Source organism: Mustela erminea, chromosome 1 (genome assembly GCF_009829155.1).
Source record: "Mustela erminea isolate mMusErm1 chromosome 1, mMusErm1.Pri, whole genome shotgun sequence".
Lineage (NCBI taxonomy): Eukaryota > Metazoa > Chordata > Mammalia > Carnivora > Mustelidae > Mustela > Mustela erminea.
Genome location: NC_045614.1, coordinates 2,018,913 through 2,152,173, shown reverse-complemented (window position 1 = coordinate 2,152,173; position 133,261 = coordinate 2,018,913). Strand labels below are relative to the sequence as shown.

At 50.0% G+C, this 133,261-nt stretch overlaps 4 protein-coding genes, 2 long non-coding RNA genes and 1 pseudogene across 7 annotated transcripts; 3 read left to right on the top strand and 4 right to left on the bottom strand.

Annotated features, from left to right (window-relative positions):
* The first annotated feature begins 14,783 nt into the window (after positions 1 to 14,783).
* On the top strand, positions 14,784 to 25,397 carry LOC116569402. Its single transcript, XR_004277011.1, has 4 exons — positions 14,784 to 14,957; positions 15,707 to 15,767; positions 18,278 to 18,399; positions 25,059 to 25,397. It is a non-coding gene; the product is annotated as an uncharacterized LOC116569402 (long non-coding RNA).
* LOC116569405 lies at positions 17,850 to 26,733 on the bottom strand. The gene is made up of 2 exons (XR_004277012.1): positions 25,371 to 26,733; positions 17,850 to 18,155 (listed from the first exon to the last, which is right to left on the bottom strand). It is a non-coding gene; the product is annotated as an uncharacterized LOC116569405 (long non-coding RNA).
* Positions 20,127 to 20,250, top strand: LOC116581031 (annotated as a pseudogene).
* Positions 26,734 to 26,834: 101 nt separating the features above from the next.
* On the top strand, positions 26,835 to 51,801 carry LOC116569376 (zinc finger protein 77-like). 2 transcript variants are annotated; one of them, XM_032305579.1, is made up of 4 exons: positions 26,835 to 27,007; positions 47,634 to 47,760; positions 48,838 to 49,018; positions 49,645 to 51,801. In XM_032305579.1, the coding sequence occupies exons 1-4, from the start codon at positions 27,005 to 27,007 to the stop codon at positions 51,338 to 51,340; spliced, it is 2,007 nt and encodes a 668-aa protein (XP_032161470.1). In that variant the 5' UTR covers positions 26,835 to 27,004; the 3' UTR covers positions 51,341 to 51,801. The 2 variants fall into 2 exon arrangements, with proteins under 2 accessions (XP_032161470.1, XP_032161461.1); XM_032305570.1 differs by lacking the exon at positions 26,835 to 27,007 and adding an exon at positions 39,345 to 39,995.
* ZNF57 (zinc finger protein 57) lies at positions 40,298 to 101,144 on the bottom strand. The gene is given in 7 exon segments (XM_032305559.1): positions 40,298 to 40,320; positions 63,279 to 63,281; positions 64,241 to 65,832; positions 65,834 to 66,349; positions 67,088 to 67,271; positions 67,693 to 67,819; positions 100,649 to 101,144. Coding segments are annotated over 5 exon segments (2,241 nt in total). The 5' UTR covers positions 100,952 to 101,144; the 3' UTR covers positions 40,298 to 40,320; positions 63,279 to 63,281; positions 64,241 to 64,721.
* Positions 101,145 to 111,206: 10,062 nt separating this feature from the next.
* On the bottom strand, positions 111,207 to 112,802 carry LOC116567869 (zinc finger protein 699-like). The gene has a single exon (XM_032303226.1). The coding sequence runs from the start codon at positions 112,800 to 112,802 to the stop codon at positions 111,480 to 111,482; it is 1,323 nt and encodes a 440-aa protein (XP_032159117.1). The 3' UTR covers positions 111,207 to 111,479.
* Positions 112,803 to 113,218: 416 nt separating this feature from the next.
* LOC116567866 (zinc finger protein 77-like) lies at positions 113,219 to 132,324 on the bottom strand. The gene is made up of 5 exons (XM_032303212.1): positions 132,211 to 132,324; positions 126,525 to 126,651; positions 113,958 to 114,138; positions 113,429 to 113,544; positions 113,219 to 113,313 (listed from the first exon to the last, which is right to left on the bottom strand). The coding sequence occupies exons 1-5, from the start codon at positions 132,211 to 132,213 to the stop codon at positions 113,219 to 113,221; spliced, it is 522 nt and encodes a 173-aa protein (XP_032159103.1). The 5' UTR covers positions 132,214 to 132,324.
* Between the last annotated feature and the right edge of the window lie 937 nt (positions 132,325 to 133,261).

Sequence of the window (133,261 nt, the reverse complement as noted above, 5' to 3'; positions counted from 1 at the left end):
GTCCGCCTTTCCCAGGGGTCCGCGGCGGGGCCCGGCCCCGTGCCTGCTCGACAGCCGAGGCTGGGTAAAAGGGCGAGCCCAGCCCGGTTGGAGGCCCCTGGGACGGGGCGGGGCGGGGCGCTCCCCGGCCCCCGGGACGCTGGGGCCCGGCCGAGCCCAGGCTGCGGGAAGGGCGGGTACGGGGGCTGCAGCCCGGCTTCGGGGGCTCGCAGCGGGGCGGGGCCGCACGGTCCCCGCGTCCGGCAGGCAGACGAGTGCTGCGTCGGTGCGTCCGCGCACGATCGCGGGCATCGTCGTGGTCCAGTCCTGGAGCCCTGACTGCGGGCGCGGGGGGACGCGCGCTCGTGACCGGGGCTTCGGCCAAGTGAAGGTCGGACGAGCCGGGGGCTCCCACCCGAGGACGACGTCCCCCCGCGGGACGACACTGCGGGGCTGACCCCTGGGTTCCGGGGGTGCTGCTGGCGCGGGGGGTGCGGGCTGGGGCTCCAGGCGCGCCCTGTTGGTGCGAGTGCTGTGTGGCTGGTGCGTTCTGGAGAAGGGGTTGTCCGGATCCGGTTATTTCCGGGCCTCAAGGAGGCAGCCGGACTGTTAGTGCAGTCGCTGTTCCACGAAGTAATTTTCCAACGAAAGTGCGGAGGTGATACGTGGTTCCAGCAGGTACTGTGTTTGCTACAGGTGTTTGTGCGGATAAACTGCGCAGAAGGCAAACCAGGAACCGTACTGGTGTTCCCCGGCCTCCCTGCCGGGAGCCATTCCTATTTTTTTTTCTTTTTAATATTTTATTTATATTTGTATATTTATATTATATTATATTAAATATATATTTATATTTTTATATTTATATAATTTTAAATAATTTATTTACTTGAAAGAGAGATCACAAGTAGGCAGAGAGGCAGACAGAGGGAGAGGGGAAGCAGGCTTGGCGCTGAGCAGAGAGCTGGACGCGGGGCTGGATCCTGAGCCGCAGGCGGAGGCTTAACCCTCTGAGCCACCCAGGCGCGCCTGGAGGGAGCCATTCTAATTCGGCATGTACCCACCCTTTTAGTCCATGTTTGTGTCGGGCCACTTTTTTCCCTGCGTGTGTGTATGTGCCCCTATACAGGGTAATTTTTTTGTATTTTTCTTAACTACTATAATGGAATCCTATATCCATCATCAGCTTTTTTTTCTTTTCCTTCAAGGGATTTTTCGGATTTAGTGTTTTTTTTGTTTTTTAGTTTAAATTCAGTTAGTTAACAGATAGTGTATGACTAGTTTCAGAGGTGGAGGTCAGGGAGTCATCCGTCTCCTACAATACCCAGTGAGCCCTCCTTAATGTCCATCCGAATTACTGTTGATAATACATCAGGGTTTCTCAAACTCACTGCCTCCCTGGCCCCTGCCCTCCAGATACCGGTAGCAGTCCCACTGGTGACAACCAGAATTGTCTCCAGGTGTTGCCAGTGTCCCTGGAGGGCAAACTCACACGAGGTCGATTCCCAGCCTTACACAGAGGTGTGGTTAGGCCCTTACCCCTGCCCTATGCACGACATGACTTATTTAACTGCTGTCTTGGTGGTGGTGTTTCAGTCTGTTTTTTCAGAGTTTTACTTTTTTTTTTTATAAAGATGATTTATTTATTTATTTATTTATTTGACAGACCGAGATCACAAGTAGGCAGAGAGGCAGGCAGAGAGAGAGGAGGAAGCCAGCTCCCCGCTGAGCAGAGAGCCCGATGCGGGGCTCGATCCCAGGACCCCAGGATCATGACCCGATCGGAAGGCAGAGGCTTTAACCCACTGAGCCACCCAGGCGCCCCCAGAGTTTTACTTTTGCACATACTGCCGGTCCTTGCTTGGGAATCCTGCGAGAGGGGTCCAGGCGAGGAACCGCACAGTTTGGCGACTCTAATTAGGAAGCTGCATGCTTACAAGTGTCGATTTCTCTGGAACGCTCACATGACTTGAGCAGCCGTGGGAGAATATTCCCCTTGAGAACAGTGGGGCAAAGTGCAGCCCCACATGGTGTCCTGTGAAAACCAGGTCTCCTTCCCCACCAGTCCCTAGTCGCTTAGGCGGGCCCTGCAAAGCCACTCAAACCCCCAGTTGTTTGTATGGATTTTCAGAGCGCGGCACACAGGACTCGGTGTTCTTTCAGCCCTAGGACACGATTAGTGTGTACATTGTAAATTCAGTGTCAACTGCCAGACTGTCCTTGGAGCGGCCTGCAGGGCCTGGGAAGAGCTGTTTTTACCCGACGTTGGCCAAGACTTGGAAGTACCGTCACTCTCGAGTTCATGGTCACATGGAAGGGTTGACTCAGTGGTCACTGGGGTGGCTGTTCGAATTATTCACTGAAGCCCCTGTCTCTTTGGAAGCTGCCTTCTTTGGCAAGATTCCCTGGCCGGGTTTTGCAGAACTCACTTGTCAAGAAGATTTGCTGCTTCTGTCATTTTTTAGGCACACTTATTTTTTCCAGTGATTTCTCAGAATTCATTCTTGCAAGTCTCTGTGTTCCCCGCAAGCTGTGATTTTTGTGGTGTTTTCTTTCAGCAGTGTGTGCTGTCCCACGTGGTAGCCACAGGAGGCCATTTCAAAAAATGGCATTTTTATTTCAAGAATTCAGTGTATTTTTTTTTTAACGGCTTTACTGAAATTTGAAGTGTAAAATTCAGTGGCTTTTAGCATCCACAGAATTTCACAACCATGGCCACAACTTGAGAATCTTTTCATCACTTCCAAAAGAAGCTCTGTACCCTTTAGCTACTACCACCCTCTCTCCCTGTCCCCCAGCCCCAGCCCTAAGCGACTACGCATCTATTTTCTGTCCAGAGATTTCCCTCTTTGGGATATTTTGTGTGAAAAGTCATACAATATGTGGTCTTCTGTGATGGGCTTCTTTCATGAACTTTTCAAGGTTTATCTACACTGTAGCATGGATCTTTTTTAGACTGGATGACAGGGCGCCTGGGTGGCTCAGTCGGTGAAGCATCTGCCTTCGGCTCAGGTCCTGGGCTCGAGTCCTGCGTCAGCCTCCCTGCTCAGTGGGAAATCTGCTGCTCCCTTTCCCTCTGCCCTCCCCGCTTGTGCTCCCCTCCCTGCTCAGGCTCGCTCTCGCTGTCTCTCTCAAATAAATAAATAAAGTGGGGGAAAAAAAAAAAAAAGACTGGATGATATTCCAGGGCATGGTTGGACCATATTTTTTTCATGCCCTCACCTGCCAGTGGACATGCTGACTACTTCTACCTTCTGGCTGTTGTGAGCAATGCTACTGCGAACATTTGTGTACAAGTATCCTTTTGAGTTTTCAGTTCCTTTGTCAGATGCTGTTGACGAAGCAGCAGGACCGGAATGGAGTCACTTGTGCCAAGCCCATGTCATCAAACGGGCGTAACAGCTGACGGAACTACAGTTCAGCCTCTCCCAGGAGCGCAAGCTCCACCCGGCAGCTGGGAGTCTCCTGGCTGGGTGATCTTTCTGATAGGCCCCTTATGTCCCTGAAAGGCGACCTTACCTGAAACCAGGTCCACTCTGCTAGTAACTTCCTTGTATCTCTCCCCCTTTCCATGAAAACCTCCCATTTTGTACAGCTCTCCAGAGCTCCTATTTGCTAAGATGACAGGTTGCCTCATTCAGGAGTCATTAAATAAGGCCAATAAAAGCTTTAAAATTTACGCAGATAACTTGTGTTTTTCAACAATACCTAGGAGTGGAATGTCTGGGTCATATGGAAACTGTTCCTTTGTATGAGGAGCCGCAGGTCCCTGTTTCCCAGAGCTGTACTGTTTCTCATTCGCACTAACAGTGAAGATTCTGATTTTCCATATCATTGTGGATACTTGTTACTATCTTTTTTATTCTAACCATCCTAATGGATGGCAAAGTGATATATCTACGTCTGGGTTTTTTTTAAAAGATTTTATTTACTTACTTGAGAGAGAAGAGAGAGATCACAGAGGGAGAGGGAGAAGCCAACTCCCATTTGAGCAGGGAGCCCGTTGTGGGGCTCGATCCCAGGACCCTGAGATCATGACCTGAGCTGAAGGCAGAGGACCAACTGCCTGAGCCACCCAGGTGTCCTCTCTTTGTGGTTTTCCTGGTGGCTGATGACGTACAGCATCTCTTCCTGTGCTGAGGGGCCTGTGCTGACGGCCCCTCTGTGTATCCGGGGAGAAATGTCATTCACAACCTTTGCCTCTTCTGGTTGGATGACTTACCCTTCTGTTACTGATTGTGGGGGTTCTTTATGTATATTAGAAGGAATTCCCTTGTCAGGAATATAATTTGCAAATACTTGCTTCTGGTCTGTGGATTGTCTTTTCGCTTTCTTGAATATGTAAACATATCCCCAGGCCTGCCCGCAGCCTCTCCTCCAGCACCGCTCGCCAGCCCCCCCAGGCACCAGAACCAGGAAGAGGCTGGGGCTGGTCCTCAGCCGGGGAAGTGGGGAGTGTGTAGGGGGAAGGAGGCTATGGTAGGGGCTTCCCTGGGAGTGATGGCACTCACAGCGGTGTGAGACCCGGGGGAGGCCGCAGGAGCGATGGGCCCTCACAGTCCCTCCCTGTTCACATTGGGATATATTATTTACTACATATGCTGTTTCTTAATACGGTTTTTTGGTGGTTGTTGCTCACCACTGGAATCTAAGAAGGATGAAGGCAAGGATTTTTTTTTAATATTTTATTTATTTATTTGACAGAGAGAGATCACCAGTAGATGGAGAGGCAGGCAGAGAGAGAGAGAGAGAGAGAGAGGGAAGCAGGCTCCCTGCTGAGCAGAGACCCGATGCGCAAGGGGACTTGATCCCAGGACCCTGAGATCATGACCTGAGCTGAAGGCAGAGGCTTAACCCACTGAGCCTCCCAGGCGCCCAAGACAAGGATTTTTGTGGCCATTTACTCTGTCCCCCAGTGCAGAGAACAGTCTGGGTCATAGAAGATGCTTAATGAGAACAGTTGACCCTTGAACAACCTGGGTTTGAACTGTGTAGGTCCGCTTATATGCAGATTTTTAAAATAAACATTTTATTTTAATAAATAAAGTAAAGTAAAAAATGTATTTTCCTTATGATATTAATGTTTTTTTCTCTAGCTTACTTTATTGTAAGAATACGGTTTATAATCATACAGCATACCAAATATGTGTTCATCGGCCGTTTCTGTTATCAGTAAGGTTTCTGGTCAACAGTGGGCCATTATTAGTTAAATTTTGGGGAAGTCAAAAGTGACACATTTTCAACTGGGCAGGACGTCAGAGCCCCTAACCCCCATGTTGCTCAAGGATCAAGTGTATTTACTAAAGGAATATGTATACTCAATTTTTAAAAAGATTTTATTTATTTATTTGACACACAGATCACAAGGAGCTAGAGAGGCAGACAGAGGGAGAGGGGGAAGCAGGCTCCCCGCTGAGCAGAGAGCCTGATTCGGGGCTCCATCCCAGGACCCTGAGATCATGACCTGAGCTGAAGGCAGAGGCTTAACCCACTGAGCCACCCAGGTGCCCCAGTATACTCATTTTTGAGTAACATTTTGAGTAACAGCGTCGTTAAGAATGGTTCTGGGGGTATTCGGATTGAGAGGGACTTTTTATTGGCAATGGATTGCCACCCCAAAATCCATTAACTCTAAAAGGATACCTCCGTGGTGGTTTGGGCAGATTGGCGTATTGTACTATTTATTAAGAAAAGTTAATTGCAGGGGCGCCTGGGTGGCTCAGTGGGTTAAGCCTCTGCCTTCAGCTCAGGTTATGATCTTAGGGTCCTGGGATGGAGCCCCGAATCAGGCTCTCTGCTCAGCCTCCCCCTCCCTCTCTGCCTGCCTCTCTGCCTACTTGTGATCTCTCTCTCTCTCTCTGTCAAATGAATAAATAAAATCCTTTTTTAAAAAGTAAAAAAAAATTAAGAGGAAAAGTTAATCGCAGAAATAGTGTGTATGAAATAATCTCACTTGCATTAAAAACAATCAAAAGGCCACGGGAAAAGTTCTCAAGACCAGTCACCTATTCCTGAGACACGCCCATAGCCACGCCTGGGGAGGAGCCAGGCCACGAGCCACGCCCACAGCGTGTTCTAGCCGCGCCCACGGGCTGTTTGTTTACCCAGACCTAGAAGTCAGGATTCGGTCCTGAGCCCCTCAGCGTTCCTGGTGGGCGGGGAGTAGAGTGTTTCCGCGCGGTGATTGGAGGATGCGGCCCGGCCGGCCCCGCCCAGCTCTGAGGTTCTACCTATCCCGATCCCCGGAAGCCTCTCCCCTTTCGACCCCGGGGCCGGAAGTGACGGCAGCCGCTCGAGGCTCGGATGTCCCGCGGCCACGGGCTCGGGCGCGCGGGCGGTACCGGCAGAGCCCGGTCGGAGGCTGGGGCGGGCTTTCAGGGCGCCGGGACGGGTCTTTTTGGCGGCGAGGCCGGCGCAGCCCCGCGGAGGAGGCGCGGGAGGCCGGGGGCTCTCGGCCCGGGCGGGTGCGTCCGTTGCGCGTCCGCGTACCGGCCCGGGCGCAGGGCACCGCGGAGGAGACGTGGCGGCCGCCGAAGTCCCGGCGACCCGCAGGCGCCTGCGCCGGAACCGGAAAGCGCTTCAGACGGGAGGGGAGCCCCGGGAGCGGGGCCGTTTCCGGGGCGTGCTCAGCCGAGCCCCGCGGAGGCCGGTGCGGGGCGAGGGTCCGGGGCTGGGGGCGCGCTCGGGGCCCCGTGTCCGGTGGGCCTGACCGAGCCCGAACGCTGTCGGGGAGACGAGGCATAGCGCGGAGCCAGCGGGGTGCGCCGTGACGCCGGCCTGCAGGCTCGCGGTTAGGCCGGGAGCCTGATGCGGGCCTCGATCCCGGGACGCTGGGAGGAGGCAGATGCTGAACCGACGGAGCCAGCCAGGCGCCTCAACAGACTTTACTTTTTAGGGTGGTTTTAGATTTACAGGAAATTGGATCAGAAAGTACTGCTTTCCCACCGCCCTACCCTGCTTCCCTCTGCTGTGACCATCCGCGCGCCCGGTAACTCGTTCCCGGGGTGCCCAGCCGGTGCTGATCGGTTAACAACTGAAGCCCTGCGGACGTGTGGGTTCGGACGGATGTGTGACGTGTCTCCACCGCTGCCGTATCCGCGTAGTTTGCCCTCCAGGTCCCCGCCCCGCGCCTGTCCACGCGTCCCTCCCTTCCCATGCGCCGCACAACCACCCGTCCGCGTGCTGGCTCCCTGGTTTCGCAGAGCTGGAATCGTACGATTGGCCTTTCTCGGTCGTACGCGCTTCAGATTCCTGCGTGTCTTCTCATGGCTTGGTAGTTTGTTCCTTTTCGGGGCCGAATAATATTCCCCTGCCCGCCCGTCCCACAGTTCTCTCTCCATGCACCTAGCAAGGGGCATCGCGACCGTCCCAGGGTTTGGCAGTGAGGCACGAAGCTGCTGTCTGCGGCCCGGGGCGAGGCCTCTGCGGACACGGGCTCCGCTCCTTTGGTGAGCACCGAGGAGCACGGCGGGGTCGCGGGGAAGAGCCTGTCCGGTCGTGTGGGAAGTCCTCGGAGTGACTGCGGAGTGGCTGACCAGCTTCGAGGCTGCGTCTCCTCCTCCTCCTCGCTGGCGCTTGGGGACGCTGGCGTCATTCCATCCGTGGGGGGCTGGTGGCTCTTGTCCCTGACGGCAGGGGGCGGGGGGGCATCTCTCTGTGTGTCTTTCGCCTTCCTGCGTCTTGGGCGAGGAGTCTGTTCGGATCCTCTGCCTGCTGATGGAGTCCGTTTTCCTGTTGCTGACCCTCAAGGATTCTCCGTGTGTTTTCAGTCCACGTCCCTTATCAGCACGTACATCTGGCGTGCATTCCCTCCAGCCTCCGGCCTGCCTTTCCTCTCTCCCCCGTGCCCATCCCACAGACCTGGAGGTTTTGAGTGAATTCTGGCCATCAGTTCTGTCTCTCCTGGACCGTGGGGTCGGGGGCAGGTGCAGGAGGCCCGGCCGGGCTGCTGGGGCGGGGCCAGGGCTTGGATCGCACTTGGGGCGCAGCTGGCAGTTGGCTTTTCAGGGGGTCTGTGTACGTGGGGAAGGCAGGGCAGGCTGGAGGGACAAGGGAGTCAGCTGGGGGTTCTGGGTCGGCAGACGCAGGGTCCGAGCACGGGAAGGCCCACGGACCGGGATGGCGTGCCGCAATTGGAGCTCAGCCGTCCCTCGGATCCAGGGCTCACGGGGCCGCACTCCCTCTGAAGCTCCAGGGCGGTCCTTCCTGCCCCTCCTCGCTTCAGCCGGCTGACAGCCGTCCTGGGTCTGATAAGGACTCCGGGCACCAGATAGAGACCCGCCCTCTTCAGTGTGATGTCCTCCTAACCCGTGACCTCTGCAGAGACTCTGGTTCCCGGGAGGGTCACGGGCTCACACAGCAGAAGCTTAGCAGGTGCGCCTCCCGTTTCACACCGCAGAGGGGAGACCCTTCCCGGTGATGATGAGGGGGTCAGACATGGAGGACAGAGCATGGGGCCCTCCCTGTCGGGGACGGTGGGACCCTGGATGTTGCAGGTTTGGGGGTGGGAGTCTGGGCAGAGGGAGGAGCGGAGTGGGACGGGGGAGGGTATGTGACAGAGGCCAGACAGGAAGTCGGTCAGGCAGCCGGGAGGGGCTGCCCCAGGAGAGCAGCAGAAGCAGTGTCGGGCGAGACTTTGCCGATGGGTCAGGACCAGGTCTCCTGGGCCGCGAGGGTGGCGGCCTTGTGCTCCTGGCAGACCTGAGGCAGGTGAGGGTCTGCGGAATGGAGGCTGGAGGTGGGGGTGGCGTCGAAGCCCCTCCTCGGTCTCCTCCCTTTGTCCTCCCATCTGGACACTCCCACAGTCACTTAGGGTTCCTGGGCCCAATTCCCACGTTTGAGAGGAGCCGCTCTCAGCCCGCACGGGGTCCGTGACCTCTTCCCCAGGTTCCATTAATTTATCCAGAACTCAGAGAAGCACGTTTCCCAGTCAGCTCAAGGCTGTGAATCAGCAGCCGCGTGACGAGATGAGCTGGGTAGGGCGAGGTCCCACACAATGGCGCTTCTGTCCCTGCGGAGGTGGCTTGGCAGCAGGGCGGAGCATCCTGGCTCCCATGGGGGGAAGCTGTCGAAATAGAAATGCCAAAAACCCGTCATCCCGGCTTTTCCTGGAGGCTTCATTGCATAGTCCTGATCGACTAAGTCTCAGGGCTTTGGTGGCCTCACAACCCCTGCCCCGGCCCCCTCCAGATTGAGGAAAGTTCTCCTGGCAGCCGACCCCATCCTCAGGTGACAGAAGGGCTTTCCAAAAATCAGCTCATTAGCCTAACAAGACAACACTGTCAACCTTCTAGGAAATTCCAAGGGCTTTAGGAGCTGTGGGCCACCGGCTGCGGACAAGACCACATATATATGAGGGATATGTTTTGGTCCCCTGATGAATAAAATGCATATATATGTATTTTTAAGTGTATTTATTTTATTTAAGTTCCCTCTACACCCGTCGTGGTGCTTGAACTCAGGATGCCGGGACCATGACCTGAGCTGAAGGCAGATGCTTCACCAACTGAGCCACCAGGCGCCCCACAACGCCTGTTTCTTAGGAATCAGGATCCCATGCGTGCGTGTGGACTCCCTGATTGGCCGTGCTTCGTTGACCCAGTATGTGGTCCCGATGGAATTTATTCTTCTCTCTGGCCTTTTGCAACCTGAAGCTCTCATCGCTTTGACGCTGTCATACCCACACTTGGTAACTGCTGTGGCCCGAAGGTCCATGTCCCCCCAGATCCCCGTGTTGAATTGTGACCCCCAGGGGGACGGTGTCGGGAGGGTGGGGCCCCAGGAAGGGCATTAACACCTGCTAAGCGATCCCAGAGAGCTCCCTCACACCGGCCACCGCTCGGCGATGGGCATCAACTAGGAAGCGGACCCTCACCAGACATGAGGCCACCCAAGCCTTGATCTTGGACTCCCAAGCTCCCAACAGTCTGTCTGAAGCCCCCTGTCTGTAGCATTCTGTGATAGTGGCCGGAGAGGACTGAGACATGACCCACCTCTCAGATGGGAAAGTCCGTGTGCCCGTGTGCCCGTCTGCCCCACGTGGAGCTGCTGCAGGAGGCAGAGCTGAGCCCGGTGGCCGGACGGACCTGGATTTGCGCCTCCCACCTGGGCTGTGCCGCTCGCTCTTGAACCCAAATCCTAGTCTCCCTTTTGCAGGGCGTACGGGCTCAGTTGTGTCCCCCACAATTCCTATGTGGAAGCCCTCACCCCCCCAGGACCTCGGAGTGTGGCCTTACTTGGAGAAGGGGTCTTTAGAGAGTGATTACAGTACAACGAGGCAGTTCCTGTGGGCTCTCATCTGATTTGACCAGTGTCCTTAGAAGACAAAGAGGTTAGGGTACACCTTGGCTCCCAGGGCACGGGTGCACAGAGGCATGGGAGGGGCCGTCCGCCAGCCAGTGGGGGCCTCCGGAAAACCAGCCCCGTCCACACCTTGGACTCCGGGCCTCTCCAGAACCATGACAAGTGTCTGCTGTTGAAGTTGTTCTGTCCATGGGATTCTGTGTTGGTGGCCCAGGCTGACCACTTGTACTGGCTTATTACAGAAGTTGAAGGTGCCCTCCTGTGCCCGGTTGCCACCCCGTGGCCTCATGGCCGCTCAGCGAGGTGCCTCCTTACAAGCCTGGGCTCCACTTTTCACATTAAACCTACTTCCCCGGGCTGGGGACGGCTCTGAGGTTGGGTCTGATTGGTGGCGGGTAGATCAGGGTTACACACAGAACTCCAGAAAGCACACTCCCCAGAGGGGCCGCAGGACGATGGGGGCATCCCGGCGTCGCTACTGTCCAGTCCTGCAGCGATCCGGCTGCTGACGTCCCCAGATGGGTGCCCAGAGCAGGTCCCTGGGCTTGGTGGTGTGGGCGTGTAGGCATCGTCCCACCACGGGGTGGGGGGGTGCTTCGTGGTCGTGTCAGGCTGGCTGGACGAAAGCCCCAGCGCCCCGCTGGCTGGTGTCTGACATGCGGAGGGAGTTATTTTTCGGGGGGGGGGGACGCAATCCCAGAGCCCCACTCCTGAGTTCATTGGCCTTCTGGCCTAGTCAGCAGCCAGTTCACTCCGAGCTAATCTGCCGGATGGGGATGTTGTGGTCCCTCCATGGGCTGTGCATGCCCTGAGTGTGGTGGCCTTGAGGGCTGGGGGGGCCTGGGACCCCCTCTTCCTGCCCGTCCCCGGGCCCTGCCCGCCCAGCGCCTCGTGCTTCCGCAAGGAGGGAACGCAGAAGTTGGACGGTTGCCGGTTTCTCCGGAGCTGGTCACAGGTGAGGGCAAAATCAACCCCTCCTTCCTCAAAAGGACCTTCTTTTCCTCCAAAGATGCAGGTGCCTCCTTCCGAGGCCTGGGGATGGGCAGCCAGCCAGGGCTGGGCCCCACTTCCTTCCCGTCTTGGAGCCGCACGGCGGTGGGAGGACTGCTCTGCCCGGACATGGAGGGTCTCGCTCAGACTTGTCCCTGCCCACGTGCTGGGCCACGTCCTGGTGGGGAACCCAGACGGGAGCCCAGGGGCCTCCATGGCTGGAGCGTTGCCTCCAGGCCCCCAGTGTCCTCGGGCCCTGGGGGACCCAGACAGGTCTGGATGCAGCTGGTCAGCCCCTGGCTGAGGCAGAGTGCCACATTCGGTTTCCTAGCAGGTGTCAGAGCAACTTTTATTCATTTTATTTTTTAAAATATTTTATTCATCTATTATCAGAGAGAGCACGCACATGGGCCGGGGAGAAGGGGCAGAGGGAGAGGGAATCCCCAGCGGACTCCATGCCACATGGGGCTCGATCTCACATCCCTGAGACTGTGACCTGAGCTGAGATCAAGAGCCACTCAGGCGCCCAGAGCCTGGAGAGACCACGCAGGGAAGGCTCTGAGGCCCGTGGGGTGTGGCAGGACTGGGTGTCCACCCGGGAACCGTGGAGTTGCTGGGCTCTTTCCCAGCAGCCTCTCCGTAGGAGTGTGTAGGAGATCCACAGGAACCCGCACCGCCTCGTAAGGCCGTCCTCGCCTCATGTCACCCAGACCACGGTCTCACCGCGCCGGCACTGCCCACACCGATGCCAGCAGCCCCCCAGGAGCGACAACCACGAGTGTCTCCTGGGGGCAGGCTTACCCCATGAGAATAGCCGCCACGATTCTCACAGGCAGGGGCCAGGGTGAGGAGCTCACGGGCAATAGCCCAGGGTCCTGCCCTTAGGGAAGCACAGGGCACAGCATCCTCCCGACTCCGGGGCTGTGTCCATATGGGTGTGGCCCCTCCCTGCCGCTCCAAAGTCAGACTTGCCCTTACCTGGTCCCTGGAATCCAGGGTTTCAGCCCCAGGTTGGGGAAGGATGTGGGATTTCTTGCCGTGGCCTCGCATATCCCACATCTTCCCACAGGATCAGGGCATCAGTGCCTCTGACCTCCCGGGGTCTCTGAGAAGAGCACAGGACATGGGGGGAGGAACTGTCCATGGCGCTCGGGCAGGTGAGCACTCCTGGACTGCACGCACCGGCCAGGCTCTCTGCTGTCCCCACTTAGGAGGACACCTGTCCTGCTGGATCAGGGCTCCCCCCTCTGACCTCCCTCTGTCAGCTCCCTAAAAGCCCATCTGCAAATACAGCCATGCTGGGGTCGGGACTTGAATAAGGGAATGTCGGGAGTGGAATTGCTGGGTCCTGTCGCCACTCCATCTCTGACTTCTACGCAGAAAGAACTGTTTCCCGAAGGGTTGCACAGTTTATACACTCACAGCAGCCGCGTGCAATGTGCTCCAGCTTCTCCGTGTCCTGGTCAGCACTTGTTATCATCAGTCTTTTTGATAATACCCTTCCCAGGGGGTGTGAAGGAGTGTGTTAAAATTTCGCATTTCCCTAATGAAAAATGATGGTGAGCGTTTCATCATCTGCTTATTAGCAATTTGTATGTGTTCTTAGGAGACATATCTATTAACATCTAGTGCCCATTTTTCATTTGTTTAGTTCTTTTTTTTTTTTTTAAAGATTTTATTTATTTATTTGACAGTCAGAGATCACAAGTAGGCAGAGAGGCAGGCAGAGAGAGAGGAGGAAGCAGGCTCTCCGCGGAGCAGACAGCCCGATGCGGGGCTCGATCCCAGGACCCTGGGATCATGACCTGAGCCGAAGGCAGAGGCTTTAACCCACTGAGCCACCCAGGCACCCCCTGTTTAGGTCTTTCTATTTTTAAAAAGTTTTTGAAGATTCATTTGAGAGAGAGAGAGAAAAAAAGCACATGAGCTGAGGGAGGGGCAGAGGGAGAGAATCTCAGGCAGACGCCCTGCTGAGTGTGGAGCCCGACGCAGGGCTGGACCCCACGACTCCGAGATCACGACCTGAGCCAAAACCAAGAGTTGGACACCCAACTGACCGGACCATCCATGCACCCCTGTTTGGGTCTTTTTATTGTTAAGTGTTATTACATTTTTCTAAAACCGTAAGTATATATTTTTTGGTCCACTTTATTTTAGAGTGGAAGAAACAACTTAAAATCAAGGAGGCAGGGGCGCCTGGCTGGCCCAGGCAGTAGAGCTTGGGACTCTTGATCTCAGGGTCATGAGTTTGAGACCCATGTTGGGTGCAGAGTTTGCTTAGGGAAGAAAAAGTCAAGGAGCCAACTTCTAAACAGGATATTCTTGGAAAAAAGTTGTTCGGTGGCGTGCAAATGGTAAGATTCACCATGGGTCAGGTCCTGTCCTTTGCTGTTGGAGAAATCAGTACCAGAAGTTAGGAAAGACGCAAAGGAGCAGGAGAGACGTGTGAGAGACATGGCTTTTGTTCAAGAGGTGTCGTATCTCAGGAGAAAGTCTGTGAAAAGCACGAATTGGGAGGAAAGAAACACAAACTTTTCCAGTCAGAGGCCAGCTGGCAACTCCTTCTGGCTGGCCGCTGCATGTTTTCTGGGGCTGTGCCCCGCACCCTGAGAGCAGCCACAGACAGTCCACGTGGACAGACCTGGCTGTGTCCCAACACAACTTGGACCAAAGCGGGCTGTGGGTCGGATTTGGCCTGCAGGCCAGCCTTTGAGCTAACACAGAGGTCTTTTTCCGAGTTCGCCACAAGTGAGCATCTCCACAACATTCCTTGGACCGAATGAATCTTCGGAAGAGAAATCAGGAGTAAACAGTGACCCAAAAGCCAACCTCTGGGATAGTCATGAATGTGTTGATTCCTCCTGGTGAACCACCCACACACCCAGGGTTGGGGAGCTTTGCCCCAGGGCACAGGCAGGGTTCAGGCCCCCGGTGCCCCAGCAACAGCTGGATGGGGACCTGGCAACCACCATTCCTCCCTTGTCAGCAGGTGCAGCGGGGGCCCATGTGGCATGGGGAGCCCCGGAAGGAGCCCGGATCTCTTGAGAGCCGGTCACCACACACCCCTCGGCACAAACCTGCTCAGGGGACTGAGCCACCAGGCAGCCCTGTTTTCCACTTTTATTTTTTAAATTTTTTTTTAAAGATTTTTATTATTTATTTGACAGACAGAGATCACAAGTAGGCAGAGAGGCAGGCAGAGAGAGAGAGGAGGAAGCAGGCTCCCTGCTGAGCAGAGAGCCCGATGCGGGGCTCGATCCCAGGACCCTGAGATCATGACCTGAGCCAAAGGCAGCAGCTTAACCCACTGAGCCACCCAGGCGCCCCCTGTTTTCCACTTTTAATGCCGCATCCTGCATTGACCCCACCCTCCCTGTGCTGAGGGCACAAGGCTGTCCCATTGTGGTCTCATCCGTTGTTGTGCACAGAGTCCTGGTCCAAAGGAGTACACAGGCATTGTGAGACACCATCTGTTCTCATTGTCTCCCTCTGACTCATTGGTGAGCGAGGGACCCCCCCACCCCAAGGTCACGGGGACAACCAACATGCAGCACCCAGCACTGGGCAAATGAGACCCGAAGTCATTTATTCATCACATGAACCCAGAGTCTGGGAGCAGGACCTCACAGGCCCCTTGGGCCACACAGGCGATGCACTTGGGGACAGAGTGACCACAGGGGCTGCGGGAGGTGGGCTTCGCAGGGACAAGGCAGTGGTGGCCCTGGTTCCTGGGGAGGATGAATTTGGCTCTCAGAATGATTCTGAGGCTGCAGGGGGAGAAGCAGGAGCTGTGACCCACCCCTGGGGAGGGGGCTTTGGGCTGGGGGACTTGGTGGCGGGAGCAGAGTTGGGGCCTGGGCCCCTGCTCGCGGCTGAGTGACGTTCCCGCGGGTGGTGGCCCTGCTGTGTACCTTCCTTCATTGGCCTTCAGCGTGGGAATCCCGCCGCAGCGGACACTGGCGAGCATCTGTTGAAACCCCGTTTCCAGCTGCTGTGGGTGTGCACCTCCCCCTGCGATCGCGGGGTCACAGGGTCATTTTAGGTCCAAGCGCTGGAGGAGCCACCGCACGTTTCCGCCGCGCTGTGCCCCTTCCCGCTTCCGCCAGCCCGGGTGACCATTCCGGTTCCTCCCCGACGTGCGCTCCCGGCCCTTGATTTCCCGGATTCTGATGCTGCCGCATCTGGGGCCCCTCAGGGGTCACCAGTGACACACCGCACAGCTTGTCCACAGCACACCTCTTACATGCAAACCAGCCCCTCCCCCTCCTCTCTGGGGCTTTCACCGGGCCACAGTCCCCCGCTGCTACAGCCCAGACTGGCTGCCCTTATGCAGGCTAGCCCGCCCTCAGCCTGCACCCCTGCCCCGCCTCTCTCTTCCCGAGGGAACCACAGTGAACGCTCTTGCCCGCACTTCCCCCCTTTCTCCCAATGGCCGCAGGTGCTCCCCTCGCCTGGCCATGTGTGGCCGGCAGCTGCGAGGGACAGATGACCTTCTCTTGGTAAGTTTGTGCGGCGGCGGCCGGTGAGCAGATCGGGGCGGTGATGGTTCCTCAGGGCATACGCTGTTGAGTCGTAGGTCCCACACCTGACAGTGATGTCACATTCTGTGTCAGCAGAGGAGCAGGCTCCCCCCTGAGCAGGAAGCTGGAGGTGGGACTCGATCCCAGGACCCCAGGATCACGACCAGACCCAAAGGCAGCCGCTCAACTGACTGAGCCACCCAGGAGCCCCTCTAATCTCTCCTTGTAAAATCACCAGTTGGATGGGTGAAGGGCCCACCCTATGGCCTCATTGTACCTTAACTACCTCTTTATTTTTCTTCTAATTTTTAATTTTTTTAAAGATTTATTTATTTATTTGACAGAGAGAGAGATCACAAGCAGGCAGAGAGGCAGGCAGAGAGAGAGGAGGAAGCAGGCTCCCCGCTGAGCAGAGAGCCCGACTCGGGGCTCGATCCCAGGACCCTGAGATCATGACCTGAGCCGAAGGCAGCGGCTTAACCCACTGAGCCACCCAGGCGCCCTCTTTTAATTTTTTAAAAGATTTTATTTACTTATTTGACACAGAGAGAGCACAGGCAGGGGGAGTAGCAGAGGGAGAGGGAGAAGCAGGCTCCTCGATCAGCAAGGAGCCCGATGCCAGGCTTGATCCCAGAATCCCGGGATCACAACCTGAGCCGAAGGCAGATGCTCAACCGACTGAGCCCCCCAGCAGCCCCATGAATTACCTCTTTGAAGACCCTGTCCCCAAGTACTTGTCACATTTTTGAGGTCCTGGAGGTCAGGACTTCCATATAGAAGGTGGGACACAATTCATTCCCATAACACTATACTAATGCTAAGACTTAGAGAAGTGCACACCCACAAATTGAAATCAATTGTAGAGTCTAATATTTACAGAATAAGAAGCCAGATAACGTGTGGCTTGTGTTCGATCTTCGTTAGAACGACCATCCCTAGAGAATATTTTGGGGATAATTAAAGTAAATATGGATTTAGACTAGATATAAAGAAACGATCATTTTCTTAATGATGATAATGAAGTGTTGTCTATGTAGGTTTTTTTAGTTTAGTTTTTTTTTTTTTTAAACTTGACAGAAAGAGAGAGAGTGAGCCAGAAAGCACAAGTTGGGGAGTGGCAGAGCATGAGGGAGAAGCAAGCTCTCCACTGAGCACAGAGCCCCACGTGGGACTCGATCCCAGGACCCTGGGATCATGACCTGAGCTGGAGGCAGATGTTTAACTAAGCCACCCGGGTGCCCCCACCTCCCAGTTTTGACTTCACAGTCTGGAAGAGGTTCTCAAGCCTGCGTGGGTCCCTTGGCATTTTGTTTATAGGTGTTAAGGGCAAATCCCATCCAGACCGAGACTTTTCCTTCTCAACGGATTTCTCCCTCCCCCTCTCCTCCCGTTTGTTGTTGTTGTTTTAGCATTTTCTTTAGAGAACTTGTGTTTATAAACCCTTTATCTGTCCTTTGAAATCTAAGTAAACCTCCAGAAAATCCAGGAGTCTTTGCTGGGAGCTATCACTTCGCAATGCAATCATCCAGGTGGGGGTTTCCTCCAGTTTGTAGGGAGGGTGGGAGCCTAACCTGCTGTGGGGACCCCTCTCTCAGTTGCAAAACTACCTGTCATAAAGATAAGTTTGTTGTTGTTGTTGTTTTTTTAAAAGATTTTATTTATTTATTTGTCAGAGAGAGAGAGAGTGAGAGCGAGCACAGGCAGACAGAGTGGAAGGCAGAGGCAGAGGGAGAAGCAGGATCCCTGCGGAGCAAGGAGCCCGATGCGGGACTCGATCCCAGGACGCTGGGATCATGACCTGAGCCGAAGGCAGCTGCTTAACCAAATGAGCCACCCAGGCGTCCCTGTTGTTGTTGTTTTTTAAAAAAGATTTTATTTACTTATTTGACAGAGAGAGAGATCACAAGTAGGCAGAGAGGCACTCAGAGAGAGGGAAGCAGGCTCCCGCCCAGCAGAGAGCCCGATGCGGGATCGATCCCAGGACCCTGAGATCATGACCTGAGCTGAAGGCAGAGGCTTAACCCATTGAGTCACCCGGGTGCCCAGAAGTTGTTTTTTTTCCCCTTTGCATAAAGCTGATTAATATCAAGGGTCACCCAACTCCCAGGTGGCTTGAGGAGGCATGATTGTATGACCGAGGCTGTTGGTTTCTGTCCTGTTAAGACTGGTGATGCTCAGCTTGAGACCATGTATGTCATGGCTTGCCTCTGCTTGGCTATGTAAGTCAAAGAGATTTCTTTGTCTTTGCAATCTCTTAGAGGACTGCCTTGGATGCAGGTCATGTTCTGGTTTAGTGCTGATTCAGAAATAAAACTTTTTCCTTTCTCTCCTGGCTTTGTGAGGGATTTTCCAGGTTGGCAGGAGGTTCTGTATTCAATTATATTTCCCCAACAGAGAGCAATATTTGAGTAGGCAGAGTTTGGAAATAAGCCCAGCATATATTTGGAGAGAACTGGTTGACCAATTTCTATCCATTTCCACCCCTTTAGGAAGATCACAAAAATCACTAAGATGAGAAGCTGTAGGATTTACTTTTAATTGCATCAAAAAAGCAAAGCCTATTGCAATGTGTTTACGGTGTTACTTTTTTATAACAAAGAAAACAGAACTGGTAAGTGAACTCGTTACTTTTTACATAAACACTGACCAGATGTACAAGAAACCCAATTGCTGATACTCCCAGCAAGTCTTAGGTTTCTAAATCTGTCTATGTGACACTATAAATAGTATATAATTCAAATGTGATTTATTTTTAACTGGAAGTCCTTTTTCTATATGGGAAATCATTCTCAAATATGTTCCTGTTGGGCTGGCAGGAAGGGCTACTAAAGATGGTAAAAGTTCCCGCCACAAGACCTGAGCTCGGACAGGAGAACAAAGGCCCAAGCAGGAATCTGGGACCCCCGCCCCGGGCTCCTGTGGACCAATGGGATCCCGATGAGCGGCAGGATATCCAAATAAGGGAAACTTGCCAAAAGACCCCCGAGCTTTCCCCAAGACCCCTTAAAAGCCCCCTCCTCTCTGCCTTGGGCGCGACTTCCCCCACTCTGGGGGAACCTCGCCCGAGGGTGTCCACCTCCTCCCGGCGCAACTTCCCCGGCTCCCCCTCTCCTGAGCCCTGAAACTTCGCCGGAGAGCGTTTTTAATAAATCTTGCCTTGCACCCACCTTGCCTGGTGTTGTGTTTATCTCGCCGGGAAAAGCTGTACATTTGGTGCCGAGACCCGGGAAGGAGACTGCGCCCCCACACAGCGGGCAGGCTCTCTCCTTTCCCTGGCCGGACCCGACCTGCCTTTCCCAACGCCACTTCCGAAGCTGTGGTGACTTTCCCCGATCCCGCGCCTCCTTCCGGAAAGCCCTGCCCTAATCGCGGCCGCGTCAGGGCGGACCCCGCCGGTCACCAGGTGACCTCCGTGACTCCGAGAGGCCGGAGACGTCCTAACCTCTACGGCAGTCGACACAGTTTTTCCGCAACCCAGTGGTGGACGAGGGGACGCCTTCCTCCAGCCCTCGGGTTGCCCGGCAACGAATCGTGGGGACCTCCCAATCCAAATTCGACCCTAAAACATCCCGGGGGTGTTTTAGGCCTGCTGGCCAATCTTAAAACCCCGGACCTGGACCAGGACCTGCGAAAACGACGTTACTGTACTGTCGCTTGGCCACAATACCCATTAGACAATCAGTCCCAATGGCCTTCGGAAGGCACGTTTAACTATCAGATTTTCATGGACCTAAATAACCTCGGCAGACACCAAGGCAGATGGGCCAAGGTCCCTTACGTCCAGCTTTCTGGACTCTGCGCTCTCGCCCCTTCCTCTGCTCTCACTGCTCCAGCTCTCAGGTCCTCTTGGCCCGCTCCCCTCCCCCTACCCTGCCACCCACTGCTCCCAAAGACTCAGACCTCTCCTCCCCGTCTCCTCTCTCTGAACCCCCGGAGAGCTTCACCCACCCACTGAGAAGAGGGCCTCTGGCTCCTCCTCCTCCTCCTCCTTACCGCGATCCTTCACCGCAAGGTCCCTTAAATTCAGGATTTCTGAACCGGCGCCCTCGTCTGCCCCTCCCTCTCCCCCTCCCCACTCCTATCCGAACTCCAGACGAATTTATCCGCAGTAAACGGGAAACTCCAATCAAAGTTTACTGAAGGTCAAATAGGCTCTTGTTATTTGTTAAAATCTGCTAGCAAAGAGATGACTAGAACTGATGGTTACTTGTGTCTCAGAGTTTTAATGCGTAATTCTTAAGGTAGCTTTCAAAGTCTTTGGTAACCTTTAACAGAATGGGATAAAATACCCGAGCGCCGGTCGCCGGAACTAGGTTTACGCTTTTGAAATCTGTTGGCAGCTTTGCGCAGTGGCAGTATCGTAGCCAATGAGGTTTATCCGAGGCGCGATTATTGCTAATTGAAATCTGTTGGTAAACACCTTTTGTGCTTAATTGAATTCTGTTGTAACAGCCGCAGGGCTACTGTTTGAGCTAGATCCTTTCGTAAAGAATGGAAGGGGGGAGACTGATCACCTCCCATTAGCCAGGGATTCCCAAAGGGGAGGGTGTCCAGTCTGTTTGAATCTGAAGAGTGCCCGACTGTGTGAATGTGTCTATGTGGCTCCAGCCGCACTAGGCCTCGAAAGCCCCCCCCCCCCCCCCCGAGTTAGTCTGCCCCCCAAGGGAGGTTGCTGGAGCTGAGGAAGTTGAGTCCATGCGCCCTTCTCTCTACAGGACCTTTCCCAAATTGAGAAACGTTTGGGCTCCTTTTCGGCCAGTCCTGATAACTATATTAAAGAATTCCAATATCTGGCCCAAGCCTATGACCTCACCTGGCATGATTTACATGTGGTCCAGACCACTACCCTCCCCACAGAGGAGAGGGAACGCATCCAGGCTGCTGCCCGGGAGCACGCGGATCAGGTCCATCTCACTGATGCTGCCATGCCAGTTGGAGCCCGGGCGGTCCCAGCTGTAGAACCAGGTTGGGATTATCAGGATGGCCAAGGTGGCCACTGGCACCGCAACCGCATGGTCCAGTGTCTCACAGCCGGCATGCGGGCAGCCTCTAATAAGGCCATTAATTACGACAAGATTAGGGAGATTGTCCAGGCCCCTACGACAACCCCACCATGTTTCTTAACCAGTTGACCGAACCTTTAACCCAGTACACTCGCTTGGACCCTGCCTCTCCTGCAGGGGCCACGGTACTGGCTACTCATTTTATCTCTCAATCGGCACCGGATATACAGAGAAAGTTAAAGAAGGCTGAGAAGGACCCTCAGACCCCCATTTCTGACTTGGTGAAAATGGCATTTAAGGTCTTTAATTCCCGTGAGGAGGCGGCTGAGCTTAAACGACAAGCCATATTCCAGCAAAAGGTTCAGTTGCAGACCCATGCCTGAGTAGCAGCCCTGCGGCCGGCCGGCTCCGGGAGCCAGCAGAGAGGGGCAACCAATCGCACCCCGCCGGGGGGCCTGTTTCAAATGCGGGGCCGAGGGACATTGGGCTCGCCAGTGCCCCAATCCAAAGCCCCCAACTCGGCCTTGCCCTCAATGCCATTTGATGGGCCACTGGAAATCCGACTGCCCTAACCTCGGGGTATCTTGGGCGCCTCAACGTGGAGGACCCCCTGAGACAGTAAGTCCGGCCTTTCAACTGCTTGGATTGGAGGAGGACTGAGAAGCCCAGACTCGGCCACCCCTCTCACCCAGGCCGGCCCAGGGTTACGCTCCAGGTAGCGGGGAAGTCCATCTCTTTTTGCTGGACACAAGGGCTACCTACTCTGTTCTGCCTTCCTACTCAGGACTTCCTCGAACCTCACCAATTACTGTTATGGGGATCGCTGGGACCTCCTCCAATCCTAGGGTGCCCCTTCCCCTTACCTGTAGCCTGGATGGGTTTCCCTTCCCCCACTCGTTCCTATGATTCCTTCCCTGCCTGGTCCCTCTACTGGGTAGGGACAGTCTCCAGAAACTGAGGGCAACTATCTGCTGCAACTGTCTGCCTCTCCCCTTCCTCCCCTCTAGCCACCTCAGCCCGTCTCATCCTACACCTCTCCACTCCCTTGACCCTCACTCCAGATGACCTACCTACTGTAGACCCTCAGGTGTGGGACACCTCGGAACCCATCATCGCTTCCCACCTTACCCCGGTTAGAGTACAGCTTAAGGATAACTCTAAGTTTCCCTCAATCTCAGTTCCCTATTTCCTGAGCCCACCGCCAGGGCCTGAAACTATCATAGAACGGCTTTACCGTCAGGGACTCCTGATCCCCATCATTTCCCCCTGTAACACCCCATCCTCCCAGTACGCAAGCCCTCAGGGGCTTATCAACGAGGTCGTGGTCCCCCTCCACCCAGTCGTTCCTAACCCTACTGTCTCGCGTTCCCCCAAACACCTCTCACTTTACTTTACTGGAGCTAAAGGACGCCTTTTTCACCGTCCCTTTGCACCCTGATTCCTATTTTCTTTTTGCCTTCACCTGGGAGGATCCTGACACGCATTCTTCTGGACAACTAACTTGGACTGTTCTACCCCAGGGGTTCAGGGACAGCCCTCACATTTTCGGCCAGGCCTACAGACTTAACAGCAGTGCGTCCTTAAGGCCAGCACTCTACTACATATGTGGATGACCTCCTCCTCTGTAGCCCCTCCCTCTCGGTCTCCCAAGACAACACCTCCACCCTACTTAACTTTCTGGGGGCCAAGGGTTATCAAGTACCCCCCTCTAAGGCCCTCAACATGAACTTAGGGCAGCCCATCACAGTCTACTCTCCCGCCGACTCACAGACCTTAGCCACCGATCCCTGGCCCATCTGACTCCTCGTCTCCCGCTATTCCATCTGCTATTCCTAGAGAACCCGCATCTCTCTCTCTCTACCTCCCCCCGCTTAAACCCTGCAACTTTACTGCCTATACCCTTGCCAGATAAGGGGTGGATCTACATCCAGGACCGGATTGCCCTGCCAGGCAATCTGGTGCACACCTTGATTACTGACATCCACCAATCCCTCCATAGTGGCCCATAGGCTCTCCACTAATTTCTTCAGCCATTGTTCTATCATCCTTCCTTATCTAAGGTAATCGAAGTTGTCCACAGGGCTTGCAAAACCTGTTCCGCCGTGAATTCACAAGGAGGAATCCGCAGACCAGGGCCTAACCAACAGCTCCGAGGTCATCAGCTCCGAGGTCATCAGCCGGGGGAAGACTGGCAACTGGACTTCACTCCCATGCCTCGCCATAAAATACATTCACAGGCTGGATCAAGGCATACCTCATGGCCCGGGACACAGCGGACGTAGTGGCTACAATACTCATCGAGCTCATCATCCCGAGGTTCGGATTGCCCCGGACCCTCTAGTCGGACAACGGACCTGCCTTCATCTCCAGTGTAACCCAACAGGTAGCTGAGAGCCTCAACATAACCTGGAAACTTCACATCCCATACCGCCCACAGTCATCCGTAAGGTAGAAAAGGCCGACGGGCTGCTCAAAGCCCAACTCACCAAACCTACCCTAGAAACCTATCTTTCCTAGCCTACACTTCTGCCTATGACTCTCACCAGACTCCTGGCTACGCCCCGCGGGTCTTCAGGCTCAAGCCCATTTGAATTACTATAAGGCCGGCCCTTTCTTAGAAATCATAGCCCTCTGGCCATTTCCCTGCCTCTTTTATCCTATCTACCTTACCTCACTCTACGTCATAGGAATACCCCTCCCTATTGACTGGCCACTCCCCAACTTCAGGGCCACAAATAATACGGTCCATATGGGCCCCATCGGGGGAAACATACTAATGTGTCCCCCCTTACCACCGCAGCTGCCATATCACTGACTCCTCCCTCCTGTACTGTACTCCCTCGGGAATATTTCTCTCGTGCCCTCAGGGAACCTGTCCCTGCCTGACCACTAATGACTCCCTGGGCTGTATATTCATTCTACTATCTCCTTCTACCACCATCTACTCTGAATCCCAGCTGCTGTCCATCCTATTTCCCCAACACCATGGAGGAAAGGCTGCCTTCCTCCCATTCATAACAGGGGCAGGAGTAGCCACAGGGGTGGCAACTGGAACAGCAGGGATAGGAACCTCCATAGACTTTTCTTTTTTTTTTTATTATTATTATTATTTTTAAAGATTTTATTTATTTATTTGACAGAGAGAAATCACAAGTAGATGGAGAAGCAGGCAGAGAGAGAGAGAGAGGGAAGCAGGCTCTGCCGAGCAGAGAGCCCGATGCGGGACCGGATCCCAGGACCTGAGATCATGACCTGAGCCAAAGGCAGCGGCTTAACCCACTGAGCCACCCAGGCGCCCCCTCCATAGACTTTTCTTACAAACTCTCCCAAGCCCTGAATGATGACATGGAACGGGTTGCTGACTCCCTCACAGCCCTACAGACGCAAGTCACCAGCCTGGCAGCCTTAGCTCTACAGAACCGACGGGCCTTAGACCTTCTGACCGCCGAAAAAGGGGGGACCTGCCTATTATTAAATGAAGAATACCAATCATATAGTTACCTCCAGGATCAAAGAACTCAGGGATCGGATCCAAGCACGGTGGCGAGACACGTCCTCCTGGGGCCTGGACCCCTACAACCTGGCTGCTCCCTCTGGTGGGACCTGTATGCATAATCCTCCTTCTAATCTCAGTTGCTCCCTGTCTTTTCCGGTACTTGCAGGGTCGCCTACAAGAACTTGCCTGAGTATCTGTCAATCAACTCCTCCTCCAGCCCTACTCTCGCCTGCCCACTTCCGACTACCCCTATGAGGACGCCCCCTGTCAGCAGGAAGTAGCCAGAACCGAGTGGACGCCCCTGACACAATTATATTAAGCAAAAGGTCGGAATGTTGGGCTGGCAGGAAGGGCTACTAAAGATGGTAAAAGTTCCCGCCACAAGACCTGAGCTGGGACAGGAGAACAAAGGCCCAAGCAGGAATCTGAGACCCCCGCCCCGGGCTCCTGTGGACCAATGGGATCCCGATGAGCGGCGGGATATCCAAATAAGGGAAACTTGCCAAAAGACCCCTGAGCTTTCCCCAAGACCCCTTAAAAGCCCCCTCCTCTCTGCCTTGGGCGCGACTCCCCCCACTCTGCTTTCCAGAGTGGCGGAACCTCGCCCGAGGGTGCCCACCTCCTCCCGGCGCAACTTTCCTGGCTCCCCTTCTCCTGAGCCCTGAAACTTCGCCGGAGAGCGTTTTTAATAAGTCTTGCCTTGCACCCACTTTGCCTGGTGTTGTGTTTCTCTCGCCGGAAAAAGCTTTACAGTTCCTCTTTTTACAAAAGAAACAACAGGACCCAAATGGAGTCACTGGTGCCGAGTCCCCTGTCAGCACTTAACACCCAATCAGACTGCAGGTTTGGCTTCTTCCACTCACCGTGATTGCCTGGTCAGCACCAGTGAGATAATCCGCCGGACAGACCCGCTTTCCCCTCAAAGGAAGGGGGCCTTGCCCGAAACAATCCAGCTGTTGCTAGAAACTTTTTTCCCCATCCCCTTCTGCCTATAAAAGCTGTTACATAGCTCCTTGGAGCTCCTTTCCATCTGCTAAGACGGGAGGTCGCCTGATTCGTGAATCATTAAATAAAGCCAATTACGTATTCAAATGTTCTCAGATGAATTTCGTTTTTAACGCTCAGAACACTCATTTTTATGGAGGCGAATGACAGCTTTCTGCAAAACAGAGAAAACGAATTTTTATAATTGCGTTTGTAGGTAGAACGGTCAAGGACACCCACCGGAGTTGATAACCTTCTCTGTCCAAAACTGGGGGATCTATTTTGAAACGGGCGGTCCCGTTAAACGCTGCTGGGGGTCTATTGAGAGTTTCCGGTCCCCCATAAATGATTTCAGCTTTCACTGCTTTTAAATCTGTTGAAATAGGCATTCGATTGCCTTCAAGATATCACAGCCTTCTATGCTGCAGAATTCTCTAGGGATACACCCAGAAACGAACCCCCAAAACATTTCCTTGTATGGTGTGAAGATTTAAAATCACGAGGGCATCCCTAAAAGAGTCCCGCAAAAAAAAAAAAGAAAAAAAAAGTCGGAAGGACACGGAGGAGGCCGTGTCTACGCACACGTCGCGTTCCAACGCTCAGAACACCGTGAACTTTTCACTTTCGCCGACGGCCACGGCGGGGCTCCGGGAACGCGCTCCCTCCCGGGACTGAAATAGAGACACTGTAGCGCCTGTTCGCCCCGCAGCCAATCGCGGGCCCGACGGGCGGCGCGCGCTCGGCCAGCGCCAATCGCGATCCTTTCAAAACAACTTATGTAACCGCGTGGTCTCGCCGGCTCCAGCCCCGCTTCGGGGTCGGACCCGCGTCTCCCAGACCGCAGCGCCCCAGAACCCCCCCAAACGCTTTCAGGGCCTTCCAGTCTCGCGGTCCTGGCTGTAACGGGGAAAAGGCACATCTGACCCCAAATTCTGGGGTCCCGGGCCAGGCTGCAGAGCCGGGGTCCCTCCTCCCCGGGGTGGGCGGAGGAGGGGGCGGTTTGCTGACCTCAGGCCCCAGAGGTGGGGACCCGGAGCGAGCTCGGGGGCCCCCAACCCCCACGGCTGTCAACCCGCCGGCCCCGCCCAGCGCGCAGTGACGTCACCGGCGAGGATCTTTGTTCTTGAACAAAAGGCCCACCTGAACGCTGACCTTGCCCCCAGGCCAACCCTTGACCCTAGGGTTCAGCAGCCCCTCCGGTCCGTCCCCTCCCGTCCCGGCTCCCAGCGAGGGGAGCTCGCGGGTACACGGAGTCAGGACTCCAAGGTCCAGGGGGAAGACGCAGGCGCCGGCAGGTCCGAGCGCTGGGAGCGGGTTCGGCTCCGAGCCCACGCCCGGAGGCCGCGTGTGTCCGAGCAGCTTGTCACTCAGGACGCAGGGGGCAGGGTCTGGGAGGATTGTCCAGTCAGGGGCTGCAGGGGCGGTGCCGAGGCGCGGAAGCCCGGTGGGTGGTTAACCCCAAGCCCCAGCTCCGGGGGCGGTGCCAGGAAGATGAACCAATCAGGGCGCAGGGGTCCGGGGAGCCGCCCAATCAGGGCGCAGGGCCCGGAGCGCCGTCCAATGAGATCGGAGGAGGGCGTACTCCAGTCGCGTGTCCACAGCTCCTCGGCGGCCCCGGCGGCCGTGCGCACCTGCCCCGCGCGGCTGCTCGCGTCCCGGCCTCTTCGGTCTCGTAGGCCCCGGTCGCGCAGCCGCGGGCTGGACGCAGAGAGAGCCCCGAGCGGGAGCGCGAGATGGTGAGTGCCCGGGTTCGGGCGGAGCCGCTGCGAGCCGGCCCCAAACGGCTGGAGGTGGCCGCGGCCGGGCGGCCCCGAGCCTGGGGGTCGCGACCCGAGTCGGTGCCCTCAGAGGGGGTGGGGCCGCAGCGTCCTGTCCCCTCCCCCGGCCCCGAGCCGTGTCCTCCCGTGGGTGGGGGTCCGAGGAGGGTGGGGGGACCCCGCGCAGACGGCAAGGGCTGGGGGCGGCCGGGGCCCCCCATGACAGGTGCCACGTCCGTGCTCGGTTAAGGGCGCTGCCGAGCAGTGACTCCGTTCGGTGATGCACGGGGGCGGCGTGCCATCGCGGGCGGACGGGGCTGGGGAGCTGCGCGAGGCCCGGTGGGAGCGGGAAGCGGTGACAGGGGGAAGCGGGGGGGTCGGCAGGTCACCAGGTGCCCTTGGCGGGGTGGCCGGGGTCGAGCCGCCGGAGGACCTGGCTGCTGCTGACCAGCTAGTTCCTGATGGACGAGTTTAAGATTCCTTTGCTGGGAGAGGCCGAAACTGCCGCTCAGTTGACTCTTGGCTGGGTGACAAGGAGCTGAGTGCGAGGGACTCCATTTGGGGTCTGTCGTCTTGTTTTTAACACTCCAAAGACTGCTGCAGGACAGACGGGTCTCGGGGACCCTCCAGCACCTGCGGTCCGAGAGAGACAGGGCTTTGCCCTAAGAGTAGCAGAGGCGGGAAGGTGGTTCCCGGGAAGGGAAGGGAAGGCCTCCCTGTGCTCCGAGCTTCCTCTGCCCCGGTGGGCCGGGGCTTGTTCTGCTTCTCAGAACCTGTTGGGACCAGGTGGGGATGGGGAGCTAAAGGGGTCAGGTGCGGGCGGGAAAGGGACAGTGCTGGGCAGCTGGTCACACCGGTGTCCAGTGAAACATACGAATTTAGGGAGGAGAGACGTGTATTGAGAAGAATGAGGGGAGGGCTGGGGGCGGGCACTGTGGCGCCGGGGGCGGGGCTGCCTCAGTGCGACCCCCGCTGTGAGCAGAAGACCCGCCAGACTAGCGTCTCCGGAGCTGTGGAGGAGGGGGTTTCTTTTCTAGAGAGGAGTAAGGAAGCGCAGGCATGGCCAGGCGTGGTGCCGACCTGGGGCTCCCTGAGGCCAGCCTGTCCACGGGAGGGGCTGTCCGTGGCTCAGGCAGGCGGCAGCCCACGTTCAGGGTCCGGAGGAAGGAGAGAAGCCAGAGCAGCCCTGGAACGGCGAGCACTTTGTGACCACGGGTCCGTGGGGACCGGCCGCTGAGCGAATCGTGGGTGCGGCCCAGAGTGTGGATTTGGGGGGTCTGTGGCCGGCCCTGGGGCGGATCAACAAGGGGGACTTCCCGTGAGTCCTGGCTTGGTGGAAGGGGGCAGGGGCCCTTTTTGCAGCCGCCGTTTCCCACACCCCCCCGAGTGGGGGAGGGCATGCCTTTACCTCCAGGACGTTTGCCCAGGAGCTCCGGGCTCGGGGAGAGCCTGCCTGTCACTGAGCCCCGTGGCCGCACTGTCCCCGTGGAGCTCGGCGTGGACAGCTCGCTCTCAGGCAGGCCTAGGTGCAGCAGGTGGAAACCTGAATGCTTTCTGCCTCCTGCTTCCCCTTGAGCGGGGCGGGGGGCCGGTGGGTCCCGTCTTCCTTTTCCTGCGGATTCTCGTGTTATTCTGGGGCTTATCCAGAGAATGTCCCCTCGGGGGAAAAGTGTGTCAGTCCAGGAAGTGTCCCTGTTCATCAGGTTTGGGGGGAAGATGCAGGGGGTTCCCCACCTTCATGCCAGGTGGGTAGAGGCATGGATTAAAGGATTCATCCAGATGCTAGTGAGTGTTCCCGCAGGGTCCAGAGTTGGGACATTGTGTGATCCTGACCCACTTCTGGTTAATAGCTGACGGTCAGATGCAGAGAAGTTCTGGGAACTGAGATGTGACAATTTCTGACATATGATTTGTTATCATGAGGATAAAATTAAAGAATAACTGTTTTGTGAAAAACGTGACACGTTCCACTCCTGTAAAACCATAAACATGCCCTGGAACGTCCCTTCCGATTGTATCCTTGAGCACGGGGTGGAAGGGGGGAATTCTGCACGCTGTCTGTCGTTCACACTCTGGGTTGGGGTCTTTGTCTTATTTCAATACTCAGGGTGCCGGAAGCAGGTGCCGCACCTGGGCTGGGGCAAGCCGCACCTGAAGCTGGCATTGGTGTGAGGTAGGGAAGGGGCAGTGGGGTCTTGCTCCCCTGCAGGAGGCTCCAGCCCCAGGACCCCTGCAGAAGGAGCTGTTGATGCTGGGAGGAGCCACAGAGCTTGGAACAGGAGAGGCACCTGCAGCTGTGTGGGCCGAGCTGGGGGCGCCCAGGGGCTGGGCCCCGAGAGTCAGTTTAGCATCAGCCACGGAGTTGGATTTGTGGAAACGGAGGAAGTCTGTGAAGGGCAGGGAAGGCTCTTAGGGTTCAAATGCTTTTGGAAGGGTTGATGAAGGCAGAGCCTGTAGGGGTCAGAACTGAACTCTGAGGGTTTCCTCCCTGGTAAGAATTGGGGCCCTGGAGGAGGGGCCGTCTCCACATGGATGGGGGAGGGCAGGGTGTGTGGAGCTGCAGGATTCTGTCCCCTGGAGCTCAGGGTCCCCTCCCTGTGTCCCTGGCAGAGGCCATCCTGGGCTACTGTCAGCAGGGAGAGCTGGTCTCCATCACCAGACCGGGCCTGACCCTCTGCTGCGGGGTTTCCGGTGCCCTGTTGGGGCAGCAGCCCCTGCTCTGAGCCGCTCACCCATGTTGCTCCTCCCGAGTGTGTCCTGGGGAAGCTCTTGCTGCCCAGTGAGGCCAGCGTGGGCGACACGACTTACGTCCTTGTCATGTGTGCAGTGGGCTCTTATGTTCTCGACTGTGGGGGAGTCAGGGCCTTGGGGGGGTGGGCGGTCCCCAGGTTCATCCCCGGCTGGTGTGGGCACCGCGGCTGCAGTCGTCTGACTAAGTGTAAACCGGAGTAAACACTGACACGCGGGTGGGCTGGCACTGTTGCTGGCGGGACGTGCGTCACCCGTCGGGCGGATGCCTGTCCCCTGGCCCCGGGAGCTCTCTGGCTCGGCTCTGTCCAGCTCGGGGCGGACCTGGGATCTGCTTCGGGCCACATGTCAGTCGCTCTGATGCCCGCTGGGCTGGACACTCTGGGGTGCCCCTTCTAGGGCAGCGTCACCTGCCACCGTGCATCTGCGGGTTTCTTCCGTCTCCTTCACGCTCTGTGGACGTCCGTGCAGTCTCATTTCTGTGTGTTGCTTGTGTTCTGTCCGGCTCAGGAGTTCGCGCATCTCTCCGTGTCCCTGTGTTCAGTACACTTGTGCGTCCCCCCCACCCCCCGGCCGGTGCAAACCACCCTTCTTCTGTGCTGTGAGAAACCTCTTCCGTCGCTGTGGTCACACGCACCACTGCGGGCACTTCCCCTGGTGCAGTCCCCTTGTTTTGGGGATGTGGAATCCGTAGGACTGGGCTCTGGTCCGTGCACATGTCAAGGGAAGCCATCGCTCGTTCCGCCCCAACGTAAACAGTCTTCAAGGCCCCGTGTCCCCATGTCCCCGTGGCCGCCCTGGCCCCACAGCACCCGCTGTTCTCTTCCCCAAACCAGGGCCCTGTGCGAACATTCTGCTGTTTCCCCACAGGCCATGTGTCCGTCCTCTGTCAGTGCCAACCGTCTGATCACTCATTAAAAATAAAGCTGTCGGTTACTTTACCCCCAAACTGGATTTACTCTGCCATTGCGGGAACTGCACTTGGGAGCGTGTAAGGTTGCAAAACCACAGGCTCTTTGCAGGACAGAGGGGAGGAGGGCTCCGTGCAGAGGAGGGGGGAGGGGTGGCTGTGGAAACAGAGATCTGGGAGGAAACTGGGAGTGGGAAGCCCCGTGTGGGGGATGGGCTCGTCTGCTGGGTGGCGCTGGGAGGTGGAGGTGGGTCTCCTCCCCGGGGACCACGGATCCCAGGGAAAGTCGCGTGGGCTTGCAGGATGCTGAGCTTCCTGCTGGGCCCCTGGTGGGGAGCACGGTGGGACCCGAGGGCGCCCCTGCTGGCGCCATGACTGTCGCCTCTGCACGCAGTATGTGGAACTTGGCGGGGGTGCTGGGGGTCCGGATGTGTCCTCTGCATCCAGGACCCCTTCCCTGCAGTGTGGCCATTCTAGGGTCGGAGGCAGATGCCCTTCTGGCGAGGTTGGAGAGCACCTAGAGGTGTCTTTTGGGGGGACAAAATCTCCCGATGCCCGGGTCTCCCTGTCGTCTTGTCCCTGGGCAGGTGCTGCGGAGACGGCTCTCCCAGAGCACGGAGGGTCTTGGCAGAGAAGCCGTCAGCCCTTCCCACCAAGGGTGTAAGGAGGGAGTCCAAGCGGCCGCACCGTCCTGTGAGGTCTCGGCGCTGGGAGTGCAGGGGCTCCGGGGGAGGGCGTGAGGTTCAGAAGGACCAGCCGCAGACCGTGCGGACTCGGGGTGTGGGGGGATCTCGCCAGAGTGTGTCCGGCTGCTTCTCCGTAGTGACACGAGTGCGTTCCATGAAGCCCCGGGACTGTGGGTGTTGCACAGTGACTGCGTGGACCCGGCCAAACCCGGCTGGTCCCGTGGGCACCCCGATCCCGGTGACAGTGAGAGCTGTCTCCCAGGGAGGGACCGTGTTTCCTCAGAACTGCAGGCCCAGGACACGCGCTGGCCTGTCTACACCAGAAGGCTGGGTGCAGTGAGGAAGCGTGTAAGCCGTGGCTAAAACCTACTCCTGCCCCGGCGGAGGGAGCCCTGTGACCTCCGTCCACGCAGACAGGCGTCCGGGGACCAGGCACGCGGGTGGGACCTGGCAGGTGCGTTCTTCGTGGCTTGGGGAACATTCGGCACTAAGATTGGTTACGGAGCAGCAACCGTGTTGTTTCAGGCCAGTGGGTTCACAACGTCCAGCGGCGACTCGGGGACTGTGGAGTCCCTGTCGGGGCAGATGGTTTTTACGTCCAGACCAGCCTGGACTAAGGGACACTCGATTTCAGTATTACGTGTCCTTCACCGAGCCGGTCGTTGGGTGTCTCTCGCCCGTGTTCTCACACGTCACGGGGGGAAAACAGATGTTTGCCTGTGGTTTCCTAGAGCAGCGTTTCATTTTCTGTTGGTTTTCGTCTGTGTGTTTCGGAGAGGGGAGAGCGAGCGGGTGCCTGCGCGTGCGGGGTGTGCGGAGCGGCAGGGGGTGGGGGGAGGGAGGCTGAAGCTCATGCCACGCTCAGCACAGAGCCCGACGCGCAGACCTGACCGGAGCTGCAACCAGGAGTCGGGACGTGTCAGGGACTGAGCCCCCCAGGGGCCCCTGGAGGCGGGACCCGTCCCGATGGCAGAGCAGACAGTTCAAGTTCAGCATCTGGTGAGTGTGCACCTCGAGGTCTCTGTGGTATTCAAGGTCATGAGCTCCCTGACGGGCGTGCGGACCCCCGGTGGGAACACTTCTGCTCTTGCACACGGTGAGGGGACAGAGCCCAGGGTAAGTGCAGATGACGCCCCAGGTTGAGCCGAAGGAGCTGCTCAGGGCCTTCCGGGACGAGTCGTCCCGTGCCCAGCACGATCTGTGCCGTTTGCAACTCTCAGTTATTTAGTCTTCATTTTAATGTGTGTATTCGTTTATGTAAGTAATCCCTGTGCCCACAAACTCGCCACCCCGAGACCCCAGAGCCACACAGTCTGAGCCAGCCAGGCGTCCCTGCTGCTTTCAGTGTTTAAATCCCAAGCATCTGGAAACCATGGAAACAGCCTCCCTGAGGTGCTGCGTGCGGGTGACACGGAGCTCAGCAGGGGAGCCGTGGTGGCAGCAGTCCCCGGGGGCTCACGTGGGTCCACCCATACTGACTGTTCCTGATTCACACGCGGGTCCCGAGTGTGAGAAACTGCACTCCTTTAGGGACATCATGGCCTTTGGAGGCCAAAAGCTGTCGCAGGTGGATTGTGTCTTCCGGAGAAGGGGTCTGGGAAGGGGCGGGGAAGGAAATCATCCAGTGTTGGAACACAGTCGAGCCTGCGGAAACTTGCCCTCACTCAGATTGGCTTTCAAGATTCGAGAAAAGTCAGAACGACTATGCAGCCCTGGGCCTGCGAGCCCGGCTGCCTTTCCAATCCTTCTGGAGGAAGCCGGTCCCGTGGCCTTCGAACCCGAGTAGGAAACACACACTGTGTGGTTCTCTTGCATTGAAACTGGGCTTTTAGGGGCGCCTGGGTGGCTCAGTGGGTTAAAACTCTGCCTGCCTTCGGCTGGGGCCCTGGGTCCTGGGATCCAGCTCCGCATGTGGCTCTCTGCTCAGCGGGGAGTCTGCTCTGGCCCCCACCACCCTCTGCCTGCCTCTCTGCCTGCTTGTGATCTCTGTCCAATAAATAAAATCTTAAAAAAGAAAAAAGAAACAGGACTTTCAGTGTGAAGGGGGGCAGTAGGTGTGGGGGCAGCAAGCTGCGGGCCCAGGGGTGGCTGAACCTGCGGAAGGGGCGCTTCCTTCCCGCCGCGGTGTTGGAGTCGCCCCATCCGGTTCCAGAACCGCTTTCCCGTCTGGGGGAGCCACGGCCTGCAGGATCCCTTCGGAGGGACGAGAGCCCGAGCGAGCCGCAGTGCGGGAGGTCGGGGAGATGCTGTCTGTGTCCCAGGGTCCTGAGGAGGGGGCGGGGCTCCGCGGCGGGGACCGGTTGCGGTTCCGAGGGACCCCCGCGGTGGGGGCGGTGGGGGCTCCGGAGCCGGTGGGAGCCCCGGAGCCGGGGCTGCTGGGGAGCGGGGCTTGGGCACCGAGTGGCTCGGGGTCCGGGAGGACGGAGGGGCCCGTCCCCATCCGCAGAGCGCTTCCTCCAAGCCTGTCAGGAGGGACTTGGGGGACAGCCCCGCGGCCGTGGGCCCCCGTGGGAATGGGGGGATGGGACGGCTGGGAGGAGGGCTCCGGGGCTCGGGCGTCCAGGCGGCCTCAGCCTTTCTCAGCGGTTCTGGCTCTCGGCGGCGACGTGCGGACCCGCGGGCCGCTGGCGATCTCGGGCCGTCGGTGGCCTCCGCTGTCCGTCCTCCTCGCGGGCCGGAGCGAGCTGGACGCCACAGGAGCCGCCGGCGCGGGCCGCGGGGTCCCATCGCCTCCCTGTGCGCTGAGTCCCCGGGCGACCCGGCTCAGCGGTCCGCCCCGCCTGGCTGGGGGCCGCGCGGGAGGGAGACCCGAGTCCCGCGCACTCGCCGCGGTCCCTTGTGCTCGGCCCGCAGGGGCCCGGCTCCCGGGGGCGACCGGCCGCGGGTCCCGCAGCGCCAGGGCCGCGGCTGTGGCTGCTCGGAAGGGGTTTCCGGCGCGTGTGGCGGTGTCGTTGCCGACGTGAGGCGTCTGTCCCTCTCCCCGGTCGGGGTCGCCCCTCGCGTGGCCTGGCCCGCGCCCACGCGCCCGCACCCACGGGAGACTTGGTGTGAGTCTGGGGACCCGCTGGGCCAGTCGAAAAGCCGTGTCCCGTGCTTCGGCAGGCTCGCGGGGGTCTCCGTCCTCGGGACACTGTCCCGCAGCGCAGGGGACAGGAGGCGTCGGGGGTTCGAGCTTGAGAAGCGTCCTCTCCGGCGACGCGGGGTCGGTGCGCCGCGGTCAGCGGGAGCCGGGACCGGGTCAGCGCAGCGAAGGTCGGCGGCGTTTCCAGCCGGTGGTTGGGGCGGGCCGCGGTGCAGGGGGGCTGCGCGGGTCTGTGCCCCCGACGCCGCCGAGAAGATGCGTCCGAGGCCGTTTGTCTTCCTTCGTCGTTGGCCTCAGGTCATTCCAAGCGGTCTTGGGTAAGGAGGGTCCCTCGGCTCCCTGAAGATCCGGGAGTCTCAAGGGACCCGTACCATGCGTATCAGATTCTGTGTTTTGGAATCATGACCTGCAGATTTAGTGACCAGTGAGACCAGTTTGGGAGATTGAGATCGGAAGTTCCCCATAAGGGCCGTGGTAGTGCTCACTTACATCCGTTTGTTTGTTCAGTTGTTAGCAGCGCATTTGAGGAGAGACTGTGGTTTTGGTTTTGTTTTTGGAGAAGGCGCTGGCTGGCCCTAGTGGGGAGGGGCGGACGGAGAGGAAGAACGTCCGGCGACCCCAGGCCCCGCGCTGAGCCTCACCAGGGCTCAGTCCCGAGACCTGAGCCGAAGTCAGGAGTCAGCTGATCAGCCGAACCGCCCAGATGGCCTGCCGCTGTGGTCTGGGAACCTGGAAGTGGCCAGGGTCACCGTTGCACGCCCTCTCACAGCGCTGTGGTGACTGGAATCCATTTTTGCTGGTTTTCTCTAGACCAAAATAAGAATTTCTAATCCCGGGTTTCTTTTTATGTATTTTTTTAAAGATTTTTTTGAAAGATTTTATTTATTTGACGGATCACAAGTGGGCAGAGAGAGGGGAAGCAGTCTCCCCGCTGGGCAGAGAGCCCGACGTGGGGCTCCATCCCCGGACCCTGGGATCATGACCTGAGCCGAAGGCAGAGGCTTTAACCCCCTGAGCCCCCTAGGCGCCCCTAATCCCTGTTTCTACAGGAGTAGCCTCCTCACAGAAGAAGTCAGCAGAGGCCGGCGCTCTGCCAGCAGGCACAGATCCCAGAGGAGCAGCCGGCTCCGAAACGGAGCCGGAACGAAAGCCAGTGAGTCGTCAGAGACGGGACGCCCCAACACAGGTCCCCGCAGGCCCTGCGGAGCGGACAGGCTGCGGGGCCCTGATCCCAGGACAAAAGCGACCCTCCCGCTCAGGGTGGGGGGAAGGCCGCGAACGCAGCGGGCTCTGTGGGACCCGCACGTTTGCCCCGCAGGTGGGACGTGGGGGCTTCTCGGGGCCCATGCGTGATCACCGGGGAACTTGACCCTAAAAGTAAAACTGCCAGTCACTTTTCAGCAAAACTGGGTTCATCTGGGAATAGCGGAGAATCATAATAGGGGACACAGAAGCCACGACCAAACCACAGCAGGTCCGCGAAGGGAGGGAGAACCGCGCTCTCCTAGAGAAGGGACGCGGGCGGGGCCGTTCCAAAGACCGCGTCCGTGGGAGCAAGTTGGGTTCCACGTGGCGTGGCCTCTCATTGGCTGAGTTGTGACTGTCTCTCACAGTCGGGGCTGTGTCTCTCATTGGCTGAGCTGTGACCATCTCATTGACATGCTCTGTTTCTCATTGGCTGGGCTCTGACTGTCTCTCATTGGCTGAGCTGTGAGCATCTCATTCACATTCTCTGTTTCTCATTGGCTGGGCTCTGACTGTCTCTCATTGGCTGAGCTGTGAGCATCTCATTCACATGCTCTGTTTCTCATTGGCTGGGCTCTGACTGTCTCTCATTGGCTGAGCTGTGAGCATCTCATTCACATGCTCTGTTTCTCATTGGCTGGGCTCTGACTGTCTCTCATTGGCTGAGCTGTGAGCATCTCATTGGTTGCGCTGTTACCAGGGCAGGAGGAAATCTTCCTCCGTGGTCTTCCTGGGACCGCAGTGTACTTCAAATATAGACTCGCAAGGTGCTAGTCTGAAGTTTGGGGATTGAGAACTTCCCCTGCTGGCCTCCGCACTCACTTCTAAGGAGTTTTCCTTGTATTTTCATATTAATATGCTTTAACAGCTTTGACTTCCATTAGGTAAAATCCCACCAGCTTGTTCTACAGCGCACCCCTGCTATTCTTAGACACTGTCCCTTACAGTTCAGTGGTGAAGCTGTGCCTGGCTGGCTCAGACGGTCGTGGGGTTGAAACGTGCAGCTGCGTTGGGCATAGAGATGACTTAAATCTTTAACAAAAATGAAGAAAGTAGTAGTGTGTTTTAAGTTCAAACAGAACAGAAATGGACAAATCCCATAACAGTACCCCCAGACAAACCTGGTTGTACATTCAGTGAAATTTGCTTAAAACTCTTGACCTTTTGAGAGACTTGACATCATGGTCTCAATTTGGTGTCTGTCCATTTATTTCCTTATGCTGTGTGTCATTGAATAACTTTTTGTAGTTATTTTATGTAGGCCAGCAGGGGAAGTTCTCAATCCCCAAACTTCAGACTAGCACCTTGCCAGTCTATATTTGAAGTACACTGCGGTCCCAGGAAGACCACGGAGGAAGATTTCCTCCTGCCCTGGTAACAGCGCAACCAGTGAGTTAAATCAATTTATATCCTCCATTGGACATATTTGCAGACATAAGGACAGTTTAGCTAGGTAGTAGTTAAAAAGCTTAATGTTAAAAAGTCTCTTTTTGGGGGCGCCTGGGTGGCTCAGACAGTTTAACGACTGCCTTTGGCTCAGGTCATGATCTCAGGGTCCCGGGATTGAGCCCAACGTCAGGCTCCGACTCGGTAGAGCCTCTGCTTTTCCCTCTCCCTGTGCCCTTCCCACACAGTTGTGCTCTTCTCTCTCTCAAATAAATAAATAAGTCTTTTAAACAGTCTCTCCTTTTTTTTTTTAAAGATTTTATTTATTTGACAGAGAGAGATCACAAGTAGGCAGAGAGGCAGGCAGAGAGAGAGGAGGAAGCAGGCTCCCCACCGAGCAAAGAGCCTGATGCAGGACTCGATCCCAGGACCCTGAGATCATGACCTGAGCCGAAGGCAACGGTTTAACCCACTGAGCCACCCAGGCGCCCTAAACAGTCTTTTTTTAATATTTAATTTTCAACTGCTTGTTTCTGGTGATTAAGTGCACACTGAGATTTGTGAGTTTGCATTCTGAAAACTTACTAAGCATCTGATTGTATGATTGCCTTTCTAGTCTTTTTGGACATGACCTGCATAATCATTTGACTTAGGAGTAAATTTTTCAGTTACAGTATTTCTTCAGCTAAAACTACATCATTAGTTTTCTCTACTAGTGATTGAAAAAATCAAACATGTACTACATTTCCACAGTAGAGAGATGTCTGTGTCTGTCTTTCCTAGTTAGCTGCTGAGGGTGAGAAGTACGTTTGGATGCTTGAAAAGACCTGAAAGAGGGGCCCCTCAGTGGCTCAGTGGGTTAAGCCTCTGCCTTTGGCTCAGGTCATGATCTCAGGGTCCTGGGATCGAGCCCTGCATCGGGCTCTCTGCTCAACAGGGAGTCGGCTTCCTCTCTCTACCTGCCTTTCTGCCTACTTGTGATCTCTCTCTCTCTGCCTACTTGTGATCTCTCTCTCTGTCAAATAAATAAATAAAATCTTTAAAAACACAGAGGAGAAGATAAAGAGGGAGTCATTAAACTCATTATCCCTCACAGTGCAGAGTGACGTGTGAAGGGGTCTTTGGCTCCCATCCCGCTGTATGCAGCAGAGACACGTGTGAGACAGGACCCGGCCTTCCCGTCAGATGCGTTCGGCGGACTGTTTTCTAGATTGGGCTGCCCCACACGCTGGGAAAGCTCTCCTGAGCACGCGTGTGTTGACCCAAACGAGAAAAGCGTAGACACGTATCTGTTTACTGGGGAGAAGCAGCCCACCGCTGAAGACTCGGAAAGAACCATGAGGAGGCTTATATGCAAAGCCCAGCTGCTGGTTCACTTTCTCTGTCGCAGTCTGTGCTCCAGGGATGGCGAGAAAGACAAGACGAGGCTTTCCGTAACACGAGAGCTCCGTTACTCCGAGACTCGGAAAATACAGTGGAATGATTGTTCACTTCATGTTTGCTCCATTGAGACGAGTGACGGAAATGGACGCGACCGGTCTCTGAAAACTACAATAGGATCGTGTCAGTTAATACTGGTTATCTGTTCTTCTCCATATTGGTACATTTTCAGAGCTCAGCAGGCTTTGCAAAAAATGCAAGTAGAGTGACATGTTCTCCTTGTAATAAGGCGGATCTGTGAAAGTAATCTAATACAGTCACATCTCTTTGCGAACCGTGTGCTCTCACCTGAGAAATGACCCACGCTGTTTGGCAGGAAGCCCCCTCCGGCCAGGAAAGGATCCTGAGAGATGCTGAGCTCGGTTGACTCGTGGCTCCCTTTCCTCGTCTCCAGGCCCGAGGACATTCCTCGCCTTCCGGGCCAGCTGTGTGTACGAGGAAGTACGTGAAGTCGCCCCTGGTTCCTGATCCGGGGCCCCTAGAAAACCCTTGTCCTTGCTGGGGCATAGGAGCATCTTCTGTTGCATCGGGTGACTCTGAGTGGGCTCCTGGCTGGCTCCCGGTGGGGGCTGGTCCCCGGGAGGACCCGCGGTGATTAGAAGCTGGAACTTCTGTCCTGCCCCATTCCCTGGAGGAGGGGAAGGGCTGAAAGTGGGGTTAATGGTCCATCAGGCCAACGAGGTGAAGCCTGCATAGAAATCCCAGTAGAAGGGGGTTTGTAAACGTGGGGTGCGGGAAGGGCGGGGCACCCAGAGAACGTATGGACACTCCTTTCATCCCTCCCCCTGTGCCTCTGTTTTCCTGGCTGCTCCTCTGTACCTTTCCTGGCTGCTCCTCTGTATCCTTCCCTACAGTGGAAAGCATAAGAGAGTGTTTCCCTGGGTTCTGTGAGCCCCTCCAGCAAGTCACTGGGACAAAGGAGGGGGCACGGGAACCTGCTCTCCTGCCTGTCGGTCAGAAGTGCGGGTGATGGCAGGGCCTGGGCCTGGTGTCTGAACCGTGTGTGTGTTTGGGGTGGGGACAGTCTCGTGGGGCCGAGCACTGACTTGTGGGATCTGACCCTGAATCCAGGTCGGTAGCCTCAGGGTGAGTGTCCAGGTACAGCCTCAGCTGGCGTCACACGGGAGGGACCCTGTGGGCCTAGGTGACAGAGATGATGGAAGGACAGCGTTCTCTGGGGACGTGGAGGAGACACAGAGGGAAGAGGCGCGCGGGGAGGCGCAGGTGTGGGCAGCAGGGAGAGAGACAAACGTAGGTGTCGCTCTGCAAGGCCGCGTCCCATCAACACGCCCATTCTTGGGGCTCTCAGTGCTGACCCCTTCCCTTTGCTGGCACACGGTGCTGCAGTTTTGTAAGTTGTTCCCGTCTCGTTTCCGACCTGATGGGCTCTGATGGTCCCACTTCAGAATGTCGCAGGATCCATGGGACGGTGCTTCTCCAGGAACCGTCCTTGCCGGATGCAAACACTACGTAGGTGGTGGCTGGGCTCATCTCTATGTTCTTAGAATTTTGTCTGTAGGACTCTGGGATTTCTAAACTCTGCATCTGACACCTGCTGATGATGGAGTCTGCCTTTTTGTTTTTATTTTATTTTTAATCTTTTTATTTATTTTATTTTATTTATTTATTTGACAGACAGAGATCACAAGTAGGCAGAGAGGCAGGCAGAGAGAGAGGAAGGGAAGCAGGTTCCCTCCTGGGAAGAGAGCCCGATGCGGGGTGTGATCCCAGGACCTTGGGATCATGACCTGCGCGGAGGGCAGAGGCTTTAACCCACTGAGCCACCCAGGCGCCCCTGCCTTTTCGTTTTTAAATCTTTCCTGTTTTCTGTTGCCGCACCGGCCGGGCCGTCACGTGTGGAATTGTACGCCCGACTCCTCAGCTGCTTGTTCCCGATCTCGGAGGGAGCCGGTCACGTAGGGAATCGGCTCTCGGTTCCGTTCAGACACCGCTTCTTCCTCATGGTGCTTGTTTCCGTCTGGTCTCTGAGTCAGCTGTGTCCACGCACGGGGACGCGAGACAGGCATGTCCTCAGCGGGTATAGACTGGAAGCCTGTGGTTCGTTGGTCTTGTTTCCACTAGAGGCGCAGGTTATGTTCATGAAGAGTCAGTATCGAATCCATTTCTAGAAGAGAACAGACTTGGTTTTGTCTTCTAATGTTATCTGTACATTTACGTGTAAGATTTCCTTCTAAACAGGAAGAAAATCTTATACCTAAGATTTGCCTTTATATTTGTGAATGTTGCCTTTCAAAACTGTGTGAATTGTCCTTTTCCCATCTTGCTAATGCTTTGTGATCCCTTCTACATTTGGGAATCACCAATGTTTAAATGCTTGGTACCGGGGCGCCTGGGTGGCTCAGTGGGTTAAAGCCTTTGCGTTTGGCGCAGGTCATGGTCTCAGGGTCCTGGGATCGAGTCCCGCATCGGGCTCTCTGCTCAGCGAGGAGCCTGCTTCCCCCTCTCTCTCTGCCTGCCTCTCTGCCTACCTGTGATCTCTGTCGAATAAATAAATAAAAATCTTGAAAAAAATAAATAACAAATGCTTGGTACCTGCCCTATGCACTGTTTGAGATGCCTTTCGAGTGTGGGGATATTTGAATCTACTAATTTCGCTTCTTTAATGACATCCTTAGATGTTCTGTTACCTTGCGTCACCTCAGGTATGTTACCAATTTGTATAAAATTATTCCTTTATTCTAAAACATCTTTCGTTGTGGGGAACCTGGGTGGCTCAGTCGGTTAAGCATCCAACGCTTGATCTGAGCTCAGGGCTTGATCTCAGGGTCATGAGTTCTAGCCCTGCATCAGTCTCCGTGCTGGGCATGGTGCCTACTTAAAAATCAGGACTTTGGGCAGCTCAGTCGGTTGAGCATCTGACTCTCGGTTTTGGCTCAGGTTTTGATCTTGGGGTTGCGGGACTGGGCTCTGCACTCAGAGGGGAGTCTGCTTCACCCTCTCGCTCTGTTGTCCCCTACTTGTTTGCTCTCTCAAATACATTAAAAAAAAAATCTTAAAACTCCACAGCTAGTTTATAATATCTCCTAAGTCTCCTTAATCTCTGAAATTGTAATTTTGTTTCTTTTTCATACTTTTTACTTGCCTAAATTCTATCATTTTTGAGTAAAATTGCCAAAAGATTAAGGAGGATATATTTTTAGCTTTTATGACTTTTTCTTTTTTAAGAGAGAGCACATGTGAGTAGGGGGAGGGCAGGGGACAGGGCAGAATCTCAAGCAGACTCTGTACTGATCACAGAGCCCCATGCAGGGCTTGATCTCATGACCCTGAGATCAAGATCTGAGCGGAAATCAAGAGTTGGACACTTAACCGGCGGAGCCACGTAGGTGCCCCTCCATGACAATTTTTTTTTAAATGGCTCTAACTGAGGTGTGGGTCACAAACCGTGACGTTTATCTGTTTAAAGGATAAAGTTCTACGGTATTTATTGTATTTACAGAATTATTCAACCATTTTCACACTCATTTTAAAGTATTTTAATAATTCCATAAAACAAAGTCCATTGGAGCAACTGGGTTTGGAAGTATCGTCGCTTCCCATTGGCTGAGTTGTATCTGTCTCATTGGCTGGGCTGTTGCCATGTGGGGAAATAATCTTCCTTCTGTTGTCATAGTAAAGTGGTGTCCCCGTGCAGCCGCACGTCCTTCTCTTGCTGTTGCTTCTGCGGTTGATCAGGAGTGGTAGGCTGTGGGGGCTCCAACTGCTGGTCCTGGACTCCATCCCCCTCCTCCCCCTCCTCCTCCCCCTCCTCCTCCCCCTCCTCCTCCCCCTCCTCCTCCTCCCCCTCCTCCTCCCCCTCCTCCTCCCCCTCCTCCTCCCCCTCCTCCTCCCCCTCCTCCTCCTCCTCCTCCTCCCCCTCCTCCTCCTCCTCCTCCTCCTCTTCCTCCTCCTCCTCCTTTTCCTCCCTTCTTCCTTCTTCCTCCTCCTCCTTCTTCTGCTTTTTAAAAAAATATTTACTATGTTACAGAAGGAGAGCGTGAACGGGGGGAGGAGCCCAGGGAGCGGGAGAGAGAACCCCAAGCAGACTCCCTGCTGAGTGTGGAGCCTGACGCGGGGGTTGATGGTGGCCTGAGTTGAAACCAAGAGTCAGACGCTTAACTGACTGAGCCACCTAGGTGCCCCTCCTGACTCCATTCTTAGCAAGACTTCCCTGTATTTTTTACATTTCCCCTTTTTGGTAGAGGCCTTTTCTCAAATGCATCATTGATTATGAGTCAGTTTTTCATTTTTAGTGGTTTTGTTTCTCGGTGCCAGGAAAGAGCTTTCCTGGTAGTGATGTCCCACGTCCTAGGGAAAGTACACGTAAGGCTGTATTTGAATAACAAGAAACGTTAGAAGGGAGGAGTCTGAGGCACTCATCTCCGGTCCCTGTTTATCAAGATGGTAAGCACTGGAGATGATCTCCTTGTTGGATACATCAATATTATAACGTTTTGACAGATGACAACTGTGAAAGCAAAAGTAACATGAAAATCCAAAATGTATGATGGTTCTAAGCCAGGACTCTAGGTCTGAAAGTAGCCAATTGAATATTGGCAGTTTTCAGACTTGGGGAAATTTTTTTATTTTATTTTATTTTATTTATTTGGCAGATCACAAGCAGGCAGAGAGGCAGGCAGAGAGTGAGAGGGAAGCCGGCTCCCCACTGAGCAGAGAGCCAATGTGGAGCTTGATCCCAGGACCCTGAGATCATGACCTGAACTGAAGGCAGAGGCTTTAATCCACTGAGCCACCCAGGCACCCCAGGGGGAAAATTTTTTTATTCTGTTGGTAAAAACCTGGAGTCACGTATTCCTCCTGGAATTTGCATTGGGAACTGAGTCAGTAGCATGTGGGGCTTAGGAAGAACAGGGTGCCAGGGGTTAACAGTGGTATTGCTTGCTCAAAGGTTCTAGACAAACCTTTATCTTTGGCCATTGGGTTTTCTCCCAGGTAGAAAGAGGCCATTTCAGGGACTAGTGTGTGGGATGCTGGGTCTCTGAGGCTTGTAGTTTTCTATTATGGGCCTGATGCCTTCAAAGGACTTCTTTATTTATAGGGTATTAATTCATTCTGGGAAGACACTTTGAGAGATCTATTTTATTTTTAAAAGATTTTTCTTTTTATTTATTTGACAGATCACAAGTAGAGAGGCAGGCAGAGAGAGAGGGGAAGCAGGCTCTCCCACTGAGCAGAGAGCCCGATGCGGGGCTCGATCCCAGGACCCTGAGATCATGACCTGAGCTGAAAGCAGAGGCTTAACCCACTGAGCCACCCAGGCATCCCTGAGAGATCGATTTTAATCTTGATGGGAGGCACACTGTGGACCCTGCCAGTATGAGTTGAGGTTTTTGCCCAGGAAGAGGATGTAGGTGATCCAATCAAGACAAATGGTCCGTGTCTCCAGACTTTACTGTTGTGTGTCAGAGATGGAGCAGATGAAAGCTGTGGAAGGGTCATTTATTTTCTTTGCTTTTATGTTGATTACTGTTATCAAATTCTAGTCTTGTTTCCCTTTTCTGGGACAGAGACACTTATTTAAAACAATATCTGCCCAATGAAATGAATGGGGCATAAGATCTAAGTAGAAAATGGTGTGTCCCTCAAAGGACCTAAACAGAAGGGAGTGGGTTCAGACACAGGAATCGGTTGAGGTTCGTGAGGGACCTCTTTGTACTTTGTACTTTGTACTATAGTCCTCCTAGTTGGGGAGTCCTGTACAGCAAGGCGCTGGGCACGTGTCAACAAGAACAGAGATTCATTCCCAGTGTGGGGAGTGGTTTCTTTGAGCTGATTACAAGGGAAGACGGGGAAGGGTCCCTGTGGCCCCCTGCAGCTGGATCACTGGGAGGGAGGAGGACTTTGGAAAGCCCGGCTGCGGGGAAGCAGACGCGGGAGCACTTAAGTTGGTAACAATCCTTTTTCCATTGCCCTGGTCCTCTGCAAGAAGAGGATAAACGAGTCAGGTTTTGGTTTTGTTTAGGAACCTCCATTTGCCAGAATTGAGGATTAGGAATTCCAGTGGTCTCGAGGCCCCTAACTGGTTCAGTGAGTAGAGCTTGCAGTCGATCTCAGGGTGGTGAGTTCGAGCCCCACCTTGGGCACAGAGCCTACTTAAAAAAAAGGGGGGGGGCTAATTAAAAAAAAGAGAATTTTAGCAGTTTTTCTTTTAGGTGACTCATCTAGGATGTGTGTGAATGGTTTGTCAAATTTACCTGCAGTGGCCATATTTTCGCATTCTAGCCTGGTCCTTATGATTAAAGGGAAAAGATACTTGTTCTGGTCTTTAATAAACATAGACTTAAATGCTACCTGGGTGGATTCCACACCTACAGGAAGACCAGAATTTTCTTTAAAGACAATTTGTGTGGGGAGCCATGCACTTGTGGATGGCAGTCACGTAGGTGACTAGGCCCAGGATAATGGGACTGTGAATGTTTAACCCAAAGATAATGGGTGCGCTCATGGACGATGCACGTTCAATGCCTGGAGTCACAAGGAGGGTATAGGATTAACTTGTAGTTTTGGGAAGGGCACAAGATCTGTAGAACAATAGAAACCTATGGAGTCACGTAGGTGCTCACGAGCATCTCACATGCTCATGGATAAGGTCACTAGTAATCCTTCTGATTGGTGTTTAGGTGAATCGCGTGATATGGTGATTGGGCATTTGTAACTACTGATACTATAATAAGGGGCTTAATTTGAGGAGCGGGGTTCCCGGATCAAGATATGTAGAAGACTGACAATAAAGAAGTTTGCCACTCAACCTCGTCTGCGGGTCGTTCTTGCGGGTCGAGAGCAACAAATTTGGAGTTGGTTTGTAATCGTCATGGAAAGGCTGGTGATCATGTAATGTTAACTTTTAAAGTAAACCTGCGGGAACACCTGGGTGGCTCAGTTGGTTAAGTGTGACCTGCCAGTTATTGTACTAGCAAAAATGGGTTTACTTGGTAATAGCAGAGATTTACAAGTCTTTTTTTTTTTTTTTTAAGATTTTATTTATTTGTCGAGGTGGGGGGGAGGCAGGCTCCCGCTGGCAGGGTGCCCAATTTAGGACTTGATCTCAGGACTCTGGGACCGTGACCTGCACAAAAGGCAGTTGCTCAGTGGACTGAGCCACCCAGGCGCCCCGAGATTTGCAGTTCTGTTATGTAGGGAGGACCTCTCCTTCATCGAGGAGAAGGGGATATTAGGAGGGGCTGTTCCACAGGACATCCACTGGAGCAACCTTGGGGTTCTAGCCCTAGTGTCTTCTCATAGGGTAGGCTGTGACTGCCTCTCATTGGCTGGGCTGTTGCCAGGGGAGGAGAAAACTTTCCTTCCTTTGTCCTGCTGGGGCAGTAATGTGTCCGAGATTGTCTCTTGCTATTGAGTGCAGCGGAGGTACTGGTGGGAGCTCCCTTGTGGTCTTCTAATTTCACTGGAGTCATGTCTCTGTTACTCATTTTCAGAGAGTTGGTGGGCTCTCGGGTGGTTTTCACTTGCTGGCTGTTACGAATCAAGCTGCTGAGAGTGCGTGGAAATAGTGTTGGTGCTCGTGTTCACTTGTCTTGGGTAGATCGACAGTAGGAGTGGGACTGCTATATTGCACCGAGGCTGGACGGTCGTCATTTTGAGGACGCGCCGGACTCCTCCGGGTTGTGCCATTTTGCATCCCCAGCAGCAGAAATGCCTGAGGGCACCTGGGTGGCTCAGTTGGTGGAGCATCTGCCTTTGGCTCGGGTAGTGGTCCCAGGGTCCTGGGATCGAGTCCTCTGTTGGGCTCCTGGGATCCAGTTCCACATTGGGCTCCCTGCTTGGCGGGGAGCCTACTTCTCTCTCCCCCTGCTGCTCCCCCTGCTTGTGCTCTCTCTCTCAAATGAAGAGAGGCCCCCTTTCTCAGGTGCTCACCAGCACTTACTTGTTTCTTTATAGCCATTCTAGTGGGTCTGAAGGGGTATCTGCTTATAACTTGACATCCATTTCCCTGATAACTGACATCTAGCATCTTTTCCGGAACCTGTTGGCCGCTGGCATATCTTCTTAGAAAGGTACCTGCTCATATTCATTCCCCATGATTTGATCGTATTATTTTTCTTTATATTATTGTTTTTTATTGTTCATGGGGTCATATGGATTTTTAAAACGTATTTAAAATACAGTAGTTACCAGGTGTGTGATAAGCAAACCCCAGTTATAACCCCAGTTGAAGTAGAACCGATCTTCTTACTAAGTGATGTGGGTGGCATATGGGATTTTGTTTTTCCCTTAAGTTTTAAGAACATAGGTTTTGTTTGGACGATCTCAGATTTTTTGAAAAAAAAAAAAAAAAAAAAAAGATTTTTAAGCGTTCCATGCGTGCGGCGTCGCCCCGTGTTGCTCTGACGGCGCGGGTCCGCTCCTTTTCTTTATCTGTGGAAGTTGCCAGAGGCTGCTGCCGTCAGTCTCTCAGGGGCTCCTCTTTCTGGCGCGCTTCTGCTTGCATTCTGGGCACCGGGGTATATGGTCGAGGCCCTGCTGCTTTCCGTGACTCTTCAGGAACTGGAACTTCTCTTATGTATTGCGTGTGCCAGGCCCCTGGGCCCTGTGTCCCTGCTCACTGTCCACCTAACCCAGGGACAGGGTGGTGTCTGCCTCTGCCGGGATAGAGGGGACTGTGCTAGGCTCCTTGACCTTGTTGCCTTCCAGTGAGAGCAGCACTGGAATCTGTGTGTTCACAGCATCCTGACATCTGGTTCCAGTTCTTGGGGCTGAAAGGGCTGTAATCGTCCTTGAGCAAGTCAAAGATGTGCCGTCCAGTTTCAGTGTGGTCTGAACGAGTATTTCACTTTTCATTCTTAACCATACAAATGTGCTCAGTCAGATCTGCTCATTTTCAGTACAAATAGCCTATATTGGGGTGTATGTACGTCTGTATGAGCTGTCGTCATCGCCCTCTGCTTCGGGGTCCCAGCCCTTCCCGTCACTGAGGGCACTGCCGTGGGTGTGTTTGCGTGTTGTCACTTCCCGCATGGGTGTGACTTGGGTCCTAGGGTGGGATGCGGTTCCCCGCGTGTCGCCCCCGCATCCTCCCACACACACGGGTGAGGAGGGAGCGCTGCACAACAGAACATGTGGATGTTGCAGGACGCGGTGGTCTTTGAGGATGTGGCTGTGAACTTCACCCCGGAAGAGTGGGCTTTGCTGGATCCTGGTCAGCGGCAGCTCTACCGGGACGTGATGCTGGAGACCTGCAGGAACCTGGCCTCCCTGGGTAAGCGTGGCTCCGCCCCGTCTCTAACCTTGTAGCCAGTGAGTGTTTCTTACAAGTGTCTGATCTTCCTGGGGCCGAGGAATGGGAATACGATGGGGAAGAGACAGACGTGGCCCAGGCCTTCATGGAAACTACCGAGGGTCACATACCTTTCGGTGAAAACAGAGTTTCCTGTGTTAAATTGACTGTTGCTGCAATCAAAGTCTGAGACTCCCTAATTTTATCAGCGGGAGGATGGGCTCCTTTGTGGTTTTCAGTTCTGCGAAGGATACGCTGTGGTTCACACTCATTTCTCCTAGTAATCATGCTGCAGGTAATTCTCCTAGTAATCATGCTGCAGGTAATTCTCCTAGTAATCATGCTGCAGGTAAACTCGCACTTTGTCCTCTTCGGTGACCTTGAAGACCAAATCAGCAGCCCATCTACCAGACTGCTTGTGGCCCTTCAAATCCTCCCCCCAGCTGGGCTGTTGTGGGGGGCTGGGCGGCGCCACACCCACCGTCCGACCTCCCAGTGGCAGCTGGGGCAGTCAGGCAGGCTCCCCCGATGGCCTCGGTGCCGTCAGAACGGTCCAGCCGCCCTCAGCCGGACCAGGTTCTGGAGAAGGGAATGGCATTTGCGCATGTCCGTTAGAAACGTGACTCCGTCCTTGTGCTGAGAAGGGTGATTTTCTCATTCCCCTGGCCTCCTGTCAGACATTTCATCCATCCTCGCCCACGGGGCAGGCCTTTCTGTGTTCTTACAGACGTCGTGTGTGCGTGTGAGGGTTTTGCCCACTTCTTCCTACTTTACTTTTCCAATAATACTGTCTCCACATTAGTCACCATTGATTTTAAAGCATTTCCGCATAAACAGGCTGCCTTTTCATACGCTTTTCCTCTTACTGCCAAAGTCCCAAAGCACTTAGGTCCTTAGAATTTTTCTGTGGTCACATGTTCATTCTTCCTGATGAACTTCATTTACATTTGGGATCAGTATGGGAAGAGAAATCCCCAAATGGTTTGTTTTCTGAATTTTCTTTACCTTTAAATATCAGGTCATTCCCAAGAAATTAAATTGTGCTTCCAATTCTTGCAGACTGTTGCACTCAAGTTAACCCTTTTGGATCAGGGACTCAGCTGAATATTTTGGAGAATGAACTATCCAGTGAAGATAAAATAGTAACATTTACAAGAAATGATTCCTGGGCTCTTTTTGGAGAAAACTGGGTATTTCATGACATTGGAGATCAGTCCCAGTCCCAGGAGAGGTGTTTGAGGTGAGTGCCTCTCTCTCCCGTAGGAGAAAGGGGGTCTTGGCAAATTGTTAGAATACTTTGAAATTAAAGAAGGCATGGAGTTATAAACCTAGCTCAAGAGTTGTGTAGTCGGAATTACACAAGTTCTTCATAAATGTGATGTAGTATTGATCAGCAGATACATAATCCAGCTCCAGATGTTTATCAGGAAAACCCACATGTAAGAAAGTTTGACGGTGGGGCGCCTGGGTGGCTCATTGGGTTAAGCCTCTGCCTTCAGGTCAGGTCATGACCCAGGGTCCTGGGATCGAGCCCCACGTCGGGCTCTCTGCTCAGCGGGGAGCCTGCTTCCCCTTCCTCTCTGCCTGCCTCTCTGCCTACTTGTGATCTCTGTTAAATAAATAAATAAAATCTTAAAACAAACAAACAAAAAAGAAAGAATGTTTGACAGTTATGGCTATTACTGGGCCCTTATTCTGAGCATTTGGCTACTTCTGCATCATAGCAGTGTAGATAGTGACAGAAACATGCGCATTCCTTGGAAGTGGTCATTATGTATCCAGTAATCATTAATATCAATAGATCGTTAATATAGAGATCAGTTAAAATCACTATTCCATAACAGTGTGCCTTCCCATTTTGAACAGAGGTCATCTGGTGGAGCGGGTCTGTGAAAGCAGTGAAGATAGTCGACGTGGAGAAACCAGAAGGCAGATGACAAGTCTTACCGTGCGTGAGGATCGTCCTACTGGAGACAAGTCCTGTCGCTACGCCAAGTGTAGAGAAGCCTTCACAGATGGTTCTTTCCCTGAGAATCCACAAAGATCCCACCCTGGACACAAACCTAGTCCCCGTGAGGAATGTGGGTCGGCCTGCAGCTGTGTCTCGAGCCCCAGCCCTCACGTGGACCCAGGCCTTGGAGAGAAACCTTATGAACCTCAGGACCCTGGGGGAGCTTCGAAGAGAGACTTGAAGAGTCGCGGTAGTAAACACTCTTTAGAGTGCAAGAAATGTGGAAAAAGTTTCCCTTGCAGGTCGTCCTTTCGGGGTCATGTGAAGGATCACTGTGGACAGAGAGTCCATGCGTGTGACGTGTGTGGGAAAGCCTTCATGTATCAGTCCTACCTTACACGTCACGTGAGAACTCACACTGGGGAGAGACCCTATGAATGTGTGGAGTGTGGGAAAGCCTACAGTTGCCTCTCCTATTTTCGAGAACATGTGAGAACGCACAGTGGAGAGAAACCCTATGAATGTAAGCAGTGTGGGAAGACATTCAAGTATCCTGCGTCCTTGCAAGGACACATGATGACACACACTGGAGAGAGACCGTATCTCTGTCAGCAGTGTGGGAAAGCCTTCAGTTGTCCCAAGTACTTCAGGAGACACGTGAGAACGCACAGTGGACTGAAACCCTATGAGTGTACGTTATGTGGGAAAGCCTACAGTTGTTCCTTATCCCTTCGAGAACATGTCAGAACTCACAGTGAAGAGAGGCCCTACCAATGTCAGCAGTGTGGGAAAGCCTTCAGACATCCTCGCTATTTCCAAAGACACGTGAGGATGCACAGTGGCGTGAAACCCTACGAGTGTCAGGAGTGCGGGAAGGCGTACAGCAGCTCCACGTCGCTGCAGGAGCACGTGAGGACGCACACCGGGGAGAGGCCCTTCGAGTGTCCGCAGTGCGGGAAGGCCTTCACTCGTCACTCCTCCCTTCAAGGACACGTGAGGGCACACAGTTTGGAGAAGCGTTACGAGTGCGCACAATGCGGGAAGGCCTTCCGTTGGTCCTCGTCCTTACAAAAACACGTGAGGACACATAGTGAAGAGAAACCCTATGAATGTCAGCAGTGCGGCAAAGCCTTCTGGTACCCCGCCAACCTGAGAGCCCACGTGAAGACACACACTGAGGAGAGACCCTACGAGTGTCCACACTGTGGGAAAGCCTTCAGCTGTCACTCCTCTCTTCAGGTACACGTGCGAAAGCACAGCGGGGTGAAACCCTATGAGTGTCAGGAGTGCGGGAAGGCCTTCTGGTATCCCGTGAACCTGCGGGCACACGTGAGGACGCACACCGGGGAGAGACCCTACGAATGTCAGCAGTGCGGGAAGGCCTACAGGTGCCCCGCGAACCTGCGGGTCCATGTGAGGACGCACACCGGGGAGAGACCGTACGAGTGTCGGCAGTGCGGGAAGGCCTTCAGGTACCCGGCCAACCTGCGAGCCCACGTGAGGACGCACACTGGGGAGCGACCCTACGCGTGTCAGCAGTGCGGGAAGGCCTTCAGGTACCCGACCAACCTGCGAGCCCACGTGAGGACGCACACTGGGGAGAAACTCTGAATGGAAGGACTGTGGGAAAGCCTTCATTTGTCCTTAAGATCGTGTATATCCAGTCAGACACACTGGCAGGAAGCCTTATGAATGTACAGACTGGTGGGAAACCTTTAGGTATAGTTCCTCGTATAGTTTGTACATAAAAACTCAGGGCTGGACAGCGGTCTCTCTTTGTTATAAACATGGTTGTGCCTTGTAAGTGCCTCGTCCCTAACAGGGATCCCCGTCATACTTATTTCCACTGCATGTTGCCAGGAGGAACCCCTGAGATAAAACATCCTCTCTGTGCCCTTTGTATGAGATATATTTTGTTACTTCACACATGAAAATTGTAGAGCTATATAAAATTTCTCCTTTCCGTGACGATGTCTTTGGGCCCCAGGGGTGACAAGTGATGTGTGTGTGTATCTCGCCCTCTCTCGTGGAGACCGGAAACCCCGGCTCTGTGTCTGCCCTTCCTTCCGGTCTTCATGCCTGCAGGACGGATCTTCACGTGCGCTTACTGCCGCTCTACTCCACACCTCTGCGCCCCCCAGACATTAGTGACTGTGCAGGGACGGCAGCGAGGACAGTCTCCTCCGGTTATGCTCCGCGTCCGGCCCCTGCTGATCGCCCTTCATCTTGGTGGTTCCTCAGTCATGATGGCGTTAAGAGAAACCCTGTGGCGTGAAGATGAAAGCTGGCTTCTGGCTGGTTCCACTGAACTTCGTTGTGAGCGTGGTGAGGTGGGAGACCATGTGTCCCAGCGTCCTTCCCTCTGTGGTTCTGAGGTGAAGGCCGTGAGGACAGAAACCGCGTGACGAAGCCATGCTTTTCCGGCAGGAGACAGAGATGCGTGGGGACCCCCCACGGGCTTGGGTCACATCGTCTCGATTACTGATCTGTCGTCTGGAACAGCCTCCAACCTGACACAGGTTTGACATCCGTTTTTGTTCGGGAGCACACTCCAGAGACTTCTCCACGAGCTCTCCTGTGATGGACCAGCTCGGTTTTCAGGTGCACAGGGTTCCTTGCGCGGCCCTGTGGCTCCTTGTGCCCGTGCTCTTTCTACCGCATGATTTCCGTGGTGAGCGCCCTGTCCCTCTCAGGGTAGATCTGCGGCCTGCCTCCCCCTGACGGAATTAATGCTGCAGCCTCGGATGCGCGAAACCTCCTTCCCTTGTTGCACTGTAGAGAGGCTCCAGTAACCCTGTGTTTCTTCCTTCTGGATGTTTCTATCATTGGAATAAGCACTTGTGAGTGTATGGCAGTTTGTGGCAATTCTCACCAATAGCTGACGGCTGACTGCTATCTAAGAGATAAACCCAGTATGCTAATTCCTTTCTGTCGATAGATGTAACTTTCCAGGGTGTTTTGTTTTTTTTTTTTAACATGTAATTCAGAACAGTGGTTTTATCTTTGTTTTGCAAAGTGTGTTTCTCTGCATTGTTTCATGGAAACCACATTACTGAGATTTTCAAATCTGTTGCATACTTGCAAATGATAGGATGTTTTATGTCCTCTATTATATTTTTAAGATTTTATTTGAGCAAGAGAGTGAGCATGAGCAGGGAGCCCGATGCGGGACTCGATCCCAGGACCCTGAGATCATCCTGAGCTGAAGGCAGACGCTTCACCGACTCAGCTGCCCAGCCACCCCTCACAACTGAGTTCTTTTAAAATATCCCGTTCGGGGCGCCTGGGTGGCTCAGTGGGTTAAGCCTCTGCCTTCGGCTCAGGTCATGATCTCAGGGTCCTGGGCTCGATCCCCGCATTGGGCTCTCTACTCAGCGGGGAGTCTGCTTCCTCCTCTCTCTCTGTCTGCCTCTCTGCCTACTTGTGATCTCTGTCTTTCAAGTAAATAAATAAAATCTTTAAAATAAAATAAAATGACTTACTCCTGAGGCACCTGGGTGTTGCAGTCTGTTCAGTTCCGATTCTTGGTTTCAGCTAGGGTCGTGATCTCAAGGTTGTGGGATCAAGCCCTGAGTTGGGCTCCGCAGCGAGCACGGAGTCTCTGAAAATCACTTCCTCTCCCTCTGCTCCTCCCCCACCTCATGCGCTCTCTCTGTCTCTCTCAAATAACTATTTTTTTTAAAGGTTTTATTTATTATTTATTTGACAGAGAGAGATCACAAGTAGGCAGAGAGAGAAGAGGAAGCAGCCTCCCCGCCGAGCAGAGAGCCCGATGCGGGACTCGATCCCAGGACCCTGAGATCATGACCTGAGCCGAAGGCAGCGGCTTAACCCACTGAGCCACCCAGGCGCCCTCTCAAATAACTATTTTGAAAAGATGATTTACTCCCAGTGGTGAAATCCTTAATGCCGCCCATGTAATGTCTCTGACAACAGCAGGAGTCACGGTCTCGCAGCTCAAGGGCGTGGGAGAGGGAGCCAGACACCTGCATCTTCCGCACTTGTCAACAACCGAACAAACCACACTTGTGATGAGGGGAGTCTTAGTTGTGGGAATGACTTTACGACTTGGTGCTCCAGGCATAACCACCTCGAGGAAATTCCTAATTTCTGGAAATGCTGCTTCTCAGTGTTTGTTGTCCGAATAGCTGTGAGGCGTTTACATGAAAGTCCGTACTAGTCCTTCCTCCTCCTTCCTTTTGCTGGGAATTGTGCTGAGTTGTGCCGAGCAAGACGTTTCTTCCCATGATGGATGGGTAAGTGGGTGGTCAGGCTTCACCCGGTGGCGTGTCCTTGTATTAATTGCGGTGGAGGAAAGCCGGGAGACCACTCGTGTTTCTGTTGATCTGCCCCGGGTTGACACAGGTCAGCTCCTGTCTCCCGTCAGCTGGCCCTCCGATGCCCCTCGGGCCCTGGGCATGGTACAAGTTTGGTTGTATTTCGGGTGGAGCTGGTGGGGCTTCATGTCTGAGGGGTTGTGTAACGTGAGCAGCCCCGCTGGGACCGGGGGAAGGAAACGTACAGCAATGTGGTAGTGGGAATGGACAACAAAGATTCCGTACAGGGCGCCTGGGTGGCTCCGTGGGTTAAGCCTCGGCCTTCGGCTCAGGTCATGATCTCAGGGTCCTGGGATCGAGTCCCGCATCGGGCTCTCTGCTCAGCGGGGAGCCTGCTTCCTCCTCTCTCTGCCTGCCTCTCTGCCTACTTGTGATCTCTCTCTGTCAAATAAATAATTAAAAAAAGAAGTCAATTACTTAAAAAAAAAAAAGATTCCATACAGTCTTTGCAGAGAGGAGTGCTTCTAGTTATTCCAACCACTGTCGGAATGCGCTTTCCTCTACTGTCCTCAGTTCACCAGGATGACCAGAGATCGTGTGGGTCCCACGCACTAATAAGGGTCGATACAGCCACACCGAGCTTGGAAGAGAGCTTGGAAGGTGTGTGTCGCAACCACGATTTGATGTCCCCACCGCTGGGAGAGTCCGTATGTGACATTTTCCGTGGAAATCTCTTTTTCATAGCAGGACCATGAAATCCTGTTTCGAATTTTTTACAAATTGTTCACCTTTCCATGTACCCAGAGGTAGTTTTCCTTGTGACTTTGTGCTGCTTTTGCTTCCAGTTCTCAGAATCTGAGAGCCAAGTTCAGGGGTGCCCGCGTGATGCTTTTTGTAGGCTCTGAGTCCATACCTATTCTGTGTCCCTTAGTGGTTGGCCAGTCATATGTGGCCAAACAAGGGACATAGGAAGGTCCAGGGAGGCAGGTGATAAAACTCAGGTCCTAGAGGGACAGTCAGTGCTTACAAAGAAGGGGTGACTTGGGAGCACCAAGGGAGCAAGCAGGAGTGGGAGGGCGGGAAGCAGCGTGAGGACATGTGGGCAAGAGCCTGCACTGTCTAGACCGATGTGGACTTCACTGACTGCCTTGAGCTGAGCGCGTAGCCCACGCTACGCCCATTCCGACAGTGGCTCAGTATTTTGCATCCGACACTGAACATAGGGTCTAGGAAAGAAAGGCTCAATTCGAATCATGATCCTGACTTGGTTCCTTTCTTGCTCAGTGGCCTTTGAAAACTCGCCTGCCTCTGCAGGCCCCAGGTAGCTCATGCAAGGAGATAAAACAGTATCTGCTTTAAAGACTTTGCTGAGGAGCAGGTGGGTTCATCTGTGCTAAGTCCCTTTATGGAGAACATTTAACGCAGTGCCGGCTGTGAGTAAGCAAGACGTCCTCACACCACAGTCAGGACGCAAACATGGCCTCAGACAGTGGAAGCGCTCTGGCCTGCAGTGGCCTGGAGCTCACTACTGGGCCGTGGCTCCCTCTCATTAACAGAGCCAGTTCCACCCACCTGTCCTCAGACGAGGCACTTCCTTGTCAGGGATGAGTCAAGGCATGTGATGACCATGTCAAGGTCCAGTCAGGAAGAGGCTAAACAAGAGTCCAATCTCCGAAAATCAGCAAATATTCCCCGCCTCTAGCTGATGTGCCTGGTGCCTCTCTATTCCTGGTTTCAGTTGCACTGCATTCTTCTGGCTGTCTAGGTAAGAACTATTAAGTTCTTCGGGTGGCTCAGTCAGTTAACTGTCTGCCTTTGGCACAGGTTATGATCCTGGTGTCCTGAGATCCAGCCCCAACCAGGGCCGCTTCTCCCTCTTCCTCTGCCCCTCCCCTGTGCTGTCACCTCCTTCTGCTTACGTGCTTCATCTCTGTTCATGTGTGCACCCGACATTTCTTAGAAGAGTATCACGCTGCAATTTCTTTTTTTCAAAGAGGGTTTGCCAGTAGTAATCACAATCAGCAAGAAGGGGGGTTAAATGACACTTGAACATCTTTGATTTGCTCCATATCTGACACACTTTAACAGTATGGGGACACTGATCATTTGTTCTTTTTTTTTTTTAATTGGATTTATTTATTTGAGAGAGATCGTAAGTAGGCAGAGGCAGGCAAAGAGAGAGAGGGGAGGCAGGCTCCCCGCTGAGCAGAGAGCCTGACTCGGGGCTCGATCCCAGGACTCTGAGATCATGACCTGAGCTGAAGGCAGAGGCTTTAACCCCCTGAGCCACCCAGGTTCCTGTGATCATTTGTTCTTATGAGATAGATCCCGTACCATCCTTTCTGAGCAAAATTTTCAACTGATACTGATAGAATCCACAGTGTGCCTCCCATCAAGATTCAAATAGATCCCTCAAAAGTTCTCCCTAGAAGGGGCACTTAGGCGGCACAATCAGTTTGGTGACGGACTTTTGGTTTTGGCTCAGGTCGTGATCTCAGGGTTGGGAGATGGAGCCCCAGGTCAGGCTCTGCACTCAGCACAGTCTGCATTAGAGTCTCTCTCCCTCTCCCTCTGCCCCTCCTGCTCCATACTCTCTCAAATAAATAAATTTTAAAAAAAGTTCTTCCCAGAATAAATCAATACCCTGTAAATAAAGCAGCTCTTCAAGGCATCAAAGCATAATAGAAGATTCTAAGTCTCAGGGCCTCATTAGCCCTTGCACTAGTTTCTGAGAAACTTATTTTACCTGTGACAAAACGCAGTGGTCAAGGATAGTTTGTCTAGGATCTCCGAGCAACAAATCACATCGTTACGAACCTCCATAGGCTGCAGGTACTCCGAGAAAGGACAAGGCCGTAAAACCTGAAGGTCCTGAAGAAGCCCGAGAGGTGAAACACAAGGAGAGCAGAGCTCAAAACCCAGAAGAAAACTTGCTGTCAGTCTCCAGGCTGGGAGAGAAAGCAGTGAGCCTAGTAGGCTCTGTGAGTTCTGGTACCTCTTTGCTCACCAGGCTCGGAGTCTCTCCGGGTCTACTGGTCCCAATTCTGATCACCAAATAATGGAACTTAAAATATAAAAGTGCTAGCTACTTTACCAGCAAGACAGTGGGTTTATTTGGAAATAGCACAGAACTGCAATGGGGGACAAGCACTGTAGGCAAGTGCAGGAAATTTGGGGAGAGTGAAGGGAGTTCCACTGTAGTGGCTTTTCATTGGCTGAGCTGTGATGGCCTCCCATTGGCTGGGCTGTTGCTAGGGAGGAAGAAAACCTCCTCCCTCCAGCTGGGGGTAGAGTGTCTGCACTTAAGGTCCCTCTCCCCCAGTTTGGTCTAGTGTTGGGAAGTGATCGGGTGTGGGAGCCCCGCGGCTGGCTTCCTAACTATGCTAAAGGAGGTTTCCTTTTATTTTCACAAAGGTACACACCCGGGAGTGAAGTTTTGGGTTATATGGTAACCCTTGTGATGAACTCTGAGAAACCACTGTGTTTTCAACAGTGGCTGCACCGTTTATGTTCCCACCAGTGTGTGAGGGTTCCTGTCTCTCTGCATCTTTGCCAAAACCTATTTTTCATTTCTTTTTTTTTTCCCCTAAGATTTTATTTATTTATTTGACAGAGAGAGATCACAGGTAGATAGAGAGGCTGGCAGAGAGAGAGAGGGAGAGAGAGAGAGGAAGCAGGCTCCCTGCCGAGCAGAGAGCCCGATGCGGGACTCGATCCCAGGATCCTGAGATCATGACCTGAGCCGAAGGCAGCGGCTTAACCCACTGAGCCACCCAGGCGCCCTCTATTTTTCATTTCTTACTAAACAGTAGCCATCATGGTTGGTATGAAGCGATAGCTCATGGTTTTGATTTGCACTTCATAAAGGACCTACTGAACTGAACATTTTTTTAACAGGGTTGGCTTGAATTGAAAGCTTTTTTATTCTGAATTCTAGACCCTTATCAGATAAAAGAACTACAGTAAATTCATAATGTACAGATCTTATATCCTTATGGAGATGATTAGTGAACTTCCTGTACACGTTTATTTGAACATATTAAGGGAAAACTGCTAATTTTTAGGTATGATAATGGCCTTTGGGTTATGCTGAAAAATTACATTCCAAAACATTCATGGATTAAATAGTAGTATCAGTTTCTTCAAAATTATCTGGTGAAAAATGAGTGGGCTGGACATAAAACCTGGCAAATTAGGTAAAAGCAGGTCATGGATTTATAGTTTTATTATGCCCTTCAGCTGACCTTCCCCCCTTTTTATTGCAGTAAAATATACATAAAATGATATTTTAAAGCGTAAAGTTCAGAAGTATTAAATACATTCACACTGTTTTGCAACCATCACTACCATCCTTCTCCCCAGAACTCTTCGTAGGGTAACAGTGAAAGTGTCCCAACTAAACACTGACTCCCCACTCTCCTTCCCTCCCCTCCCCCAGACCCCAGCCTCCACCAATTTACTACATGTCTGTATGATTTTAACACTCTTAAACTTTTTTTTAAAAGATTTTATTTATTCATTTGACAGAGAGAGATCACAAGTAGGCAGAGGCAGGCAGAGAGAGAGGGGGAAGCAGAGTCCCCACTGAGCAGAGAGCCCGATGTGGGGCTCGATCCCAGGACCCTGAGATCATGACCTGAGCAGAAGGCAGAGGCTTTAGCCCACTGAGCCACCCAGGTGCCTGTAATTTTGACACTCTTAGTCATACATGTAAAATCATATGGTATTTGTGTCTCATGGGTTTATTTCACTTAGGATAATGTCCTCAAGAGCCATCTGTCTCCCTACACATTGCAATTTCCTTCCTTTTTAAGTTTGAAAAATAGCCCATTAAATGTATGGCCTCCATCTGGCTTATCTCTTCATCCATGGACATGGACATGTGAGTTGCTTGCACATTTTAGGTATTGTGGATAACGCTGATATGAACACGAGTGTACCAACATCTCTTCAAGATTCTGCTCTTAGGAGCGCCTGGGTGGCTCAGTGGGTTAAGCCGCTGCCTTCGGCTCAGGTCATGATCTCAGGGTCCTGGGATCAAGTCCCGCATCGGGCTCTCTGCTCAGCATCAGCAGGGAGCCTTCTTCCCTCTCTCTCTCTGCCTGCCTCTCTGCCTACTTGTGATCTCTGTCTGTCAAATAAATAAATAAAAATCTTTAAAAAAAAAAAAAAAGATTCTGCTCTTAGTCCTGTTGGGTATATACCCAGAAGTGGAATTGCTGGATCAGACGGTAATTCTATTTTACATTTTTCAGAAACTACCATAGTATTTTGCACAGTGGCTTTCCCATTTTATCAACAATGTACAAGGGTTCGTTTCTTCACATCCTCAACATTTGTTTCTGGTTTGCTTTTAGAAGCAACCCCATTGTGTTCGAAGTGGTATCATATTGTAGTTTTAATTTGCATTTCCCTAATGATTAATTATGTTATTTAAAAAAATTTTTATTTACTTACTTGACAGAGAGATCACAAGCAGGCAGAGAGGCAGACAGAGAGAGGGGAGAGGGGAAGCATGCTCCCTGCTGAGCAGAGAGCCTGATGTGGGGCTCGACCCCAGGACCCTGAGATCATGACCTGCGCCAAAGGCAGAGGCTTAACCCACCGAGCCACCCAGGCACCCCATGATGTCATTTTTAAAAAGATTTTATTTATTTATTTTTAAAGATTTTATTTATTTATTTGACAGAGATCACAAGTAGGCAGAGAGGCAGGCAGAGAGAGGAGGAAGCAGGCTCCCCACTGAGCAGAGAGCCCAATGCGGGGCTCGATCCCAGAACCCTGGGATCATGACCTGAACCGAAGGCAGAGGCTTTAACCCATTGAGCCACCCAGGGGCCCCTGATGTCATGTGTTTTTTAATGTGCTTATTGGACACGTATGTATATTCTCTACAGAATGTCTGTTGAAGTCCTTTGTTAATGTTGAATTAGGTTTGGGTTTTTGGGTTGTTGCATTTTAGATGTTCTTATCCTGGGTATTAGTCTCATCAAATATGTGGATTTTTCAGGTATTTTCTCTCATTCTGTGGGTTGACATTTTACTATGTTGATACTGTCTTAGATGTACAGAATTTTCAAATTTTCATGCACCCAAATTTGTCTATTTTTTCTCTTTTTTAAAGATTTATTTGGCAGAGAGCACGAGCAGGGGGAGCAGCAAGCTCCCCGCTGAGCAGGAAGCCCAATGTGGGACTCGATCGTAGGACCCTGGAATCATGACCTGAGCTAAAAGCAGACGCTTAACCGTCTAAGCTACCCAGGTGCCCCTATTTTTCTTTTGTTACTTGTGACTTTGGTGTTATCGTTAAGAAATCACTGCCACATCCAGTGTTACAAAGCTTTTCTTCTGTTTCCTTCTAAGAGTTTTATTGTTTTAGGGCTGACATGTAGGTTCTTGATCCATCTTGAGTAATGTCTGAATATGTTATTAGGTGAGGATTCCACTTCATTCTTTTCCATGTGGATGTCCAGTTTCCCCAGCACCATTTATCGAAAGACTGTCCTTTCCCCACTGAATAATCTTGGCACACTTACCAAACTCAGTTTACCAGGGGCCCCTGGGTGGCTTAGTCAGTTAAGTGTCTGCCTTCAGCTCAGATCATGATCCCACGGTCCTGGGATTTAGCCCCACATCGGGCTCTCTGCTCAGCAGGAAGCCTGCTTTTTCTTCACTCTCTGCCTGTTGCTCCCCCTGCTTGTTCTCAGGATCTGACAAATAAATAAAAATCTAAAAGAAAAGAAAAAAAACCCCAAACAACTGTATTTAAACCTTGAACATATGATGTGTTTCCATTATTAGATCTTTTTTTTCAGCAATGATTTGTAGTTTTGCCTTGTATGAGTCTTTTGCCTCATTGGTTAAGTCCTGAATATTTTATTCATTTTGATGCTATTTTAGTTAGAATTGTTTTTGTCATTTTCTTTTCCTATTGTTTATTGTATTTAGAAATGAAACAAATTTTTGTTACCTTTTTATCCTGATACTTTGTTAAACTCATTTATTTTTAATGGTTTTGTGTGCGTAAATGGACTCTTTAGAATTTTCTGTATGTAAGATGTACAGATATAATTTTTATTCCTTTCCAAGCTGGATGCTTATTTGTTTTCTTTGCCTAATTACTCTGGGTATAACTTCTGTACCATGTTAAATGGGAGTGGTGAAAGTCATTCTTATTCCTGATCTTAGAGAAAAAGGGCTTTCAGTCTCACTACAAAGTGTGATGTTCTCTGTGGGTTTTTCATATATGGATTTTATAGTATTGAGGTCGCTCCCTTCTACTCTTAGCTGATGGAGTGTTACAAAAGAGTGTTGGATTTCATCATGTGCTGCTTCTGCATCAGTTTAAGGTAAAAATTTGATTTGTTACCTTCATTCTGTTAATGTGCATTGCATGGATTCGTTTTTGTACGCTGAGCCATTCTTGCATTGCAGTAGTAAATCCCACTTCATCGTGGTGTGCAGTCCTTTCAGTTTGCTGCTGAATTCTATCTGCTTGTATTTTGCTGGGGAGTTTTACACACAAATTCTTATGGGCTACTGGTGTGTAGTTTTGTTTCCTTGTAGAATCCTTGGCTTTTCTATCAGGGTGATGCTGGTCTCATAGCTTAAACGGTGTTCTTTTCTCTTCAACTTTTTGGGGGAAATTTTTGTTAAGTATTAATATTCTTCTTTAAATTGTTTGGTACAATTCACCAGTAAAGCCATCAGGTTCAGGACTTTTCTCTGGGAGGGTTTTGATCACTGATTCAATTTCTTTATTAGTATAGCTGTTTGGATTTTCTGTTGCTTCATGACTGATTCTCAGCAGGTTTTCTGTTTTTAGGAATTTGCCTGTTCCATCTCGGTTGTCCAATTTGTTGATGTACATTTCTTCATGTTCTTCTGTGGTCATTTCTGCTTCTGTAGCCTCAGTAGCAATGTCCCACTGCCTGTCGAATTTTAGTAATTTGAGTCTTCTCTTAGTCCGCCTAGCTAAATGTCAGTTTTGTTGATCTGAAAGAACCAAGTTTTAATTTTTTTCTCTTTTTCTCTATTATTTCTCTATTTTCCTTTTCATTTATCTCTGCTCTAATCTTTATATTTCCTTCCTTCTCCGAGGTTTTGATTTGCTTCTTTTTGCTCCACTTCTTAGGTTGTGAAGTCAGATTGTTGAATTGAAGTCTTGTTTTTTCTTGTTTTTTAATATAAGTATCTGTAGATTACAAATTCTCCCTTAGCAATGCTGTTGCTACACTCTGTATGTGTTGGTTTTATTTTCCTTTTCATTTCTCTCAAGTACCTTTAAATTCCCCTTGGGATGCCTTTTTTCGTGCACTGAATTACTTTAAAGTACGATAATACTGTTACTGTCCAAGAAAAGGCACTGCTGCTGAGGGGAACCATATGCTGTTAAGGTTGACGATAAGGTTAAGGTTTGTGCCAATAAAAAGTTACCACATCCGTCCATGCACGTCTCTGAGTTTGAAAAACGTGGTAACAATTTGAAATACTTGATATACTAAAATAATGAGAAAATAATAATGTTTCAAAGAGTATTTAAGTTGAAACTGGAGAATGAGTAGTGTTTATGTTCTCCCCATGTATGTTTCTCTTTGGTGTTTTACAAAGAAAGTGGTCAGGCTGGGGTGTGCAAGAGAACCAGTGGTGGGGGACTGAGGGACATTGGGTGGCTGGGCACATGATGTACCTTTGTGATATCCTTGGTAGTTCTGACACTGTTGTATGTGACTGTGCATGTGTTGAGCTGTGTGGCTCTGGGGATTGCTGTGGCTTGTGACATAGACCATGCCACTGTTTCCAGCCTTAGAGACCTGCTCCCTAATGGGCCAGGTGTGCATCTCCCATGGTGCTTCTCAGGAGGAGGACACATCTGTTCTTGAGGTGGGAACTTCAGAGCTGGGAGAGATCTCAGGACAGCTGCTGGAGAGACACACTGCTGGTGCCCAAGGATAAGGATGCCCCAAACAGGGTCCCACTGGGAAGACTGGCTGGTCTTTTGTCTTGTAGCCACAGCATTCCCAAAGTACAGGACTCAGCACATGGTCACAACCGTTGCCAAGATTTCTCACAGGGAAAGGATAAGAGGAATAGGCCCGTGGGCCCACGTTGGGAAAGCAAGACACAAGCCCCCACTCTCAGCCAGACCTTTCCTGTGGAAGGGCTGTACGGAAGAGGAATAAAAGCACTTCCACACAAAAATGTTTTCCCACCACTTTCCCAGACACATCCCATTAAGATGAAATGTTAAGTCTTCAAAAATAGATTTGCACAACCTTTCATTCATTTTGTCCTGATGTGGCCCAGAGATGGCGATGTTTCTGGAGATGTCTCCATCACCTTAGTACAGTGTCTACTCCAGGAGAAAGGGGAGGGAAGGCGGCTCAGGCTGCCGGGAAGCAGAGCACAACTCGGCAGGGGGTCAACCCCATGAGCCCGATGTCAGGAGTGGGTGGAGAGGCCACTGCCTGAGCTGTGCTCTCCCCAGATGAACAGCTCTGGGTGGGAATTACAAGTCAGCAATACAACAGTCTGTATCAAATGACTGCGGTACCGTTTATGATAATTGTAAATGTTAAACATTTATGTCCATTTACTCCATCCATCCTGGTGCAAGGGGCACAAACAAAGACTGCTAAACCCACTTTTCTTAATCACTGAAAATTTACTCAGACCCCTAGTAGTAAAGTCAGCATTTACAGTGTTAACATTACAGTTGCCAATCAAGATCCCGGCTGGAATGCAAGAGAGGCCAGTGGAGTGGCTCACTGCAGCCAGAGCTGGTCACGAATGCAGCCTGCAATTCTGCTACCAGGATGTTCAAACACCCACACCCACACCCATGTGCAAAGCACTGGAAAGCCCTGCTCTGTGATGGCCATTTAGTCATAAGTGCATAACACGTGGCCTAAACCTTTTAACCATCAAGAAATGAAGCTTGAAGCATATTCCTACCTCCACTCCCCATGGTTCTTATTATAATTGGAAGACGCACCTTAGTTCATAGAACCTAGAAGGACAAGGTTTATCACTCGCAAGTCCTGGGAAGTACACAGCACACTCGGGGCCACGCAGCAAGGCTGTAAGAGAGTGAATGCAGACCTGGTGTTCTGCCTATTTTGGGGTAAAGGGTGGGATGCCCAGGGTTTTGCAGGTTGACTCTTTAGTAGGAACTTCACTGGTGGAGGGTGGCCTGCTTCTGTACCAGAAGGTTCTGCCGGTAGCTGCAGTCTACAGCCAACTATGTTTAGTCCACATGGAGGTCTTTGACACAGAAGCCGCAGCAGTCCAATGCTGTCAGGTGCTACGTTATAATCTGACGCTCACTGTCACGCACTTACACTACAATACACTGTATGAGAGTTAAACTCTGTGTCACATAAAAGCACACTTCACATTACTGTAGCACTACCAAGAAAGAAAATGGTATTAACTGAAAAATCGGGCAAAAAACCAGAACACTTTTCAAGCTTCCACACCCTCGCTGAAGGAGGACTTAGAGTTCTTACATGAGCACTTATTTGTGAAAGAACCGGAAGTTCACTATTTAGGGGTCCAGTGTTAAATGAGGTAATGACAAACACAATACCATGTTTATAACTTCTGTATTTCCTTCCCAGAGTATAATACATGAATTAGTACAAGATATTTCAACATTACTTACAATTACCGAATCTCTCTCTAGAAAGCCTGGCCTAACAAAGATTCTTCCAACATTACACGCATTTCTGGGGCTGCTACCCAGTGTGCATCCTCATGTGGTTTCGAAAGGATGAGGGCCACTTGAAGGCTTTCCCACATTGTTTACATTTATGGGGTTTCTCTCCAGTGTGCATCCTCACATGCTTTTGTAATGATGAGGACCAACTAAAGGCTTTCCCACATTGTGCACACTCATAAGCCTTCTCTCCAGTGTGAGTCCGCACGTGGCCTTGGAAGGATCTGGAAGAAATGAAGGCTCTCCCACAATTCTCACATTTATACAGTTTCTCCTCAGTGTGGCTTCTTAGATGTTCTCGAAAGGTTGAGGGCCAACTGAAAGCTTTTCCACACTGTTTACACTCATAAGGTTTCTCCCCAGTGTGGCTTCTCATGTGCCCCTGGAAGGACTTGGGGGAACTGAAAGCCTTCCCACAGAACTCACAGTTATACAGCTTCTCCCCAGTGTGAACCCTCAGATGGACTCGGAAGGTTTCAGGCCGACTGAAGACTTTCCCACATTCCTTACATTCATAGGGCTTCTCTCCAGTGTGTCTCTTTTCATGTCGTTGGAAAGACTGGGGATAACTGAAGGTTTTCCCACACTGTCTGCACTTATAGGGCTTCTCTCCAGTGTGTGTTATCATGTGTCTTCGAAAGGTAGAAGGATAAATGAAGGCTTTCCCACATTCCTTACACTTATGTGGCTTCTCCCCAGTGTGGGTTCTCACGTGTCTAGTAAGACTGGCAAACCCGCGGGAGGCTGTGCCGCACTGCTTGCATTTATAAGTTTTCGCGGCTGTGTGTCTCTTTTTATGTTGAGCAAGGGAGTACGGATGTCGAAAAGTTTTCCCACATAACTTACATTCATAGAGCTTCTCCCCAGTGTGTGTTATCATGTGCCTTTGAAAGACAGAGGGATAAATAAAGACTTTCCCACATTCCTTACACTTGTATGGCTTTTCTCCAGTGTGAGTTCGCACATGCCCAGTAAAACTGGAGAACTCATGGAAGGTTTTCCCACACTGCCTGCATTCATAGGTTTTCCCTGAAGTGTGAATCTTCATATGCTGAGTGAGAGAGTAAGAATGGTGGAAGGCTTTTCTGCATAACTTACACTCATACGGCCTCCTCTGTGTGTGTCACCACGTGTCTTTGAAAGATTGAGGGATACATGAAGGCTTTCCCGCATTCCTTGCACTTATATGGCTTTTCCCCAGTGTGTGTTTTCACGTGTCTAGTAAGACTGGAGAACTCTTGGAAGGTTTTCCCACACTGCTTGCATTCATAGTTTCTCTCCGGAGTGTGCATCCGGATATGCTGTGTGAGAGAATAGAAATAAGGAAAGGTTTTCCCACATAATTTACATCCGTAGGGCTTCTCTCCAGTGTGAGTTCTCAGGCATGTGCCACAAATGCAAGCCTGCTGGTGTTCCTGACACAGGTGTGGTTTTTGTCCACAGTGAGATCTGACGTGCCTTTTAAGGGAAGAAAGATGCATGAAGCCTTTCCCACACTTGGTGCATTCATAGAGTTTTACTCCTGTGGAAATATTCTTGCAGAAATTAAAATGAGGAAGCTGGCTGCAAGTTTCTCTGTGCTGATTTCTTTCTTTACTTTCACAGAATCTGTCTGTTGCAGGATTTCTGTTAGAAGTCAGAAACACTTTATCAGTATTATCTTTATTAATGATTTGTTATTAGCAACTAGTAAGTATTAGAACCAGATGGCTAACTGCATTCTAGTATCCAGAAGTTCTTCTACCCTCTGCGGATTGTCTTAAAGTTAACTAAATGCCCTAGAAGCGACCTCTATCATGTTCACTGTTCATACTGTTTATGATGTATGGGGTCTTCCTAAAAGAGTGTCTAACTGAGGGGCACCTGGGTGGCTCAGTGGGTTAAGCCTCTGCCTTCGGCTCAGCTCATGATCCCAGGACCCTGGGATCGAGCCCCACATTGGGCTCTCTGCTCCGCAGGGAGCCTGCTTCCTCCTCTCGCTCTCCCTGTCTCTCTGCCTACTTGTGATCTCTGTTTGTCAAATAAATAAAATATTAAAAAAAAAAAAGTGTCTAACTGAGTTATGCTTCAAACACTCGATGTCTCCGTCAAGTTTTTAAAAACCTTCCTAGAATTTGAAATAGATTTGGGGGCACCTGGTTGGCTCAGTCAGTTAACTGTCTGCTGTCAGCTCAGGTCATGATCTCAGGTCCTGGGATCAAGCCCTGTGTCATGCTTCATCCTCTCCCTCTGTCCCTCTCCCACCCCACTTGTCCTCTCTCTCTAAAATAGATTCGGAGTTTGGTTTTTAGTTTTTTTAATCTCATGACATACCAAAACTCTGTCGTAGGATTAATACTGCTTTACCTTATGAACACATCTCACCTCTGATGTCTTGCATGGTTTCCATGTTGACCTTTAGTGCTGTCATCTTCCCAATTTTTTTCTAAAACGTAGGCACAAGAATGATTTCTGGTGAATTTTGCCATTTTCTGTTCAATAGATTTTTTTTTTTCAAGCGTATCCTGTTGAGAAACCAACCCACTGGCTTTAAACAGTGTTTCATAATCTGAAACAAAAAGGTGAAAACATATTAAAGGAGGAAGGAACTTATGAGTAAAGAAGACTGAGGACTTTAGTGCTTTCAGCACTTCACCAGTGGCAGGCAGGAGGGGCTAGAACGGTAGGCAATTTACTAACTATCAAGTTTTCCAAGAAACTTCTCTGTGAACCAAAACAACAGATGAAGCCAGTCCCCTACTACCAATAAGCCAAGGAAGCTTCAAGTCTGAACCAAGACAAAAATAAGTTTAATGCACACATTCCCACTGTCATGGAGACATTACTATATTGCAGGTCCGAGATGGCTGTGACCATGTCTGTTTTTACTTTCCAGTGCATTCCTTTTCCACATTTCAAATTGTGGGAAAGCACCGACAAGAGATACTTGTTTACTAAATGACAAAGTGAAGGCCTGCAGCCATTCTTACCCACTGAGACCAGATTCTGGAACGTTTCCAGCATCACATCTCTATAGAGGTTCCTCTGCATAGAATCCAGCAAGGCCCACTCCTCCAGGGTGAAGTCCACAGCCACATCCTCGAAGACCACCAAGTCCTGAAACATACAAATGTGTGCAGGAGGAAGGTGAGTCTGAAAGCACTGGGAAACTAAAATCAGTTCATAGGATGTTGAAATCCAACCCTCTGGTCTCTCAATATGTGCTCATCAGACTCCAACAGGCTTACCTGCACCACTAAGGAGTCAACCGTAACACAACATTTATCATGACTGCTCTCATCTTACTCCTTTCTATCACCAGCGCCCAGGGAGATATGCCATGCACATTAAGTAAATACTTCTGTTGGAAAGTCTGCAGTAAAAGGGTAACAGAGCTCAGTTGTCCAAACCCTGAATATTCTTTAGGACTAGCCCCTGACCCCCTCCTGGGAGGAAATCTGCAAGCTCTCAGAACACATGCACTGACAAGTGTCTGTGTATATAGGCGGGGCCTTGAGCCATGAGACATACAGTATCAGACTTCCAGAGGAGCTGGATGCTGAGAAGCCAAGACCACTCACACAGGAATGCCCATGACTAACCCTCAGTAAAACCCCAGAGTCTGAGGCCTGGGTGAGCTCCCCTAGCTAGAAATATTTTATAGAAGTTGTCACATTAAGCATGTCTGTATAACTGCATCAAGAGGAGATGACTTGGAGCTTGATCCTGGTTTCTCCTGGATTCTGCTTCATGTTCCTTTTCTATTCACTAATTTTAATACAGACCCTTTCTCCATAGTAAACAGAGCACTGTGTGTGACAGTTTTTCTGAAATAAATCCGTCTGTGGAATAAATATTTCTGTGAGCCCTTGTAGTGAGTCCTCATATTTGAGGTTGGTCTTGGAGACCCCTTACACTAAGCACCACCAACTCCTTCGGATATAAAGTAATTCACTACAGGGGTAGCAGCAGATCGAAACTGCCAAGATACAGAATTAGGGAATGTGAAGACTGGCTATGCAATCTGAAGAACTGAGAGAACAAAAATGAAAACAGAAGAAATGGAGGGTACTGTCTGGTGTGCCAACATACATGTGCTGGCAGCATGGGATTGGGAGAGGAGGGAACACAACAAATACTCAAGAGATCACGACTGAAAACAACCTAAATGGTGAAAATCAGCTACACGTCCAGATACTCAATGGACCTCAAAGAATAAAACCACAAAGAGGTCCAAGAACAATACATGGTAGTGAAAACTGTGGAAGCCAGAGATGAGAAATACTGAAAGCAGCAAGAGGAAAACCTGTCACCTAAAAGGGAACTCCAATAAGACAAGAGCTGATTCTAAGCAGAGACAGCAGAGGTCAGAGGTAACGAGGTAATGTACTCGGAATGCTGAGAGCATGAGCAACTGCCAATAAAGAATCTACATCCCCAAAGCTACTTTTGAAAGTGAAGGCAAAATGACACATTCCCAGGTAACAAAATCTGAGAATTTTTTTCTCCAGGAGAAGCACAATATAAGAAAATACTAAGAAAAATCTTGAAACTGATAGCAATTGAGGTGGAGAGCTTCGATGACAACTTAGTAGGAGGATTCCAGCCTGGCTCGTCCCTAGAGCACAGCTGGATAGTATCAAATCTGAGTACCCAGGAAATCAATCTGCAGGCTGACAGAACCAGGTGCACAAGTACAAGGAGAAAAGAGGCCACACTGAGGAAGGTAGGACATGTGAAGCTCTAGTGTGGGGGAAAGAGATCGCAGGTGCTACAGAGGGAAGCGAGCCGAGCTTGCAGAGAAAGGTGAGACGGGAACACATGGGAATGCAAAAGGAGAACAACTTCCCCAAAGCCACTGGCTGGGGAAATGAGACAGGCTGATTTTCCTGAGTTTTTGCAACCAGCGCAGCTCAAATACTGGAGTTAAAGAAGTTGGCAGGCTTGGCTGGGATAGAGCCCTAAGAGCACTGCCCTACTCCCACAGTGAAGGCATGCAAACATGGCAGGGTAGATAGTGTGATCTGAAGATCATCTAATGGGCACAGGGAGAGACTATTCACTATTCACTACTACTAGACTGTTCACTATTCTTTTTTTTTTTTTTTAAGAATTTATTGACAACGTATTGACAGAGAGAGATCACAAGTAGGCAGAGAGGTAGGCAGAGAGAGAGAGAGAGAGAAGGAAGCAGGCTCCCCAAGGTCCGATGTGGGACTTGATCCCAGGACCCTGAGATCATGACCTGAGCCAAAGGCAGAGGCTTAACCCACTGAGTCACCCAGGTGCCCCTGTTCACTCTTCTTGAAGTGTTTCTGTGAGAGGTGATGTTCTCAGAGTTGCCTCTCAAGGGACAAAAGAGCCTGCAGGTGCAATTTCCCTCCCCTGTCCCTTAGCATGGAAGCAGAGACACCTGCTGAGAGCCCCTAAGCTGGAAGCAGGTTGTTTAGCCTGCTTGCTCATAATCGCACACCCCTGTGATCTGGTATGACTGCCCTTCTGGATCACACCAGCATCAACCCCAGCACAGTGAGATTCTTTCCTAGAGGACCACCACAGATCCCCTCCACACCAGGTCCCTGAAGTTTGGAGTTTTAAAAAATCAGACAACTCAACTGTTGCAGAGCCCAAAATATGTTGCACTACTTCATGCAGACAATCAACATGGACACAGTTTGAAAAGAGCAATCTGGGGCACCTGGGTGGCTCAGTGGGTTAAAGCCTCTGCCTTCGGCTCAGGTCATGATCCTGGGGTCCTGGGATCGAGCCCTGGGTTAGGCTCTCTGCTTGGAGGGGAGACTGCTTCCCTCCCTTCCTTTCTCTCTGCCTGCTTGTGATCTCTGTCAAATAAATGAATAAAATCTTAAAAAAAAAAAAACACCAAAAAACAGCAATCTGAAAAACACCTAGGATACATGAGGGGAATTTTTCACTCTTCTTTGAGGACTTCCTTAGAGCACAAGCACGGACTCTCCTCTTGGGACAAAGGAACTGCCTGGTGCCATTTTCCTACTCCACCCCTAAGCATAGACCAACTTCAGTAAATAGCACAGCACCAACACTGACTTAACCTGTATACACCAAGTCCTGCCTCCCTGTGCTCTGCAGGTACTGCTTTTCTGACAAGTGCAGCTAAGGACAGCACAGCAGGCCCCTCTCCCCAAAGACCAGCATAAGGCCCCCACCCAATGTACACACTATGTCTACTGACAATAGTTCCTGCAAAGCTCCAGTTCTCATGGAAATAGCATCGGGTCTCATTTAATAAGCAGACCAGAGCACACCTAGTTGAATCTCACCCAACTCTGGCCAAGGTCCAAACTGCCCCACTGCAGGCAACGAGAGCCTCCGTAAATGACTGAACTGAGGGACAGAGCAGCCAAAACACAACAGTCAGTGCATGCAGCACATACCAGAGACAATTCCTGAAACACCAGCCCCTAAACATTATATGACTCTTTGTAAAGCCATTACTCTCAGAAGCAGGAAACGTTAAGAGGCTTTCCTAATACACAGAAGAAGACAGACACCTAGACAAAATGCCAACACAGAGAAATTCACCCCAAAAGAAAGAACAAGAAAAGGTCATGGTAAGGGATCTAATTGAAACAGATACAAGTAATATGCTTGATGCTGAATTTAAAACAACAATCATAAGGATATGTTGGGCTTGAGAAAAGCGTGGAAGACATCAGGGAGACACCACAGATATAAAAGAGCTAAAGATAGGGTGGGGATGCCTGGGGGGGGTCAGTCATTGAGCGTCTGCCTTTGGCTCAGGTCATGATCCCAGTCCTGGGATCGAGTCTTGCATTAGGCTCCCTGCTCGGCAGGAAGCCTGATTCTCCCTCTCCCACTCCCCCTGCTTGTGTTCCTTCTCTCGCTGTGTCTGTCAAATAAATAAAATCTTAAAAAAAACCCAACAAGCCAACAATGTGAGATTTGAAATCAAGTGGATGTAATGACCACAAAAATGGAAGAAACTAAGGAATGAATAATTTATCTAGAAGATAAAATTATTTATTTTTTTAAAAAGACTTTATCTATTTATTTGACAGACACAGATAACAAGTAGACAGAGAGGCAGGCAGAGAGAGAGAGAGAAGCAGGCTCCCCGCTGAGCCGAGAGCCTGATGTGCAGCTCGATCCCAGGATCCTGGGATCAAGACCCGAGCTGAAGGCAGAGGCTTTAACCCACTGAGCCACCCAGGTGCCCCAGAAGATAAAATTATTTAAAATAATGAAGCTGTACACAATAGAGAAAGAATAATGGATCATGAAAGCAGACTTAGGGAACTCAGTGACTCCATCAAACAAAATAACATTCATATCATAAGAGTCCCAGAAAAAGAGAGAGAAAAAGAAACAAAATTCATGGGAAGAAATAATAGCTGAAAACTTCCCTAAGCTGGGTAAGGAAACAGACATCCAAATACAGGATGTACAGAGAACTCCCATCAAAATAAACAAAAGTAGGCTAACACCAAGACATATTGTATTTAAGTTTGTAAAATACAATGATAAAGAAAAAATCCTAAAAGTAGCAAGAGAAAGGAAGTCCCTAACTTACAAGGGAAAACAAATAAGGATAGCAGCTATCTCTCCACAGAAACTTGGGAAGCCAAAAGGGAGTGGCAAGATATATTCAATGTGCTGAATGGGAAAAATCTGCAGCCCAGAATACCCTATGCAGCAAAGTTATCATTCAGAATAGGAGAGAGAAAGAATTTGCCAAAAAAACCAAAAACTAAAGGAGTTCATGACCACTAAACGAGCCCTGCAAGAAATATTAAAGAGGACTTATTTGGAAGGGGAAAACAGACCCAAAGTAACAAAGACTAGGAAAAAAAAAAAAACAACTCCAGAAACAATGATAAAACGAGTAATTAAATGGCATTAAATGTATACCGATCAATAATTATGCTGAATGTAAGTGGACTAACAGCTCAATCAAAGACAGGGTGTCAGAACGGTTAAAAAAACCAAAACCCTGGGGCACCTGGGTGGCTCAGTCATTAAGCGTCTGCCTTCAGCTCAGGTCATGATCCTGGGGTAATGGGATTGAGCCCCACATCGGGCTCCCTGCTCAGTGGGAAGCCTGATACTCCCTCTCTCACTCCCCTTGAGTCTCCTCTATCACTCTGTCTCTGTCAAATAAATAAATAATTTAAAAAAACCCAAAACCCTCCATATGCTGCCTATGAGAGACTAATTTTAGACCTAAAGAGACCTGCAAATTGAAAGTGAGAGGATGGAGAAAAAATTTATCATGCTAACAACATCAAAAGAAAGCCAGAGTAGCAATACCTGTATCAGACAAACTAGGTTTTAAAGCCAAGACTTAACAAGAGATAAAGAAGGGCACCATGTCATAATAAAGGGGAGTACCCAATGAGAAGATCTAACAATTGTAAATATTTATGCTCTCAACTTGGGAGGACCTAAATATATAAACAATTAATAACAAACTTAAAAGAACTCATTGATAACAGTACAATATTAGTAGGCAACTTTAACATCCTCATTTACAGAAATGGACAGATCACCTAAGCAGAAAATCAATAAGGAAGCAATGGCTTTGCATGACACAGTGGATCAGATGGACTTAACAGATATGCTCAGAACATTTCAACCTAAAGTAGCAGGATATGCATTCCTTTTGAGTGTACATGCAACATTCATCAGGCAGGTCACACACTGGGTCACATATCAGGCCTCAACAATTACAAAAAGGCTGAGATGATACCAGGCATATTTTACGAACACAACACTATGAAACTTGAAGTCAACCACAAAAAAAAAAAAAAAATTGGAAAGACCACAAATACATGGAGATTAAAGAACATCCTACTAAAGAATGAATGGGTCAACCAGGAAATTAAAGAAAAAACTTTAAAAATCCATGGAAACAAAATTGAGATGCAGCAGAAGTGGTCATAAGAGGAAAGTCTGTAGTGATACAGCCCTACTTCAAGAAGCAAGAAAAATCTCAGAGAAAAACAACCTAATCTTACACCTAAAGGAGCTAGAAAAAGAACTACAAATGAAGCCTAAAGCTAGCAGTAAAAGGGAAATAAAAAAGATTAGAGCAGAAATAAATAATACAGAAACTAAAAAACAAAAACAAAAAAACAAGAAACAAAACAAAAACAGTGCAAAGGTTCAATGAAACCAGGAGCTGGTTCTCTGAAAAAAACTAACAAAATTGATAACCCCCTAGTCAGACATACTATAAAGAAAAGAGAGGAGCACCTGGGTGGCTCAGTCATTAAGCATCTGCCTTCCACTCAGGTCATGATCCCGGGGTCCTGGGATCAAGCCCTTCCTCAGCAGGAAGCCTGCTTCTCCCTCTCCCTCTGCCACTCTGCCTGCCTGTGCTCCCTCTCTCGCTGTGTCTCTGTCAAATGAGTAAATAAAACCTTTAAAAAAAGAGAAAGGACTCAAATAAATAAAATCACAAATGAGAGAAAAGAAGTAACAACACAGAAATATAAACAATTATGAAAATATTATGACAAATTATATGCCACCAAATTGGACAATCTGGAAGAAATGGGTAAATTCCTAAAAACATATGAACTACCAAAACTGAAACAGGAGGAAATAGAAAACTTGAACAGACCCATAACCAGCAAAGAAATTGAATCACTAATCAAAAAAATCTAACAACAAAGAAAAGTCCAGGGCCAGATGGCCTCCCAGGTGAATGCTACCAAACATTTAAAGAAGAGTTAATACCAATTCTTCCCAAACTGGTCCCAAAAAAAAAAAAAGAAAGAAAAAAAAAAAAAGAGAAAAAGAAAAAAAGAAAAGAAAAGAAAGAAAAAAGAAAAAGAAAGAAATGGAAAGAAAACGTTCTACAAGGCCAGCATTACCCTGATTCCAAAACCAGACAAAGATTCCACTAAAAAAGAGAACTACAGGCCAAATCCCTGATGAACAAGGTTGCAAACATTTTTCATGGGGGTGGGGGAGGGATGCAAAAATTCTTAACAAAATACTAGCAAATCAAATTTAACACTACTAAAAGAATCATTCACTGCAATCAAGTGGGATTTGTTCCTGGGCTGCAAGAGTGGTTCAATATTCACAGCTCAGTCAACATGATACACGACATTAATAAAAGAAAGAATAAGAACCATATGATCCTCTCAACAGAGGCAGAGAAAGCATTTGAGGGGCGCTTGGGTGTCTCAGTAGGTTAAAACCTCTGCCTTCAGCTCAGGTCATGATCTCAGGGTCCTGGGATCAAGTCCCACATCGGGCTCTCTGCTCAGCAGGGAGTCTGCTTCTCCCTCTCTTTGCCTGCCTCTGCCTACTTGTGATCTCTGTCAAATAAATAAATAAAAATAAAATCTTAAAAAAGAAAGAAAGAAAGAAAGAAAAGCACTTGACAAAATACAGCATTCACTCAAGATAAAATCCTTCAACCAAGCAGGGTCAGAGGGAACATACCTCAACATAATAAAGGCCATATATGAAAAACCCACAGCTAATATCATCCTCAATGGGGAAAGTCTCACCGCTTTTCTTCTACAGTTGGGAACAAGGCAGGGGATGTCTACTCTCACCCCTATAATTTAACATAGTACTGGAAGTTCGAGCCTCAGCAGTCAGACATCAAAAAGAAATAAAAGGCACCCAAATTGGCAAGAAAAAAGTAAAATTTTCACTATTTGCAGATGACATGATACTCTATACAGAAAATCCAAAAAACTCCACCAAAATATTGCTAGAATTGATACATAAAATTCAGTAAAATCGCAGGAAACAAAATCAGTGTACAGAAACGTATTGTATTTCTATACACCAATACTGAGGCATCAGAAATCAAGAGTATATCCCACTTACAATTGCAACAAAAACCCTAAGATACTGAGGAATAAATCTAACCAAAGAGGTAAAAGATCTGTACTCTGAAAACTATAAAACAGTGATGAAAGAAACTGAGGATGACATAAAGAAATGGAACATGGATTAGAAGAACAAACATTACTAAAATGTCTATACTACCCAAAGCAATCTACACATTTAATGCAATTCCTATCAAAGTATCACCAGCATTTTTCACAGAGCTAGAACAAATATTGCTAAAATCTGTATGGAACCACAAAAGACCCCAAACAGCCAAAGCAATCCTGAAAAGGAAAGGAAAAGCTGGAGGCATCGTAATTCCAGACTTTAAGCTGTATTACAAAGCAGTAGTCATCACAACAGTATGATAGTGGCACAAAAACAGACACACAGATCAATGGAACAGAACAGAAAATCCAGAAATGAACCCACAGCTATCTCGTTAACTAATCATCAACAAAGCAAGAAAGAATATCCAATGGAGAAAAAACAGCCTCTTCAAAAAATGCCGTTGGAAAAACCAGACAGCAACATGCAGAAGAATGAATCTGGACCACTTTCGTATACCACACACAAAAATAAAGTCAAAATGGATGAAAAACCTAAATGTGAGACAGGAAACCATCAAAATCCTAGAGAAGAACACAGCCAGCAACCTCTCTGACCTCAGCCGCCCATTTTTTCTAGATATGTCTCCTGAGGCAAGGGAAACACAAGCAAAAATAAATTATTGAAAGTTCATTAAGATAAAATGCTTCTGCACAGCAAAGGAAACAATCAATAAAACTAACAGGCAACCTCTGGAATGGGAGAAGATACCTGCAAATGATTTAAGTGATGAAGAAAAGATGAGTATCCCAAGTATATAAAGAACTTACCAAACTCAACACCCAGAAAATAAATAATCCAGTTTTAAAAAATGGGCAGAAGACATGAATAGAAATTTTTCCAAAGGAGCCTAACAGACACACGAAGACATGCTCAGCATCACTCATCAGGAAATGCAAATCGAAAGGATACTGAGCTATCACCTTCCATCTGTCAGAACGGGTGAAATTAACACAGGAAACAAGTGTTGGCGGCGATTTGGAGAAGCGGGGCACCCTCTTATACTGTTGGTGGGAATGCAAGCTGCTGCAGCCACTCTGGAAAACAGTACGTAGGTTCCTTGAAAAACTAAAAATAGAACTACCCTATGACCTAGCAATTGCACTAGATATTTACCCAAAGGATACAAAAATACGGATTTGAAGGGATACATGCACTCCAATGTTTACAGCAGCGTTATCAACAATATCCAAATTATGGAAAGGACATAAATATCCATCAACGGATGAATGGATAAAAAAGCTGTGGCACACACACACACACACACACACACAATGGAATATTGCTTAGGAATAAAAAAGAATCAAATCTTGCCATTTGCAACAACAGGGATGGAGCTAGAGTATTATGCTAAGCAAAATAAGTCAGTCGAAGAAAAACAAATACCGTATGATTTCACTCATGTGGAATTAAAGAAAGAAAGAAACAAACAGGTGAACATGGGGTGGAGGGAAGAGCAACAAACCAGGAAGTAGACTCTTAAGTGCAGAGAATAAACTGATGGTTACCAGACACAGGGGGAGGGTGGGGGTGGGAGAAACAGATGATGGGTATTAAGTAGGACACTTGTGATGAGCACTGAGTATTGTAAGTGATGAATCACTAAATTATACACTTGAAACTAATATTACACTGTATGTTAACAGGAATTTTAATTAAAAAAAAAAACTGACTGCAATTTTTTCCAGAAGGAAAGTTGAATCCACATGAAAAAGTAAAGAAAATTGGCAAAGATAATGACATAAATGTGTATTTTTCTGCTTCATTTTCTTAACTGATTCCAAAGGCAATGATGTAAAATAGTGTTAAAATGCATGTTGGGTATATAAAACTTAGGGCGTAAAATATTTGTAAACTAATTCCTAATAACAGCACGAAGGAGGTGGGTAGGAATAAAACTGTAATGGAAGAGGGATGGAAGTGATTCGAGATGATAAAGCATTAATTAAAGCATGCATTGTTGGCTTTGCAACATTAATTTGTGATATACAGGAAAATAATGCCTTATAAAGCGGGGGAATAAAACTACATTGGAGCATAATTTCTGTACTGCACTGGGATTAAGCAATCATAAATCTGAAGCTAATTGATTAGGGGTATTTTGTAACCCTAAAGCAACCAATTTAAAGATCTTTTAAAAAAATACTTAAAAATGGGGCACCTGGGTGGCTCAGTGGGTTAAAGCCTCTGCCTTTGGCTCAGGTCATGGTCTCAGGGTCCTGGGATCGAGCCCCACATCGGGCTCTCTGCTCAGCAGGGAGCCTGCTTCCTCCTCTCTCTCTGCCTGCCTCTCTACCTACTTGTGACCTCTGTCAAATGAATAAATAAAATCTTTAAAAAATACTTAAAAATGTAATTAAACAAATTGAAATGCTTTACTGGAAAACATTAATGCAAAACAAAGTAGTAGAGAAATATAGGAACAAAGGCACGAGACAGGGACACCTGGGTGGCTCAATCCGTTAAGCGTCTGCCTTCAGCTCAAGTCACAATCCCAGGGTCCTGAGTTTAAGTCCTGCAGGAAGCCTGCTTCTCCCTCTGCCTGCTGCCCACCCTGCTTGTGTTCTCTCTCCGCCTCTCTCTGACAAATAAATAAAATCCTTAAGGGCTCCTGGGTGGCTCAGTGGGTTAAGCGTCTGCCTTCGGCACGGGTCATGATCTCAGGGTCCTGGGATTGAGCCCCACACTGGCCTCTCTGTGGCTTCCCCCCTCTCTCTGCCTGCCTCTCTGCCTACTTGTGATCCCTCCCTCTCTGTGTCAAATAAATAAACAAAATCTTTAAAAAATATATAAAATATTTAAAAACAAAAACAAAACAAAGGCACAAGACAGCCACAATGACGCTAACAGTGTGAATGGATCACACAACCCAACCAAAGGCAGAGGTGGTCAGAGTGTACCACGACACATGACCGAACTAAATTCTCTCTCTACTGGTGATACTCTGCTTTGCACCTGAAATAACCTGCCACCCGGCCCCTCAAGCATGCCGTATACCACTTCCAGGACTGGGGATGATAAATTCTACTTCAGTTCTCCTGCAGACTTCTGCAGAACCAGGACTCTTCAGAAACCCTAGGGCTCCCCGTAACAAATGCGAATTAACAGTATCACAGCTGGCACCACAGACAGAATGGATTGGGTCATGCTTCTAATCACCCATGGGGAATGCCAAATGGCATTATCGCCTGCCTCGGCCAATGGGGACAGTAAATGCAGCAGGGTGTCAGCTGCAGCAGGGAACAGAGGGCCTTCACTGATCGTTAGAAATATGCTCAATCCTGGGGTCATTAGTCTATCACTGACCCCACTCTGAAGTAGCCTATCTGCCAGGTTAAAACTGGGTGGCAATGAATGAACTTCAACTGACTATGGAATTTTAGATTTGTAGATTCTCACCACTTATTCTCCCATTCCCAACGTTACAGAGATGACAGATGACATCCCAGAGGCTCAAGGCCCCTGTTTTGCTGCCCTAGATTTACCCAACATATTTTATTCCTGAAGAGGTTCAGGTCAAATCTCCCCAAAACATGTTACTTTGGCATGTGGACTATTTTGAAAGGAAGGCAGTTGAGATCCTGCAGGTTCAAGAGAAACTTTTGTCCCTCCCGTAACTACCTAGGAAAATCCAAGTTGGGGGTCTTTCCCGGAATAAGAGTTATTACCAGAGATAAATTTTATCTGATTGACCCATCTGTATGGCAGGGCAAATGTCTGATTAACAAACATCTGTTCTTCTTATGGGCCTGTGAACTGCCCTCCTCCCTTTGAAGCCCCAGGTCCCTATCCCATTCCTATGCTCAGGATGGTGTAGATACCTCATTTTCCCTGTCTCTGAACTTCTCTTGTATGCTGGGTTCCAATGTTACAAAATTAAGTTTGATTTCCTCTTATTAATTGATCTCATGTCAATGTAATTCTAAGACTGGCCAGAAGAACCTTTAAGAGTACAGAAAAAATTTTCCTCCCCAGCACCTTTGGCGAGCCCACCAGGGGGCCTCACCAGCTAGACATAGCTCTCACCCCAAAGCTGTTGCAGTAGGAAGAGCCTGGGATGTCCGACAAGAGTTGGCAAAAAGTAGGAATTACATCAGAGTCTTGTATGTCCCTCTGCACAGTCCTGTGGAAGCAGTGGTGAGAGGCCACCCCTTCTTTTTTCTTCTCTAAATTTAGATTAGCAGGAGAAAATATTAGTGAAATTGGTTCCCTGAGTTTAGCAACTCTAGTGGTCCTTTTTCTCTCAGAGACGGTCAGACTTTGTTGTGTTGTTTGTCGTAAGAAAGGAAACCATACGGCAGAACACAGCATCCAAGCCTGCTGTTCGAGCCAGTGTCACAGACCAGTGAGTTCATAGTACCCCCCAGACCAGTATCTTTTTAGACAAACGTGGTTTTCGTTAACATGCACATGAAGTAAAGGCTGTTGCTAAGGAACAGGTGGAAGCCAAATCCACAAAATTATTGGGCACAAGCAGGAAGGTGTTCACGTGGCTCTGAAAGACCCAAGGCTTCGCTAAAGCTGTTAATGTGCACATAAGAACTCATCTTGTTCTGTATCCTGAGAACATAGCTTTGAGACCTGTAACAACATGCACTCTGGTCCCCACCATCTGGAAGGTGCACTTCTTGGGGTACACCTTGGGGTCCAGTTGAACAGGCTGGGGTTCCAAACCGCACTTTTTATTTGGCAATGCCAACTCTCAGGGGAAAATGTCACAAAATGTCCCAGTCCATCATGGATCTTTGTCATTTCATTCTTCATCACTGTGGTGAGCACCTGCCCAGCATCACAGCTTAGGGGGTTTGTGACTGGAGGTGTCTCATGTTCTCATAGGAAATCGGACTGCACCATCCTTTTTGTTTGTTTGTTTGTTTTTAAATCCATTTGACAGATAGAGATCACAAGTAGGCAGAGAGAGAGGAGGAAGCAGGCTCCCCACTGAGCAGAGAGCCCAATGCAGGGCTCAATCCCAGAACCCTGGGATCATGACCCGAGCCGAAGGCAGAGGCTTTAACCCACTGAGCCACCCAGGCGCCCCTCGGACTACACCATCCTTACTGCCTAAGCAATGAAGGTCTCTGCTTTCTTAGACTATCTCTGGGGGTGACCTTTCTGGATCTTAGGAGCACTGCATATCTCATAGTCTCTTGTGTGAGTCCTCTTTGGTCCCCAGAAAGGCTTAATGGTCTGAACTGCTATTGATGATCCTACACATCAATGGCCAGACGATGGATCCTTTGAATTAGCTATATCTGAGAGAAGGAGAAAACATTTAGAGTTGCCATCCTAAACAATTTATTTATCGGCACCTGTGGAGAGTCCTAGCACAAAGAAATGTAACGACTAGCCTTAGGGACTCCCTTAACAAGTTGAAAGAACAGAGATTAGAACAAAAATTAATCTCAATGTAAATTCCCCTTCTCAAAATCCGGCCCCATCTGCCTGATTTAGGTTCCCTTCATTCACCAGCCTAGGGTATGCAGGTGCTCATGTAAATGCTGGAAGTCAAAAGTGCTTGGACAGACAGGGGTTGCCAGCTTCTGGTCTTCCAGTGTAATGTTCTTTGTGGAACTATCCTAGGTCCCCAGACAAAGAATTCTTGTCCCTTGGACCGCAGATCTCTTCAGCAGATTATACCAAATTTAGAGAGTTAGAAAGATGAGTGGCTATTCACACCCCCCACCCCCATCACAGAGAAAACAGATGACCAGAATTTCTCCTAGGCTTTCCCACAAATGGCCAGCTGAAGGATGATGTTTAGGGACAGGTAGGAGAGGAAAATGAAATTCCTTATGACCCCTCCTTTCCAATTCCATACCCTCTGGTTACTGATCCTTTCTCTCCCAGGGACTGCTCTTGCTTTCTTGCTTGGCTTACTGTCTGCCTGACTGGGACACGGATGCTGTCAGTTCTTCCTTATAGCTATCTTTGGAGTGACTCTCTGTCTTGGGAAGGTAATATTCTTTGCATCCTCCTTGGGAGGGGGCCAGGTTATTCAATACTACCAATAGTGTTCACTGCTTCTCTTGGCTGAAAATTGACAAGATACTCAAAAGAATTTGTTTTTAAGTAGCTCTTAAGCCAAAAGTTTGGCCTCATTGGAAGCTGCCATTTGAGCCTGAGAGGAAGGTAGGGTTTCTCTCCTAAGCTAAAGTAAAACCAGGTACCCAGAGGGGAAGAACTGAATTGAGGATAACGCAGCTAGAAGGGTAGATAAACCCATGATATCATTTAAGTTGCAAAGCAATCTTTAAAATCTTTTCACAACTAGAAAATGGCCCCAGAATTGTTCAGAAACAAGTAAAAGACCTTCAACCTGTCCTTTTGACCAATCTCAAAACCTGCTCTCTTTATCTCAAAAGGCTTGTACAGTATTGTCCTGAGAAACCAAAGTCTTTGCAGAAACCTGAGTACTTGCTCTGTGCCTCTGTCATGTAGACTTCCCACCCACATCTTCTCTAGGATCCAAGGGCCAGTCCCTTAAATACAAACTTCAGGGAGATGTTTCTCATCACAGAAAAGGAGAGAGAGAAAGAGAGAGGAATTAGAAATTGGGACAAATGAAACCTCTTCTCCATTAATCTTGGGTACTGTAAGGTCTCTGTCTGCATCTGTTCCTATATGCCTCTATAAGTGCTGTGTGGTATTTTTCTACTTCTGGGTGGTATTGCCAAAATTAACTTGTGGAAGAGCTCTGTGAGACCAAACCAGAGAAGTTAAGTATCTTACTTAGGCCACACAGCTTTTTATTATTTTATTTTATTTTTTAAAGATATTATTTACTTTTGAGAGAGAGAGAGAGACACAGGTTGGGGGATGGAAAGAGAGAGAAGCAGGCTCCCCAGTGAGCAGGGAGCCCGATGTGGGGCTCAATCCCAGGACCCTGGGATCATCACCTGAGCTGAAGGCAGATGCTTAACAGACTGAGCCACCGAGGTACCCCCAGACTGAATCTTTTCAATATGAAAAGCTAAGTTTTGCTAATAACCATATAACCTTTGGGTTTGCCTTTTTTTTTTTTTTTAAGATTTTATTTATTTATTTGACAGACAGAGATCACAAGCAGGCAGAGAGGCAGGCAGAGAGAGAGGGGAAGCAGGCTCCCTGCTGAGCAGAGAGCCTGATGCGGGGCTCGATCCCAGAACCCTGGGATCATGACCTGAGCTGAAAGCAGTGGCTTTAACCCACTGAGCCACCCAGGCACCCCTGGGTTTGCCCTTTTAGTCTTTTATTGTTACGTTGTTTCATAACCAAAGTGCTTTTTCACAGTGGCCCTATTTGACCAAGTGCTTTAAAATCCTTTTGATGTTTCTGACAAACTTCCCCAATCAAATTCTAAATGAAGCTTCTTGATCTGGAAGAAAACTAGGGATTTCCCCTGAAAGATCCCTGAAATATTCCAGAGGATTTGTTATGTTAAACTAATTAGGCTTGCTGGATACATTAAATCACACAGGAAACTGTCAAGCAAGGAATACTAAGCCTTCTTTAGGCTGTATTTGTGTGGATACATCAATGTTGTAGAAAGCATATGAAACTCCTAGAAATCTGGTATGTCCTGGTATGTTCTCACTTGCAATTCTAGTTACTTAAGTGTTTAGTGTTACAGAAATAACCAAATCTCTGTGTCTGCTACATTAGAATGAATTCTAATGTGGTCAGATCCGTGGCCACTTTTGAGTCTTTTGTCATTGACAGCTATCGTTTTGCTCTGATTTTGCAATAACACTGCATTTTCAAGGAGATTCATGGAGAGGACTTTTGACAAGACAGGTTTCTGATAACCGTAGGATCACAGAACTGAGCCGTGTGAGCATTACTGGGACTAACGGGAAAGCCAGATTCAAACAGAACAAGAATGACGTGGGGCTGAAGGAACGGAGAAGGATAATTAAACAGTTTTTATGCCCTTGTTTGAAACATTACTGTTTAATGTTGGCTATGCCAGATAGAAACCTTCTCTTAAGCTAAAATACACGTCTGCCAACAAATACTCTCACCAACTAGACCCCAAGACCTGACACCTCCACCGCCCACCAGCTTGAACTCGCTAGCTTCCTTACGTTCTTTTTGGCGTATTTCTTCACTCGGACAAATGTAACCCAAAACTACTGCTCAAGTGGTAGTGACTGCCCTGTTAAGACCTCCCGTGGGCCCAGACCAGTCTAAGCTAGACCACTCACACGGGCACAGATGGATCAGAGAGTGACCTCTGCAGTGCCCAAGAATTACCTTCACCTCGTTAGAATATTAAAATCTCCACCCAAGGAGGAGCACCAGCCTCATTTACATAACACACAATGTACGTATAGGCATGTGGCCTTAGGATGCAAACACACCCTGCCTGCTTCTACAAACGATTTTCCTACTGAAATATCCACCCTAAGGGCGCCTGGGTGGCTCAGTCGGGTTAGCATCTGCCTTCAGCTCAGGTCATGATCCCAGGCTCCCGGGACTGAGCCCCACATTGGGCTCCCTGCTCAGCGGAAAGCCTGCTTCTCCCTCTCCCTGTATGCCTCCCACTCACCCCTTTGTGTGCTCTCTCTCAAATAAATAAATAAACAAAATCTTTAAAAAAAATCCACCCGTGGGGCACTTGGGTGGCTCAGTGGGTTAAAGTCTCTGCCTTTGGCTCAGGTCATGATCCCAGGGTCCTGGGATCGAGCCCCGCATTGGGCTCTCTGCTCCGTGGAGAGCCTGCTTCTCCCTCTGCCTCTGCCTGCCTCTCTGCCTACTTGTGATCTCTGTCAAATAAATTAATAAAATCTTAAAAAAAAAAAATCCACCCTAACCCCGAACAAAAGGAACTCATCCACCCTTGCTCAGGGAGTCACAGATTTGGAAATCATTCCCTGTGACTTCCTTATTTGCCGCAAATAGTTTCCTTTGTGCAGAAATTACCTGCTGCCCTTTCTACAAGTGAGTCACCAACAAGCAAAATCATGTTGCAAATTGGGTGACCGAGATGGGACTGTTGTCCTTCTCAGGTTCTGCTCTCCAGGTCCCTGGTTTCACATCAGTTTAATTACAATACAGAAAAAAATTGTTTTTCTCCCCATCTGATCCCCCAGAACTTGGAAACTTAATGAGTATAGTTGGCCTTAAACAATGTAGGGATTAGGGGCACCAACCCTCTGCATGGTTAAAAATCGATATACATCTTTGACTCCCTTAAAACTTAACTACTACTAGCCTACTGTGGGCCAAAAGCCTGACCAATAACAAATAATCGATTAACATATATTAAATTTTATATGTATTATATACTATATTCTTATGGTCAACTATGTTCAAGAAAATATATATATATTTTTAAGATTTTATTTATTCAACAGACAGTGAGAGATCACAAGTAGGCAGAGAGGCAGGCAGAGAGAGAGGGGGAAGCAGGCTCCCTGCTGAGCAGAGAGCCCCACGTGGGGCTCAGTCCCAGGACCCTGGGATCATGACCTGAGCTGAAGGCAGAGGCTTAACTCATTGAGCCATCCAGGCGCCAAGAAAATATTTTTAATAAAATCGTAAGAAAAAATTCAAAGTATCATTTATCTATTTCTTAAAATATCCATATATGTGGACCCAAGCAGTTCTAACTTGTGTTGTTTGAAGGGACAACTCTATTTGCATTTTCATGACAATATATTTGCGTAATTCAGTAAGAATCTGCTCTCCTTGTAACAGGGCACAGCTGGAAACATTTGTTATACTGTTGAGGCTGGAATGGAAGGTCAGATTGGAGAGAGACCCGCATATGTTCGGATGTGACCAGACCAGTCCACTAAGACTGGTTTTATGGAGTCAGTGGAGTCACTTGGAAATGGCAGCCCGAGACCTCGCTCCCAGGGTTCCCAGGTTCCTTTCCAGGTGCCCTCCCGGCAGAAGCAGAAACAGGATATTTTGGAGACCTCAAGAAGAGAGGAATTCACCAGAATTTATATGTATTGCAGGCAAAGTGTGATGGAAACTGCTTGGTATGGCTTCTTAGCTTCGAGCAGCTTTTAAAAATTTCAGTGTGAGACTCCTTAAGAAAAGATCAACAAAGCAGATTTAAAGGCGTCTATACGGTCCATCACTAAGCTTGCTCCACTTACGTAAATAATCAGGCTCAGTTTATTGAAACTAGACTTGGTTTCTAAGTTAGTCCTGTTGTAGTTATGTGAGAGCAATGCACCTTTGTGGATATTAGATTCTAGTTCTAAGTAATTGTTTTTGACCATTTGTTATTTACAAGAAACAAACTGAATTTGTTGACCTGAATTTTTCAGCTTTCTTCAAAAGAAAATGTGCAAAAATAAAATCTACTGACTTAGAGATGCATACACTGATACCTGCCCAGACAGAGGAGGCCTGTCTTTGGAGTCATTTCAAGGGGGATGTCTGGGTGAGGGCTTCCACGGGTCCTGGCTTGCATGTCCTTTAGAATATTTAGGTCGCTGTGCAATCGCCTATGCATTTTATATACAAACACTATATTTTACAATTAAATGCAATTAAATCAGTTATGACATTACAATGCCACAATAAAGGAAAAATGTCAAAATATCTGAACAGATAAAGGAAGATGTATCCTATTCAACATGAATCCAAATAGAAACTCTTAGCAAGGGTGTCTGGGTGGCTCAGTCGGTTAAGCCTCTGCCTTCGGCTCAGGTCATGATCCCAGTGTCCTGGGATCGAGTCCCGCATCGGGCTCTCTGCTCAGCCTGCTTCCCCCTCTCTCTCTGCCTGCCTCTCTGCCTACTTGTGATCTCTCTCTCTCTCTCTCTGTCAAATAAATAAATAAATAAATAAATCTTTAAAAAAAAAAAAAAAAAGAAAGAAAGAAACCCTTAGCAACTTAAAAACAGGCAGCAATGTGCAAATCCCCATGAGGGAAACATCAGAAAGGAATGTTCACTAAAGAACACACAAAGAGGGATGCCTGGGGGGCTCAGTCAGTTAAGCCTCTGCCTTTGGCTCAGGTCATGATCCCGGGGTCCTGGGATCAAGTCCTGCATCAGGCTCCCTGCTGGGCGGGGAGCTGCTTCTCCCTCTGCCTCTGCTGCTCCCCCGTTTGTGCTCTCTCTCTCTCTCGCTCTGACAAATAAATAAATAAATACATAAAATCTTTAAAGAAATAAAAGTACACGCTAAGAGAACAGAGTGCAAACTTTTCCCAATTAATTTTGGTGAAAAGGAGTCCCATGACCTCCCTCCTAGGTGACAGCCCATCCACAGCCACCAGAGGGAAAAAATCAGAATTATAAACAAAAAAGTTGCCTATATTCAGAGCTAAAAGTATTATGCAAGTGTCGCTCTCGACCCGCAAGAACGACCCGTAGGCGAGGTGAGTGGCAAACTTCTTTATTCACAATCTTCAGCCGGGGACCCCTCATCCAGTCTAAGACCCCCAAGTATATCTCCACCAAGTGCGAACTATATCCAATCAGAGTATACCACGACTAACAAAACTACCAATCAGAAGGACTATCTATGTGCACGCATCGTGCTCGTGAGCACGTACGTGACTCCATAGGTTTTCTTTGTTCTACAGATCATGCGCCTTTCCCTTGACTCCTGGTATCTATCAAACGTCACCCGCGAATGTACTCACAGTCCTTGGGTTAATCTCTCACTCCTCCCACTCCTCAGACCTCGCTTAGTACGTGACTCCCTGCTCCTGCTGCATGGCTCTCCACATGCAAGAGTCATAAGGAACTAGAAGATGAGCAGAAAATCAGATTTTTGTTAAGTTTCCAGAATACAAGCACAATACGAAAATAAATCTCATCCACTTGAATCGTGAGCAACAGCAATTTAAAAGAAACTTTGGACAATGGGGGGAGGCGAGGACGGCACTGAGGCAGGAGGACATTAGGCTCACCTCATCCCAGGAATACACCTAGATACCTATTAGGTCATCCTGAATACCCCAGAAATCGACCTGAAGACTACCAAAACAAACTCCCCAACTGAAGGTAGAAAAGAGGCCATGCCGGACAAGGCAGGAAGTGCGGAGCCATGGCTGGGAGAGATCACGGCCGCTACGGTGGGGAGGGAACCTCTGTCACCAAGCACAAGAGACAGACGAGCCCCAAGAAGAATGCACAGGGAACATGAGTCCCCATAACAATTAGGTTGGAAAGTAAGTGGCTCCAAATTTCGTGAGTTCTTGCAACCAGTGGGGCTAAAGCTTGGAGTTTAGGGACGCCTGGCTCTGCGTCTGCCTCCAGCTCAGGTCATGATCCCAGTGTCCTGGATCATGTCCTGAATCGGGCTCCCTGCTCAGTGGGGAGTCTGCTTCTCTCGCTCCCTCTGCCTCTCCCCCTACTTAAACACACGCTCTCTCTCTCTGACAAGTAAATAAAATCTTAAAAAAATAAAACTTGGAGTTTTAAAGGTCAGCATGCTTGGCTCTGCGAGAGCGCGGAGGACACTGGTGTCGACCTTGGAGGAAAGACAGACTACAGACCTGCAGCCCGGAAAGGCATCTGAAGAGCATGTGGGAAACACAGCAGGAGGTTCCGTGCTCATCCAGGAGCACATCCCAGGGGGCCTGGGTGGCTCAGTGGGTTAAGCCGCTGCCTTCAGCTCAGGTCATGATCTCAGGGTCCTGGGATCGAGCCCCACATTGGGCTCTCTGCTCAGCAGGGAACCTGCTTCCCCCTCTCTCTCTACCTGCCTCTCTGCCTACTTGTGATCTGTCTGTCAAATAAATAAATAAAATCTTAAAAAGAAAAAATAGGAGCACGTCCCAGAGGCGCAACGTGCACCGAGAGACACCTCCGAGAACAAAGGAACTAGCTGGCATCACTTCCCTCTGCTGTCCCTCTGCATAAGCACAGGGCCACCTGCGGGAACCAGCACAGGGCTGACATGTGCTACACTTCCTTACACCAAGTCTCACACACTGTGCCCTGGTGGAACCACCATTCCGTCATGCTTCCGCCAGGCGCGGTGCAGCAGGACTCCCTGCCCCAGAAGTGCAGCCCAAACCCCAGCTCACACCTCATCTATGAACTTGAGTTTTGTGGAGCCTTGGTTCCAGCAGCCGTGGTGACAAGGCTCATTTCACAAACAGACCAGAGCACCCCTACTTGAAACATACACATTCAGGCCAGGGACCAAACACTGCCCATGGCGGTCAAAGAGGGCCTCTCCAGATGACGGTCCTGAAGGAGACAGGACAAAACAGCAGTGCACACTCTTCGGAGACTGGAGACAGGACCTCCTTTTCATAGAGCCATTTCCCTCAAAAACAGCCGATACAGCCGAGACAGAAACAGGCACAGAGACTTAGACAAAAACGAAACACACGAATTTGTCCCAAACGAAAGAACAGGACAAGACCACGGCCAGAGATCTAAGCAAAACAGACATAAGCAACACGCCTGACGGAGCAAGTAGAAGGACTCGCCGTAGGGACAGTCACGGACTTGAGGGAAGAGTGAAGCGCATCGGCGAGAACGGCAACATGGAAATCAGGACCTTACAGCGGGGTAACGGGCTCCACCAGCAAAACAAGAAACAGGCCTGGCGGAATGAGCAGCAGACGGGATGCAGCAGAGGAACGGATTAGTGACCGGACGACAGAGTAACAGAAAGTAACCAGACTGAACAGAAGAGAATTATGAAAAATGAGACCAGACTTCAGGAACCCATCCGACATGACAACATTCCTACTACAGGGGTCCCAGAAGAAGAGAGAAAGGGGAGCAGAGACCACATGTGACGCAATACCCGGAAAGGTCTGTAATCTGAGGAAGGAAACAGGCAGACCCAGGAGGCACAGGGAACCCCCCACAAAATCAACGAAAGCAAGTCCACACCAAGGCACACTGTAATTAAAGCAACAAAATACAGTTATTAAGAAAAAATATTAAGAACAGCAAGACAGGGCACCAGGGTGGCTCAGTGGGTTAAGCCGCTGCCTTCGGCTCAGGTCATGATCTCAGGGTCCTGGGATCAAGCCCCGCATCGGGCTCTCTGCTCGGCGGGGAGCCTGCTTCCTCCTCTCTCTCTGTCTGACTCTCTGCCTGCTTGTGATCTCTGTCTGTCAAATAAACAAATAAAATCTTTAAAAAAAAAAAAAAAAAAGAACAGCAAGACAAATGAAGACCGTCACATACAAAGGAAAGGCATGACATAATCAAAGTGCTGAGTTGGCAAAACCTGCAGCCACGACTACTCCATCCAGCGAGGCTATCATTCAGAAGAGAAGAAGAAATAACGTTTCCCAGACAAACTAAAGGAGTTCATGAACACTAAACCAGTCCTGGAAGGAATATTAAAAGGGACTTTTTGAGAGAAAAGGACAGAGCAAAAATGACAATATGAAGGTGGGAAACAAAAGCAGTAAAAACGAGTATTTCTGCAAAACATCAGAACTCACAAAATAAAAGGATGTAAAATATGGGACCATATACCTAAAATGTGGGGAGGAGAGGTGTTGGGCTTTGCCAGGAAACCCTGAGGTGGTGAATGAAAAGATCAGTCCAGACACCTTAGCTGGAGAAAGCAGAGGGCATGGGAACCACACAGTCTAGTGGCGAAAGGTCCCCAAACCAATGTTGTCTCCATCTTTATCGTGAATGTCATCAAAACAAGGGAATAAGAGAAACAAGAACGTGAAGCTATAATAATCAGGACAGTGGCATAAGGAGTATCGTGTGAACAGAATGAGCTACGCTCAGGACGGGTGTGCTGATAGGGAGCACGCGGACGTAAATGTTTCTCCTAAGTCAAGCATTTAGTCCCTGGATGAGTGCACCAAGCCGCAATGAGGACCTGGCTGTTTTCAGCCCAGAAGCCTTGAAGGGGCCCAGTTTTGTGGACACCCCCTTGCTTTTCAGCTAGTCTCACCCAGGGAGGCATGTGTTTATTAAGTCTTATCTAGCCAAGCATTATGAACTTCCACAGAGAGGAGTAAAGAATGGGTCCAAACTCAAACTATGAGGAAGACATTACATACAAACCTAACGGAAGCCGCAAAGCAAAACCTACTAATAAATATGCAAAGAATAAAAAGAAAGAAATCCAAGTATGTCACTAAAGAAAACCGGCAAGCCATGAAAGAAGGGATCAGAAAAAAGTCTTCAGAAACAACTACAAAACAAGTAATAAAATGGCAATAAATACGTATCTATCAAAAATTCCTTTGTGGGATGCCTGGGTGGCTCAGTCGGTTCACCCTCTGCCTTCAGCTCAGGTCACGATCCCACCAGGGTCCTCAGATCAAGTCCTGCATCGTGCTCCCTGTTCAGTGGGAAGCCTGCTTCTCCCTCTCCCTCTGAGGTTCCCCCTGCTTGTACTCTCTCTCTCTGTGTCAAATAAATAAATAAAATCTTAAAAAAATAATAATGTGAGGAAAACACAAGCATTCACAAATACATGGAAATTAAGCAACACATCTTTTGGAAAAAAAAAAAAGAACATTCCATCCTTAACAGCAGAATATACATTAATTCTTTATTTTTTTAATTTTTTAAAAGATTTTATTTATTTGACAGAGAAGGACACAGCAAGAGAGGGAACAGAAGCAGGGGGAGTGGGAGGGAGAAGCAGACTCTCCGTGGAGCAGGGAGCCCAATGCGGGGCTTGAACCCAGGACACTGGAATCATGACTTGAACTGAAGGCTGAGGCTTAACAACTGAGCCCCCCAAGCACCCTTGTTTCTTAAAAAAAAAAAAAAAGAAAAAGAAAAGAAAAATATTTTATTTATTTATTTGAAACAGAGAATGAGAGAGAGAGAGAGAGAGAGAGAGAGAGAGAGCGAGCATGGGGGGGGCAGGTCAGAGGGAGAAGCAGACTCCCCACTGAGCAGGGAGCCTGATGCGGGCTCAAACCCAGGATGCTGGAATCATGACCTGAACCGAAGGCTGAGGCTTAATGCCTGAGCTACCCAGGCGCCTCTGTCTCTTAAAAAAAAAAAAAAAAAAAAAAAAATTTATTTATTTATTTGAAAGAAAGAGAATGAGAGAGAGATCATGAGAAGAGAGAGGGTCAGAGAGAGAAGCCGACTCCCCGCTGAGCAGGAAGCCTGATGCAGGACTTGATCCTGGGACTCTAGGATCACGACCTGAACCAAAGACTGTCGCTTAACTAACTAAGCCACCCAGGTGCCCCTACACATTATTCCTAAGTACACATGTAACATTCTCCAGAACGGATCACATATTAGCCCCCAAAACAAGCCTCAACAAATTCAAGAAGACTGATAGCATATCACGCCTCCTTTCTGACCACAGTGCTATTAGTCAGCTACAAGAAGAAACCTGGAAATACCACAAATATATGGAGGTTAAATAACTCAACAGTAAACAATGAATGGGTTAAACAGGAAATAAAAGAAGAAATAAAGCACATGGAAACAAATGAAAATAAAAACACAATGTTTCAAAACTTCTGGAACAGAGCAAAAGTGATTCTAAGAGGGATGTCCATACCAATACAGGCCTACCTCAAGAAGCAAGAAAGACCTCAGAGAAAAGCAATCTAACTTTACAGATAAAGGATCTGGAAAAAGAACGACAAAAAAAACCTAAAACCAGCAGAAGGAAGAAATAATAAAGATTAGAGCAGTAGGGAAAATTAAAGCAGAAATTATTGACATATAAGCTTAAAAAACAATAGAACACATTAATGAAACCAGGAGCTAGTCCTTTGAAAAAAATCAATAAAACTGATAGGCCTGTAGCCAAATCCATGGGGGAAAAAACAAACAAGCAAGCAAACAAACCAAAACCAAACCCAAATAAATAAAATCACAAATGAGAGAGAAGAAATGACAAACACCACAAAAATACAATTATAAGAGAATATTGTGAAAAATTACACACCAACAAACTGGACAACCTAGAAGAAATGGATAAATTCCTAGAAACATATAAACAATCAAAACTGAGGGGCGCCTGGGTGGCTCAGTGGGTTAAACCGCTGCCTTCGGCTCAGGTCATGATCTCAGGGTCCTGGGATCAAGCCCCGCATCAGGCTCTCTGCTCAGCAGGGAGCCTGCTTCCTCCTCTCTCTCTGCGTGCTTATGATCTGTGTCTGTCAAATAAATAAATAGAATCTTAAAACAAAAACAAAAACAAAAAACAACCAAAACTGAAACAGGAAGAAATAGAAAACTTGAACAGACCCATAACCAGCAAAGAAACTGCATCAGTAATAAAAAATCTCCCAACAAACAAAAGCCCAGGACCAGATGGCTTCACAGGCAAATTCTACCCAACATTTAAAGAAGTAGTAACACCTACTCTTCTCAAACTATTCCAAAAAATAGAAGAGGAAGGAAAACTTCACCCTATGAGGCCAGCATTAACCTGGCACTAAAATCAAATAACGACACCACAAAAAAGGAGAACTACAGGCCAGTATCTCTGATGAACATAGATGCAAAAATTCTCAACAAAATACTAGCAAACAGAATCCAACAAAACATTTTAAAAAATCATTCACCATGGGCGCCTGGGTGGTCCAGTCATTCAGCAGCTGCCTCCGGCTCAGGTCATGATCCCAGGGTCCTGGGATTGAGGCTCACATTGGGCTCCCTGATCGGCGGGAAGCCTGCTTCTCCCTCTGCTGCTCCCCCTGCTTGTGTTCCCCTCTCTCTGTGTCTCTCTGTCAAGTAAGTAAATAAAATCTTTTTAAAAAATTATTCACCACGATCAAGTAGGATTTATTCCAGGGTTGTAAGGTAGTTAAATACAAATCAATCAAGATGATGTATCACATTAATAAGAGAAAGAACAAGAACTGTATGGTCATCTCAACAGATAGGGAAAAAGCATTTACCAAAGTACAACAACAATTCATGATAAAAATCCTCAACAAAGTGGGTCTAGAGAGAAGATACCTCAACATAATAAAGGTCATATATGAAAAAACCCACAGGGATGGCTGGGTGGCTCAGTCAGCAGGGCATCTACCTATGACTCTGAGAGTGAACTCAGGGTCCTGGGACCAAGCCCCCCCATCTGGCTCCCGCTCAGCAGGGAGTTTGCTTCTCCCTCTCCCTCTGCCCCTGCTCACACTCTCACACACCCTTTCAAATGAATAAAATCTTAAAAAAAAAAACCAACCCACAGATAATATCATTCTCAATGGGGAAGAAGTAAGAGCTTTTTCTCAAAGATCAGGAACATGACAAGAATGTCCACTCTCATTTTTCTTCAACATAGTACCAGATGTCCTAGCCACAGCGATCAGACAACAGAAAGAAATATGAGGCATCCATCATTAAGGAGGAAGTAAAACTTTCACTGTCTGCAGAAGGCATGATCTTCTACACAATAAACCTAAAAGACTCCTCCAAAAAAAACTGCTAGAACTGATAAGCAATTTCAGTGAAGTGGCAGGAGACAAAATCAATGTAAAGAAATCTGCTGCATTCCCATATAGCAAAAACGAACAGCAGAAAGAAATTAAGAAAACGATCCCATTCACACTTGCAACAAAATAGTAAGATATGTACAATCTGTAAGAATAACCCTAACCAAAGAGGTAGAAGACCTGCACTCTGAGAACTGTAAAATACCGAGGAAAGACATTGAAAACAATGCAAAGAAACGGAAAGACATTCCCTGCTATGCACTGGAAGAACAAATATTGTTACAGCATCTATCCTGCCCAGAGCAATCTACACACTTAATGCAATCCCTATCAAAATACCAAGGGCATTTTTCACAGAGCTAGAAACAACAACCCTGAAATTTCAGTGGAACCACAAAGGACTCCCAATAGCCAAAGCAATGTTAAAAAGAGGCAAAGCTAGAGGTCTCACAATTCTGGACTTGACGTTGTGTTACAAGACTGAAGTAATCAAAACGGTGTGGTACACACACACAGACAAATAGATCAAAGAACACAATGGAAACTCCAGAAATGAAACCACAATTACATAGCGAATTCATCTTTGACAAAGCAGGAAAGAATATCCAGTGGGAGAAGGATGGTCTCTTGAAGAAATGGTGTTGGGAAAACTGGACAGCCACATGTGTAAGAAAGAAACTGGGCCACTTTCTCAAACCACACACAAACATAAATTCAAAACTGATTAAAGACCTAAATGTGAGACCTGAAACCATAAAAATCCTAGAGAAGAGGACAGGCAAGAATTTCTGACACCAGCCACAGCAACTTTTTTCTAGGGATGTCTCTGGAGGCAAGGGAAATAATAGCAAAAATAAACTATTGGGACTACATCCAAATAAAAGCTTTGGCACAGCAAAGGAAACAATCCAACAAATCTAATGGCAACCTACAGAATGGGAGAATGTATTTGCAAATGACACATCCAGTAAAAGGTTAGTATCCAAAGCATATAAGGGAGTTATAAAACTCAACATCCAAAAAACAATCCAACTAAAAAAAATGGGCAGGGTGCTGGGTGGCTCAGTCAGTAAAGCCCCCAACTACTGATTTTGGCTCAGATCACGGTCCCAGGATCACTGAGATCGAGCCCCGCATCCCCTTCAAGCTGGGCATGGTGCCTGCTTAAGATTCTCTCTCCCTCTCCCCACCCCCACTCACACACACTCTCAATAATTAAAAATGGACAGAAGACACGAACAATTCCTGCAAAGACGATCTACAGATGGCCAAGAGACACGTGGAAAGAGGCTCAACATCCCTCATCATCATGGAAATATAAATCAAAACACCTGTCAGAATATAAATCACCTGTCAGAATGGCGAAAGTCAGTAACACAGGAAACAACAGGTGTTGGCGAGAATGCGGAGGAAGGGGAACCCTCGTGTACTGTTGCTGGGAGTGCAAGCTCATGCAGCTACTCCAGAAACAGCATGGAGTTTTCTCAAAAAGTTAAAAATAGAGCTACCCTATGACCCAGCAATCACACTACTAGGTATCTACCCCAAAATAAAAACACTAATTCAAAGGGATATATGCACTCTGATTGTCTACTGCAGCATTATTTTCAATAGCCAAGATACAGAAAAAGTTCAAGTGTCCATCAACTGATGAGTGGATAAAGAAGATGTGGCATATTTATACAATGGAATATTACTCACCCATGAAAAAGAATGAAACCTTGCCATTTGCAACAATATGGATGGAGCTAGAAAATATTACACTAACTGAAATAAGTCAGAGGAAGGCAAATACCGTATGACCTCAGTTGTGTGGAATTTAAGAAACAAAACAAAACAAACAGAGGGGTGCCTGGGTGGCTCAGTGGGTTAAGCCTCTGCCTTTGGCTCAGGTCATGATCTCAGGGTCCAGGGATCGAGCCCCACATCGGGCTCTCTGCTCAGCAGGGAGCCTCCTTCCCCCCCCCCTCTACCTGCCTCTCTGCCTACTTGTGATCTGTCAAATAAATAAATAAAATATTTTTTAAAAATGAAAAATTTTAGAGTCTAACCTAGAATATATGTAACTAATTTTAATGACAATTTTTCAATTTATTACACATTTTTAAAGTCCTCAAGCATGTCTGTGAGGTAAGAGAAAATATACATATTGGTCTCTGCCCCAGGTTCTTAGCAGAGCTCCTGAAATCCTTATAAATTTTGGAGTCATAAGAGCAACCAGGAGCATCTTTTATGCTTATGAGGCTCGTGGATGGGCGCTGGTCGCCAGAAAGACCAAGCCATGCCCCAAGCTGGGAGTTCTCAGCCCACACCACACCCCTCCTGTCTCAGGAGAGGGTCTAGGCTCACAGTTAACCATGGACTATGCCTGGGTGAGGACACCTCTAAAATCCCAGCAGGATGGGGTGCAGAAGCTTCTGTGCTCAGGACCCTCCCCTACGTGTACCTCTTCATCTGGCTGTTCACCTGTTCCGCGTATCGTATTCCTTCATAAACTGGTAACTGCTAAGTGTTTGGTCCCTAGGTTCTGTGAGCAGCTCCAGCAACTTAATCCAAGGAGGGGGTCATGGGAAGCTCTGACCTGTAGCCAAGTGGGACAGCTGTGGAGGACCTGAGGCTCTAGGAACTGCAACAGGCTCATGGATGGGGACTGAACCCCAGCTTCTGGGGTCTGATGCTGCCAGAATTGAGTTGGACTGTAGGACCCCAGGCTCCAGCTGCAGACTGGGGAAACAGCTGCATAGCCAATGACCAGAGGTGTCAGAACTGAAGTTTTCTGTGTCAAAATGGAACGATGTAGGAGAACCGGAGAGGCTTTCCAGATACAGTGTCTGGTAAAAACAGAAAAGGATCCTAAAGAAAACGTTCTAACATGCTCCTGGATGACAGGAGAGTGGAAAGGCAGAAATGGAAGAGTGGCGTGTGTTCTCTGGAAGAAAACCCTCCGCCGAGCATCAACCCCAGACTTTTCATGACGTTCCACGAATTCCCAAACCAGGCCGGACTTTCGTTTTGAACGTATGAAAAACTATGTCAAAAAACTGAAATTGAAGGCAAGTGTCTATGAATAGCCAAGTTTTCTACGAACAAGGGGGAAGAGACTTTCCCTAAAACACATCACGTTGTGAGTAACAACGGAATGCGGCAGGTATGCAAGAGCAGAGAGAGGGACCAGTGGGCAGGAAGCCACTGAGCCAGGTTTGCCTGCTGAGGGCCCAAGGCTCCAACCCAGCAAGCTGCGGCCAGTCCCCCGCAGGCACCGCCCAGCCCTGGCAGGCTCCTCCCAGTCCCCATAAGCACAGCCCACTCCCATCAGGCTCCACCTAGCCCCCACACCCCGCACTTTCCTGGCAAGCTCTAACCCAGCAGGCTCTGCCCAGTCCTGGCAGGTCCTGCCCAGTCCCTGCAGGCACCGCCCACTCCAGGAAGGCTCCGCCCAGTCCCCTCCAGACACTGCCCACTCCTGGCCTCTGCCCCAGCAGGCAAGGCCAGGTCTTGGCGGGCTCTGCCCAATGGTGGAAATGTTGGACACCTTCCCACAGGAGGTGGTGCCAAAGGTTATCTATGGGGCATGCTCAATGTCTTTCATACCAACTTCATGCAGAAAAAACAATTTAATGCAGATTTTATAAGCAGAACACTTGCAGATGGAGGTAATACAAATGTTCTAGGACTTGCTATTACCAAGTTTTCTAATATAAAGGGAAAGGGAATAAGTTATAATCGAAAGCACTGTCAATCACGATTCTCTTAAAATTCAGGAGTCCATTCAGCAGCACCGAATAGAGTGCAAAGGAAAACCGCCCTCCAGGAGAAAATGCCTGCACTGCCTAAAAATGACAAAGGACTCGTGTCCAGAGTACGTAAAGAACCCATAAATCAATACACACACTAGAGGTGGGAACATGGCAGGAGACTCTTCCACACAAGCATGCTCAGCCTCAATTACAGGAATTCAGAATCAGACGTGCATCCTAAGGGGGAGACTGTGGCTCACACATTAGATGGACAAAAATACCTCCGGCATTTCGAGGTGCCAACAGCACACAGGATTAAATTGCATACAGGTCCGCATCATTTCCTAGGAAACTAAATTAGCCATAATCTACAAACCACAATTTTTCTCTCCAGTGTGGAAACACTGAGTTGCATTTTGCACTTGGAAACAAAAATAAGAATGAAGTAGCAGTGACCAGTCAAGAACCGCCCATGAGACACCCCGAGGCCCGTGTAAGACCTAGGAAGGCGGAGTGAACTCTGGGACCCACGCAGCAGACGCCTACGCGAGCGACACAGACCAGGGCTGCGGAGCCACACGGCAGCCGCCACGGTAATGACCACACGGGCCCCGTTCCCTTGAGCAATTTCAACAGAGCCAAAATCAAGCCATCCACGCTCGGTGAGGGAAACGGAGCGAGAGCTGCGAAGGAAAAGCAGCAGAACAGCAGTCCCGGGGGCAGCACCCTGGGAGCTGCTCACACCAGATGGTGAAAATCTTACCCTGCAAACGCGGCACAGAAGTCTGCAGGGCTCGCCAGCACTGGCGTCACCCGGCAAGAAGGTGCGGAACCCCCTGCATCTTCCCCCCAAACCTGATGAACAGGGACACTTCCTGGACTGACACACTCTTCCCCCGAGGGGACATTCTCTGGATAAGCCCCAGAATAACACGAGAATCCGCAGGAAAAGGAAGACGGGACCCACTGGCCCCCCGCCCCGCTCAAGGGGAAGCAGGAGGCAGAAAGCATTCAGGTTTCCACCTGCTGCACCTAGGCCTGCCTGAGAGCGAGCTGTCCACGCCGAGCTCCACGGGGACAGTGCGGCCACGGGGCTCAGTGACAGGCAGGCTCTCCCCGAGCCCGGAGCTCCTGGGCAAACGTCCTGGAGGTAAAGGCATGCCCTCCCCCACTCTGGGGGGTGTGGGAAACGGCGGCTGCAAAAAGGGCCCCTGCCCCCTTCCACCAAGCCAGGACTCACGGGAAGTCCCCCTTGTTGATCCGCCCCAGGGCCGGCCACAGACCCCCCAAATCCACACTCTGGGCCGCACCCACGATTCGCTCAGCGGCCGGTCCCCACGGACCCGTGGTCACAAAGTGCTCGCCGTTCCAGGGCTGCTCTGGCTTCTCTCCTTCCTCCGGACCCTGAACGTGGGCTGCCGCCTGCCTGAGCCACGGACAGCCCCTCCCGCGGACAGGCTGGCCTCAGGGAGCCCCAGGTCGGCACCACGCCTGGCCATGCCTGCGCTTCCTTACTCCTCTCTAGAAAAGAAACCCCCTCCTCCACAGCTCCGGAGACGCTAGTCTGGCGGGTCCTCTGGGGTCGCACTGAGGTAGCCCCGCCCCCAGCGCCACAGTGCCCGCCCCCAGCCCTCCCCTCATTCTTCTCAATACACGTCTCTCCTCCCTAAATTCGTATATTTCACTGGACACCGGTGTGACCAGCTGCCCAGCACTGTCCCTTTCCCGCCCACACTTCACCCAGGCTACTGTCCTCCCCACAGGCCCCGGGCTGCAGGGGGGCACTGGGAGCATGCACAGAGCTGGTGAAAAAGGCCCTGGGCCCCTGAGCCACGAGGCCTTCCTTCGGCGTGGGGGCGATCCTGACCCTGGGCTTTCCTGCTCAGCTACAGGACACAGAAAAGTACAGCTCTGGCTGTGAGTCCCTGGAGACTCTGGAGGATGTGTGACATCGGACCTTGTCTCCGCTGGAACTTCTCTGCAACCAAGTGCCTCAGCCAAGCCCTTATTTGAGTTCACCTCCCAGGTCCACCATGGGTCCCCCGACCCTGATTCCCAGGTTTACGGCCACGTGGGGAGTGGTCCCCGCCTCCCTCCAGCAGGCAGGGACTCAGGTGCTCACAGGATTCCCAGCACGCTGGGATGGGGCAGGAGGTCGGAACCCCACCCCGACGCCAGACAGGCACTTGGATGGGAAGCCGGGACCCCACCCCGCGGGATGGGACCCCTGGGCCCACTCGCGGGGATGCGACAGGACGCCGGAAAGCACAACACGGCCCACCGCGGGTTATCGGGTGGGACCACAGGGCTCTCACGAGGAGAGGGGACAGGACGCCGGGACCCCCACCCCTGACCCACGATAGAGACTCGGGTCGGGGCCCGCGGGACACCGACGAGGAGGGGGGACAGGACGCCGGGACCCCCACCCCTGACCCACGATAGAGACTCGGGTCGGGGCCCGCGGGACACCGACGAGGAGGGGGGACAGGACGCCGGGACCCCCACCCCTGACCCACGATACAGACTCGGGTCGGGGCCCGCGGGACACCGACGAGGAGGGGGGGACAGGACGCCGGGACCCCCATCTCTGACCCAGGATAGAGACTCGGGTCGGGCCCGCAGGACAACGACGAGGAGGGGGGGACAGGACGCCGGGACCCCCATCTCTGACCCAGGATAGAGACTCGGGTCGGGCCCGCAGGACAACGACGAGGAGTGGGGACAGGACGCCGGGACCCCCATCTCTGACCCAGGATAGAGACTCGGGTCGGGCCCGCAGGACGACGACGAGGACGGGGGACAGGTCGCCGGAAGCCCACCCCGCGGCCGAGGGCGGAGACTCCGGACGGGACCCCCAGGGCCTGGAGACCGAGACCCACCGCCACTTGCGGCCGGATGCAGCCCCTCCCCGTGTCGCCCGGGCCCGCGACTCACCATCTCGGGGCTCTGCTCCGTGCTCTCCAGGACTCCTCCACGCGGCACTGCAGCCGGGTCAGGTGGGCGCTGCGCGCTCCGCACACTTCGGCCGGCTCCGGGCCGCTGAGCACCAGCCCGCGGCGCCCGCACACTCGCGTCCGAGAGCGCGGGGTCCCGCCCCCCAGGCCCGATTGGACAGTTTCCGGAGGCCGGGCCTTTCACCGCGATACATGCCCCCGCGCTCCGATTGGGCGTTGATCCATATCCTGCAAAGTGACTGGATAGGAATACAGCGAGCGCCCCGCGGCCCTGATTGGACATTGCTCCGAACTCCGCGAGCTCGCACCGTGATCCGACAGCCTGCGGCTCCTCCCGTTCTGATTGGTCGTAGTCTAGGCACCGTCCCCCCCATGGCCCCTAATTGGGCAGAAGCCCGAGGCCCCGCCTCCCGGATGCAGAGTGAGGCTTGCAGTGTGCGGGCGTCGAACCTGCCTGCCCCGAGGTTGACTCCCCGCGCAGGGCGACCCCGGCCGGCTGACCCGCCTGCGACCTCCTCCCGCACCGGGAGTCCAACTCCGTTTACCCGCGGAGCCTCCCTTGTGCAGCGCCCCCATCGGGATGCGACAGAACAGAACCGTCCGTGGTCGGCACCGGGGTGAGGGGACGTGCACCTGTCCTCGGTATTCAAGCACAACCCCGGAGCCAGTGACGTCACCGTGGGAAGGCGAGGCCTTCCTGGGTTGGGGCCTGACCTGCGACCCCGCGAGGCCCCGCTCTCCACTCTCTCAGGGATCCCGCGGCCCAAGCATGCAGGGTCGCAGCCGGGACACGTTAGAAGACGGGTGTGCGCGTTGTATCCTGCCAGGAAGGCCACGGCAGGTCCACTCTGCAGCCGGTCCCTGCGAACGTGGACTGTAGGGCGCTGTCGCCTTTGTTAGGTCGGGACGTGGTACGGCGGGGACAGACCCCGGACACCCAGTTTGACTCTGAAAGGTGGGAGCGCGGGGCACCGAGCAGCGGACTCCTGATTTCGGCCCAGGTCACGATCTCAGGGTCAGGTGGCCTACGGATCCTGCTCGTCCCTGTCCCGCCCCCTCGGCCACTCCCCGCCCTCACTGCTCTAGCTCGCTCTCAGATAAATAAAATCTTGAAAAAAAAAAAAAAAAAGGAAAGGAAAAAAGGCATGAGCTTATGGTCTGGGAATTGTCTTCCTTTTTCAAACAAACTTGAGGACAGAACAGCCAGGAAACGAGGCCTCGAGGCCGCCGCCGAGCAACTTTTTCCTACAGATTAGACTCCTCTGTATCTTCACGGAAACGGACTCTCACCCCGGCGTCCTGTACTTCTGCGATGCCCTCGCAGCGCGTCACGTGACCCTCCGTTCCCTTCTGTGGGTGACAATTCTAGGTCTGTTTCCCTGCTGCACTCTGTTCGTCCGTCCGCGCCGTCGGGCCTGGAGCGGTAACCCACGTCCGCGTGTGTTGAACAGCTTCTCACCTCGCGTTCATGCACACGTGTCTGCTTCCATTTAGGTAGGACGGGGATACTTGGGTCACATTTTAATTCCGTGTTTAACTTCTTGAGGAACCACCACGCTTTTCCCCACATCGGCTGCCCCGGTTCACATTCCCACCAGCCAGGCGCAGGGGGTCCCAATTCCCCACATCTCGATGAGGCTTGTTTTCTGAATTCTGGATCCTAGCCCTCCCAGTGAGTGGAAAGTGGTATCCCCTTATGGTTTTGACTTGTTTCCCTTAATGGGGAGGGTGCTTTCCCGCGTTTATAGGCCATCGCTACAAAGAAAATGTGTTGGCAAGTTTTCCTTCAGTGCTTAACTGCATTGTTTGAGCTTTTGTATGCACATAGGAATTCTTTGTGTATTCTGGATACTAAAATCCTACATATGTTATTTGTGGGATCTGTTCTCCCATTATTGGGGTGTCCTTTCAATCTCTTGATAGCAACCTTTGATACCCCAAATATTTTAATCTTGCAGAAACCTAATTTACCTACTTTTCCTTGTGTTGCTTGTGGTTTTCCTTTCCCATTTAAGACCTTACTGCATGCAAATTCATGAAGATTTCTCCCTGTGTTTCTTTCACTCTTGGGTTTCCCAGGACAGCTTCTTTAGGGCTGGGGATACTGTGCAGAGTTGTCTAAGGCCTGGAACTGAGATGCATTTGATAACGCACATGTCCCTAGATAATCGTTCATCGTGAAAGGCCAGGAACTTAAAGACAAAGGAGTTTCTATTTTAACTGATGACCTTTGATTTCTATGTGAATATACTTCTACGCTCCCACCCTTTCATCATTATCTTACAACATGGTGAGTGTTTAATGCTTGATCATATTAGGGTAAGTCCCTTCACTTCATTATTCAAAAAGAATGGCTATTTTCTCACATTTGTTCTTATTTATAGAATTATACAATGGGGGGGGCACCTGGGTGGCTCAGTGGATTAAGCCACTGCCTTCGGCTCAGGTCATGATCTCAGGGTCCTGGGATCGAGCCCCGCATCGGGCTCTCTGCTCAGCAGGAGCCTGCTTCCCTCTCTCTCTCTGTCTGCCTCTCAGCCTACTTGTGATCTCTCTCTCTGTCAAATAAATAAATAAATAAAAATCTTTAAAAAAAGAATTATACAATGGGATTTATGAAGTTCCAGGGGGAAAATTGGTTATAATATTGGGGGAATTCTATTAAAATGATTCAGCTCTCTGGTAATTACACACATCATGGCAACATTGATTAATCGTTTCTTAGAATATGCACCAGATTTGCATTTGTTTTGGTCTTTTTCGATGTCAGTGAATATAACTGCACAATGTTCACATTAGGTTCTCTTCCTTCATAAGATTTACTTTGATACCTGAATAACTTTTTTTTTAAAGATTTTTTATTTATTTGACAGAGAGAAATCACAAGCAGGTAGAGGCAGGCAGAGAGAAGAGGAAGCAGGCTCCCCACTGAGCAGAGAGCCCGATGTGGGGCTCGATCCCAGGACCCTGGGATCATGACCTGAGCTGAAGGCAGAGGCCTTAACCCACTGAGCCACCCAGGTGCCCCTGAATAACTTATTTTAACTTTTATACATGTCACCCTTTAAATACTATCTTTTTCATAGTGATTAGAAATGGAAGGACATCCTGAGCACATCCTTGAAACCTGTTAATTATCTTTTCTCTTTGATGACTGTGAAAGCTTGAGGTTCTATGTACACATTGGCTTTGGCTATGAAACAGGATAAGGTCCTTTCGTCCACTGTAATTTTACACCCACATGTCCTGGTTTTGGCTGGGAGATCTATCATTCTGCTGAAGGGGACCGGAGTGATGGGTATTCATGATGTACACACAATGCTACTGAGCAAGTGACTCTAAGCACATTTACGTATGCATTCTTGCATATACTGCATTTTGGAGATGCCCTTCAAGAGGACTGGATAACTTCCCTTATCTCTACCCTCCCCTACCCTGAGATACATGTGAACTATTAGCCTCCAAGCGAATGGCTCACTGATACACGCCTGAAGCGTCTCTTAACTAAGGTTTTACTAGACGGTAATAAATGACCTTTTCCTAACCACAGCTAGCCCCTCAAGGACCTGGGAAACTTGGTAACAAATTCCTTAGACAGATGTGCTATCCCTAAGTCCCTCCCAACTTGAAAGTCTATCATCAGGCAGTCCTCACAACCCTAGGGCAGCTCTTTCTGCCCACAGCTCCTATCACCATGCTTTTTAAACCACTCTCTGCACTGAAGACATCTCAAGAATTCTCTCTCGACCACAGTTCCCATCTTTCTGGCACTGAAATATGGGGCTTGATTCTTCTCACCTGGACTCCAAGCCTCAGTGCAAACTTGGCTTGCAAATTCCTTCCCTTCCTTTACTTCCATTTCAGCGACTTTTCAAGGAGTTGGTCCATTGCTCAGGCTGCAATCCTGTAGCCCACGGTTACTGTTGGGGCGGGGAAAGCCTGCCTCTTGGCTAGAAGTTAGTGCCAGGGCTGGAATGGTTTGATGCCCTCTCTTTATTCCTGTCCTTAAACAAAGTTGTCTGTCTTGGGCACCAGATAGCCAAGTAAGTCACCATGACAGTTGCCGATCTTAAGACTCCCGTGTGAGGTTTCCTCCTCGTTGGTCTACTGTGATCCCTTCACAACTTTCGTCTAGCTGCTTTTGGCCATGAGACCTTTGCTCAGAACTGGACAAAACCAGTAACTGATTAAATTGAAACCCAACGAGGAGGTTTCCTAGGGAAGTTTGCTGTAAAGACTACGTGTGTTGAAAGGCCACTTAGAACATCATGGATTCGTGTCTTTTGTTTTCGGCAACATCTCCTATGCTTCCGTGAGGGTAATACCATTACCCGAGCAACACATGATTGAACAGCTGGAAATTGGAATGGGTCCCCCAACAATTTTGTAACTCAAGGAACACCATGACCTATTCTGCATGGATGAGATGGTAAAATCACTCCTGGAGCCAGGGGTTCCCCCCTCCATGCGGCTGACTGTAGACTGATGGACGTAATGGGTGGCCTCACCACGCTTATGATGGGACTGGCTGATGCACTTGGGGATGCCCTATGTCTGGGACAAGTCTTCTCCCACTTCCCAGTAACTCCTCAAGAGGGAAGAAGAGGGCTTCTTAATGGTTTTAACCCTTAGCCATGATTTGCCCCAGGAACTGCCTCTAGTGATAGAAAATGGCAAGTAGAGCCTTTAGCCAAGCCGACAGCAGCCACATTAAGCAAACCAGGTATGCACTAGGTGGAATACCCCAAAATGGGACAGTTAAGCAAAAAGGCAATTCTACGCTGGGGAAAAAAGGAAACAGTGACAGCACGGGAACCAACAGCACACAGCAGTTATAGAGGCTACCATCAGACGTTTGCTCACAAGTCAGTGTTCTCTAGGCCACGGGATGGGTTCACTACTGAGTGGACAAGGAGGCCCAGAATTACACGGCTGGCTCCTAACAGAGCCCAATGGCTGTGTAGCTCTAACCTTAGCCATGGCTTCCCCCAGGCCGGATAACCACTGCACTCTGGGTTTTGCCTGGATGGACAGACCCAGTATTAAAACCGTTATCACCCCAGCCAATCTTTCACGTTGAAAACAATGGTGGACTCGTGCTGTGTTTCACTGGTGATCACCTACAGTCCACCTTTACTCCCCTTTAGTACGAAGGGTTTTGTTTTGCACAAGGAAGCTCTTCATAACAGTCAAAGCCCTAAATTACACTCAAAATAGCATTTCTCTATTAAAGACTGAAGTAACACAACTGTGCAAAGCACGTGTGCGACACAGAATGAAGTAACACAACTGTGCAAAGCATGTGTGCGACACAAAGCAGGAGATGTCTTAGCTACTGCACAAGGTGGATCTTGTGCTGTGACAGAAACAGAATGCTGTGTATACATGCTGGCGTGTCCCAGTAGTATTTCTGGGTTCCCACCTGACCTGAATATTCAACTAGGCCCTTGAACAATCCCTCTCTTTCTTTTAGCGATGGCTGAACTCGAAACTATAAGATTTTTGGTCAACGATGAATCCACTCTTATTTGGGCTTCTGCCTCTTCTTCCTTTTGTTACAGTAAGTACACTTTGCTCTTTTCTGCCACGTCTCTCCACCTGGTGCCAAGACCCCTTCAACGATGTTAGGTCAAGCCAGCAGATGATCCTCTCCACTAGGGAAGATCTGTACTTGTGGTCTCCCTCCGATGCAGCTGCCTCTGCCTTCTTAAATGCCCTCTCTATATGTAAGTCCCTGGCCAACTGAATGGCGTCCACAGGTGGGGACACCTCTACAACCCCACGGAGCGGGAAGACATCACAGAAGACCTTCCATCGTCGGCAACTGTAAGATTTAAGGGTCACAACTGCTCAGGAGGAAGTGATGTGGAGAATTAATGCAAAAGAAAAATCCAATTTCCTGGCAACCTACAAACAAGTCCTTGAGACGGCCAGAGTGACATTCCTCTAGGAACTCACTGCCTCAATGTTCATACTTTGCTACGGGAAAAAAGCAACCTTAGCTCAACGTTAGCCCTACTTCCATGATCCTGTTAACCTCCTTGAAGATATAAATATTCTTCAGAAACTCCCTTCAACTCTACAGCCCAAGATGTATATTAACAATCATCATCCAAGCGTAAGGCTCACTGATACAAAACCAAAAGGTCTCAAGACTAAGGTTTTACTACATAGCAATAAATGCCTTTTACTAGTAACAGCCAGTCCCTCAAGGTCCTTAAAACACTGATACCAAATTTCTTAGAGACTGATGCTAGCCATAAGTGCCCCTCAACTTGAAAATATATAACCGGCCAACTCCTGCTAACCCCAGGGCAGACTGCCCCATCCCTGGTTCCTGTCCCCGTGCTTTGATAAAACTACCCTTTTTGCACCAAAGACGATTCCAAGTTCATTCTTGACCATCAGCCTCCAGACCCCATCTCTCTGGACCTGAGCTGGCCTTCAGAACAACTCCTTTTGAACCTGACCTGTTCCTGTTCAAAAAGTGGGTTTTAGGAATTTCTTTTTGTTCTAAAGAAATGGGATCCCAGACATCAAAATGCTTTGAGGGTATCCCTCTGTCCCATCTTGTGGCATCCTCTAGTGTTATATTTACAAAAACTACCTCTCCTCACATGCGCTTCTAACTAAATGGACTAACTACACAAGAACGTAGAACATCAATAGTCCTTATGGGGAACTTCTGATCTCCCCAAATTGACCCTTATCAAAATTCAATTTAATAGGCATGACTACAGTGGTCAAAACCAGATCCAATGCCTGCTTCCATGGCTATTTGGGAGATTTCCAAACGCTATCAGGACCTTATGGTGCTTCTCTGCAAAACAGGATTTCTAAATTCACAGAGGCGAGCCACTGAAAGGCATCAGAATGGCTTTTGATCCTCTTTGTCCCGTCCCCATCTTCTTGGTCTCTGGAGCTGCCACCACCTGGTGTTCAGACCAGGCCTCCAGTGGCCTCCTCCTCTTTTCCCTCTACCCAATCCTCATCTCCTGTAACCCACCCCCCACTTCTTTCTCTGAAGGTCCCTTTTCCTCAGATTCTCTTCCCAATCCTTTCTGTCCTGAACCTGTTAAAAGAGGCCCAATTGGGGGGCGCCTGGGTGGCTCGGTGGGTTAAAGCCTCTGCCTTCGGCTCAGGTCATGATCTCAGGGTCCTGGGATCGAGCCCCACATCGGGCTCTCTGCTCGGCAGGGAGCCTGCTTCCTCCTCTCTGACTGCCTCTAGCCTACTTGTGGTCTCTGTCTGTCAAATAAATAAACTCTTAAAAAAAAAAAAAAGAGGCCCATTTGGGGTTCCAAGTAACCTCAATTCCCTGCATTTGAGACTGAACCATGAGCCACAGTTAGCATTTCCCAATGTGGCTGAGGATCCCCAGAGGTGTGGTGAACAGTTATTCAAATTTATTTCTAGGAATTACTTCACATGCTTGTTGGTGAGGGCCACGCCAAACACTGGGTGACTCTGGCCCGACAGGAACATCTTAAGAAGTATTAAGGGAACAGCACATTGTCTGCAGGACACTAGAACACTTGCTGGAAATACTACTGAGCAATTCTACTATCTTCCCTCAAGCCTGCTGAGTGGAACAAAATTCAGACTTGCACACAAAAACCTGATGGGCCTTTCAGGATGACTAAAACTGACTCCAAAATTGTCTCTAAAGAAAAAAATTTTTTTTTAATTTATTTGATAGAGAGAGATCAAGAGAAGGCAGAAAGAGAGGAGGAAGCAGGCTCCCCGCTGAGCAGAGAGCCCAATGCGGGACTCCATGCCAGGACCCCGAGATCATGACCTGAGCCAAAGGCCTGAGGCCCAACCCACTGAGCCACCCAGGCACCCTTTTCTTTTCCACTCAATTTTCAGTTGTGATGTGTGAAACAGTTATGAAACCAGTACTTTCTGCGATGACGACAAAGAGCCAGGATACTGGAGAAAGCCTGTTACACACGTAAGGGCCGCAGACACCCGTATCCTTCCAGCTGGCCGTCCCGACATTCTCTGCATTCCCAAACCAGGGCTCTAAGGACTACAGGGGATGTTCCCAGGGGTCCCTTTTAAACAACTGGTGGGACCATCTGCACATTGGGAATGAGTTTCTGCCCTTGACACCAGAACTACCCTCCTGGGGGCTAAGTCCCTCACACAAAACCCCGGCCTACAAGGACTGAAGCAGCTCCAACAGTGGGCCCTCTTCAAAACATCTCCACAGGTCGCTTCCTGCCTCTCAGCCTCTTCTTTTCTGGGCCCTTGGAGAGATACTCACCTTCCTCCCCTCTGTTGCTTCTCCTCTCTTCATGTCTGCACCTGACGTTCCCTAGAAAAATAAATGCCAGAATCTGGTTCCCTCAAAATGGGCCCATAATTCCAGAACTGGGCAGCAGTGATCAAAACGATCAACCAGGAGAAGTGAACGACCTCCTGGCCTCTTCTGCACGTTCCGTCTCTGATGGCGCCATGGGGTCTGTTCCTACTGGATCTGCTACCTTGTTCTTTATGGGCAACACGTTCAGCTGAGATTGGCAGAACCCACAGTATGCCTCATAAAGATAAAACTGCATTTTTCAAAATCTCTTGGGAGAATGAGACAATAGTCTATAAAGATGCACTTCAGGCATCAAGCCCGTGATAGAAGATTAAAAGCGTTAGTGTCTCATGATCTCCCAGCACTACTCCATGTAACACTGTCTTCCTGGTGAGAAAACCCAATGGTTGGCAACGGACATCTATCCAGGACCTCTCAGCAATTAAGTAACGTTCCTGCCTCCACACTGTTTCTAACCCCACGGACCACGGACATCCATTGCCACTAGAGGAAATTTTCCATCATAACTCACCTATGCACTGGATTTGGGATTCCAGCTGGTAAGTGTAGGGAGTTTTTGCTTCCACTTGGATAATACCCACAGACAGTCATGCCGCAGGGAACCGCAGAATCTTCTGTACTTTCCAAGGACCCCTAAGGCAGCTCTGGATGGCGGACAATCTTCTGCATCTCTACTTTGACACACTATGGAGACAATTTCATTCTCTGCCTTTCAATGGAAGGCATCATCTACTTGTTGAAACTTTTAGTTTTAAAGGCACATAAAGTCTCAAAAAATTAAAGTTTGCTCAAACTCAAGATAAACACATAGGATATCTGATCTTGGAACCAGACCACACTGGGATCCAGACAAAACCCCTCATCCTTAATGCAGACACATCATGTTTTCCGTCCTGGTGGCATTTTACATGTTACCCTTCTAAGGAAGAAAGATTGTTTTCATAATTTACTGGTAGGAATTTTAAAAAGCATGAAGGTAGTAAACATTATCTTGGGTGTGCTTCTGGGAATCCTTTCTCTTTGTAAGATGTTATTTGATGACTACTTATGTTACATGATCTCTACACAGACTGTGGGGATCTAACCCACAATGCCAAGACTGAGAGTTCCACAATCCATCGACCTAGTCGTCCAAGCACCCGCAAATTCTTTTGAAGGCCTGAGACAGCAATACTATCCCATTTGATGTCCAACCCAACAGGGTGAGTTACACTCTCTCCTTTTGCCAAGGGTAAAACCACAAATACTAGTCCACCTGGTATGCTACTGGGGTACCTCAGGACTGTGGAATATTATGGAGACCATGAAATGTTGTTACATCCAATGTCAATAAAACTGAAGAGCCTCCCTTGCCTAAAATTTATTTTGGCAGGAGTTCTGGCTATTATTGGCACTGGGCACACCAGACTTTGGCTCCTGGGGTCCAGAAGAACGCACCTCACTGATATTTCCACCACCATCACTGACTGCAGGAAAAGCAAAGCAAAACAAAACAAAACAAGCAATCCTGAGCAATGGTCAAAAGCACATTCTTAGAAGTCATATTTGGAAACAAAATCAACCAAAGACACCAAAAATAACTCTCAGAAGAGATGAAAACAACATAAAAATTTAACAACTGCTCAATAAAAGGGGAGAGCTTATGTGAAAACATGTATTGCAATAATGAAGATAGGAAATATAGAGGCGATTCAGAGTCAAGAAATTCCAGTTATTAGCAACAGAGAACAGAAAAGAACTTTCAACAATCAAAAAGTCTCATGTGATGATCATAGATTGGGAAATTTTGGGAATATGAACTTCAAGTTTTTTTCCAAAATTATTTAAAGTTGTACACACACACCCCTCCCATATACACATTCTTATCAACGTGAGTTTAAATGACATTGTAATGGAAAAGAACCGTGTTTTATATAACCAGGTGATTACTTCAAGTCTGACACAACAAAGTGCATGTCATACAGATGTAGAGGACAAAGGACACTTAGCACCATGAGTGTTCATATCAGAAACACGAACTAGAAATTAGACACTTCGCATTTCTATCATGGAGGAGGCACTTGCAAAAATAAAGCCATGTTTGCAACAATGAAATGATGTCTGTCCTGCCACAATTGTCATGAACAAAATACATGATGTTCTATACGGGAAGTGTTCCCCAAACTGTGTCCATTAGGGTTTGTCTCCAGTACATTGGCTCTCATAGGGAGATTAAATGCTTTCCCGCAGTGTCTGTACTCCCAGATTGAGGAAATACTGGAAGGTTGTTCCATGGTTCTTAACTTCACAGGGTTTCACATCACTGTGCTCTCACAAGCATCCCCAAAGATTAGAGGGACACCTGAAGGCTTTCCCACAGCGTAGACATTCACACAATTCCCGTCTAGTGAGTGTCATCACAGATACTTGCAGTTCTGTGTGATACTAGAATGTCTTACCAGAGACCGTAGATTCACAAAAGGTCACCGTCCACTGTGATTCCTCATGTGTTCCTGAAGGGAGTCATGACCAGTGAAGTTCTCTCCCCAGTGTGTTTCTTCATATGCCCTCGAAGGGATGAGGGAAACTTGTATGCTTTCCCACACTCCTTGCATTCATAGGATTTAACTGTGTTGTGCGTTTTCAAATGATCTTGAAAACACTGAGGCCGACTGAACGCTTTCCCACACTCTGTACACTTAAAAGGTCTCTCCCCAGTGTGTGTCCGTGTGTGTGCTTCCAGGTGCGATGGACTCCTGAAGGCTTTGCCACAGTGGTGACATTCATAGGGTCTCTTCCTAGTGTGTGTCCTCATATGTACCCGCAAGGACGCATCACTGTTGAAGGCTTTCCCACACTGCTGGCATTTACAGGGTCTTTCCCCACTGTGTGTCCTCATATGAGCTCGTAGGTTTCCAGGAGAAGTGAAGGCTTTCCCACACTGCTCACATTTACAGGGTCTTTCCCCAGTGTGTGTCCTCCTATGTACTTGCAGGCGTCCAGGAGTCGAGAAGATTTTCCCGCACTGCTGACATATGCGGGGGCTTTCATCATTGTGTGTCCTCATATGTGCTCGAAGGTTTGCAGGAGACTTAAAGGCTTTCCCACACAGCTCACATTTGAAAGGTCTTTCCCCAGTGTGTATCCTCGTATGTACCTGTAGGTCTCTGTGGCACCTGAAGGCTCTTCCACACTCCTTACATTCATAGGGTTTCAGGATACCATGTGTGCCCATGTGACGTTCGAAAGCTCGATGCTTTCTGAAAGTTTCACCACACTCCTTACATTCCAAGTGTCCACCCTCGGTGTGCCATCTCACAGTATGTACTACAAGAGTGTGGTGACGAATGAAGGCTTTTCCACAGTGCTGACACTGATAGGGTCTCTCTCCAGTGTGCTTCCACATGTGTTCTCGCAGGCATGAGTTATACCTGAAGGTCTTCCCACACTGCTGACATTCATACGGTCTCTCCCCAGTGTGTGTTGTCGAATGTTCCCGCAGATTTCCAAGATATCTGAAGGTCTTCCCACACTGCTGACATTCATAGGGTCTTTCCCCAGTGTGCGTCCTCATATGGACGCGCAGGTTTGTGTAATCCCGGAAGGATCTGCCACACCGGTTACATTCATAGGGTTTCACGGTACTGTGGGTGATCATGTGGCGTTTAAAATGTTCAGACTTCACGTAAGTTTTCCCACACTCCTTACATTCGTAGGGTCTATCCCCAGTGTGTGCCCTCATATGGACTCCAAGGGCTGTGTGATATCTAAAGAGTCTGCCACACTCCTTACACTCATAGGGCTTCATTACATTCTCTGTGGTCATGTGACGTTCAAAAGGCAGATGCTTCCTGAAACTTTGCCCGCACTCCTTACATTCCAAGGTTCTATCCTCTTCATGTCTTCTCATGTGTGCTTCAAGGGAGTAGTCACCAGGGAAGGCTTTCCCACGTTGCTGACATTTACAGGGTTTTTCCCGAGTGTGTGTCCTCACGTGTCTTTGCAGACGTGAAGCAGACCCAAAGGCTTCTCCACACTTCACACATTCATAGGGTCTCTCCCTACTGTGAGTTCTCATGTGACGTGTAAGGTAGGACTGATACATGAAGACTTTCCCACACACGTCACACGCATGGACTCTCTGTCCACAGTGATCCTTCACATGACCCCGAAAGGACGACCTGCAAATAAAACTTTTTCCACATTTCTTGCACTCTAAACATTGTTTACTACCGCGACTCTTCAAGTCTCTCTTCGAAGCTCCCCCAGGGTCCTGAGGTTCATAAGGTTTCTCTCCAAGGCCTGTATCCACGTGAGGGCTGGGGCTCGAGACACAGCTGCAGGCCGACCCACATTCCTCACGGGGACTAGGTTTGTGTCCAGGGTGGGATCTTAGTGGATTCTCAGGGAAAGAACCATCTTTGAAGGCTTCTCTACACTTAGTGCACTGACAGGACTTGTCTCCAGTAAGACGATCCTCACGCACGGTAAGACTTGTCATCTGCCTTCTGGTTTCTCCACGTCGACTATCTTCACTGCTTTCACAGACCCGCTCCACCAGATGACCTCTGTTCAAAATGGGAAGGCACACTGTTACGGAATAGTGATTTTAACTGATCTCTATATTAATTATCTACTGATCCATATTAATGATTACTTGATACATAATGGCCGTCTTCAGTGAACGGCTGTGTTTGTGGCACTGTCTTCATGGTAACAAAGTGAAACAAGCTTAATGTACTGGCTGAAGACTGAAATACTGTCAGAACACTCTAGGTTTCTCAGATGTTGTTTTTCTCACCATTATTTCCAACTGAATTAGTTTTCAGATGTTCAGTATCTAGAATGCATTCATTAAAACTTCTTCATGTGAAAGTCTGGATCATACAATTACTGAGGTGTGCTCTCGGCGATCCTATGATCTCAAGTTAGTCTCACCGTCCGCCCTGAACCCTCCTTCTCCTGTATGAGTGTGACTTACCTCAAACACCTTTCCTCGGTTTGGGTCTGATCTCCACCGTTAGGAAATTTCCAGTTTGCTCCAAAAACAGAGCAAAAATCATTTCTTGCAAATAAGATGGTCTCGCTTTCACTGGGGAGCTCATTCTGCAGAACATTCTGCTGAGGACTTGATGCACTCCTTTTATCCTGACTTATATCAACTGCAAAAATTAGGAGCAAAGTTCAATTTCTTGGGAATGACCTGATGTTTGAAGGTAAGAAAACAGGCTATAAGTTGATTTCTAGTCATATACTGATCCCAAAATGGAAACGAGGTTCATCAGTAAGAATAGACAAGTAACCAAAGAAAAATCCTCAGGACCCTAGTGATTTGGGACTTTGGCAATAAGAGGAAAAGTGTATGTAGGGCAGCCTATTTACTCAGAAATACTTCAAAATCCATGGTGACTAATGTGGAGGGAAGTATTATCAGAAAAGTAGAAAGGAACTGGGCAAGATACATACCTTCACACCCTACTTCTACAAAGGAACACAGAAAGGCTTGCCCCGTGGGCAAGGATGGATGAAATGTCTGACAGGAGGCCAGCGGAATGACAAAATCATCCTTCTCAGCACAAGGACGGAGTCCCGTTTCCTTCTCCCTTCTCCGACTGAGGGCTGCTGGACCGTTCTGAAGGCACCGAGGCCATCGGGGGAGCCTGCCTGCACTGCCCCAGCTGCCACTGGGAGGTCGGACGTGGGTGTGGCTGCCGAGAGCTCCCCGAGAACAGCCCAGCAGGGGGGAGGATTTGAAGGGCCACAAGCAGTCTGGAAGATGGGCTCTGTATTCTTCGAGTTCATTGCTGATGGTTAAGTGTGGACTCTTTCTTCTTCTGCTTGCTGGAAGCATAGTGACCACTCATTTTATGGTCAGGTCCCAACATGGTGTTTCAACAATCATCCGCATTACAAAATTCTTGACACATTAAGTGTAATTAAAATCTGTCACTATGGGAAACTAATACAATATTATGACTGTATTCCCTCTGCTGTACTGTCCATTCCCACATTTAGTTTAGTGTGTGTGTGTGTGTGTTCCAATATTCACTGTTTCTACCCCACACCCCGTGCCCCACGCAACAGTGCCCTCCTCCACTCATTCGCACCTCCGGTAAGTGCCGCTCTGGACCACTCAATCCCCTTCATCTATTTCTCCTCTCCCCCCGTACCCTCCAGTGGCACAAACACCAATTTCTTCTTGATAGTTTTAAGTCTGTTCTACTTCCTGTTATTTGTTCATTCACTTTGTTATTTAGATTCCACACCTAAGTAAAATATGGTGTTTGTCTTTCTGACTCATTTACTTGGAAGAAAAGCCTCTAGTTCCGTCCACATATGCACAAACGGGAAGACGCCATCCTTCTGCCATGGCGGGGCAAGCGTCCCTTATGTGCATTTTCCATGTTCATTATCCAATTCTCCCACGGACGGATGTGCGGTTCCTTCCGTATCTTGAGCATTGCAAGTAACGCTACGATGAGCGTCAGTGTTTTTGGTATGGGTAAGTGCTCAGAAGTAGAATTGGACGATATGGTCCTTCTGTGGTGTTCTGTAGAAACTCCGTACTGCTTTCCATGTGGGCTGCACCAATTTACCTTCCCACCAGCAAAGATGACTTTCCTTTTCTCCACACTCTCACCAGCACTTGTTGTCCTGTTATCCTTGTCCTTCTCATACAGCCAACTTGGCTGCCTTGAGGTGGTATCTCACTGCTGATTTGATTTTGACTTCCCTGATGATTTTCTTTTAAAGACTTTATTTATTTATTTGACAGAGAGAGAGATCACAAGTAGGCAGAGAGGCAGGCAGGGAGAAAGGGGGAAGCAGGCTCCCCGCCGAGCAGAGCCTGATGTGGAACTCGATCCCAGGACACTGAGACCATGACCTGAGTCAAAGACAGAGGTTTAACCCACTGATCCCCTCCAGGCACCCAGTCCACATCTCTCTTACCAGCTTGTGCTGTTTGGGACAAAGATGTTCCATCAACCACTCATTGTTCTTTGCCTCTGAGTATTTTGTGATTCCTCCCTGACCTTCTCTGTTGACCCACTGGTGTTAGTAGCATGCTGTTTGGCCTCAATATATTTTGCTTATTTTTATTTATTTTTATTTTTTTTTGGTAAAGATTTTTTAAATTTATCTGTCAGAGTGAGTAGAGAGGGGGCACACACAGGGGAAGCCACAGGCAGAGGGAGAAGCAGGCTGCCCAATGAGCATGGGACCGTGACCCACGTGGGAGGTAGACATTTGACCAACTGAGCCAGCCAGGCATCCCAAGCTTCTTCCTGTTCTTATTACTGACATGTAATTTCATGCTGCCATTCTACAAAAGCATGCCTCCTAAGATCGCAGTCTTCATAAATTTACTGAGACTCATTTCGTGGTCTAACATACGAACTATCCTGGACAATGTTCCATGTGTCCTTGAAAAGAACGTGAATTCTGCCATTTGGAATGGAAAGTTCACTATGTCCACCTGGTGCGATGTCACTGAAATCCATTCTTTACTGATTTTCAGTCTGGGTGTTCTATGCAGGCACGTTAGTGGAGTGTTAAATCCTCCCACAACTATTTACTATCGTCACTTTCTGCCTCTATTTCTCCTAATATTTGCTTTCTATATTTAAGCGTTCCCATTGGTTCCCATTATATTCAACTGTTCAACTGCTCTTGTCTAATATGTCTACCGTCATGTCATGGCAGTCTCTGTCTTGTCACAGTCTTCTTTGTGACGCCTACTGTATCTCATGTAAGTATTTGAGCTCTACTTTTTAGCCCACTCCTATTTTCGTGGAGAATCTATTTTAGTCCACTTGACTTTCAGTCCATATTGTGTCTCCCTTTTAGGCAGACAACACATAGGTTCTTTTTTTTTTTTTTATCATTCAGTCAATGTATGTCTTTTGATTGGAGCGTCTAGTCCGTCTACATTGAAAGTAATTACTGAGAAGCATGTACTTCTTGTAGTTTGTTAAATGCTTCTTTTTAAAATTTAAGATTTACTTATTTGAGAGAGAGTGAGAGAGAGAGCATGAGAGAGCAGGAGCTGGGTGAGGGACAAAGGGAAAAGGAGATGACTGCACTCTGAGCAGAGAGCCCGTATGTGGGGCTGGATCCCTGGACCCTGAAATCATGACCTGAACCAAAAGCAGATGCTTACCTGACTAAGCCACCCAGGCGTCCCTACAGCCTTTCTCTCTTCCTTTCTTTTTTTATAAAAGAAATATGTAAGCCCAATGTGGGGCTCAGACTCATGACCCTAAGATCAAGAGGCCAACGCTCTACCAGCTAAGCCGGCCAGGCTCCCCATATTTCACATCTGGTCCTATCTATGCATAAACCTCAAGATACAAATGATTTCACTACTTTGGTGTTTTAACCATCAGAATAGCTTTCTAAGTGACTTGTCTACTAATCTGATGTTTCCAGCTACCAGCAAACTCTTATATCCTTTCATAATTTTCCCGCTTTTATTTACCACCTTTTCTTTTCCACTTAAAAAATAAGTTTTCTTTCCCACTAAAAGCAGCACATCATGATTTCTTGTAGGGCCGATTTAATGGTGGGACGTCTGGGTGGATCCGTGATTTAAGCATGCAACTCTTGATTTTGGTTCAGGTCATGATCTCAGGGTCTTGAGATCACGCCGCACATCAGCCTCACACTTGGTGTGGAGCCCACTGAGATTCTCTCCTTTCTTCTCCCTCTGCCCGCCACCCTCCTTGTGCGTGTGCGCTCTCTCTCCTCATATAAATAAGTAAAAGATTTTTTTTTTTAAAGATGGTTGCCTGGTGATGAAATTCTTTAATTGGTGTTTCTTGGAAAACTTTTTTATTTCTTTCAATTCTGAGTGATGGACTTCCTGAGTAGAATATCCTCGGTTGTGGGTTTTTTCGCTTCAGCACTCTGAATGTATGATACCACTTCCCACTGGGTGCCATTTCTCTCCTGAATAATCAGCTAACAGCCTTGTGGAGTTTTCCTTGTAGTTTAGAGTTTCTCCAGCTGGTTTCAGATAATCTCTTCATATTTCCTTTTTTCTCCATTTTATTGGAAATGTGGGTGTGCACCTCCTTTTGTTCTTCCCATTTGGCCCTGCTGAACCTCCCAGACCTGAGTATCTCTTCCATGCCCAGATCTGAGAACTCCTCACCCACAGTTTCTTCAAAGAACTTTCTGCTCTTTCTTCTGTTCTCCTCCGTAGACCCCCATTGTGGGGAGCCATGCACTTGTGGATGGCAGTCACGTAGGTGACTAGGCCCAGGATAATGGGACTGTGAATGTTTAACCCAAGGAAAATGGGTGCGCTCGTGGACGACGCACGTTCAATGCCTGGAGTCACAAGGAGGGTATATGATTAACCTGCAGTTTTGGGAAAGGCACAAGATCTGTAGAACAATAGAAACCTATGGAGTCACGTAGGTGCTCACGAGCATCTCACATGCTCATGGATAAGGTCACTAGTAGTCCTTCTGATTGGTGTTTAGGTGAATCGCGTGATATGGTGATTGGGCATTTGTAACTACTGATACTATAATAAGGGGCTTAATTTGAGGAGCGGGGTTCCCGGATCAAGATATGTAGAAGACTGACAATAAAGAAGTTTGCCACTCAACCTCGTCTGCGGGTCGTTCTTGCGGGTCGAGAGCGACATCTGGTGCCGAAGCCCGGGAACCCGACTCTGGACGTGGACCGAGGATTGGGGTAAGAGCAACAAGAAGTTCACCCTAAAGGGCCCTAGGGTGACGAGCTAAAGTGCGCGCCTATTTCCTGTCTTTAGACGGGGGTGAAGTCTCTGGGGACTATTGTTAGTGGGCAATTTTTTAAGGTTCCTCAGAGGTGTAAGGGTTTCCAAAGATGGGAAACGAACTTGCCCGCTATAAAATGGAAGGTCCATTGAGAGACCTTTTGAAAGCTCATGGCACTCCATTAAAGACTAAAACTGCTCGCGCCTTCTTGAAAGAGGCCGGTGAAATTGCCGGTACAAGTGAAAGTTCCCTCGGCAGGGACGATACAAGTGAAAGTTTCCTCGGGATGGGGAACGAGCTTAGTAGACGTAGAATGGAAGATCCCCTAAAAGACGTTCTCAAGATGAACGGTACCCCCTTAAAGGCAAAAACAGCCCGAGCCTTTTTAAAAGAAGTAGCAGAGATTGCCCCCTGGTTTATAGAAGAAGGACATAGGGGTGTTTTTCAACCTTATGTTTGTGCAATTCCAGTCTCTCTGTGGGGGCGTGATGTATTAGAACAAATGAATATGCATCTAACTACTGCCAAATTATACAGTGAGACTTCTCAGGCTATTATGAAGAAAATGAGTTACAAACCGGGACAAGGCTTAGGGGCTAAAGAGCAGGGAAGCCCTGAACTACCCTCCATGGGGGGCCAGGGTTTTTTCTAGCGGCCACTGAGGCAATTCGTATACCATGGAAACAACAAGAGCCGCGTTGGGTACCTCAGTGGCCGCTGACAAAAGAAAAATTGCAAGCGGCAAAAGAATTAGTTATGGAACAATTAAAAGCAGGGCATATTCAAGAATCTACGTCACCATGGAATACTCCTATTTTTGTCATTAAAAAGAAATCTGGAAAGTGGCGTTTGCTGCATGATCTACGCCAAATAAATGAGCAAATGCAGATAATGGGCCCTATCCAACTTGGTTTGCCAATAATTACTGCTCTGCCCAAACATTGGTCTTCTATTGTTATTGATATTCAAGATTGTTTTTTCTCAATTCCATTACATCCTGCAGATACAAAACGATTTGCATTTACCCTGCCAGCTATAAATCATAGTGAGCCTGATCAAAGATTTGAATGGAAAGTATTGCCCCAAGGGATGGCAAATAGCCCCACTTTATGTCAATTGTATGTTAGCAAAGCCTTAGAACCATTTCGAGAAAAATTTCCAGATCTTCTCTGTTACCACTATATGGATGATATCTTAATATGTGGTCCAAATAAAGATGCTCTCCCATTGGCTTTATCAGCCTTACAAGCACAATTGGCAACTTGGGGATTGTGTGTGTCCCCTGAAAAGATTCAGGCCGGTGATTTACAAAATTATTTAGGGATGCAGCTTTCTAAAACTACTGTGAAACCTCAGTTAGCGCAGATTCGGCGAGATTGCTTGCATACTTTAAATGATTTTCAGAAACTTTTAGGAGATATCAACTGGATTCGTCCTTACATTAAAGTGACAACTGCTGAATTAAAACCTTTATTTGATATTTTACCAGGAGATACGGATTTAAATTCACCACGGAGTCTTACTCCTGCTGCTCTTAAGGCTTTGCAATTGGTTGAAAAGAGATTGACTTTGACTGTAGCAGATCGGTGTGATCCGCAAAAGCCTGTTCAAGCTATAGTCATTCCATCTCCTGGGTCTCCCACTGGAGTATTATGGCAGGGGGGTCCTTTATTTTGGGCATATTTACCACATAATTTGCCGCGAGTAATCACTCCTTATCCTGTAGCTGTAGCTATGGTAGCTGCTAAAGTTCTTAAGGCTGGAATACAGATTCTTGGTAGAACACCAGACACTTGTATAGTTCCTTATGATAAAAATCAAATTCAATTGTTGACTAATGAAAACGACCTATGGGCCGTTGTATTGACTGCTTATCCCATACCCTTTGATAATCATTATCCTTCTCATCCTTTAATTGGGTTTTTTAAAACAACAGCCTTTATTTGGCCCAAATTTTGCCGTCTAGAACCTTTGCCTGATGCTAAACTTATCTTTACAGATGGCAGTAAAACAGGAACTGGCGCCTATGTGGTAGATGATCATGTAGTGCCAGTTGTAGTGCCTTCAACGTCTGCACAGCGTACCGAACTTTTAATTATTATGTGCGTGTTGCAACGCTTTTTAGATCAGCCTATCAATATTATTTCTGATAGCATTTATGCTGTCGCAGCTACTAGGACTGTTGAAACTGCCATTATATCTACTAGTCAATCAGATATCTCCTCATTACTCCTAGACTTACAAGAGATAATATTGTCTCGCGGAGCTCCCTTTTATATTGGGCATCTGAGGGCACATTCTGATCTCCCTGGACCCTTGGTGAAAGGGAATCGCATAGCTGATGCTGCTGCACAGTTCCATATTTACTCTGTTTTAGAGGATGCTAAACAGTACCATAAAAAATGGCATGTGAATGCTCAGACATTAAAAATGCGCTTCAATATTTCCCGAGCTGATGCGCGAGACATAGTAAAATCTTGTAACAATTGTGTGACATATTTACCATCCTCATCTCATGGAGTAAATCCCAAAGGCCTGTTGCCTAACCATCTTTGGCAAATGGATGTAACACATATTCCTTCTTTTGGACAGCAAAAATATGTCCACTTGAGTGTGGACACCTGCTCAGGGGTTATTAGTGCCACCCCCTTGCGGGGGGAAAATGCTAAAAATGTCATATCCCATTGCCTGCGCAGTTTTGCTTGTTGGGGTGTACCTAAACAATTGAAAACGGATAATGCCCCTGCTTATACTTCTGTCAGTTTTGCTAACTTTTTAGCATGCTATAATATTCAACATGTTACCGGTATTCCTTATAATCCTCAAGGCCAAGGCGTTGTGGAACGCGCTCATCTAACCTTTAAAATCACTCTACAAAAAATACAAAAAGGGGGAATTGGAGAGGAGTATCGTACTCCCACTGACCTTACCAATTTGGTCACTTTTATTTTAAATTTTCTCACGGTAGACAAGCATGGTGTCTCGGCTGCGGAGCGCCATTGGGGCCCTCAGAGGACACAACAGATGATGGTGAAATGGAAAGACATTCTTACAGGGTTGTGGAAAGGCCCTGACCCGGTGCTTAGGTGGCACCGAGGTTCTCTTTGTGTTTTCCCGCAGGATGCCCCTGCCCCAATCTGGGTGCCAGAGCGCCTTACCAGGCTGGTTGCGGTGGAACCTGTGGAGGATGCTGCTATTGATGATGAAGATGCTGCTGACCGTGCTGAGGTCCCCCCAGCGGAGGAGGGGGAAGAGTCTGCTGCAGCTAGACCAAGATCGGATATCTTGGAGGCTGGAGATTCATCACCTTCCGTTTAGAATGTTTTGCCTTTTCTCATTTGTGTCTTTGATGTTAACCCCCGGGGAAGCGGTTCCCTATTGGGCCTATCTGCCTGATCCCCCAGTAGTTCAGCCAGTTACCTGGAATGATCCTTCGCCTCGAGTGTTTACTAATTTAGTTGATTTATTAGGGGGATTAGCAGATAAAGGGATAGGGGCTACTTTCTCTCGAGAATTTACATGGGAAGCTACATCTTCCATGCCTCCTGTTTGTTTTCAATTCTTTACTTATGATTTTCCTCAATATGGTTGTGTTTATACTCGTTGGTTTTATCGTTATCTTGTAACATATGCGGGCACTGATGGATATCGGCCCCCAGCAACTAATGCTCTTCCTTGGCAGCTGTTGGAAGTTTTCCCCTCACCAGCGTCATCAATTAATAATTCTGCTATCGGCATGCGACCGCCAGGACGGGTGCCCTGTTCGGAGATCATCGTCCGGAATCCCGATAACCCATTATGGACTGAATGTTATTTGCCAAAGCCTTTGGTCATTGCTCCAACGGGTATCGATTTTCCTATTACGGACTGGTCAAAAAATAACACACAGAAATCTTATCACTATCCATATATCCCAGGAAGCATTTTAACTACACAACAAGAGATGTTTCACCCGGACTTATGGAAGTTGGTTGCCGCTATGGGACCTATTAGTAACGATAAAACTATTTCTGATCCAGGAACTCTTACTTTTCGTGCTTGTGTGCCTAAACCATTTTTATTAGTGATAGGGAGAGGGCAAGTGATTAAGGAAAACAATTTATATCGGCTTAGTTGTAATAATTGTAAACTTTCTAATTGTGTACCTGTTGATTCATATGCTCCCCATATGCCTGTCCATGTATTTCTGGTTATGCAGCCTCCGTTTTTTCTGTTGCCTGTAGAAGTGGAAGGACCATGGTATGCAAATTATGGATATCAGTTTGCTTTAGAATTAGAGAATGCTCTGTCTAGAAAACGTAGATTTATTGGAATGTTAGTTGCAGGAATAGGTGCTTTAATTACTTTAATAGCTAGTGCTACTGTATCGTCTTTTGCTTTGGCACAGACAATTCATACTGCTGATCATGTTAATGCCTTATCACAAAATGTTTCATTAGCTTTGCATATTCAACAAGATGTAGATCAAAAACTGCTTGCACGCCTTGATGGTTTAGAGGAAGCGGTGGAGTACTTAGGTACTCAACTTTCTGCTCTAAAAGCACAAATGTCTTTTATGTGTCATGGTGCCTACCAACATATTTGTGTAACCCCTTTATCAGCCGCTAATGTTTCATGGGATCGTGTGTATAACCATTTACGTGGAATTTGGCATGATACTAATGTTAGCCTGGATCTTTTACAGTTACAGCGAGAAATTACTACTATTGGACATGCACGATTGGATATTTCAAATCCAGCAAAAATGGCAGGTCGCTTCTTAGCCATCTTAAAAGATTCATTACAAGGATTCAATCCGGGAAATATTTTACATTACACATTTTGGATATTGCTAGGTATTCTAGGAATTATTTTTTGCCTTATGCTCCTTGGAGGAGGAGCGTTGGTGATGTGGTTGCAGTTTAAAAAGAAAACTTGTGCCCAGTTAGATGTTCTCCAAGCTAAAAGTAAAAAGAAAAAACAAATTAAGTCCATTACCTAAATTTGCATAAGTCTTGTCGCCCATGACATTAGTAATGTTAAGTACCCTGCATCCTGAGTGACTCTGGTCTTGTCTTTACTGGATATATGCATATATGAACACCTCACTACGGCATGGCCTTGTGGCCGGTGTCTCCCCAATATATGGCTCGAGGCTGGATCGGTAGCCAAAGACGGGTAAGACTGATCCCTCACCATAGCAACCTAAGACAGGGGCTCCTCGATCCGGGGGGAGTACCCGATGACGGGTAAGCATGTGTGTTGAGGATTGGCAACCTAAGACAGGCACGATCCCTGCCATATATAAAAGAAAAGGGGGAGATGTGGGGAGCCATGCACTTGTGGATGGCAGTCACGTAGGTGACTAGGCCCAGGATAATGGGACTGTGAATGTTTAACCCAAGGAAAATGGGTGCGCTCGTGGACGACGCACGTTCAATGCCTGGAGTCACAAGGAGGGTATATGATTAACCTGCAGTTTTGGGAAAGGCACAAGATCTGTAGAACAATAGAAACCTATGGAGTCACGTAGGTGCTCACGAGCATCTCACATGCTCATGGATAAGGTCACTAGTAGTCCTTCTGATTGGTGTTTAGGTGAATCGCGTGATATGGTGATTGGGCATTTGTAACTACTGATACTATAATAAGGGGCTTAATTTGAGGAGCGGGGTTCCCGGATCAAGATATGTAGAAGACTGACAATAAAGAAGTTTGCCACTCAACCTCGTCTGCGGGTCGTTCTTGCGGGTCGAGAGCGACACCCCATGATGCAAATGTTCTCATCACTGCTGTGCTCAACAGGTCCCTGAACTTAATACATCAGTTACTCATTTCTCACCATTACTGTAATTCTGCTGTTCGGCTTGGTTGCTTCCTACGCTCCCTCACCTTCCAGATCACGGGGAGCTGCTGGGCGTCCTCCAATGTGCTAAGGATACCCCTAGGGTATTCCTCACATCAGTTAGGGGGTTTCTTAGCTGTGATTGGTTCTTGTTTATATTTTCAATCTCCTTGTTGTAGTTCTCACCATGTCTAGCCACTCTTCTCTCAAGCCTGGGTGGTATCTACATGACCACTACCTTGAATTCTTCTATCTGGTAGATGACTTAGCTCTCTATGATTTAGGTCATTTTCAGCGCTTTTATCCTATTATTTTCTTTGCAACAAATTCCTCTGTCTTCTCCCTGTGCTGGCACGTATTAAGTCAGTCAGCTACATCTCCCGGTCCTCAAAGCAATGGCCTTTCCAGAAGACATGCCTCGGTGCCCTCCACCACAGCATACCCCAGCCACCAGGACCAGGTGCTCCAGGAGTGTTCTGCTGTGGGCCCTGTGTGGCCGCCTGTCACGGCTGAGACCCAGCTGCTACATGCACACTGTGTGGGGCTCGCACCCCTGCATGGCTGGCTGAGAAGTCCTGCTGTAGCCTTGCTGCGGCACTGATGAATGGGGGTCACCCTCAATATGTCTGTGTGCAACAATGCGTGGTGACTGCTGTGGGCGCAGAGGTGGGCAGCAGTGGGCAGCTGAGAGGCCAAGGGACCAAAGGCCTGAATGTGGCCAATACAGGCTCCCTGATCGCTGTGGTTAGCTTCTTCGATCATGGGACAGGAATCATGCTGGAGAGGCGGCCATCACACTTGGGGCTGCCTGACAGGGTGGCAGGACAGGAGTCCCAATGGGGAAGACATCAGTCCCAAGGGAGGCTGCCACCAAGGGTGGCTGGACAGGAGCTACTTTGGATGGGTACCTCCAAGACAGGCGGGTTAGATGGGGTGGGTGAGTGGGAACCAGTGCTGAGTGGGCGAACCAGTATAAGCAATGCACATGTGACCGGTCGAAACTGGCTCCCAGATGCAGCTGGCTATCTGGGGGACGGGCTGCAAGACAAATGACACCCGTCAACATGTCAGTCCCCAGACAGCTCTCTGGGCCTCCAGCGTGTGCCCTAAAATTAGGCAATGAATCTTCACACATAACGCAGGGACATTTCAGCATGCAGCTGTGTGTTCCTTCTTGTGCCAATGGATAAGAGTGTGCTCTCTGTCCACTGTCTACAGCCTCCATCCTTCCTGGAGTTGCGCCCCACTGATGTTTTAGCTCCCAAACTTAAGACCCCCTGATTTTCGAAGGCAGGTGTCCCAGGCCCTGGTCTTTGCACTGTGGTCCCAGGGCCAGAACGCCTGGTGTGGGGACTCATTTCCTCACTTCTCTGTACCTGGGAGGGCCCACCCACTCCTCCACGTAGCCGCACTGGGGCTGGGCTTCCAACCACATCTCTGCCCTACCTACCCTCTCCCATGAGGACTTCTCATGGGGACTAGCTGCAAAAGATCTGTTCTGGCGGCCTTCAGATCATTTTCAGACTGAGTCAGAACACAAGCGATTCTTGCCTCAGTGTGTCCAGAGGAGCTAGTGAGCTCGGGATTCCCCTACTCTGGCATCTTCACTCCTCATTAAGTGAGGGTTTAAGTGGAGTGCCTTCACCAAGCCCGACTGGTAGCAACCCCCATATAACGTTCATAGGAGTGAAAAGTACACAGCAGCGCTCCTGCCCTAACGGAACCCTGGAGACCACATTCACATTTAGAAAATCAGGGAGTCTCAGACTTGGATCAAGAGTAAAGAAGAGCTGATTTAACACAGGAAACTCTGTTTTCACCAAAAGGTATGTGACCCTCGGTAGTTTCCATGAAGGCCTGGGCCACGTCTGTCTCTTCCCCATCGTATTCCCATTCCTCGGCCCCAGGAAGATCAGACACTTCTAAGAAACACTCACTGGCTACAAGGTTAGAGACGGGGCGGAGCCACGCTTACCCAGGGAGGCCAGGTTCCTGCAGGTCTCCAGCATCACGTCCCGGTAGAGCTGCCGCTGACCACGATCCAGCAAAGCCCACTCTTCCCGGGAGAAGTTCACAGCCACATCCGCAAAGACCACCGCGTCCTGGAACATCCACATGTTCTGTTGCAGCAGCGCTCCCTCCTCACCCGTGTGTGTGGGAGGATGCGGGGGCGACACGCGGGGAACCACATCCCACCCTAGGACCCAAGTGACACCCATGCGGGAAGTGACAACACACAAACACACCCACGGCAGTGCCCTCAGTGACGGGAAGGGCTGGGACCCCGAATCAGAGGGCGATGATGACAGCTCATACAGACGTACATACACCCCAATATAGGCTATTTGTACTGAAAATGAGCAGATCTGAGCACACTTGCATTGTAAAGAATGAAAAATCAGACAACACATCTCTGAGTTGTTCAAAGACAATTATTGCCTTGTCAGCCCCAAGAAGTGGAAACAGATGTCAGGATGTTGTGAACACACAGATTCCAGTGCTGCTCTCACTGGAAGGCAACAAGGTCAAGGAGCCTAGCACAGTCCCCTCTATCCTGGCAGAGGCAGACACCACCCTGTCCCTGGGTTAGATGGACAGTGAGCAGGGACACAGGGCCTGGGGGCCTGGCACACGCAGTGCATAAGAGAAGTTCCAGTTCCTAAGGAGTAACGGAAATCAGCAGGGCTTCGACCATATACCCCAGTGCCCAGAATGCAAGCAGAAGGGCGCCAGAAAGAGGAGCCCCTGAGAGACTGATGGCAACAGAGCCCAGGGTGACTCTAACAGAAGGGGGGGAACATAATGTAGGGGCCGCTTTCCAGCAATAAGCTAGAGCAACGGGAAGATAAGCATCAAAGCAAAAGGCCCACAGCGACCACAGCTGAATGCTAACCAGCTCATGAAGTCACTACCTGCAAATGGCCAGAGGCCCTAAGCAACCAGCAGACTTTTTCCAACCAGGCACAGTTACCAAAACAGGGAAGATTCCATAGGATCACATACTCCCTCACGGTCACCCCTGATTCTCGCCCCTTGGCACCACCTCAAGGCAGACGCTCTCCTGTGTGTTGCTCCCCTGTGGTGTCTTCAATAAACTTATATCTCCTTGGTCTGTCTCGGGTGAATTCTTTCCCCACCCATGCCACCAGCTCCACGGGATCAGGCCGCCCTATGTTTGGCGTCCTTCAAGGGCGCCACTTTGCTCTGACACTGTATCCCCAGTCTTTAAGAATTTTGTGGGAGTTTCCCTCGGTGACGATCTCCAGCTGGGACTGTTCCTTGAGAACATCCAGAGGCCCAAGGAGCGCCCTATGGACTGCGTTGGCCCAAAAGGGTGAGAGATTTCCCCCCTTACCCCTTTCCTCCCTCTTTCTCCTTTTAGTCCTTCGGCTGGTCTAACCCTAGTACTCCACAGACAACAGAACGTCTTGGGCTGTGCATGCCCGTGTGGGCAAAGGACCCCTTTCCTAGTCTCTCCCACTACATCACCTGAGCCCTCCACTCCCAACACGTGGCGCAGCTAGCAACAGCAGCTCCTGCAAAGTGACTCCAGACGGGGAATGTACTCTGCCAGACCCTCTCCTGAGGCCTGCTGACTCTCAGCAGCCCCGCTTCTTAGAGACCAACCCCTTAATTTCTTTGTTCCCTTATATTCAGCCGCCGTCTTGATCTATAGCCAAACACGTTCCTATGTGTCCCAACGGTGAGTCCTCTCCTTGTATGACCCAGTTTGGCCACCTGGTGTGTGGCTCTGGCTACTGCCGGAAACGATGCAGCGGGGCTTACTACCGCCATCTGCTGCAACCCCTCCTTGGTGGGACAGGCCTCTGGGCATCAGCAGCAGGTCTTTCCCGTTATAGGAAATAAAACGGCTGGTTCAGGGAGCACAACTGCAGTCATAAGCCTTATGAACAGAATAAAACCCAAAACCCCACGATCACTTCGACGGACCCAGGAAGCCATCTGACGAACCACACGACCCTGTCTTAACAAGAGAACTCAACCAACCAGGAACAAAGGGGAACGGCCTCACCCTGGTAAGGGGCAGCAGGGAAAAGCCCACACCTAACAACTGAGCAGCCACGGCTCCGAGGAGGATCTGCCAGCGGCCGACAGGTTCAGGAGATGCTGGACGGTTGTCATCAGGGGCACGGACGTGGCCCTGCAAGCAGACACCCCTCAGACCCACTAGAATAGCTCCGAGGTCATGCAGGCGCCAGCCGGGGAGGAGGCGAGGCAGGGGCAGCTGTCACGCATCTCTGCTGCTGGGAATGCCAAACGGTGCGGCCACCCGGGAAGTCAAAGTGGTGAACGTCGAGTCACCGCGCACGACAGCGGCCAACACCAGCTCGCGCTCGCCCGCGCTCAGTGCCGACCCCACAGCCAGCAAGGAAACCCGCGCAGCAGCCCGTCCGCTCCCCGGAAACGAGTAAAGGAGACACGACTAAGATGGAGTCAGGAGTCCGCAGAGAAAGCACCCGAACCCTCCCTCAGGGCCAGGTGCGGAGTAACGCGCAGAGATGCGCGCCGCAAGGCCGTCCTGCACCGGAGGAAGGAAGATTGTTTCTCCGCGTGGCAACAGTCCAGCCAATGAGAGACACGCACAGCTCAGCCAATGAGACACTCGCACAGCTCAGCCAATGAGACACTCACGGCTCAGCCAATGAGAGACACGCACAGCTCAGCCAATGAGACACTCACGGCTCAGCCAATGAGAGACACTCACGGCTCAGCCAATGAGAGACACTCACGGCTCAGCCAATGAGAAGTCACAACACATGGACTCTCCAGCTTGCTCCAATGGATGCTCTGTGTGGCGGCCCCGCCCTGTGCCCCGGCTCCTCCAAGAAGGAACCGCTCCCTTTCCCAGCCTTGCCTGTGCTTTTGCTGGGGGCTTCCTTGTCCCCTATTACGATTCTCTGATATTCCCACATAAACCCATTTTTCCATAAGACTTTTAAAATTTTTTATTTAATTTTTCATTTATTACTAGTTTATTATTTATTAATATTACTATTTATTTATACACTTATTTATCATTATTTCTTGTCTATGGATCTATGAGCGCAGAGGGAATCTCAAGCAGACCGTGTACTAAGCACAGAACAAGGCTCAAATTCGACGTCAAGATCATGACCTGAGCCAAATTAAGAGTCGGACACTTAAGCCACTGAACCACCTACTTCCCCCCACCCCATAACACAATCTTTCCTGTAAAAAGAAGTGACGGTTTTATTGTTAATGTCAGTGTGACTTGCTGATCACAAATGGACCCAAGAAGACACTGACCACTGAGCACGCAAGTGTGGGTCCCACAGAGCCCACGGTGCTGCTTTCTCTCGGACCCCGGGCGGGAGGTTGGAGGGTCAATTTTGTCCTGGGATCAGAGGTCGGCGCCCTGTCTGCGCCAGGCAGGGTCTGCTGGGGACCTGTGCCAGGGCTTATTCGTTCTCATAAGACTTCATTCGGCTTTTGTTCCTTTTTGCTTTGTGCAACACACGGAAAGGAGACCGCACGGACGTCCACAAAGCGTGAAGGAAGCAGACGCGCGGGTGACAGGTGACAGCACGCGGGAAACCCAGGGAAACCCCAGGATGACAGTGTCCACCCCAGTACGGATCAGAGCGACTGCCTTGTGTCGCCCAGCAGATCCCAGGTCCTCCCCGGCTGGACAGAGCCGAGCCGGGAGCTCCCGGGGCCGGGTGCTCCCGGGGCCGGGTGACAGGCATCCGCCCGAATGGATGCCCCAGCCGCATTCACTGGTCAATTTTAACGTCCCGCCACCGACACCGCCACAGCCCCCCCGTCCCCCGCCGTGTGTCAGTGTTTACTCCAGTTTACGCTTAGTCAGAATGACTGCAGCTGCAGTGCCCGCAGTGGCCCGGGATGAACGTGGGGACCGCCCACCCCCCAAGGCCGGGCCCGACTCACCCACACTCGAGAACGTAAGAGCCCACTGCATACATGACAAGGACATAAGTCGTGTCGCCCACGCTGGCCTCACTGGGCAGCAAGAGCCTCCTCAGGACACACTCCGGAGGAGCAGCACGGGTGAGCGGCTCGGAGCAGGGGCTGCTGTCCCCACGCGGCACCAGAAACCCACCTCAGCCCGCCCTCTGCAGAGGACGACAAGCTGTCCCCAGGGAAAGATCCATCCACCCTGCCTACCGGAGCAGACGCTTTGGAAGCCCTTCCATGAGACCTTGCCTCGGCCAATCCACAGTTCTTTAGAGGGGGGGGTATCTCAACCTGGTGTCCTTTCTGACTCACCAACGAGTGACACCCGGATGGATGGGTTCCAGGTTCACAGTGGGTCCCTCTGTGAGCTCAGAGGGTCGGGGGCGGCCAGAAAGAGGTCCTTCTTAAGCCCCTGGCAACATTCTCCCCTCCAAGCAGGGCCGCCTTCAACTACCCTCCCACCACCTCCCAGTCTGTCCGAATCACAAAGAAATGGAAAACAAACAAACATACCAGAATAACAAAAAAAAAAAAAAAAAAAAAAAAACCCTCCTTCCTTAAAAGTTTGACGAGCACAAAGGGCACACAGAGACCAACAGTGTCCCCCAGGCCTGGAAAGAGCCAAAGGCTATCAGAGACAATGAATAAGTACTCAAAGGCCCGCGTTCCCTCTCCAGGTCCCAGCCCCAGGCCCCTGCAGGGCGCACCGGCTCTCAGATGAGGCCCTTCGCCCCCTCCCCGCTCCCAACAGCGACCTCGGCGGCGCGATCCTGTCCGCGGCTCCGCCCCCGGCCCCCAGGGAAGCCCTGGCTCCGTCACCCGGGACGCAGGAACACGGACGAACTGCTCTGGGCCCCTCCCGCCGCCTCCGCGGGGAGTGGGTGTCCGGAGCCGACAGGCGGTCCGAGCCGGGTCCCCAGCCGGAAGCCAGGGGCCGGGACGGCGAAGCCAAAACCACACTCGCACCGCCGGTGCTGCCGGCGGGACACAGGGGCACCGGGTGTCACCGCCTCTGCAGAACCGATTTCAGCAAAACGTCCCCAAATCATGCAATGAACTGCAGCGCGTCTGTCACTGTCTCGGCAAAGAGGCGGCTGAGACACACGCCCACGGGTGTCAGCCCCGAACACTGACCGAACCGTGGCCGGATGCGCGGCCGCGGCCGACGGGCACCGCTCGGCGCGCCCCGGGCCTGTTCCGACCGACCCGCAGGAGCCCCGGGCCCCTACATGCAGCCAAAGTCCCTAAACCCCCTAACCGTACCCCCGCGCAGCAGCCCGCTCCGGTCCCGCGGCCTCTCGGCGGCTGCACACCCTCCGTCGGGCCCCGTCGTCCCCGAAGTGACCGGACCGAGAAGCGCAGGCTCCGCAGCAAGCGAAACCCACCGCGGCCGTCCGGGGCGGCCCAGCCCCGCGCGCGCTCGTCCCGGCCCGAGGGAGAGACCCCCACCCCCACCCCGGGGGAGCGCACGAGGTCCCGCCCGGAGGGGTCCTCTGCGCGCCCGCTGCCCGGTCGGCGCCCACCGTCACCCCGCGGGGCCGCACACCGTCCGCAGCCCCAGGCCTGCCCGCCCCGCGCCGGCCTCGCTCCGGCTCCCCCCGCCCAGCACGCAGGTGCGGCCGGACCGGGAGGGGAGCGCCCCGCCGCGGCCGCTCCTGCTTCGCTCTGGCCGGCGGGACCCACGCGGCGGGCCCCGCGCTCACCATCTCGGCGTCCGGCTCCCGAACCTCTCCGCGTCGGTTCTGCGCCGCAGACCAACACGTGCGCCGCTCTACGCCGGTGAGCTCCGCCCGCTGCTCCTCTGAGCCACACCTACCAGGACCTCCCTCGGGCCTGATTGGACGGGATACAGGCCACGCGCTCCGATTGGGCGATACTTCCGGTCCTGAGATCTGATTGCACGAGGATTCGGAGTTACCTCCGCCCGACCCTGATTGGACATTCCTCCGGGACCCGGGCTCGCCGCGCCGTGATAGGGCAGCCTGCGGCCCTTGACCTTCTGATTGGGCTGCTCTCCCGACACCGCCCCTGGGGACCCACACCAGGCTGCGCTCCCAGGCCCCGCCTCCCGCATCCTGACTGACAGGCCGGCGCTCCACACGTGTCTCACCTGCCTGCGGGGAGTCGGCTGCCAACCCGGCTGACTCCCGCCGCCGACCCGCCTGCGCCCTCCTTCCGCCCCCGGAATGCGACGCAGTCTCCCCGCCGAGCCTCCGTCCTGCGGCGCCCGATCTGGACGCGGCGGAACGGAGCTGTCCGTGGTCCCCGCCTGGGCGAGGGGACGGAGCCCCTGTCCCGCGTGCTGGAGCGCAGCCCGGGAGCCGGTGCCATCACGGGGCGCGGGGGTGGGGGTCAGGCCTCCGGGGTCTCGCCCGGTCCGCCGGTTCCCCGCGTCTGGATTCCAGCCACCCCGGCGGGGAAGGGGCATCTCGACGTGGTTTGGGCTCGCGTCGCGGTCCTTCGTGACGCCGAGCATCATCGCTGCGTTAGCGGAAGCTGTAATGTCGCTGGGGTCGGCGCGCCTTCAGCCAGGCCGTGTCGGGTCCTGCTCTCCGATCCAAGGGCTGTTTGTGGATTCCGGTGGACACAGTCTCACCGTCTCTGTGATTTACAACATGTTCCCCCCCTTCTCTGGGTGTCTTATCCCTCCCAGGTAATGTCCTTGGATGGACAAGGGATTCATTCTACTGTCACTCGTGACAGGCAGACGTCAGGCCACCTCCTATCCGGTGGTCGGGCGACCTCCTTACCAAC

Excerpts from the sequence above, each read along its gene's own strand:
- LOC116569376 (XM_032305570.1), top strand. The coding sequence starts at position 39,933 with ATGTCGCAGGATCCATGGGACGGTGCTTCTCCAGGAACCGTCCTTGCC. Across the intron at positions 39,996-47,633 it reads TTGCCGGATGCAAACACTAC|GACGCGGTGGTCTTTGAGGA; the intron begins GTAGGTGGTGGC and ends TGGATGTTGCAG. Across the intron at positions 49,019-49,644 it reads TCCCAGGAGAGGTGTTTGAG|AGGTCATCTGGTGGAGCGGG; the intron begins GTGAGTGCCTCT and ends CATTTTGAACAG.
- LOC116567869 (XM_032303226.1), bottom strand. The coding sequence starts at position 112,802 with ATGACCACAGAGAATGTAATGAAGCCCTATGAGTGTAAGGAGTGTGGC.
- LOC116567866 (XM_032303212.1), bottom strand. Across the intron at positions 114,139-126,524 it reads CAGGAACCTGGCCTCCCTGG|TTGATATAAGTCAGGATAAA; the intron begins GTAAGCGTGGCT and ends TAATTTTTGCAG. Across the intron at positions 113,314-113,428 it reads TCTTACTGGAGACAAGTCCT|CTGTGTCTCGAGCCCCAGCC; the intron begins GTCAGTGCACTA and ends GTCGGCCTGCAG.